This window comes from Pyrgilauda ruficollis, unplaced genomic scaffold, assembly GCF_017590135.1.
Source record: "Pyrgilauda ruficollis isolate IOZ18807 unplaced genomic scaffold, ASM1759013v1 scaffold168, whole genome shotgun sequence".
NCBI classification, from domain to species: Eukaryota; Metazoa; Chordata; class Aves; order Passeriformes; family Passeridae; genus Pyrgilauda; species Pyrgilauda ruficollis.
In genome coordinates, this window is record NW_024515653.1 from 560,815 (window position 1) to 701,031 (window position 140,217).

The following is a 140,217-nucleotide window of genomic DNA, read 5'->3' on the forward strand; positions in this document are numbered from 1 at the left end:
TGTGGGGTCAGTATTGGATACACTGCTGGATTTTAAACTACATCATTTTTTCCCCCCACTCAATTTCCAGTTTCAAAATACACCGTGATGTATTTGATCTTTTGCCACATTATTTTTCTGCAGAAGATGGCTCAGCCCCTGCAGAGGTGATGGCACTGGGAGGGTGTGCTCAGTGCCCACTGCTCTGGCTCCTCCTGTTCCTTAGGTCGAGGAAGGCCAGTCTGTGGGGCAGGACCTGGGGGGCTGAAAAGAGTTGCTTTATTTACCAGAACCTCAAAGTCTCTCTCAAAGCCTCACTTTTGCACTGGTAATGCTCAGCACCAGCAGAGCTGCTGCTGGGCAGTAATAGCTTGTCTTTAATTAAACCAGCATAGAATTGAGGGGGGATATCCATGGATGAGGAGTGTCCCCTGTGCTTGTGCCTTCCCTGCTCTGTAGCAGTTCCTCTGCTCCACGAGGCTTCCTCACTGCCAAAACCAGTGTTAGACGGGCACAAGAAAGATCCCTCCAGATCCTTGGGTTTTTCCCTGCATTTTTCCAATGCTCGATGCCTCTTTGTGGAGTCCAGCGAAGGCTCGGGACAGCCGTGGTGCCGGGGCTCTCCAAGCTGAGTGGCTGCTGCTCTTAGACACTTTTTCCTGCACTAAAATCGCGTTTCTTCCCCTCCCGTTGCCTCAAGCGCACCCCGAGCCCTCGCCAGGCAGCCGAGCTGGGAGCTTCGCCAGCGGGGAACGGCGAGAGCCGAGCGGGGCCGGGAGCGCCTGCTCCGAGCGGGGACAGCCCCGGCCGGACCGGGACCGGGAATGCCTGTTGTGTACAGGGACAGCCCCACCCGGACCGGGACTGGGAATGCCTGTTGTGTACAGGGACAGCCACAGCCGGACCGGGACTGGGACTGGGAATGTCTGTTCTGTACAGGGACAGCCCCGGCCGGACCGGGACCGGGACCGGGACCGGGAATGCTTGCTCCGAGCGGGGACAGCCCCGGCCGGACCGGGACAGGGAATGCCTGCTCTGTACAGGGACAGCCACACACGGACCGGGACTGGGAATGTCTGCTCTGTACAGGGACAGCCACAGCCACACACGGTGTTGTCCGGCCCCGCAGCGGCTGCCGGCGCTGCCCGCGGGGAGCGAGCTCTGCGGGGCTCAGCCGGGCTCAGCCGGGCTCTGAGGGGCTCAGCCGGGCTCAGCCGGGCTCAGCCGGGCTCTGCCGGGCTCAGCCGGGCTCTGCGGGGCTCCGCGGGGCTCTGCCGGGCTCAGCCGGGCTCTGCGGGGCTCAGCCGGGCTCAGCCGGGCTCTGCGGGGCTCTGCGGGGCTCCGCGGGCCGGGGCAGCTGCATTTGCTCCAGCTTCCCCGGCTGAAAGCAGCTCTGAGGCTGCTCCGAGCTCCAAGCCCCGTGTGTGACACTGCGGGGACGGCTCTGCCTTTTGCAACACGGGTTCCATTCCTGGGCTCCTGCGAGAAAGGAGTTTGCATTCCCCGAGGGAATTCTGGATTTCCCCCAGAAAGCAGCGCCCTATCCCTCACCTCACCCCAGGACCAGCTCTCTGTGGCAGCCCTGGCCTCCCTGGTTTGTGTCCGGTTTGTTCCCTCCTCAGAATGTGGCTCACGGCACACAAGTGACCCATCAGCCCTTTGTAACCCTGACGGGCACAGCAGCGATGCCACCATGGGCAGTGCCAGTGGTCCATCGTCTGCCCAAGGCAATCTCTGGCTTTTTCCTTTTAAGACTTTTCCTCCTTGCTGTGGAGTGGCTGTACATGAGATTGCACATCTGTCAGTGCAACTGATCATTGGCTTTAATTACAAAAAAGCGTCAGATAAATTAAACCAGAAAAAAATTAAATTGCAGCTCAGCCCCAGCCGGTGAGCAGTTGTTCCACTTGGGCATTCAGGCCCCCCTGTCTGTGGCAGAACTCAGCCTGAGTGAATCTCCCTGGGCAAAGGCTGCTGGTGTTGCTGTCCCATCCCAAACAGCCCCTGGCTCCCAAGCCTGGCTCTGCAGTTCCACCCTCTGAGCTTCTCTTTGGTGGCACAGCCAAACTCCTGCCTCAGACGTGTCTCTTGTAGATCTCCCACGAGGCTTGTGCTGCACCAGAGCCTCACTTTCTGCAGGGGCTGCAGAAGAAACAAGGCAAGACAGGAGCCTGGGGCTGTTTAAGGGTGCTGAGCCCCCAGACACTGTGTGATGGGTGTTGGGCTGACCTGCTGTTGTTCATGGTTTTGCTTTAGGTGCTACCAGCAGGGCTCTTGCAACAGCTGCAGAACCCAGCAGCAGCTTTTCTCCTCTCCCACTGCGGGTGCCTGACATGGGAGCACGGGAGGCTCGAGGGTGGTGTCCAGCTAAAGCACTGGGCAGGGCACCTGCACCTCCCACCCAAGCCTTGGACACCTCTAGAGGCCAGAGAGCAGCAGCCCCAGGCTGCAGCTGCAGAGGGTAACAGGAAAAGCAGCATCTGACAAGCAGAGCTGGGTGATGCCCAGAATAACCCATAATTAAGGGATAATAAACCATCCCTTTGGGGTGCCTGCTGCAGCTGGGACCCTGCAGTGCTGCTGGGAGCAGTGGAGCAGCCCTGTGCACAACCACACATTTCCACGAGCTGCTGAGAAACCCCAGCCTGGGTCCTGGGGGATGCTGCAGGAGGCAGATGTGTGCTCAGTGCCTGCACTCCTGCTCTGATTTTTCAACAATTGCCTTTCACGGCCGTGATCCAGCCCCGGCGCCTTCCCGGGAAACCCTGCCAGCTCATAAACCCCTTTTAATCTCTCAAGAAGGTCCTTTGTGCAGCCTTTTGTCAACAGGGCCTGTCCCATTGCTATAGCTACGGCCCCTTTGCTGCCGGACACACCTGTTTGTTTTTCCAGCTCCTTTCTGTTGCGGTCAGATTTCTCTGCCACCTAAATAAAAATCCTGAGAAAAGCCCTGCCCTGGTCCTGTGCTCTACTCACCCTTGCCAGTTAAGGAAACTCCTTGCTCCCCTGGGATCAGTTTTCTGCAGGCACTGGGCTCAAAGCAGCCTGCTCAGCCAGGGCTCCTTGGTATGGCTTTGTTTTCTGGTTATCACCCTTAAAATTGCTGCGTGGAGCAGGACTGGGGATGGTGTTTGCAGCCAGGTCCCCACGTGAAGCAGATTCCTTGGAAAGGGTCAGGAATGGTGATGACCCCATGGCCTCTCAGCAGAGATTTTGCAGATCATAGGGTTTTCTCACTGAATGCTTCTCTCATGCACAAAACTCCCCCAAATTAGTGCTTTTGGGATATCAGCTTCATGTGTGCACTTGGGCAGCTGGAAGTGCCCCAGCCCCTGGGCTCAGCACAGCGAGGAGAAAGGCTTTTCCCCCGAAGGACTCTGCTTTCCCTGGCACCAGGAACCTTCCCAAGGGTTTGCACTGCCTTTTAGGGACACTAGAAAAAGGAAAATATTCCACATTCATGAGCTGTGGTTGTTGTGCTCCCAGAACAACACCCAGAGATGGAAACTACCCAGGGGAAGTTGGCCTTCATCTGCAAGGTGTTTTTCCTGCACCAGGTTTGGATGGCGATGGGTTCCAAGAGCAATTCTCTGGGCAAAGAGGCTCACCGTGACCTTTGCGGGGTGAGTCGACCACAGGGATGCTGCTTTTGTCTCCCCATCTTTCATTTCTCCCCCTTCCAGATGCAGCTGGGCTTTGATCCCATCTCTAACACCGCAGGATCCACTCTTTGCCTCCCTCTCTGCTCCTCGGCACGGCTGAGTCACACTCTCACTGCAGCTGGCTCACCGGGAACACCGGGATCACTGGGATCACTGGGATCACCAGGGCACCCCAGGAATCACCGGGATCACTGAGACACCTCCAGGATCACCGGGACACCCCAGGAATCACTGGGATCACTGAGATCACCAGGACACCTCAGGGATCACTGGAACACCTCCAGGATCACTGGGATCACCAGGATCCCCAGGACACCTCCAGGATCACCAGGATCACCAGGACACCTCCTGGGATCACCAGGATCACTGGGATCACCGGGACACCTCAGGGATCAGCAGGATCCCTGGGACACCTCTGGGATGCTCCAGAGCCAGGCAGCCCCAGGCTGCAAGGCTCAACCTTGGGCCAGAGCCCCAACTCTTCCTCCTGGCACCCAGAGTGAGTGGTGCTGACAAGAGCAGGGAGATGCACAAATCCAGCTGGGCACGGACAGTGATGCTGCTGGAAAGGATGGGCTGGGACAAGGAGCAGCTCCTAGGATTTGAGGATGGGCTGGGGCAAGGAGCAGCTCCCAGGATTTGAGGATGGGCTGGGGCAAGGAGCAGCTCCCAGGATTTGAGGATGGGCTGGGGCAAGGAGCAGCTCCCAGGATTTGAGGATGGGCTGGGGCAAGGAGCAGCTCCCAGGATCTGAGGATGGGCTGGGACAAGGAGCAGCTCCCAGGATCTGGCCCCACTTTTGTGCAGCAGAATAATTAAACGAGACCTCTTTACTTCACCCGAATGTTATTGCTCTTTATTGTCCCGCTGCTTTGGCACGACTTCTAAATATTTAATGTGTTGGAAATTGTATTGCTGATTAATGGGAGGTATTTGGTGCGTGGGTTATGGTTTTAAAAGGGAAAAAATGGCCTTTAATGCTCTTAATAAAACAAGACTGTGTTTGGCAAGACCACTGAGGCTTTGCACCTCATCTGCCCCTGTGCTGGGCAGTCCCCTGCACGCTCTGACCCTGGCACCGTGTCCCAGCTGTCAGGTCTTGCCTGGAATTCAAGATACCACATGAGTCACACGCCCAGTTCCAGCTCTGCGGGGACGCACTGCTGCAGGTTTGCAGTGATGCTGCACATCTGGAGCACAGGCACATCTGGGCAGCTGCTCCAGAGGGAGGGAGCAGGAAGGGCAGGGGAACAGCTGGAGGATTTCAGAGATGTCCTGGCTCTCCCCTGCTCATTGTCCCACGGGCAGACAAAACCAAGCTGCAGTTGGGTGGAAAATGAGCGTTTTCAGGAGAAATGGGTCACACACAGCTGGAAGTTCCTGTAACCCCGAGGGCTGCAGCGTGTGGTGTCAGCTGCCCTGTGCACGGTCCCATTTGTCTTGGAGGAAGGAAAACATCCAGTTTTGATATTTAAGATTTCCAGCAGTGGAAAATTCACAGCAGCCACGGGTTGGGGAGCCAGGCGCTAATTGGCGGAACTTGTAGGAAGAGTGTCCCTCCAGCTCTTTTCCACTGGAAAATCCAAAAGCTTTCTCCAACTGTTGATTCCTTGTAAAAACTAAAGCAAAACATGCTGGGTGGGGAAGCAGGGGTTAGGGAAGATTTTGAAAGTGTTGGAGCAGCTCTTTTCACTCGGTCAGTACAAATATTTACATTTTTTTTATTGTAAAGTTACTCTTGTTTGGAAATAATTTGTTTTATTTTGCACTCTGTTACCAGCTTTGACAAATCACAAAGAAAACAAAGTGACTTTGCAGAAATATGATGTTTTGGCTAAAGAAGAACAACTGTTTTTATTCCCTAATTTTTCCTGGGAACATTGACATTTTAGGGCCTTTTCCAGCTTGGAAATTTCAGAGCAAGTTCTCGTCCCTGTTTCTCCAGCTGTATCATAGAATAATAATTCTTGAAGGGTTAATAAATCTTATAATAATTTTTTAATCCATCCTGTACTGCCTGGTTCTGGGGACTGGAGCCATCTGCCACTTCCTATTGCCGTGCTCAAACCCACCCGGAGCATCTGCTGCTCCCACCAGAGACACTGCTGGGATTGAGTAAATCAATTAGAGATAATTAACACTCAGTGCTGCAGGCCACACCTTCAGATCATGCAAATAGCATTTGAAAAGAAAATCTCCTGTTGCAAACCCGTCTCTGGCTGGGTGAGCGCAGGTGAGTTTCCTCCCTGTGTCCCTCCAGGTGTGGGAATGGCTCCAGGAGCTTTCCCTGCCCTGGAGGACGTGGAGTGGTTCAGGTGATTAGTGCTGGGAACACAACCACAGCTCGTGGGGCTGGGGAATCACATCCCTGCCCATGGTGGGAGAAGCAGGTAAGAGGGGAGGGATGGGAGAGGTCCTGGGAAGGCTGCGGGCTCAGAAGTTGCTCTTCATCAACCAAGTGGCATCGTGTCATGGCCACATCCAGCCTTGTCCTGGGGTTTTCCTTTGGGATTAAGGACTCATTGAAGCACTGCTCTCCCCACAGCTCTTCTGGGGGTTGCAGCAAGGTGGACACAAGCACTTCACTTCCCAAAGTTGGTGCCACCACACCAAAGCTGGTGTCCCCAGGGCGGTGGCTCCAGACTCACAATGCTTGTCACCCCTTTCCTTCCCAAAATCTCCTTTGACTCCTGCACAGTCAAACCCCTCCAACCCCTCTGCTGCTGCTGGCAGAGCCTGCTGTGGTGCGTGCTGGTGTGGAGAGGCTCCATCCCTTCCTCCCTGCCGAGCCATTCCCACGGGGAGCTTTGCTGCAGGGCTCTGGGGTGGTGCCAGCCCCTCCCTGGGGATTGCAGCTGATGTTGAGGTGCTGGCCCATGGCATGGTGAGCAATGAGCACAGCTGGGAGCACTGGCCAGGGGTGTCCTCTGTCCCAGCCACGGGGAAACTGCTCCTGATGGCACCCCTGGCTCCCAGCTCACTCCTCACCCAGGGCTGGGGGGTTTGCATGGGCTGCAGGGTGTGGACTGTGGGACAAACACCTCGGTATCCACGAGCTTTCTGCTGGAAACCTTCCCTCTTTGTGCCACCCTGCCCTGTGCAGCACCAGGGGAAATTAGGCCAGGCTTGCAGGTGTAGGGAGCTGGTTCAGGTGTGTCAGCAGGACCAAGCTCTGCCTAGAAAGCCGGGGTGGAAAGGGCCAGTCCCTCCTCTGAAGCCCTTTGCAGGGCACCCACAGCCCCGGTGATGTGTGACACCCTGCCCAGGCTGGGACGTGCAGCGTTCCCTGTGTGAGATCTTCCTGCTTCCAGCAGCTCCAGAATCACCTCCCACCCTGCATCTCCTGCTTTCAGCTCTCCTGGTGAGCAGCTCTGCAGGGCCCCTGGTCCAGGCTCTCTGCTGTGCCCCCCTGGCTGCTGTGAGACACCCTGGCACCAGCTGGGTGCCAGTGCTCGGGACAGGAGGGTGGGCACCCTCTCCAGCATTGCTTTTTTTTTTTGGGATGCTCCAGGGAAGAGGCTCAGCAAAGCCTGGGGGAGGCTGCTGGGGGTCACTGCTGTGCCTGGCAGTGCTGGAGGGTCTTGGCTCAGCCAGGGCTCCGTGGTGCTGCCTGTTCCCTGCTCTCCTCTGGCACATCCTCTCGCTCAATCACTTCCTTCCTCCCATCCCGTTTTTCCAGCAGTGCTTCTGCTGCTGTCTCCTGTCCCAGCAGCTGTTTTATAGCACTGGCTATTTTGACTACTCAGTTAACTATTTATCCAGATGGAGCAGCTCTGCTGTCATGGGCCTGGCATGTTTTTTCCATATACAAATTCTGTGTCAGAGCGGAGGCGACAAATCCCAACTATCCCTGTGGGGTGTCCGGGGTGTTTGCTTTGGCCACGACCAGCATCCCCAGCTCCCAGCCCTTCTCCAGCCCCTTTTACACCAAATTTGGGGGTTTTATCCTCCCTGTCCCTGCTCTTTCCCTCACACAGGTCCCTCCACTGGACCTCGCCGTGGCCCAGCTGCAGTAAGGAACCGCCTCCTTTATTTTCCTAGCTCTTAATTTTAATCAAATGCAAATCCCAAAGGCTTTGCAAAGCTGGTGACCTGTGCAGATGTCAATTGCTCTGGCTGGGGATGCTCTTTGCTGCCCGGGGAAGGACTCCCTGACCCTGCTGGGAGGGGTGGTCCTGGGGCCGTTCCTGGCTCTGCCCACCACTGAGGGTCCCCAGCCCCCAGTGAGGGAGCTCAGGGAGGATTCTGTGACCTGTGCATCTCCCCAGGGCCCAGAGGCATCACTGGGGCTGTGAAGCTGGATCTCTGCAGCCCCAGTTAGGGCACAGACCCACTGCAGAGCTCAGCTCCCAGTTATGCTGCTTTTTCTCCCTTTTCTGAGGACTCCTGGCTTACAGCTGCCTTTTGCAGTGGTGTGATCACCTCTGCAGCCCTCACAGCTCCACCAGGGATGGGACAGCTTCATCTGAACACCTCCTTGAGCAAATCCCTCAGAGGATTTCCACCTCCCTCCAACCCTCCAGCTGGACTGAGGATTTCCCCAGGAGCCAAACCTGTGGCAGATCCCAGCAGAGCAGAGGGTGCTCCTACCCCTGAAACCCCCTGGAACACACCAGAGGCCCTGCTTGGCTGCTCAGCAGTATTTGCATTGAAAATCCCGACTTTGAAATGCAAAAAGTGATGTGATGGAAGCAATTGCAGCAGGGAGTTTACAGAAAAGCCTAAATATTTATTTAGAAACATTGTGTTTTTCCTCTGCTCTTGAATTTCATATTTATTTCCTTTGCTCCATCCTGGGCTGGGCATAAGCAAAGGCTGCCTCAAGCCATGCTAGAAGGGACCTTTCTCACCATCTTACAGCAAAACCATTCCAAAACTCTCTCCTCCAACATTTCTTTTTCTTCCAGCCCTTTTCTGTGCAGAAAGCCTGAAGTTTCCAAGCACACTTGTCACTCGGTGCGTGAAAGGAAAGTTGGCAGCTCTCCAGCCCATTGTCACAGCCCCTTATGAAACTCAAGGATTTCAGCTACATTTCCTCCCTGCTGACCTTATCGAGGTTCTGCATGTTTTTGGCACTTCTTCATGCACTTGCAGGGTGCAAAACACTGGAGGCACCAGGCACCTCACCCTGAGGTGCCTCCAGCCCCTTGGAGGGATGCATCGCCTGGGTGAGGGTATTTTAATGAAGATAAATTACTCTCAGCACAATTTATTTAGTAAATTCCCTGTTGTTCTGTTCATGAGTTGTCAGCCAAGGTTTGCTGAGGGGCTGGAGCTGATTTTAGCTGATGGTTGGTTCCTGAAGGCACCTTGGGGTGCATCACTGTATCCTGGGACTTGGAGTCTCCCATCCCCTCCACAGTGCTGGGATTTATGGCAAGAAGGTGTCCATGAGGGGTTGGGTGATGGAAGAGCCAAACCAGGTCAGAAATGTTTCTTTTCAGGCTGTGCTGGTTGCAGGACATGCTGCCACCCTCGGCTGCTGGCAGCTCCGTGGGCTGTACCCAGGGCAGCAGGGAGCAGCCCTGCTGGGATTCTGTGGAACACAAGAGCACCCTTGGCCAGCAGCCACCGAGCAGCAGCACCAGGGTGTTGGGCTTCCTCAGGCTGCCTGGCCACGGAGATAAGCGAGGGCAGGAAGTGTCTCACTCCCTGCTGGGGTGAGGAGCTCTGCTGGGGCTGGGAGCTGAAGGAGCACCTGAGTCCCTCAGCAGCGGTGGGGATAGCCCTGGTGTTTGCTTCATGCTTTCCTGTGAGGTCCCCTGTCACTCTAGGACACAAAGTTGAAAGACGTGGACGCTGGATTCTCCAGGGGGAAAAAGAGGGAAGTTTAATTTTGACTCCAACGTTTATAGATTTCCAAAAGTGACAGTGGATTGGAGGGTGAAAGTGCCACCTCTCCAATGACACTGGGCTAACCAACAGTCCATCAAATTTCTCTTCCTCCAGAAAAGAATGCAAAACAATTAATTATTTACATAAAGTCTGTGAGAAAGCTCGTTACAAGAATGTAAACATCAGAAGGCGTAGAAGGACTCAAAAGAGCAGGGTGAGAGTCCCCTCCTGGGAACGGTCCCCGTGTGGCTGTGGGGGATTGGAGGCAGGGCAGCAGCTGCCAACATCCCCATCCTGTACCCCCAGCCATCCTGGCTGGGACCCTGCAGGTGCCACAGGGGCTGGGCACAAGCACCCCAGGGTCAGCTCCACTCTCACCCAGAAGGGCAAGCTGGGGGTGATAAGGGTGAATGAGTTCAAACTGGAGGAGGAGAAGTTTAGATTGGATATTAGGAATAAACTCCCCCCTGTGAGGCTGGTGAGGCCCCAGCACAGGGTGCCCATGGAAGCTGTGGCTGCCCCTGGAAGTGCCCAAGGACACACTGGATGGGACTTGGAGCAGCCTGGGATAGGGGAAGGTGTCCTTGCACTTGGAAGGGAGAGCTGGAATGAGCTGGAATGTGAAGCCTCCCCATTTCCCAGGGGAATGCAGCACCCCCCCGACCAGGCACAGAAACAAGGACGCTCCATATGCTCAGCATCCACAGCACCACTGTGAGAGCCAACCTGCCTGAGCAAAGGGAGCTCTTTGCATGCTGCGCACAAGAATTCAGGGATCTGCTAAATGTGGGGCACAGAAAACCCCTCAAACCCCTCTGCCCAGTGATTATGTCAGAGCAGGATGCTGCACCCTCCCCTGAGCTGGGAGCTGCATCCAGCACTGAGGTTTGCGGTGGGCTCTGCTTTGCCAACAGCAATTAGTAAACAGCCCTGCCCATGGTGCACAAGGAGGATTCCAATCTGACTCCAAAAAAGCAAATCCACCCAAAGCTATCTCCACAAACCAAGCCGGGAAACGCAGGAAGAATTCCCCTCTGCCAACTGCGCCTGCCCTCCCCCGTGCTGGGATAATTCTCCATCCAGCAGCAGCTGCTCCTGGCAGGGCTCGGCGGGACTCGGTGTTCCCGGCACCGGCTGCTCCCCGGGCTGTGGGTGCTCCTGCCTGCAGGATCCCCCCTTGCAGCAGGGCAGGGGATCAGCCTCTGGGGCTGCAAAACAGCTCTTGCTGAGAGACCCTGGTATTTTACAGAATCCTAGAATCCCAGGCTGGAAGGAACCTTAGGGATCATCTGGTCCAACCTTTCTTGGCAAAAGCGCAGTCTAGACGAGATGGCCCAGCACCACATCCAGCCAAATCTAAAGAGCCCAGTGCTGGGGAAACCACCACATCCCTGGGGAAATTATTCCAATGGTTGATTGTTCTCATTGTGAAAAATTTTCCTCTTGTGTCCAACTGGAATCTCCCCAGGAATAACTTGTACCCAGTGCACTAGAGGCTGCTTTCTCTTGTCCTGTGCCTTTTCCCTGGGAGCAGAGCCTGACCCCCCTGGCTGGGAGCTCTGGGGAGTGAGAAGGGCCCCCCCTGAGCCTCCTTTTCTCCTTCAACTGCTCCTCATCAGACTTGTGCTCCAGACTCTTCCCCAGCCCACTGCCCTTGTCGGGCACACAAATGCATTGGGCACAGAGCTTTCAAAAGAAAAATCTTGGTTTTGAGTGGAGTGAATGTATTGCTCACAACTCCCCATGAAAAACAGGGAGGAGGAGGCACCACTGGGCCAGCCCCACGGGCAGAAGATGGCAAAGCCACTGTCCCATGTCCTTGCTGCTGCCAGAGAAAAGCTGAGATGGAGCCAGTGCCCCTGGAACATCTGCCTTGTGCCATGACTCTGCCACCCGGTGGGATGCAGTGGGGAGGTGCAGAAGGGTTTAACAGGGCTTCACCCCTCATTGCTGCCCTGGCTTTGTGCTCAGTGTGACACTGGGGAGAGTTTCAGAGGTAAATAAGAATGTCTGGTGTTTTATAAATGCCACTTTCTGGTCAGTTTGTGCATTGAGGTCGAGATGTTTCCATGAGTTCAGAGCCCAGGGCTGAGCAAACCCAGGGCACTTGGGATGACTCTTGCCACCATCCCAAGCCCCTCAGGGGACACACTTTGATGTCCTGGAGACCTACAGGAGCCAGAAGTGTTATTAATCATCTGAGCCATCATTAAAAAAATTCATTTGTGCACTGAAACGACTCAACCTTTGCAAAAGTTACTCACGTTCCTGTCCAGCTGAAATAACACCATTGCTGGTGGCCGTCCTTCCCCAGCCCTGCTGTGGGCTCTCAGCCTGGCCAGGCAGGCTGAGCCCGAAGATCCTAGCAACAATGACATTGTTGGGAGTGTTTGCATCACTCAGCCTGGGCAGAGCTGGTGGCACACGGTGGAGCTGCTGCTGGTGCCATCTGCAGAGAGCCGCCTCCGCACGGCTTCAAGGCCATTCTCTGAGCTCTGCTTCGTGCTTGCCCAGGGGCTCAGGGTGCTCGTGGTGGGCTCCACAGGGCCTGGCCAGGAGCCCAGGGTGCTCCCAGACAGGAGGATGCTCTTTGCACCTCTCTGAGCACAGATGCAGAGCTGTCACATCCCGTCCCTTTCCTTGGCACACGTTGCGTGCACAGGCTCCTTCCAGACATCCCGCCCTCCCCATCAGCACTTCCAGCAGCAAATGTTCTTGTGATTTTTCTTATTTGATTTGATTTTTTAAGAAATCTTTTTATCCCAGGCTGTTTCTGATGTAGGAGACAAGGGCTCAGCTCTGCTCCATCTTCAGAGAGATGCAGCTGGGTGCCTTGTAAACCCTCTCAGTCTCTTATGCACCTGGGGATTCTTGTGTTTTAAAAGTCAATTTGGCTCTTTGTATTCTACCTAAAGGGCACTTGGGGACTCATGAGCTTGTGGGATCAGGTTGACTGAGGGGAGAGAGCTTCTGGTTTCACAGGGAAGCTGGAAAACAGGCACGTGTCATTTCACAGGGGGAGAGGAAGGAAGCCAAGTCCTACATTGCATCCCACCAGCACCAGGAGATGCCCTGCGTGGTCCTTCCCCCAGAGCTGTGAATTCAGACCTTAAACAAAAATTCAACCAAACCTTGTTTTTAAAGAAATGCTGGATTCTAAATATATGCATCCTGGGGTTTACATTTGGAAAGCACTTGCTGCATGTCTACAGCTTGAAACTTGGAGTGTAAAAATAGCATGAAAGCCAAGATTGGTGTGAGAGACTCCAGGAGAAGAGGCAGGCACAGCACATGCCAGCTCACATGGAACCACTTGTCCCCATACAGGGGGCACGGTGCAGCCCTGAAATGCTGTGGGGCTGCTGGTCCATGAGGATCCTCTACTGGGGGCTGTGGACAAGGGGACAGAAACTGCAAAAGCCATCTGGGAGAGGGGAATGAAGCAGAGAGAGAGGAGGCTGGGGTGAGGAGAGCTGTGTTTGATGGCTGGGGTGAGGAGAGCTGTGTTTGATGGCTGGGGTGAGGAGAGCTGTGTTTAATAGAGAGCTGTGTTTGATGGCTGGGGTCGCGCTCGGTCGCTGCAGCTCCACTGGCACAAGGTGAGCCTGAAAATTGCTGACTGCTCCCTGCTGCCAGGAAGGGAAGCTGGGCCAGCCAAGGGAGGATTCCCTGCCTCTAGCAGGGCTGCTTGTACTTAGTGCACGGTGAAGACTTGCAGATGCTATAAATAATCATGTAGACCAAAGCCAGGCCAGGCCCGATGGCCCTCGAGCAGGCAGCCCTGTAAAAAGCCAGCCCTAAAGAGCCTGTTTGCCTCTGACAGTGCCTTCCCTCATTCCCCAGTGCAGGAGCAATGCTGGTCAGACCCACTGCACTGCTTTTCCTGCCATTCCTCTTCACGGCTTTGTCCAGGAATATCTCATCTTTGGGAGATGAGCTATCCCAAGGGGCTCATCCTTTTCCCTTGAGGTTTCTGTTCCTCCACGTGCCTGGACCTGCTGAGCCCAGCACAGCCATGGGTTTACGGGCAGCATTTCCCACAGCCACCGCTGGAATTAGAGGCCATCCCCTGTCATTAGTGACACGTTTTAGTTGTGTTTGGCTTTCCCAGCCCAGCACGACCCGTGCCCAGCAGCGGAGCCGCTCAGCAGCCTCAGTCCCGCAGGGATTTGGGGTTGAGCAGGAGCAGGGCATGGCAGGGCGATGGAGAAGGGGTTGTTGGCAGTGGGTGTTTCTGCCACGTGGGCTGAGCGTGGGAGAAGGCCCTGGCTGGCTCTGTTTGCACTGGCAGTGCCCGCTCAGCCCCGGCCTTTCCGAGAGGGGACATTTTCCGCTCTCGCGGCGAGGGCAGGAGCCAGGAGGAGCCTCCGTGTCCATGCCAGGGCTGAGTCAGCCTAGTCGTGAGGAAAGGAGTGTGTGTGTGTGTGTGGGGGGGGGAATTAGACAGTCAATCATGCTTTCAGCAAGCCTGAAATCATCTGTGATATTTTTATTTCCAGATTCCCGGCTTCGATTTTTGTGGGAAGGTTGTTCCCGGCGTCCCGACCGCAGTGACGCCACACCGAGGGCAGCCCTGGCACGCTGGTGCTGGGGGTGGTGAGCAAAGCCTGGCACCATCCCATCCATCCCAGAGCCCCCCTCATCCCTGCCCCACAAGCTGAGGACTGGGGACAAATTTCAGCGGTGAATTTGCTTTTCAGCCCCTTGATGGCCCAGGGGAAGGTGGGCACATCCTCTCCTCGGCTGGCAGCTCTTCCCTTTCCCCCACGCACACCTCAGGGGCTGTGGCACCTCAGAGACCCCTTGGAGCCACCTGCCAGGGCAGGGAATGGTGTGCAAGTGAGAACACTGCTGTGGGAAAACCTGGGAATAGAAGGAGCCTGCTGGGATGGAGCCTCTGCACTCAGGTGAGGAGAGCAAGGTGCTTTTTTATAAAAGAACACACAAAATAAATAAAAGCAAGTAAGTGGTCCTTGGTTTCAGAAGGATGAGATGTGGCATTTCCCCCTAGAGAAGCGGTGGCTGCCCCATCCCTGGAGGTGACCATGGCCAGGTCTGATGGGGTTTGGATCAACCTGGTCCAGTGGAAAATGTCCTTGCCTATGGTAGTGGGATTGGAATTAAATGGTCTTTAAGGTCCCTTCTAACCCAAACCTTTCCATGATTCTCTGATCTCTGGAATGTGTTTTCCCCCCAAAACCTCACTCTCTGGAGAAATGTCAAAAGGAGAATTTCAAAAGGTTGTTTTTTCTGGGTTGGTTTCTTTAATTTTTGCTTGCTTGGTCCCTGGTTTCTGGCCAGAGGCACAGCCCTGAACCTGCTTGGCCCAAGCCCAGCAAGAACAACTAAAGCAACTTGATTTGGAGGGATGCTCATGAATGATGCTTGCAGCTGGGAAACCACCACCAATTCCTCAATCTGGAAGGAAAAATGGTGGGAAAAAAGCTTTACATCTCCCACAAAAGCCTTGGTGTGAACAGCAGTCCACAGCGATTCCAGGCTCACAATCCAAACTGAAACTGAGCAATCACACACATTTTTTTCCCTTGTGGAGCCAAAAGCAGTTCCTGTCAGGCAATATATTTGCTCTCTGATTAATATAGGAGATTTTTTTTTTCAGGGAAGAGAGATGGAGAAGCTGACAGCAGCATGTGAAGTATTTGGCAGAGTGTCTTTTATGTTGGGTGTAGGTAGCGCTCGATAAATTTGCAAGCTATAAATAGCCCCATACTTACATACCTCCCTCCACATATTGTTTCCACTTCTTTTGCAGACTACCTGCAAAACACAGCCACCCTCTGAAGCTGTAAACACAGCCATTAGACTGACTGACAGCCCATTCTCCAAAGTTTTGGTGCAAAACACCTTTGTGTTTTCTGGGGAATGGTGCAGGGATATGGCCCATGTGTTTTGGGGTATCAATGCACCCAGAAGAATGAGGCATCCTGGAGCTGTAGCAGTGTGTTGGATAATTCATCTGGCAAATTTTCAGATGGTTGAGAAATTTTCTTGGTGTGGGTGTGAAATTGGGGTGCTGGTGACTTGGCTTCTCCTTTCAAGATGAAAATAGAGTAAAACAATAAAAACCCCCTTTTGTTTTGGTCCCTCCAACTCAAACAGTCCTATGATTTTTATCATTTAGGATTCCTCCCCTTCGAAATCTTTAAAGGGAAGAATTCCCATTTAAAGGGAAGAATTCCCCCTTTTTTTCCTTAAAAAGTGCTGGAACAAGATCCTGGGACTTTTGGGGGAAAAAAAATGCTGCTGTCTTTTATTTCTCCCTGCATTTTCCAGCTTGATTTCTCAGTCAAACCAGTCCCTTTTCCGCCCAGTTGCATTTTTTTGGCTACAAACGCATCCGTACAGTCACCGCCGTGTTTTCCCAACTCTCTGCCCGAGCCATCCATCCTAACTGTGCACAGAAATGTGCTGGGTTGCCTTTTTTGTCTCTCGAGGGCTTCCCTGCCTCGAAGCTGAGGGCTGCTGCAGGTTTATCTGGTTTCCCTTTGTTCAGCGCTAAGGAAAAGAGGAAGGAAAGGCGCTGCTGCCCGCCTGCTGCTCCGGTAAAAACAGCAGGGCTGGGGCTCCCAGCCTCGCTGCAGGGCACTTCCCTGAGCCCCACTGCTGCAGAAGGCACAATGACCCCTCTGGGCGCATTTCTGGTGAGCCAGAGGCAGCAAGGAGCCTGGAGGAAGGCAGGATGCTCATTGCCCAGCTCGGCTCCAGGCTGTGCACGGAGTTTATTTTCCATGCTAGTGACACACGCAGGGTTCCCTCCTCAGTGTCAGGGTGGGATCTCTGCAGCTGGAGAGGTGAAGCTGGAACATCCTGACTCCCTCTCTCCCATGCTGGCTGATGCACTGGGAATTTAATTTTTATTTTTAATATTTTTATTAAATTTCAATTTACTTTTAAAACTTTTCTTTTTAAAATCTTGTTATTTTAATTTTTCTTTTAAAATGTTTTAAAGTTTGATTTTAAATTGAGGATTTTTAAATTTTACTTTATTATTATTATTATTATTATTATTATTATTATTAGACATTTTGCATCAGGGAAAAACCCACTTGAGTGTCAGAATGTTGTGGTGTTCCCCCTTTAATGGATATTAATGTATTTTCCTGCCTTTGAAAGGAATTGGAATACAGTTTAAAAAATTATATATAATAAGGGCCAATACTGGTCTGGGTTCATACACAGAGGCTCCTAAGTGTGCTGCTGGGGGAAAACACCAGGGAATTTGGAAACTCCACAGGATCCAAGCTCAAATCTAGTTTGGGCAGCCATTCCCAAATGGGGCATTGCACTTGGGAAAGCCCCACTTCCAGCTAAATTGTGGACAGGGCCATGGAAGAAAAGCTAAACACATGTGCTTAAGAGCTGCTGCTGTAAAAGTCTGACACTTTAGTGAATGCTCATTTTCAGAGCCACCTGCAGTGGGATCAGAACTGGAAAAGAGGGTGACTGCCCCGTGCAGCCATGGCCTCCCACAGAAAATCCTTGTCCAGACAGACTGTCCCTCCTCCTTGTCCCTAGATGTGGCCCCCTGAGCTGGCCAGCTGTTGCCAGGATGCCCCTCTCTGTCACCCATGGCCCGAGGTGGGCTCTGCAGAGCTGGCACTGCTGCAGCTGTGCTGCACATCCCCTGCACCCTGGTGGGATGCACGGCAGGCCTGGTGCTTCCCTGCCACCTTCAGTGCCTGCATTGGTGCTCCAAGAAGCCAAATCCTGCTGGTAACCACACTCCCACACCACCCTGAGGTGCACAGGGCAGCACAGCATGCACAGCCAAGGGAATATATTTCCAGGAAGGGTGGGAACAGCAGAGCTCCAGCCCCGAGCATCCTAGTGCTGAGGATTGATGTTTGAGCCCTCAGGGAGCAGGATTGACCCACAGCTGCTGCAAGTCCTGGCCAGGGGATTAGAAATAAACCCCTAAGCCTGGCTCTGAAAGGTCAGCTGGCATGTAACATTTAGAAAAGCCTCAAACTGTGATTTCAAGGAGTATTATTTTTTTTTTTTTCTGCATAGGAAAAGCAAATATCTAAGCTGCTGCAGGGAAAAAAAGGGGGGAAAAAAAGCTGTTCCTGACTGTCCCTTGTGGATGGGGATTTGCTGTCTGTGAACTGGGGTGTGCAGTGAGAGTAAGCCTGGAGCAGAATGACAAATGGCAGTGGCACTGTCACCTCTAATTAATTAATTAATTAATTAATTAATTAATTAATTAATTAATTAATTAATTAGAGGTGACAGTGCCACTGCCATTTGCCATTCTGCTCCAGGCTTACTCTCACTGTTCACCCCAGTTCACAGCCAGCAAATCCCCATCCACAAGGGACAGTCAGGAACAGCTTTTTTTCCCCCTTTTTTTTCCCTGCAGCAGCTTAGATATTTGCTTTTCCTATGCAGAAAAAAAAAAAATAATACTCCTTGAAATCACAGTTTGAGGCTTTTCTAAATGTTACATGCCAGCTGACCTTTCAGAGCCAGGCTTAGGGGTTTATTTCTAATCCCCTGGCCAGGACTTGCAGCAGCTGTGGGTCAATCCTGCTCCCTGAGGGCTCAAACATCAATCCTCAGCACTAGGATGCTCGGGGCTGGAGCTCTGCTGTTCCCACCCTTCCTGGAAATATATTCCCTTGGCTGTGCATGCTGTGCTGCCCTGTGCACCTCAGGGTGGTGTGGGAGTGTGGTTACCAGCAGGATTTGGCTTCTTGGAGCACCAATGCAGGCACTGAAGGTGGCAGGGAAGCACCAGGCCTGCCGTGCATCCCACCAGGGTGCAGGGGATGTGCAGCACAGCTGCAGCAGTGCCAGCTCTGCAGAGCCCACCTCGGGCCATGGGTGACAGAGAGGGGCATCCTGGCAACAGCTGGCCAGCTCAGGGGGCCACATCTAGGGACAAGGAGGAGGGACAGTCTGTCTGGACAAGGATTTTCTGTGGGAGGCCATGGCTGCACGGCTGGTGTGGAAGGAGAAGATGCAGTAGGTGTGACCCACGCTGGTGTGGAAGGAGAGGATGCAGTAGATGTGACCCACGCTGGTGTGGAGGCAGAGAGGATGCAGTAGGTGTGACCCACGCTGGTGTGGAGGCAGAGAGGATGGAATAACCGGCTAAGAGCCCCGTGCTGCTGCCGCCGGCCGTGGAGCGCCCGGCACCCCCCGCCCAGCCCCGCCGAGCCCCGGGCTGCTCACCGGCACACAGCCTGCCCCCTCAGCCCTTCCAGCACACAGAATGTTTCCCCCATCTCAGAGGAACAAAGCGGAGACAAAAGATTAATCTTCCGTGGATTGTAGAATCCTTGGAGTGAGGGTGGTGGCGTGGGTTCAGCGCCGCTGGCAGCCTCGGCCATGCCCCTGCCCTCAGCCCCAGCCAGACAGCAAACCCACGGCTTTGGGGAGAATTGCTCCTGATTTCCTTCTGGAGAAGCAAGATTAAAATCAAAACTGCCTGTAGACTTTCATGTCTTGTACAGTGCCCAGTCAGCCCTGGCTGGGTCCTGCTCTTCCTCCCACACGGCAGCCACGGAAAAAAAAAGAAAAAAAGAAAAACAACAAAAAAACAAACAAACAAAAAAAACCCAAACAACCCAAAAAAACCCCAACAACAACAACAACAACAACAACAAACAACAACAACAACAACAACAACAAAACCCAACAACAACCAAAAAAAAAAAAAAAAAAAAAACTCAGTAGCCTGGGAGGTGTTAAATCCATTCTTTTATTCTTTTTATGGCTCTCTTAAGCGTGTTTACCTCCAAAAGGTTTTACCGTGGGGGAAGCCAAGATAAATAAGGAGGTTTGCCCTTTGTGTCAGGGCTGACCCAGCACAGAAGGGAATCCCCCACACTTGAGGGGCTGCCAGGGATGGAGCCCAGCCCCCTCCACAGCCCGGGGTGTCTGTGGACCCTTCCCCTGCAGTACTGAGTGTTTTCAGTCCATTTTCCCTCACTGACTAATTTACAACTTCAATTACTAATGGTTTTCATGGATTGCTTAATTATAGGTGGGGTGGATGGTGGTGCCTTGTTAGCAGGGCTGCCAGATGTTCCCTTTGTACCTCTCATCTCAGCCGCTCCCAACCTTGTCAAACTTTCACCTTTGCAGCTGGGACATCATCTTTGTGCTCTTTTCCAGTACTAGGACTGGCATCATCCCATGAAACTGGGAGAAGCAGGAACAGCCTGCACCTGGCCTGGACTCACGTGTGAGGTGGGATGCTGCTGGGCTGGGAGAATGTGACAAGAGGGTCAGGAGACACTGGGGAGAGCAGTGAGGGTCTGCAGGTGGTACATGCACAGCCACACAGCTTGAGCTGTCTGTGTCTTTGTTCTCAGTCTGCACAATGAGCATTAAAGCAGACCTTCACCCTCTGGCATGCAGGTGGGGCAGTTTGTGGTGTAGGGCCTCATCTAAATCACGCCCAGGAGGACACCAAGAACCCTTTTCCAAAGGCCTTGCTCCAAGGGCAGCATGTTTCCCTGAAATAGGCTAACAAGGCTGGGGCAGCTGCCTGTCAGGAGCTCCCACACAGGCTGCAGGCTGGGGGGACAAGGGGTCCCATCCTACCCCCTCCAGAGTCACTGCTTTGGGAGCAGCCCCCAAGTTTTGGGGGTGATCTATTGCATCAGGTCCTCTGTGCCCCTGGTCAAGAGCATGTTATGTGCTAATATCTTCACATCATATCAGTTCTTCCCAGGAACCCGGTGGAAATCTCTCTAATGAGGACAGGCTGAGGGAACTGGGCCCTTCAGACTCCAGAAGAGACAACTGAGAGGGGAGCTCATCCATGTCTGTCAGTGTCTGAAGGTGGGATGCCAAGAAGATGGACCAGACTCTTCCCAGCGGTGCCCAGAAATAGGACAAGAGGTAATGGGTAGAAATTGATGTCCAGGAAGTTCTACCTCAACATGAGGAAGGACTTCTTTCATTCACATTGACCAAGCACTGAACTGTCTGCCCAGAGAGGGTGTGGAGTGTCCCTCCCTGCAGATATTCCAGAACCCTCTGGACACACTCTGTGCCATTTGCTCTGGGATGACCCTGCTGGAGCAGGAAGGTTGGACCAGATGAGTTGCTGTGGTCTTTTCCAGCCTGATCCATCCTGGGATTCTGTGAACCACTCAGCCCCACAAGCCAGGCAGCTCTGGGGCAGACTCTGGCCCAGGGCAGCACTATTGCCTGGGAGGCTCAGCAGCAGAAACAGCACTTTTCCTCCCAAAACACTCACGAGAGAAAGAGGAATACAATGACAGAGCTTGAAGCAAGGCCAGCCCGCAGGGCTGGGAGCTGTGCTCCTTGCAGGAGGACCTGTGACATGCTGGGCTGTGCTCTGGAGCACCCTCTGCCTCCCACACCTCAGCTGTAGTGAACTGAAAAACAATGAGTTTATCAAACTTGAAAACGGAGCCCGCATTTCTTCGGGACCTCCACTCCAGTGGAAGCTGCAATATACATTTTCTATAAATGAATTTACATAGAAATAAATAAGACAGAGCTCCTCCCTGAGATGTCCACTGTCCCTTCCTCATGCTGGCTGCTGTCTCTGGCTCTGCCTGGGGTAGGTTTCTGTAGAAGCTGGGTTTGTCACCCTCTCAGCTGGAGAGCACGGCCAGTCACCATCAACTACAGTCTTCTTCCAGCAACAGTGGGAAAACTGGAAGTACCTGAAAAGTCAGAAGTTGGTGTTCACATGGAGAGTCACTGGGAGCAGGTTTGAGCCGGGACATGGAAGAGCTGCTGGAGTGAGGGAGCTGGGTCAGGTGCACTACATCGAAAAGTCCTGCAGGTGTGGTAGTGGTGGTGGTGGTGACCCCTAGCTGGGTTGTACAGTGGATTTTGGAGGTAACCCTCCTTTTCTAGATCAGGGTAGCTCATCATGGTGCTGCTGGTGGTCTCTGCTGCATGGGGAAGCTGCTAAAACCAGTCATTTTGCTGCTGGAAGAAGTCATTTAAGTATCCCATGACAAAGAGGATGTAAAGCCCTTGTGGGATCTAAGTGGAGCTCTGGCCCATCTGGAGCCAGGCAGGAAGGGGACAGGGAACCTGGCTGAACAGGGGAGTGAGACAGGTTGAAAAATCCTTGCAAAACCATAAATGCCTCCAGGATAAACCCATTCCTCAAACATGGACGCTTTGCCTTGTGTGTGGGGATGAGGAGCACTGAGGAGTGTGAAGTGTGGGATGTCCTAGGGACACAATGAGGCTGGTGCTCAGGTTTTACCAGACAGGAGGTCCCTTGGATCCTTTCTCTGTCTCCCTGCAGTGACAATTTACATCCCACATTTCCAAACACAAAGGCAGCCCAGCACAGCTGCCTCTCTCTGGACACAGTGCATTGATGGGAACAGTGTCAGTGGTTTCCACAAGTGTCAGGCAGGTATTTGTAATTCCAGGGCTCCTGCTGCTATCAAACAGTGATAATCCTGATTCCACCAAAGTCAGTGGGCTTGGAACTGCTGTGCTTCCAGCAGAGTAGGAGGGGGGTTGGGGCATGCTCAGCTTCCAGCTGCAAGTAGGGTGCTGGAGGGCACCCAGGGAGCATCACTCTTAGGCAGCCCCCTTAGACCCCACTGAGCTGCACCCATGCAGCATTCCCACCTCCTTCTATTGCTCCTGATATTTTTAATATTATTTTTGTTATGGAAACTTTACCTCTCCTCTTAACTTCTTAAGACACAGCTATTTCCTCTGGACTGTTTCCACTGCCCACAAGCCTGCCCACTTCTCAGCCTGGAAATCTGACAAAACACCAACAGGCTGAGAGAGCTGGGCTGTTCAGCCTGGAGAAGAGAAGGCTCCAGAGGGACCCTAGAGCCCTGTGCAGTGCCTAAAGGGGCTCCAAGAGAGCTGGAGAGGGACTTGGGACAAGGGCCTGGAGCAACAGGACAAGGGGGAATGGCTTTAAGCTGAAGAAGGCGAGATTTAGATTAGATATAAGGAGGAAATTCTTCCCTGTGAGGGTGGGGATGGCCTGGCACAGGGGCTGCCCCTGGATCCCTGAAGTTCCCAAGGCCAGGCTGGACAGGGCTTGGAGCAGCCCGGGACAGTGGAAGCTGTCCCTGCCATGCGGGGGGTGGCACGAGATGACCTTTACGGCCCCTTCCAGCCCTGCTCCGGGCGGCAGCGGGGACGGTGCCGCAGCGCGGGGGTCCCGCGGGGCCGGGGCTGCCGAGGGGGCGGCGCTGGCCCCGGGGGAGGCGGGGAGCGGCGCGGGGAGCGGAGCGGGGCGGTGCCGGGGCGGTGCCGGGGCGGGCCCGGTGCCGGGGCGGGCGGAGAGGTGCCGAGGCATCGCCGTGCGAGCGGCGCCCCGTGTGCCTCCTGCGCCCCCGGCCAGCACCCCCGGGCCGGGGCATGGAGGCGGCGCACAGCATCCCCGTGCTCGACGTGCTCCGCCGCTTCGGGGTCAGCGAGAGCTGCGGGCTCAGCCCGGAGCAGGTCCGCCGCAACCGGGAGAAGTACGGCCCCAATGGTCAGTGCGGCGCGACGGGATCGCCGTGGGATGCGGGGCGGGGGTGGGATGGGGCAGCGCTAACGGGACACCGGCATCCCGCCCGGGACCCTCCATCGGCACCCTCCCGACCGGCACCGGGACCGGGATGGGGGTGTGGACCGGGATCCCCCCCCAGAGGGATGGGGATGTGACCGGGATCCCCCCCCAGCGGGATGGGGATGTGACCGGGATCGTCCCCGCCGGGATGGGGATGTGACCGGGATCCCCCCCGCCGGGATGGGAATGTGGACCGGGATCCCCCCAGCGGGATGGGGATGTGGACCGGGATCCCCCCAGCGGGATGGGGATGTGGACCGGGATCCCCCCAGCGGGATGGGGATGTGGACCGGGATCCTCCCCGCCGGTACCGGAAGGGTCCGGGGTGCTGCCATGGGTCCCCCCGGAGCATCCTCCCGGCCCCGGCTGTGCGGAGGATCGGTGGGGATGTGCCGCGGGACACCTGTTGATCAGGGCAATATTTATCGGCTTTAATTAAAGGCTAATTCCTGCGGGTTCGAGCGGCCAGGAACGTCGGCAATTAGCGGGGTGTTAATTCCGCTGGCGGAGCGACAGAAAGCGGGGAGGGACAGCGATATCTCGTTACCAGGAAGGAAAGAGGGGAAGCTCTCATTGCCCGCGGGTGACAGAGGGAACCCCAAAACAGCCGTGAGAGGCGTCCTGTGGGGGATTCGCTCGCCCCTACCGCAGCCCTGGCTGCGGGTGCTGCTGGGGCAGGGGGCGGTGGTGGGGACACCGTCCGTGTCCCGGCCCTGCCGGTGTCACACTGACCCGGGGGACCCTCTGCGAGCCGCTGGGCATCTTCACAGGACTGAGAAGGGGAATTTGTAAACGTGTGTTTTGAAAGTGTTCCGTGTGCCCAGGAGGGGCTGGCTGGGGTGTCTGGACCTCCCCGGGTGATTTTAGGGGGGCTTTGTTCATGCCGTGACTGAGGTGGGTCGTGAACTCTGCATAGGAAGCAGGAGGGGTTAGGGTGGTTTGCTCCAGTGCTTTGGAGCAGTGAGTCCCTTCTCAAACTTCTGCAAGGAGATCAGTGTGTAAACTCTCTCCTGGACTGGAGCTTGTTGCATCTGCTTTTTGCTTGATCCTCACGGATGAGGCTGAGGGAAGCCTGAGTAGATGCTGGCAGGATTGCTGTTCATATTTCAGTTTTTTGGGAGGGCTGCATTTCTGTTTGTTAGGTGAGATCAGAGGGCTGTGACTCCTCCAGCCCTGTGAGCAGCTGTCCTGTGCTGAGCTGTGCTCAGGGCCCCCCATCCCACCCGTGCTCCCTGTCCCAGGCAGCTTCAGCTTCATTCCTGGGCCAGCATGGTCAGGGCTGCGCTTGGGAGCTCTTGCCATGGAGCATCACAACTGCTCCTGTTAGGCTTATTTTGGAGAGGGGCAGCTGGGGACCTGTCTGCTTAACTGGGAGGAGCCCTTCTGCTTTGGGGGCTGAAGGCAAAATTCATCCTTAACACAAAATACATCCTTATCAAACAGGCGGCTGGTCTGATTTCAGGGTATAACTGCAGCCAGTTTCTGTGCCATGCCCTGGCCCCACAGGAGCATGAGGGGTGGTGTGTGCTGTGCAGCAGGGTGCCACCGATGGGCATCACCACTGTGGGGCTCCTGGTGGCTTTGTCCCTCTGCTGTTTGCCCAAGTGAATCATCATCACTGAGTCAGGCACGTTGGCTGCTCAGTGGCACCGGGCTCTGCCTTGACAAAGGGAGCTCAAAGCTGTGACGTAGGTGCAGAGCAAAGGGTTAGTGGTGGCAATTAGTTTGCCTTTAATTTTTTTTCTTTCTGCTTCCTCCTCTTGCAAGCAGTGGCTCTGTGCTCTCCTCTCTTGGCAGTTTTGTTTCCCATGCTCTCCAGCACTGGGTTTCTCATGGGCTCTTGTTCACAGGAGCTGCTGACTTTGGGGTGTCCTGTGTCTTTCACCTTCCAAGCACAGCTCTGCAGCTCCTGTACTGCACAGCTCGCTGTGATGTGCCTGAATGTTGAGAGCAGTGATGTGGGCAGTTCAACCCTCAGTGAAATGTGGTCCAAGGTCTTTAAGAATTCAGAACTTCTGCAATTTCTGAGCAGTATTTATATTTTTCTCATGGTGCAAATGAGACATAGTTTACAACAACTTAAAACCATGCAGATAGGGACCTGTGTGGTTTTCTTGGTTTAAAACCTTAGTTTTAAGCAAAAAGTGGGGTTTTTTTCCAGCATGGTGAGAACTTGCAGGTTGTGTTGTGGCAGCAGGCAGCTTGGCTGTGCTGGGTGACCCTTGAGTGTCCTGTTTGGGAGAGCTGCTTGGGGTGAGGATGCCACAAGGGAGCAGCTTGGGACAACGAGCTGGGCTTGGAGATGGGCTGTGTTAAACTGCATTTCAGTTTAGGTTTAAATTAAACTCTAGCAGCAGAAGTGTGGGGCAGTTTGGTGACTTGTTTGAGCTCGCACAGAAGGGGAAGAAAAATCTTGTGAGGCTCGAAGTGCAGAGCAGGCCTTAAGCTCCAGCTACTTTCATTTTCGCACCCTCCTGTCTCACATTCATTCATTTCCTTCTAATCTTGAACTCCAAACTGCCAGTGTGGTCGTGAATCACAATCTAAAATACATCATCTTTCTGAAAAACTGCCTCCTGACATGCTTCAGAGAGCTGCTGGCTGCTGCTTTTTTATTGCATTTAAAAAAATACGAGCTGCAACGAGCTCTGACGTTAAGTGAGAAGCAGCCATCATTGGTGTGACTGATATAAAATTATTTTATTTTTTGGGGGCGGTGTTCTTTTGGAGCTTAAAATTGTTTTTTTCAGATCCAGGGCTCACAAACACATTTGCAGGAGGAAGCAGAGAGCAATACTGATTATGTGTTATCTCCAGCTCGTGGCTGGGGATCCAAGCAGTGTGGTACAGATTACTGGAGTGGAAGAAGATATTTCTCCATCAGGAAGAGCTTGTGTTCTCGTTTCAGCTCTGTCATCAGTGCTGTCAGCATGGCCTTTCATGTGCCAAGGAAACTGGAGAAGCCACAGAACACTTAGGTCTCACCATGGCAATTCTGCGTAGTGTGTGGTTTTCTTGGTTTAAAACCTTAGTTTTAAGCAAAAAGTGGGGTTTTTTTCCAGCATGGTGAGAACTTGCAGGTTGTGTTGTGGCAGCAGGCAGCTTGGCTGTGCTGGGTGACCCTTGAGTGTCCTGTTTGGGAGAGCTGCTTGGGGTGAGGATGCCACAAGGGAGCAGCTTGGGACAACGAGCTGGGCTTGGAGATGGGCTGTGTTAAACTGCATTTCAGTTTAGGTTTAAATTAAACTCTAGCAGCAGAAGTGTGGGGCAGTTTGGTGACTTGTTTGAGCTCGCACAGAAGGGGAAGAAAAATCTTGTGAGGCTCGAAGTGCAGAGCAGGCCTTAAGCTCCAGCTACTTTCATTTTCGCACCCTCCTGTCTCACATTCATTCATTTCCTTCTAATCTTGAACTCCAAACTGCCAGTGTGGTCGTGAATCACAATCTAAAATACATCATCTTTCTGAAAAACTGCCTCCTGACATGCTTCAGAGAGCTGCTGGCTGCTGCTTTTTTATTGCATTTAAAAAAATACGAGCTGCAACGAGCTCTGACGTTAAGTGAGAAGCAGCCATCATTGGTGTGACTGATATAAAATTATTTTATTTTTTGGGGGCGGTGTTCTTTTGGAGCTTAAAATTGTTTTTTTCAGATCCAGGGCTCACAAACACATTTGCAGGAGGAAGCAGAGAGCAATACTGATTATGTGTTATCTCCAGCTCGTGGCTGGGGATCCAAGCAGTGTGGTACAGATTACTGGAGTGGAAGAAGATATTTCTCCATCAGGAAGAGCTTGTGTTCTCGTTTCAGCTCTGTCATCAATGCTGTCAGCATGGCCTTTCATGTGCCAAGGAAACTGGAGAAGCCACAGAACACTTAGGTCTCACCATGGCAATTCTGAATCTCCCAAGTCAATTTAAATTAATAAATGCTTTGGATGTGTCACATGTGCCTGGCAGGTGCTTCCCTATACCTCATCCCATCCACCAGCTCCAAGCTCAACAGGTTGTTTTTAGATCACAAAACTTTAAAAAAACCCCAAACAAACAAAAACCAAATGCACAACTGTTATTTTATAACAGACTGAGCAGGAGGGTACGGGCATTCACCCTTCCTAAATGTAAAATCAGGAGCACAATTTCCCTTGAAATTATTTGATTTTTGCCAGGGAACAACAGATGTAAACAGGAGTTGGTTTGTGGACAGACAAGTGATTTTTCTGTTTTAAATATAGCTCTGATTTATCTCTTCTAAATGGATTTCTGAGTGTAAATGAGCATACATTTCAGGCAGGATATTGCTGGCATTAATGTGTATGCATAATTTTATTTGCTCCATCGGTAACCTAAATGGGCTGTGAATGTCAGCAGAGTCAAACTCCAGGCTTCAGCATAGGGGTGCTTATCTCATCTTGTGTTTCATCTCCTCTGACTCTGAAGCAGAAGCCCTGCTGTGGTTGGAAACTCAGCTGGGCAGGACCATCCTGCCTATCCACCCTCCTTGGGGCTCACCCATCCTCTTCTTTCCTGCCCTGCTCCGGGGGTGACCCCGCCGTGGTACCCCACGCTCTGCAGATCCCATGCCTTGCTGCAGGTGCAATGTAGCTGTGTCTAAGTGTTATTCAAGCCAGCTTCAGCTCAAAGCCCACCAGCAAATTTGCTTGTTTTTCCCACCACACCTCCCTGTGTCTCTGCAAGCCTCACTCAGGATCCCCAAATCTTTGTGTGTGTTTTCCTACGCGTGTGCTGAGCCTGCCTGGGCGGGAGGAGGAGACATCCCCGAGCCCAAATCCAGCCTGGGCTGTGCTGCTCCTCTCCTCAAACCCACCAAGGCTCGTTCTCAAGGCACAAGCACACATCTGAGCCCCTGTTTTGCTAGAAACACCGCAGGTACATGCTTTATTTGCACCCTTTTCCCGGGATGTGTGTGTGCATCCGTCGGCACACGCATGTCTGCGTGTACTCCGCCTGCGGCGCGGGGCTTGACGTTGAATTAGCTGCTGGCGGTTGCTAACGAGCCAAGGTTATGCTCCAGCTCTCTCTTGACAATAATAAAAAGCAAAAAAAAAAAGAAATAAAATTTCTATTTCATGCTGAAGTATTTGAGGTGGCAGCAAGAAGAGGAAAAGCAGCATTTTCTGACTCATCAAACTCTGCGCTCTGTTCCTCTGTGCATCGCCCACCTTTCCCACCCCCGAAACACACGCTGAACAGTCTGATTCATAAACATGCTACGGGTTGGGGCTTTTTTTTTTTTCTCCTCCTCCAAATCCTTTCCCTGAGGAGACATGCTGAGGCATTCAAACCTTGTGAGTGCCTTCAAATTTGGGGAGAGACTACACAAAGTTTTCGTAATTGACGGGGAAACTTGGGATTTTCATCTCTGTGCCATCCTCTGAGGTTACCTGCATTCACACCTACCTTTAAAAAACACTGTGAATCAAGAGCAAGGTTCAGAAAAACTGACGTCTGCTGTCTAAATGCTGCAGGAACCAGGGAAGAAAGGTTTGCAGGGCCATAAGACACAGAAACTCTGCTGTGGGAGAAGGGATTGTGCCTGCAGGTCTTGTGTTTACCCCTGGGGTTGGTCTGCCTTGTGGCACAAGTGTTATTTCATGAATATTTTTATTTCATTGCTGGTTTTAAAGCTGAGGGTGGTAGAGCTGGTGCTACAAAACACTGATTTAAGAGGAGCTGGATGCACTGTGGATGCCCAGATGCTGGCCTGGGATGTGGTGCTTCCAGTAAGGGGCTGGAACGTGTCCTCCAAAAACACCATTTGCAGCAAAATACCCCCCTTCTCCCAGGGTAATTCTTTTCCCCAGTAATTCAGGTGTCTCTTTTGAAGTCCCTACTCCAGCCAGGAGTTTATGGCCATCCTAGAGCCATACTTGCCATCATCACAAAGTCACATCTCTGCTCTTTGCCATTTCAGCACCATTGGTCTTCCTGCATGTTTTAAGCCTTTTCTTACCTCCAGATCTGATTTGAAGTGTTCTATTTCTGTGGTCATCTCCCCCCAGGGTAAATCCGTGAAAAATCCTATTGATATTTATTTTGCAAGTAGGTTTCCCTTTCTAAAGCTTCCCTCAAACCCATTTTTCTTGAGTAAAAAGCCTCACTCCGTGCCTGCTGTTGCTATTGCTTTCTTCCTCCCAAGGAGAATTTTAATTTTTGAGAAGCATCCAAGCTGCTGCCTTTTCACTCTGCTTTTGATCTGCTCCTGCAGAAGGGATGGTGAGAGAACAGGAGGCTCCTGGCTGTGGGTTGGCTCTGTCCTGGCACAGCCACAGCCCAGGTGATGCTTCTGGCATGGACCCCATGGCACATCCCTGAAGAGGGGCTGGGGTGCAAATGCTGGCACAAAGCAGGACTGAGCAAGGCTCTGGGCTGAGCAAGGGAGACTTCAAGTGACTTAAAGCAGGTGGTTGCTGTTTCTGGTGGTGGCAGCTGCCCTGTGCAGCTCTCAAGACCACGGCTGATCCTCTCTGCACAAAACCTCCCCGGAGAGCAGCGTTCCTGTGATCTGCATCAGGGATCTGAACTGGCCACCAAAGGGCATCAGGAACCTTACAGGGCTGCTGGCAGCCCCGAGGTGCTTCTGTTTTCATAGCCCTGCAAAATGAGGTGGTTTGATGCTTTTTTGTATGCTCAAACCTCTGGAGGAGCCAGCTTTGATTTTTCTCCCACACACAGCGCTTGCAGAGTCAGTTGGGATGCTGATACCCCTCCAAAATATTGCTGGGGGGTTTTTAGAGTTATTTTTTTGTAAGCTATGAGCCAGATGCTGAGTGTTTGCATCCTGTGCCTTTTTCCCAGCTGGTGCTGCCACACTCCTGGGGAAGGGGCTCCTCCCTGTGAGGCATTGCTGAGGCTGGACCAGCCTCAAAACCCTTCTCTTGGTCCATCGAGCTCACCTGGGGGCCAGTGGATGCTCCATCCCCGTTAATGTTTTCAGGACTGTTGAAAGAAGGACTGAGAAGTTAAGAGCAACACCTGGGCTGTATTCCATGGGGGATTAGGGCATTAAAAGCAGAATAACAAACCTCTTTGGGCAGGTAATGCTGGACTTGTGGGCGCTGGCATTGCACAAGGGTGCTCTAGAATTCCTGCTCACTATTTTCGATGGCAGAAGTCCATCAGGGCACTGAGGCAGTGCTCCCTGCCCAGCCCCTTGCTTCTCTCTGCTGATCAGGAGCAGTGGGGCTGCAGGCTGTTTTCTCCTGGGCTGGCTGCTGGGATGTGGGTTAGGGCAGTAATGGGCTGGAAAAGGGGAGGAGAGGCACTGGGAGTGGGATGTGGACCGGGAGCTGAGCAGGGTGATGTTTCCTGGCACTGCTGGCCCTCATGGTCTCAGTTACAAGGTAAAAATACATGATTATCAGAAGAATGTTGGGTTTTTCTGCTTGCTTTTTAAATATTTTTTCCTTTTTTTTGCTTTTCACCCTCCTTTTTTCCCTTCCTCTGGTTCTCATGTACCACACATGGATGACCTCCCATGGCATCTCAGCTGCAGTGAAGGATGCAGGCAGCCCCTCCTGCTCAGCTGGAGCACCTTGGGCAGGAGAAACAGCTGATGCTGAGTGATCTGCATCAGGGATCTGAACTGGCCACCAAAGGGCATCAGGAACCTTACAGGGCTGCTGGCAGCCCCGAGGTGCTTCTGTTTTCATAGCCCTGCAAAATGAGGTGGTTTGATGCTTTTTTGTATGCTCAAACCTCTGGAGGAGCCAGCTTTGATTTTTCTCCCACACACAGCGCTTGCAGAGTCAGTTGGGATGCTGATACCCCTCCAAAATATTGTTGGGAGGTTTTTAGGGTTGTTTTTTGTAAGCTATGAGCCAGATGCTGAGTGTTTGCATCCTGTGCCTTTTTCCCAGCTGCTGCTGCCACACTCCTGGGGAAGGGGCTCCTCCCTGTGAGGCATTGCTGAGGCTGGACCAGCCTCAAAACCCTTCTCTTGGTCCATCGAGCTCACCTGGGGGCCAGTGGATGCTCCATCCCCGTTAATGTTTTCAGGACTGTTGAAAGAAGGACTGAGAAGTTAAGAGCAACACCTGGGCTGTATTCCATGGGGGATTAGGGCATTAAAAGCAGAATAACAAACCTCTTTGGGCAGGTAATGCTGGACTTGTGGGCGCTGGCATTGCACAAGGGTGCTCTAGAATTCCTGCTCACTATTTTCGATGGCAGAAGTCCATCAGGGCACTGAGGCAGTGCTCCCTGCCCAGCCCCTTGCTTCTCTCTACTGATCAGGAGCAGTGGGGCTGCAGGCTGTTTTCTCCTGGGCTGGCTGCTGGGATGTGGGTTAGGGCAGTAATGGGCTGGAAAAGGGGAGGAGAGGCACTGGGAGTGGGATGTGGACCGGGAGCTGAGCAGGGTGATGTTTCCTGGCACTGCTGGCCCTCATGGTCTCAGTTACAAGGTAAAAATACATGATTATCAGAAGAATGTTGGGTTTTTCTGCTTGCTTTTTAAATATTTTTTCCTTTTTTTTGCTTTTCACCCTCCTTTTTTCCCTTCCTCTGGTTCTCATGTACCACACATGGATGACCTCCCATGGCATCTCAGCTGCAGTGAAGGATGCAGGCAGCCCCTCCTGCTCAGCTGGAGCACCTTGGGCAGGAGAAACAGCTGATGCTGAGGGCACTGGGATGGGTGGGAGGGATGGATGGAGGAGAAGGGGCCTGTGGCCACTCTGGGTGGCAGCAGGACAGAGTTGTCTGGGGCTTCAGTCCTACCCAGTGCAATATTAACACGATGAAAACTCAGAAAGCACCAATCCTGCAGCCTGTTTATTATTCTGCATATGATAATTTTTGGGGTAGTATTGTTACTCATAATCTTTTTTTCTTTTGTATTTCAGTGTTGGTAGCACTGGAAGTAGAAAGTATATCAATAACCTATATTAAAAAAGAAAAATGCCCAGTGCTCAGTGGAGCTGCTGTTAGTACCAGTTACCTCGCTGGAAAACAGGTAGCAGAGATCTGGGCTGGAAGTGTAGAAATGTTGAAAAAACTGGAGCCAAACAGCAGCAGAGAAAATTGTGGTTACTCCAGTATTTCCATGACGTGAGCGTGCACCGGAGGCTGCTCCGTGGGCGGTTAACCCCTGGCAGGCAGGGCTGCAGGGCTGCAGTGCTGCCTGCCAGGACACAGCTGCACAGCAGGCTCCTAATTCCACCAGGATTCATGCTGATGGTCCTCTCCATGACTGGCCTCAGTCGAGACAGTCATCTCCCGAAAGAAGGGTCACATCTGAGTCCATTGAGATGCTGAATTAATCCTTGCCAGCGATTAACCTCGTGTCTCTAACAAGCATTTGCTGGTTTGCCGTGGGAACCTCCCGGTTTTTGAGGTTTGGCTGCTCGTTTTCACTCTATAAAACCCTTTTCTCTTTCTCACCCGCAGAGGTGGCGAGCCTGAGGTCAGGCTGTGGTTTGGTGGTGATCCCATCTGCCCGTGTGCTGCCTGGTCCAACACATCCCTGGACACTCGGGACATGTGGTGGCATCAGTTTGTGACCTGGGATGGCTGAAAGCTGAAGTGTTGTAGCTCTTGTTAAAGTCCAAATCTATAGTCCTAAACCTGTGTCACTGCTCTGATTATCAAAATCCTCCTAAAATGTAAATGCTCAGCAGTCTGCTGGATGTGCTGATGCAGGTCCTGGCTTTGTACCCTCTGGTCCTACCTGAACCCACTTGAGATTATATATACACTTATATATCCCATTTGAGATTTTACATACATGTTCTTCATTTGAGATTGTATATGTGTGTCCCATTTGAGACTACTCATGTGCTCCATTTGAGAGTAACATATGTCCAATCTGAGATTTTTATATCTATACATATATATATATCTCCTGTTTGAGATTTTATATATGTATGTCGTTTCCCATTTGGGATTGCATATATATGTGTTTTATTTGATAACCAACTAATGTCACTTATTAACCCACTGATACTATATATATATTATATAAATAGTATATATATTTTTACAGATGTATATATATACACATATATATAATGTATATGCAGTATATATATAATATATTTTTATATATGCATATATACATGCATACACACATATATAATATATACAGTACATATAGTATGTATTTTATACATATGTACATATACATACATATATAAAATATATATACAGTATATCTATACACACACAGTATACAGTATATATGTATATCTATACACAGTATATATATGCTATATATATGAATATATACATATATGTAATATATATACAATATATATTATATATTTTATATATGTATATATACATATGTATATTATATATATACAGTATATATACACATACATGTTTACTATATATATACACCTGTATATATCTGTGTATATGTATGTGTATATATATACACATATGTATAATATATATAGTGTATATATAGTATATATTTTTATATGTATATATATATATGCATACATTTTATATATATACACATGTGTATATATACATATATATATGTGTCTATATCTCTCTGTGTGTGTGTGTGTGTATATATATATATATATATATATATATGCATGTATGTATATACACACACATATAAAAAAATTCCTCCCCCCATACAAACATGTGCAAGTAACCATGGGACACCTTTGAACCAAGACCCCTTTATGGGGGGAGACCCAAGCAGCGGCGATAAAAGCCGTCTGTCCGTGTGGGAGCCGCAGCTCCCTGCAGCCGGGGGAAGGCACCCGAGGCGGGGCCAGCCCGGGCAGGGCAGGTCCCGCTCCCGTCCGAGGTGCGATGTTTCGGGGAGGAAATCCGCTCCTTGCTCTTGCGTGTCCCCTGTGCCCCTGGGTTCCTGCCCGCGGTATTTTTGCTTCGGGTGTTTCCTGCTATTTAAGCAGCCGTGTGTTTGAAAGCGGGGGGAGGCGGGGAAGGGATGCGAGTGACTCCGGGCTGGGCTGGGCAGCGCTGGCTGCTCTCTGTCCCTAAAAGCGCTCCGGTCACCCGCGGGTCCCCAAAGCCACCAGCTGTGCCGGGGCTGCCTGGGAAAGCTGTTCCCTGTGTGGCACAGCTGCTCCGTGTGCTCCTGGGGTGATGAATGGCCAAAACGCATTTTTTCTTTTTTCTTTTTTTTTTTTTTTTTTTTTTTTTTTTTTCCCTTTTGTTTTTGGGGAAACCCCCTGGAACGCTTGCTTTATCTTTCTTTTTCTGGTTTGGAACAGTTTTCCTTGCATGGGTTGGTGATAAAAATCAGTTGTTTTTTGGGAAGGCTGTGTGGGTGGGGGAGATTCTCTCCTGTTTCCTTCGCCAAGGGGAGTGAAAGCTCAGAGATGCTCGAAGAGGAGCTGAGCTGGGCTGAACTGAACTGAACTGGGCTCAGCTGAGCTAAACTAAGCTGACCTGAACTGGGCTGAGCTGAGCTGAGCTAAGCTTTGTGTTTCTGGAGAAACCCCCTGGAACGCTTGCAGAGCTGTCCTCAGAGCAAATGCAAGGCTCCGGGTTTTTTGTGTTGGATGTGTGCTTTATTATACAGGGTGGGTTTTAAAATAGTTATAATTAATAATAATAACATGCTCGAAGAGGAGCTGAGCTGAGCTGAGCTGAGCTGAGCTGGGCTGGGCTGAGCTGAGCTAAGCTAAGCTGACCTGAACTGAACTGAACTGGGCTCAGCTGAGCTAAACTAAGCTGACCTGAACTGGGCTGAGCTGAGCTGAGCTAAGCTGATCTGAACTGAGCTGGGCTGAGCTGAGCTGAGCTGAGCTGGGCTGAGCTGAGCTGAGCTGGGTTGAGCTGGGCTGGGCTGGGTTGAGCTGAGCTGAGCTGGGCTGAGCTGAACAGAGCTGAGCTGGGCTGGGTTGAGCTGGGCTGAGCTGAACAGAGCTGGGCTGAGCTGGGCTGAGCTGGGCTGAGCCGAGATGAGTTGAGCTGGGCTGAGCTGAGCTCCCGGGCTCCGCCGTGCCCGAATCCCCGGGGATCCAGCGCAGCTGGAGCTTGCCCAGCAGGAACGAGCCGAGGTCGGGATACCCCTCCCCTCACCTCACCTGCCTGTCTGCACTTTCCTTTTTCCATTCTGCAACCTCCCAAGTCAACAGAAGGGCTAAATTAAGGAACCTGTGGGGAGTGAGTGGAAAAGTAAAAATGGAAAAGGCTGGCTCAGCAGTGCAGGCGGGAGAGGGGAAGTGATGGAGCTCTGTTCCTGGTCCGTCACAGAGGGTTCCCTTCGGGTCATCCTTGGGGTGTTCTTTGGGGTTTTGCAGTTTTTCTGGGCTTTTCCACGCTTTGAGAGCCAGAGATCTTCTGTGCTCCTCTCCGGAGGGGATTCCTGCAGTGACCCGGGAGAAGGGGCTGCTCTGCAGTGCTGGCTCAGATCCACTCAGGGATTCCTCTTCTGTTTATAAAGCCTAATTCAAATTATTTTTCCCTCTTCCACACAAATATATTTAGATTTCCCTGTCTACATATATATATGTATATGTGTATATATATATATGTATATGTAAAAGATTGTATCATTATGCACAAATATATGTTGGTATCATGTATGTGTACATATATGTGTAATATTTCATCTTTACAGTCACATACACAGATATTATGTATATTTGAAAGGCAATTATGAAAAAACCCTAGAAGGGACTCATATTTCCAAGGATCTCCAAGTATCTTATTCCAGGAAAGGAACTCCTTCAACTACACAGAAATGTGTGATCCTCAGAGATTTCATCCATGAAAAGCATTAATTGTCCAACTTGCCCCTTTTTCCCATCCAGAAAAACAGATCCTTTCTATCCTACAGAAATTTTTTTCTTGTGATATAATCCAAACTAAGGGCCGGGTAGACTTCATTTTCCATGAAAACCCATCCAAGAGGATTGCTGAAAATAGACTGTTCTCTGAGAACAGATACCAGAAAAAGCAAAGGGAGGGGTGGAGGCAGGTCATCTGGGGCAAGGAGTTCTGCAAAATAAATTAATGACTGATAATCTCAGTTTGAGTTAAAAGCAGCTCATTAGCACCCATGTGGATTAAGGGATACATCACCCTGCAGATACCCTGGATGTATTTTATCTGATTTTATTTATCATGGGAGATGGGTTGGGATGGGATGCCATGTTCAAACTTTGATATTCCCCACGGGTTTGCCATGACAGAAACATTTCCTCCAGAAAACAAACAAATGGAAAAAAGACTCCAACCCAACTCCCTCCAGACCACAGCACATCAAGGATGGAGTTGAATTCATTCAGCCTCGAGCTTGGGGCAGGGAACATTTCCACCTCAGTATTCACAGTCTGGGTGTTCATGATCCATAAATGCACACTTTGTGCTCTGGGGCTTGGCTGCAGGCAGCAGCAGAATTGATTAAAACATATGGATTAAAAGAGAGCAATTAAAACAAACATCAGCTTTTGGAGGGGTCAGGGTGAGCAGGTTCCCCGTCTTGGCAGGGAAGGGGAAATGATGCAGTTTGGATTTAAAAGCAATATCCTGTAGTTCTTCTTGTTTGGTTTTTTTCCCCCCCCTTTTTAAAATTGATGCTGCAGGTTTGAGCCTCTGTTTCAGTAACTTTAGTTACATTTGTAATGTTATCTATTCTTTCTGTTTCTTACTTATTTTTATTCTTTATTGGTTTATTTTCCAAGACATACAAATGTGATATCCTTAATGGTTGCTTACAGCCTCATGGAAGTGGCTTGTCTCAGTGTAAAGGGATATTGGAGCTGGTCCTTGGGGAGGCAGTTTTGCTTCTCCCCCATGGAGCACAGCAGCATTTGCTGTGTTCTGAGCAGCATCTCTCCTCCAGAATCAAATACATCCCTTTGGAAAAATGCATAGTCTCATTTTCTTACCTGGAGTCTTTTTAGTTCAAATATTCTTTTGAAAAATAGGATTTTTCTTAAATCCTTTGGGATTTTTAGAAAAAAAAATTCCCAAACACGGTCCCGCCTTGTTCTTTCCCAATTCCTGCAGAATTCAGCTGAAAGGCTCAGCACAATTTTGGTTCCTCCCCTGGAGTGTTTGAATCTTTCTGGTGCTGGGCACTCTGTGAGCTGACCTGGCAGCAGGAGCATCACTGGGGCTCCTAGCACTGGCACCTCTGCAGCTCCCTGTGCTGGGTTTCCTAAACTGCTGCCCAGCACTGCCTGGAAAATGTTGTTGGGCTTTCTCACTGGGTGTTGGAGCTGCTGCAAGTGGCCAAAGTTTGTTCAGTGTGCCTGGAGGGGCACAGATCCCCCCTGCACTGCCTGGCTGGGGCTCTCTGATCACTCTGCTGGGTCTGGGGGCAGCTGAGCATGCCAGGGATGTGGGGAGCAGCCAAGGGCTGCAGCAGAGCCCAGAACAATGAGACAATATTACTGGACAAAAATTCCCTATTTTCTTAACACTTAGCTGAAGAATTAGGTTCAGGGTGATAAATGAGGAAATAAAATTATATTTCTAGGGTGGAAGAAGAGAATATATTGAGGTTGGGGTTGTGGTAATTTTGGCAGAAGGTTCCCAGATGAGCCACAGTCACTCCCTTGCCTTTCCCTGCAGTTATGGAAAGGGTCTGCTTGAAGCAGAGGTAGGAAGAAGCAAAAAATACCCAACATGACCCCAAAATTAAAAAACTTCATGGAACCTTTAGCTTTATTTTCTTCAAGCTCCTGTAGTGGTTGTGGAGTTTTGGGTTTGTTTTCTCCTTTTTCCAAAACCGTTACTATTTAAATGCAGATTTTTAGCTTTTCCACCCGGGAGCCGGAGCTGGAAATTCTTTCCACTGCGTTGGTGCAGGAGGGAACAAACTGCTGCTTTTAGTTTGCTCAAATAATCCATCCCTGGCTGGAGCCACGGGTTTCCTCCTTCCCCCTCCCTCCCACTCCCAGAGCGATCCCGGGATCTGCTGCGGGTGCTGATGGGGACAGTGCTGAGGGGACATGGCTTCAAGTCCCATTTCCCTAAGGATTTTCCTTTAAATGTCTCCAAGACTTTATTCTTGCAAACACCACGTGGGCACTGGAGGGCCAAGCCCAGGTGGCAGCTTTATTTTTCAGAGCAAAATGAGCAAAATCTTTTGTCCTCATTTTCCTGGCATTAAGGAAGAGAGGTGGGATATTGGCAGGGAACCAATTTGTTTTTCACTGGCATGGGAGGAAGATGCTCAGGGCTGGGCAGGGTCTATGGCCCTGTGCCAGGACCCCCTGAACTGCAGTGAAGGGAAGTTTGTGCTGCCCAGCATTTTGGGGATGAGCCATTTCCAGGAATAAAGGAAGGGAAGTTTAAAGTGGGGTGGGTGAGGCTTTCCTTATTTATTTCACACTGCTTCTTGGACCGTTGGTCAGATGCCACACTCCCTCCTCCATTCCTGTTTCCCTGTCCCTGGACAGTGGGGCATGGGGGTGGTGGCTTCTCCTTCAGCACGGGGATGTCACTTCTGATTTTCTGGGGAGAAGGAGATAGCACTGGGCTGAGTTTGCTGGTGCTTTGCTGCTCTTGGGGGGCACATCCAGGATAACTGCAGTTCCTAGTCCCTGACCTGCTGAGATCAGCTCAGCTGGCCAAAAAAGGAACAAATGAACCTTTCAGCTTTTCCCTTTGACTGAGCAGTGTGTGCCTGGTGCCCCCAGTTCTCCACTGGGACCCTCTCACTGTCCTGGGGGGACTGATGGTGCTGGTCTGGGTTCAGCACCTGTGAGTTTGAGGGTGGGATGAGCAGCTGTTCTGGAGCTCTGTCTGCCCCAGGAAGCCTTGTGACCCAAACCAGAAATTTTTGGGGCTGAATTTTTTGCCAGCCATTGACAGAGTCCAGGTGCCAGTGAGGAAAGCGGTTGGATCATTTTAGCCTAAAGCATTGCCTGGAAAACAGCAAGGATGTTTCTGGCCCTTAAACCTCTGCTATCCTTCCTCATGTACTACTCACTCACCTTGGGCTGCTGCCTTCCCCAGCTGGCTTGAATTTGCTTATTTTTGGGGCAGTGGATCCCCCAGCCAGAAGGGTTCTGGGCTTTTGCAAAGTGCAGGGCACGGCTGGAGCAGGGATGAACGCTGGGGAATGACAGGAACAGCAAAGCAGTGGTGTTTGCCATGGGAGGGGGGTTGTATCTTGTTTATTTTATCTTTCTGATGCCTTTTGAAGCAGCCCTGAATGAGTGGCTGTTGCTGGTGTAAGCAAACCTCACCTGGCACACAGGAAAAAGCAGCTGTGAGGCGATAGGCAAATAAGTGCTGGGGCTGGAGGGCCTCCCCACCCACGGCACACCCAGAGCCACCACTGCCTCTGCTCTGCAGGGGAAAGCACAGCAGGAAACCACCTGTGGCTTTGGGACCAGCTCCTTGGGGTGGTGGAGGGCAGGGGAAGAGCTGAATCCTCTGGGATTGTACCCGGTTGTGGTACAAAGCAGGGCTTGGCTTGGCTGTGGCATCCCCCAAGGATGGGGATAGAAGGGTTCTGGGCTTTTGCAAAGTGCAGGGCATGGCTGGAGCAGGGATGAACGCTGGGGAATGACAGGAACAGCAAAGCAGTGGTGTTTGCCATGGGAGGGGGGTTGTATAGTGTTTATTTTATCTTTCTGATGCCTTTTGAAGCAGCCCTGAATGAGTGGCTGTTGCTGGTGTAAGCAAACCTCACCTGGCACACAGGAAAAAGCAGCTGTGAGGCGATAGGCAAATAAGTGCTGGGGCTGGAGGGCCTCCCCACCCACGGCACACCCAGAGCCACCACTGCCTCTGCTCTGCAGGGGAAAGCACAGCAGGAAACCACCTGTGGCTTTGGGACCAGCTCCTTGGGGTGGTGGAGGGCAGGGGAAGGGCTGAATCCTCTGGGATTGTACCCAGTTGTGGTACAAAGCAGGGCTTGGCTTGGCTGTGGCATCCCCCAAGGATGGGGATGGATGCCCCATCCCTGGAAGTGTTCTAGCCAGCTTGGACAGGGCTTGGAGCAACCTGGGATGGTTGAGGGTGTCCCTGCCCAAAGCAGGGGGTTGGAACAGGATGTTCTTTAAGGTCCCTTCCAACCCAAACCAGTCTGTGATTCTGTGCCCCAGTGCTGTGCCTGCACCCCTGAGGTGGTTTTTAGTGCTGGGTTATTTCCTGTGCTCCCTGGGCGGCAGAGGCTCAGCACAGCTGGGAATGCTGCTGGCTGCAGGCCTGGGGCTCGCACGCTCTCACTGCAGCTGTGCCCGCCGGGGCTGGGGTTTCCCTGCATGGGTGGTCGGGCTCAGTGACCCCCGTGCCAAGGGGGTGCCCCGGGACAGCCCCTGGCCCTGCTGGTCTCGGGTGGCTGCTTGCCTGGTGGGGTTTAACCTTTGGGGCTTTTCTGGTGAAAGGCTAAGCGAGCTTTGGGTTGTCCTGGTTCAGGGCAAATTTGGGAGAGAACCCCCAAAGGGGCTCCTCTAGAAAAGCAGATTCAATCGGCCCCTCCCCACAACCGGTTCGGGAGAAAATACCTCCTTGGAGAAAAGTGGAAAAAAACCTGCTTATTAAACAATAAACCCTAAACAATATTAAACAATAAAACCTCTTGCTGCTCCAAAGGAGATGACAAACTCCAAGTCCCCTCCCCGGGCTGCAGCTGGGCTCACTCAGTCTCCGATCAGGCCCTGCTGGCTGGGAATGCCGCGGCCCAGGCCCGGCCCGGCCGCAGGCGGAGCTGCCGGTGCTCTGCCGGTGTTCAGGCTAGAGCAGGTTTGAACAGCTCCAAGAAAGAGAAAAACCACAGTCCAGGGAACTTCTCTGCCTCAGCTAAGTAAAAACTAACTAAAAAGCAAAGGAGAGCTCTGTCCCGCTGTCTGTCCCTCTGCAGACAACAACAGCAGGAATGTGGAGGAGCGAGTGCAGTGTCTGAAAACAAACTGCGCGCTTCTTCCTCCCCCCGCACTCTCTGGAACAAGTGTTAAAGGTGCAAAACTTATTATTCAGCATAAACAGAACAAGACGATCGGGGATAAAAGCATCACATAGTCAACCCAGGCCAGGTGTGTGTGCCCCCACCCTGGTGCAGTAGCATGTGGGGATGTGGGGGCAGAGGCTGAAGCAGGCAGGGTCCCTTTAGCTGCACCCTGAGGGTGCCACCCTGCCCGAGCAGAGCCACCTCCTGCCCTGGCACACTGCAGGGCTCCGGGGATGCTGTGGTGCTCGGGAGCTGTGCAGAAAGGCAAGTGGTGTGGGTGAGTTAAGTCATACACTGCCAGGCACTCGATTCACTGCGTTTTGTCCTCTGGGAGCATTAGCACCATTAGGCTTTGGGTGTTTGCATCGCAGATAACGCTGAAGCACCCAGGCACACCTCTCCCAAACGCTGCTTTTCACACTTCTCACCTCGAGGATGAGGAGCAGCCCCACTCTCCATCCTCGGCTGGGATTTATGGGCTGAGTGTGAGTTAAAACACCCCAGCAAAGCCTGTGCTGCCCGTGCAGTCCAGCAGTTTTGGGGAGTGGAGGTGTGCAGTGCTGGCTGTCAGCAGGGTGAGGCAGAGCAGACATCCCTGCAGGATGGGAGCCTTCCCATGCAGCCGGCCCTGGGAAAGGCAGCCAGTTAAAATAACAGTTTATCCTGCCTGCTGTCTTGTGGGATGGTGGAAGGATCCCAGAGCAGCCCTGCCTGGGCTCCTGCTTTATGTCACAGGACAGGAGCTGCTCTCTCAGCTGGGGTTGTTTTAGGGTTTCCTTGCCCTTTTCACTACTACTTTACTGCCTGTCAGCAAAGTCCAAAGGAATTGGATGCATCCCTTATTTTGCGCATCCATTTCCCCTTCCCTGCATAGGAGAAAATATATTAAAGGCAGGGGGGAAAAAAAGTGATTACAACATAGAAATATAGCTTGAATTAAGTTATTTAGAGCAGAAAGCTGGGCCTGGACATGATGCTCATCATTATTCTCCCAGAGGGCATCATGCTCTTCCCACATCATTTGGGGGCAGAAGGGTTTCCCATGAGGGAAATCTGATTTTATCCAAGGGAAGCTCCTGAAATGGTGAGGGAAAATGGAATTTCAGGATGTTTGCTGCTGTGCAAACCTGGAATGTGCACCAGGGGTTGCTTTGCCATGTGCTGGCCTCTGAGAGTGTCACCTTGTTCCTCACTTTCCCCAAAGCAGAGTGGGATGCAGCACCTTAGTGCAGGATGGAGAAACATCCCAGCTGCTGCAGGGATGTGCTCCAGGGATTTTTTGCTCCTGTTACAGCAGGAGAAACTCGAACATTTCCCTGAAGCACCCCCAGTGCCACCCTGTCCCGGTGTGTGTTTGCTTTGGCCGGGTCCCCCCGGGGACACGGGGCTGTCACCGAGCCCTGGGGCAGCCGCCTGTGCCTGTGCTCGTGGGTGGCACCGCTGTTTATTTACCTTTTCATCACCTGATTGCCGTGCCCTGCCATGCTGCAGGCGCCAGCCCGTGGGCTGCCAGCCCTGTTTGAGTTGGCAGGAGCTGGAGATTAACCTCCTGCTAAAATAGCCCGACGCCAGCCCCACGTCTGCCCAGCGTGCCTGGGCTCCTTGTACACCCTTAGAGCATCTTCTGTGGATATTTTGCAGCCTGGTATGGGCTGAACATCACCACAGATGTGATGGCACAGCGAGGAGAGATGTCACGATGTGACAAGCTCAGAGCAAGTTGCAAATGCTCAGCAGTCCCTGGAGCTGTGGATGTGTCCCTGCCAGGCAAAGCCCTCAGAGGTGGTGGTGGTGCCTTAACCCAGAGGGGACAGTGCTCTTTTGCTGGTGGAAATGGCCCTGTGACATCTGAATTTGCTTAATTTGACTGAATTTGCTCAGTTTTGGGGCAGTGGATCCCCCAGCCAGAAGGGTTCTGGGCTTTTGCAAAGTGCAGGGCACGGCTGGAGCAGGGATGAACGCTGGGGAATGACAGGAACAGCAAAGCAGTGGTGTTTGCCATGGGAGAGGGGTTGTATCTTGTTTATTTTATCTTTCTGGTGCCTTTTGAAGTAGTTCTGAATGAGTGGCTGTTGCTGGTGTAAGCAAACCTCACTTGGCACACAGGAAAAAGCAGCTGTTGGGATATCTCCACTTTCTTGGCTCTGCTCTCCAAAGCTGCCATGCAGAAGAGCAGGAGCAGAGGAACCACAGAAGTGTCCACAAGCTGCAGGTCCTGTGATGGGACTGCTCAGCTGGGGAAGCTGGATATTTATGGTGCATGTGGGTGACCCATTTTGGGATTCTCTGAGCCACCATTACCACTTTCCACTCGTGGTGGTGTCACTGCATTTGTGTTCTGGCTGGGAGCTCGTGCCCAGGGTTGGATTTCTGTGCTGAGCCACCCTTCAAAGAAAGGGGATATTCAGGTGCCAGCCGGGAGTTTCCATTTCAGCCTGTTTGCACTCACCATGTTGTTCCCGGGGAATGACAGATTTGGGATTTTCCTGGTTCCCTGCCTGTGGTGGGTTTCCCTGCAGGATGGGACATGGCAGCACTGCTGGTGCCATGGGGCTGCCTCACACAGAACTTGGGGCTTGGGGAGTAGCAAACCCTCTTATTTCTAGAGAGACTTCGGATGTGTCAGGGAGAAGCTCCAGCCCCAAACTTTTCTGTTTTCCTGTGTGTTTTCATCAGTTCACACCCAAAGATATGGGCTTATTGTGACTTTCTGCCCTTTTTCTCTGGATGTTTGGTGCTGAGCTGCCACTTGAAGAGTGGTGCAAGGAGTCACTGACAGCAGGAGCTGCCTGGTTATCACTGTACTCAAACTTGGGGGTTTGGGAGGTGCTTGCAGCAGCATTGCTGCCTTTGAGGTTTGGTGACAGCGACGGCAGTGTCACTGTGCCACCGCAGGGTTTCAGCTGCCTGGCCCGGGGCACGTGTTTCCTGAGTTCACAGAAACCCCTTCTCGTGCTTCAGCAAGGTCTCATGCAAAGTCCCAGCTCTGTGAACGGTGCTGCTGCCACTCTTCATGCAAACACAGTGTGGGACAAGCACTGAGAGCACCGTGGTGTTCCAGGTGGCTGCTCAGGGTGGAAAGTCACCCTGGGGCACCCCGGCTGAGCCAAGACCTGTGGGACCCCCAGCTGCCTCCCCCAGGGCACCTGCCTGCCCTCAGCTCTCTTACCCTGAACGCTTGCACCCTTTAAAGTGGAGTCTGGATGGAAATAGCAGCAACAGATCTCTTCTACTTTTAATTTTGGAGGCTCTCTGGGCTGGGGAGAGGAAGCTGGGGGTGGAGAGGAGCTAGCTGTGAGAGGACAAGAGCCACTTTGCTCTGACACGCTCTGTAGAGTGAGTTGAAACACTAAAGGTGCTCCAAGATTAATTTTGTTTTATGCTATAAAAATAATTATAGGCATTGTGTACTGATCTGTGTCTCACAGTGGCAGGGGATCAGAGCAGCCTGACCCAGGGGGAATGTAGGTTTAAAACAGCTCATGCTGGGTGTGTCTGTGAGGACTGAGGACCTGGTACAGTTTGAAACATGAGCACATTCAGGCTTCTTGTTTTCACTGGTTGGTTTAGTGAAGGTAGGTTTGGTTGGGGGTTTTTTCATTCCTCTGAATGAAAATATGTGATGGAAAACAGATGAGCAGGTTTCACTTCCTGCTTTCACTTAGAGCTCCACGCTGGGGGTGTTTGGAGACAGCCATAGTGGTGGGGCATCAGCGTCTGCCTCAGGCTGGTTCCTCTTGGACTTACCTGGTCCCTTATCCCCTCCCAGAAACACAAGGAGTGGAGAAACATCTTGTTTTATCATAGAACTGTTTAGGGTGGAAAACACCTCTAAGTTCATTGAGTCTAAGAATAAACCCAGAGCTGTCCCCTGTTTCTCATCTCCATGGGGTGCAGAAGTACCCTGAGAGATCTGGGGAGAGGAGAAGGCTCTGGGGAGATCTCAGAGTCTCTACCAGTGCCTAAAAGGGCAACAAGAGAGCTGGAGAGGGCCTTTGGAAAACAGATGGAGCGACAAGACAAGAGGAATGGCTTCCTACTGACAGAGAGTATGGTTAGGTGGGACATTGGGAAGGAATTCTTCCCTGTGAGGATGAGGAGGGCCTGGCACAGGTTACCCTGGAAAGCTGTGGCTGGCCCATCTCTGGAAGTGTCCAACACCAGGCTGGATGGGGCTTGGAGCACCCTGGTCTGGTGGAAAGTGTCCCTGCCCATGGCAGGGGTGGAACCAGATGGGCTTTAAGGTCCCTTTCAAACCAACCCACTCTGGGATTCTAATGGGGGCAAGTGGAGACAAGCACCCATGAGCCACCAAAATCAGGGGGTTCACTCCTGAGCCCTCCCTGGGTGAGGACCTTACAGTCTTGGGCCCAACCTTGCCCCAGCAGGGCCAGCACACCCCTTGCTGCCCAGGAGCAGGAGCATTCCCTTGGAGGGTATCAGGGTTTGAGCATTGATGCCTTGTTGGGACTACCTGAAAACAGAGGCCAGACATAATTAAGAGAATAAAAAGCAGTTTATTTTTATTTATTGAAGGCCCTTCAGGTACATTTAGGGCAGATGAAGCCCTCCAGGGGCTACACCCAAAATGGACAGTGATTCAGAGGTTTTCATATTTTTATAGGTTTGGTCCATTTGCTTATTGGGGATTAATCTTCCAATTACAGCTTCAGGTAATGAAGTAATTTACCCCAAGTTTGTTCCCCCCAAATCACTTTTGTTTACGTTTCTCAGAGCCTGAGGCAGTGAGGTGTCCTTGATTCCCAGGCCTGGAGAGGAATTGTTTTGTGTGACCAAAATGGAAAAGCTGTAGCTAACACTCTATATGGAATTTGGAGTTTTACACTAAAGAATTGCAGGATTACAAATATATGGAAAATATAAAAGCTCACATCTTAGGGCATCACATTGTCCAGTGGTCGTGGGACCCGTTGCTGCATGTGAAGGCCATGGTCACCCCCTGGGCATGTGGGAATCTTGGGCAAACTGTGGTGGGTGCTGGGGAGCCCCTGGGTTTCTCTCAGGTTCTGCAGGTGACTGGGCTTGGGTTTGGCTGGGAGCAGTGTGGATGGAGGCTCTGCACCCCCTGGGGTGGGTTCAGGAGGACAGCTTGGGGCAGCTGAGCATTGCCCTTGGATTTGTTTCCTAGAGCATTGCAGGCTGTAAAGTACACCAGATTAATAGGAAATATGGTCTGAAAATTACAGTCCCCAGTGGGGCTGTATAGGGTTTCTGGCAGGGCAATTTATGGCATGGTTGGACTTCTGTGTCTTGGATTTGGAGAGGGCAGCTCCTGAGGAGTATTTTTTTAGGCAGGCTGAGTGTAGGAATAAATGCTGCCGGAGCCACTTGCAGATGGGAAATTATGTTTCCAGGGCTGCTCACTTGGTGTTGGACTGAGAAATTTGAGGACAAGCTGCCTTGATGTGGGAATTCGTGTAGAAAAATTTGCATTTTGGGGTGATGAGTGAGGCATAAGGGAAGGGATTGCTAGTCTGGGTCCAAATCACTAATGATCTTTTTATTTTTATCATTTGTTGCTGTATTGTGCTCCTTGGGCTGTTGATGAAAACCCACAGAGCTCCCTGCAGAAGAAGGTAAGTCATGGGCTGGAGGTGGCAGTACATGCCTTGAGTCTGGGTGGAGTGTGCTGGGGACAAGCAGAGGGAATCTTTGGGGTCTTTTAATCTTGGTTTTAACCCCAGAGAAAGCTGGGCCAACAGTAGAGCTTCCCTGTGGTGGTGAGGCTACTTCTTACTTCTGTGAATACAAACACAGAGGATTTTTAAAACCAGACCCAGTGAAAGCAGGGCAGTGCCAGAAATGGAAGCATTTCATTTTAGAGAGAAGCCCCCACTGGAATGCTGCATGTCCTCACCAATGCCCACGGCCAAGGGGCACCAGAGCAGCCCTGAAGCAAGCAGGGATGTGGTTCTATGGGTCTCAGTGGTCTGCCTGTCTTCTGGGGATTTTTTTGAGCACTGATTTTGCTTGGCTTCATGTTTTCCCACCAGGAAAGTCCCTCTGGGAGTTGGTACTGGAGCAGTTTGAAGACCTACTCGTCCGCATCCTTTTGATGGCAGCTTTTCTGTCCTTTGTGAGTACCCAGAGCTTGGGGTGGCCCCTTCTGGGGCACACATGGCCTCAGGTGACATCCAAAGAGGAAAGGAGGGCAGGAGCCTGTGGGATGAAGGAGATGCAGCAGCAGAGCAGTGGTTTCTAGGGCATGGTGGCAATATCACTGCATTTGCTTAAAGATGGGACTGGAGGATTTTTCCGTCATGCTGATCAAAAAGCACCAAAAGTGATATCAAAGAGCTCCCTGGGCTGCCTTCTGTTTACACAGGGCTATTCCAGGCTGATGGTCTGTGCCCCAGAACTGACCTGTCAGTTCAGCTTTGCCCATAATCTACCCTGGGAGCATCTCTGCTTGAGGAGATGTTTCCCACCAAGGTGCTGGAGAACAATTGGGGTTTTTTGAGTGTAAGTCAGTGTGTTTGGCAGCAGGATGGCAAAGCTGAGGCTCCTGTCTCTTCCTGTAGGATGTGACCTGTGGGTAGATAAGGGGGAAGGCTGGTCCCTATTGGGTTTAATACAATCCCAAAACAACATGCAATGAAGTGAATGCAGGTGTGAAGCCCTGTGCCAGAGGTCAGGTCCTTGTGGCAGTGCCTCTGTGACAGAGCAGAGAGGTGTTGCTGTGTTGCCACAGTGCAGGTCGATGAGCAGTTAAATGGAGTGGAAATATTTGTGTATGTGCTTCATTTGTACTATGGAATGAGGCCTTTATGGGATGGAGAGGGGAGCTCAGGGTGGTGGAAGCCATAAGGTCAGTCCCTGCTCTGCAGAGCTGCTCTTACTGCACTGATATTTGTGTTGCTTCACTGACCTTCTGCCCAGGAGGGGCTGCAGTGCTGCCTGGTCTCTCCATTCACCAGCTCATGGCCATAGTCCCTCCACAGGAGCACTGAACGCAAAGGGAGAGACTTTCCTGGTGCAGACACTCACTCAGGCATTGCATGGCTGTTTGCTCCAGCCTCACTTGTTCAGTGCTTCAGCTTATCCCAGCAGAGCAGTGCAGGCTCCAGCAGTGGGATGTGGCAATTCCACTCTTTGATCAAGCCTTGTGGGTCTGGCCACTTCCAGGCTGTTCCGTCTCCAGCAAATAACCACGTGTGGTTTGGCTCTTGTTTCCATCATCCTTCTTAAGATGTTGCTGCTCTGGTTTGAACCACATTGTGCTCCTTCTTTTCCCTTGCCACCAGATCCTGGCCTGGTTTGAAGAAGGGGAGGAGACCACGACGGCGTTTGTGGAGCCCATTGTCATTATCATGATCCTGATTGCCAACGCTGTGGTGGGAGTGTGGCAGGTAAGGCACAGCCTGCCCTTGGGGTCTCTGCTCCACAAGGCTCAGATCCTTCATCTAAAGGTCTGGTTGCTTCATGCCGCTGGAAATTAATTTTCCAGAGGTTCAATTTTCATGTTGGCCATGCTTCTCCATGCCCCTGCACATATGCTCAGTCGCTGGCTGCCTCTTGGCTCGTTCTTTCAGTCTTTCTTTGGCAATTCTTGCAGGTTGGAGCTTATCTTGCACTTATCCAGGCAAAAACTGCTTTCTCCTGGCCAGGGCCAAATACATTTTCCAAGGGAAGGTCTTTGCTCTGTCTACCAGAAAACCACAGTGGCTGCTGCCCTTCACCTCACTGTGTCCCTCCTGGGGGATGAGCCAGTGATGGCTTCAGCCAGTGATGCTCCTCTTTTCTACCTATTCATTATAAGGCTATTTATTTATCTGCAGCTTGATCTCAGGTGAAGTTGCTGGATGGGGAAAAATACAGTTGTTTGGGATACACTGTTTCTCAAACCAAGAATGAGATGATCAACCCCAAAGGTCCAGGGTTGGTTTAAACCAGCAGAAATCATTTTGAGAGGCTGAAGGTGCTTGTCCCATCCATGGTGTAAATGGATTCCAAAGCCAGGGCCGGGGTTTGGGTTTTCCTGTCTCTGCAGTGGGTGGGAAGGAGCCTGCTGGCACCAGCAGCTCTGCTCCTCTCTGCTTGCAGGAGAGAAATGCTGAAAGTGCCATCGAGGCCTTGAAGGAGTACGAGCCCGAGATGGGGAAGGTGATCCGCGCCGACCGCAGCGGGGTGCAGCGGATCCGCGCCCGCGACATCGTCCCTGGGGACATCGTGGAGGTGGCAGGTAGGGTGCCACCATCCCAGGGATGGGGCTGTATGGGGATGTGGTACTGGCCAGGGGAGTCCCTCAAAGCTGAGGCTCTTCAGCCTGCCAAGGCTTCCCCTGAGCATCAGGCAGTAAAGAACAGCAGAAAAGAGAAAAAATATCCATTTCTGACGCAGGTTTTGTGTCTCAGGAGGGTTTCTCCCTTTTCTGGAAGAACTAGGAGAACTTTTAATTTTCTGCCAAGATTCCCTGTTTCTGGAAGCTGCTCTCCCACACACATCCCTGGACAGGGCGTGGGTGAAGGGCCAGTGCTGGGTGCTGCTGCAGGCACCTCTGTGCGGAGGCTTCCTTGGGAGCTGGGGCTGCTCATCCAGGCAGGATGAGAGGAAAGGGATTGAGCTGCAGGGTGCTTTTACCTCTGGATGGGTTGCACCCCCCCAGCCCTTCTGCTGGAGCTGTGCATTCAGCAGAGCTTGCCTGGGGGTCTGCTGCCTGCCCCAGCAGAGCTGAGGAGGATTCATTCCAATTATTCTGTTTTGTTTGTTCCTAAAATGATGCCGTAAACCCCCAGAGCCACAAAATTAATCCTCTCCTTTCCTCCTCATGGCCCTGCTGGTGGAAACATGCTGCAATCCCTCCCCTGTCCAGCCAGCTTGCTGTTATTTATGTCTTCAAGTTGGGCTTCAGCTGGAAGATGAATAAAAAAATAATGGAGGGAGGATCAAGCCAGCCAGATCCTCAGCTGGGTGAGCTGGCTGCACTCCCAAACCAGCTCTGACAATGCAGTCTGGCTGCTGACCTGGCCTTTAATTAGATTAATGAATTATTAATAAAATTCTGCCATCTGATTTGGGGAAATCAAGTGCATACTGCCTGCCCATCAGCAGCCCAGTATTACTTTTTAATGGCACAATCAGCATTGTGACTGGAATGGAAAGAGCTGAGATCTCTGGAGGAGTTTTGCAAATTATTAGCAAATTGTGGGTTTAAGAGGTTATGGAAAGTGGTGAGGGTGCTGCCAGGTGCCTGATAGGAAAGCACACAAGGAGGAAAAGCTTTGAACCTGCCGTGGACATCCAGGTGATGCCCTGGATGTGTGGCAACACAGGCAGGAGGGGCTGGCTGCTGTTTGCATGTGCAAATGCAATGAATTTGGCAGCAGGGAGCAGGAAACCTGTTACGCTGAGACAAGGAGGGGGTGGTTGGAAGTTGGCAGGCTGCTCAAACCCAGCTGAGTTTTGCCCTTTTGTGACAAGGCCATGGAGGTGAGTCCTGGTGCAGGCAGCTTTTGCCTTTCCCAAAAAGCACAGGCAGAGCATCTCTTTGGGAGCTCCCTCGGTTGCTGTGACCCCCGTGGGGCTCGGGCAGGGCCAGGCAGTGTCTCCCTGTTTTCCTCTCTTTCTCTGGGGAGGCTCGTGATGCTGGAGGCATCAGAACATGTTCAGTACCTGGCTAATGGCCAGGCCAGGTCTGTTCTGTGCCGTGGGATTAGAAGGCACTCTGCACCCTGGAGCAAGTGCCACCAAGGCTCTCTGTCCCCAGATGTTGCAGGAGTCTTCCTCTGCATGTTTAGTGCTTGTTTGCAAGTCCCCCTGCATTTCCCAGGGCAAGAGGAGCTCTTTGCTCCCTCTCAGATGCTCCAGCCCCCTTGAACAGATGCAAAGTCTGAGTCTGTGCCTGATGTTTTGGGGAGGTCTGTTCTGGCACCCCCAGCTTGGTGTCCCCCAGACAGGTGTGACAGGGAGCAGGGGGGTCTGGCAGATGTTGCTGCTGCATCCTGGAGCATTGGGATCTGCAGCTGGAATAACTGGCTGGGTGGTGGAGCAGTGCCAGCCCCCTCCTGCTGCTCTGGGGGGGTTTATGAGCCCTGGGAGGAAGCACTCGTTAAAGTCTGGGATTTGAGAGCATCGTTAGCAGCCAAGGCAGCAGTGTTGTGTAAGGGATGGGAGGGGCTGGGAGCCAGGGCTCCCTCGGCCTCAGTATTTCCAAAGCCTTGGAGCGTGGCTGTGTCCAGCCGATAAGGGAGCAGGGGGAAGAGCCAGGGGGAAGAAACCCAGCAGGAAAAGCAGCTTTAAATGTTTTTATTAAGGTAGCACTAGTGCCTTGGAGGGTGGTGTTGGGTGGCAGTGGACGGGGCAGCTTTCACCTGTGCCCACTGTGCCATGCCATGAGAGCCAGGGATGGTTGTTTGCATTGGACACAGAAGATTTTCCACTGTTAACAGCTTCCAGTCAGCCCAGAGAAACCTGAAGCAGGGTTAAGACTGGTATTGGGAAGCTCAGATTGCTTCAACGTAGGGATGTTCTGTTTTTTTTTGCAGGAAAGAGGCAAGATGGGGGTGCAGGGGGAGTTTGCAAGGAAGAGGAGAGACAGGGACATGGTGGGGAAGGGGCTGCAGCACAGCAGGCAGGGCACCACCAGGGTTTGGCTGGGGGCAGACTTGTAAATTACAGACAGACAAAATGAAGCTTTACCAAAGCTGTAAATGCAGAAATGAGGTATCCCAGTGCAGGACCCTTTGCCAGGGGCTGCACCCCTCATTGCTCCAGGCTGGGTGGTACTGTGCACCTGCACATGGCTGGTCTCAGTTGGGGGTTTGCTATCCCCATTCCCGGGCTGTTGGGTGCTGCCAGTGCCACCTGACAGAGCTGCTGTCCTTGTCCTTGCAGTTGGTGACAAGGTGCCAGCAGACATCCGCATCATCGAGATCCGCTCCACCACCCTGCGGGTCGACCAGTCCATCCTCACAGGTGCGTGAGGCCTTGTGGAGCACAGGCAGCTTCCTTCTGCTTCTTCCTGGAGGCCAGTTTTGGAACTGATGCTGCAATAAGTGCTTTGCTGGGGTGGGAAAGGGTGGGAGAGCAAGGTTTGGATGATGGTTGGACCTTCCCAGGTCCTCAAAGTCACAGCATAGGTGAGATGTGTTGGTGCTTGGGTGTCCTTCCTGCAGAGCACGAAGTCTGAGCTTTCCTGTGTGACTTGTGGGGTTGGACATGCCCATGGTGGATGTTTGGATGGTTTGGTGGCAACGTGCTGCTCTAGTAGTTGTGGGGTGTGTGATGCAGGCTTGGAACAGGAATGAGCTGAGGCTGGAGAGGGAACAAGGGTGGTCCATTTCTCCCCTCTTGTCTTGGCAGGGGAGTCTGTGTCGGTGATCAAACATGCTGACCCCATCCCTGATCCCCGGGCTGTCAACCAGGACAAGAAGAACATGCTTTTCTCTGTAAGTCCCTTACACCTGATTCCACCTCTCCTGTGGTTTTCCAAAGTGCAGAGGCTGGTGGATGTGGGAGATCTCTGAGCAGAGAAAGGGAGTGCATGCATAAGACCTGAATCCATAAAAAGAGCCCCAAATCCATAAAAATAAGAACGTGCTTCATTTGGATTCCATTTGGGCTGTGGCACATAACGCCTTTAAATACCTTGGGCAATCTCAGAGCACTTTTTTCCATCAAGTAGGATGCATTATGGATGGGGAAGAGGCTTGTGGTCGAGCCTGGAGCTATTGCAAATTTGGTTTTCCTCCTTTCTCATGTTCTTCTCAGGCAGAAGTCAAGTCCTCAAGGGGTTACAACTCTCAGGAAGGGTTCTCCTACTCCTTAGGGTGGGTTTATATAAAAACTCAAGATGTCCCATTTTCCCCTTAACCAAGGTCTTACATTCTCCTCTCACAAAGAACAACCCTTTTCCCTGCTCAGACCAAGAGGTTTTATGCCCACATATCCACTCTTCTCCTTTCCTCCCCTCCCAGGGCACCAACATTGCAGCTGGGAAGGCCGTCGGGATCGTTATTGCAACGGGGGTGTACACCGAGATCGGGAAGATCCGAAACCAGATGGTGGAGACCGAGCCTGAGAAGACACCCTTGCAGCAGAAGCTGGATGAGTTCAGCCAGCAGCTCTCCAAAGTGATCTTCCTGGTGTGCATCGCCGTCTGGGTCATCAACATCAGCCACTTCAGCGACCCCGTGCACGGCGGCTCCTGGTTTCGGGGGGCCATTTACTACTTCAAGATTTCGGTGGCGCTGGCGGTGGCCGCCATCCCCGAGGGCCTCCCGGCCGTCATCACCACCTGCCTGGCACTGGGCACGCGCCGCATGGCCAAGAAAAACGCCATTGTCAGGAGCCTGCCCTCGGTGGAGACCCTGGGCTGCACCTCGGCGATCTGCTCCGACAAGACCGGCACCCTCACCACCAACCAGATGTCTGTGTGCAGGGTGAGAGCCGGGCTCGGGGCCAGGAGGTGCAGGGGTGGTGCTGAAGTGTTGGTTAAGCCCTTTTCTGACACAGAGATGGGGCAACTGAGAGGTGTTTTAAAAACTTTTATTCTACTTTCAGTCTCATGTGAAGGGGAGACTACAGATGTTACAATTCATGCCATCGTAATCAGAAGCCAACTATCTGAAATATGAGTCTCCTTGAGCCAGGTCTCATAAGCTCTTGGAGATCTATTTCACACCCAAGATAGCTCAGGTAACTTAGAAGGGATTAAATCAGCAGGATGGCTTCTGTGGTAGTGTTGGAAACAAAAAGGTTTTAATAAAAGGCAAAATAACAAAACTCTTTACAGAGAAAAACCAGTCTAGGTGCAAGAGGCTCTCCTGTCCTTGGTAAAACACCTCACAAAAGTGATTTGTTTCTTTGTTCTCTTCTTTTTCTAGTAAATTGCTCTGGCAGGACTTTTTGGCTCCCGTCCAGTTAGCTATCCTTAAGTTTGAGGTGAAGTCCCCCAGGTCTTATGAGATGCCTTTTCACCTAATCGAGGAGAAAAACTTCTGGGCTTATTTCCTTGTTAAGGGGACAAAGGACAGTTTTGTCACTCCATCAACAGAGGACACATTCCTATATCTATCTCCTAATTACAATACACTATAAGTGTTTCTTGGCTACACCCTGCTGTAGATGCCTTAAAGCCAATCATCTAAAATTACCCCTTGTGGGTCCCACTACAATGCATCTTTCATAGTTCTATTCCTCCAAATTATCCAGTCTTATTTGCAATGCCATCCTTTGAAACTGGCTCCATTTCTCTCTCAGCAATGTCTGTCCTATTCCATGGCATTTCTAAGTCAGCATTTCTTATCTCAAGGTTTGCATACAGATGCACACTGTGTGGGCCTTCTGTCAGGCCCTGAGAACTCTCTAAAAGTCCCTTTCCCACACCTGGGAGCACCCCATCCTGTGGTGATGGGCTCTGTGTCCTCACCAGAGCTGTGTCGTGGGGGTGAGCAGGGAGAGGGTTTATAGGAAGCCCTGAGGTTCCCCAGGGGTCAGTAAGGATCAGGGCTTTTCTTGGCTTGGGTGCAGTTAGAAAACTCATTTTTACCAGCACACCATTGTGGAGGTGCTGTGCTGCCGTCTCATTTCAGGGGTCACTTTCCAGAGAATGTTTTTCCTACTGGGATGTGACACTGAGACAGAGCTCCTGGAGATGCTGATGCAATCAGCCTCCTCTGCTCTCTTGCTCTTTACCCCCTGTTTTTAACCCAATCAGTGAGAAATCCTGGACTATGCAAAGTTACAAAGCCTGGACCCGTGAAAAGCATTCCTGATGGAGGGAGCCCTGGGGTGGTTTGGTGAAGAGTTTGAAGGCCCCTCATCTACAGGAGAGTTTTGCTCCCACATAACTGGCCATGTGGAGAGGTGACTAGCTAGGAATGCCTGGACCATCTGAGTACTTCTCAGTTTTCCCATTAATCCATGAGTGTCAGGAAAGCTTTTTACATGCCTTTGGCATGTCATTTTTATAGGAGAACCTTGGAAAATGTGTTGCTGTGGGAAAAGAAGGAGCTGGCCAACATCCCTCCTCTCTGACATGCAGATAGTGTGGTGGGAACTAGCCACAGGCTTTGGCAACTGGTTAGCTCAGCACAAACTGCAGATGGATGGAAATGTCTGGTATTTCTGCCCTGTGAATGACATAGAACAAGTCAGGGCTGGAACAAAGTAGGGACCAAACTGCCCATGTCCTGCATGAGGAGGGGGTTCCCACCAGCCCCATTTTCAGAGCCAGTGATGCAGCAAAGCAAGGACAGGGTGACCCTAGTGCTGAGGGTCTCCTGAGCTCTGCCCACTGCAGGAGGAGAAGGAGGAGTGACCCAAACCGCTTCCTACTGGAGGGTCTGCTCTTTGAACTTGGGAGGAAGTGCCACCATCCCCTGCAGTGTGGCACAGTCAGGAGAGTCTGGGTGGTGGTACTGAGGCAGGGAGAGGGACAGTGGGACAGTGGCATACAAGGGTTTTGGCATCAATTGTCATCTGCAGCATGAACTCAGTAACTTTGCAAAAAAAAAAAAAAAATAGAGCAATTAAAAAGTCAAATTTAAAAGTCAAAGAGACTGCAGCCCAGTCTCTCCATAATCCTGTTCTAATATCTGTTTATTCACTTGGCTGGGACCTGGCTCCCAGGGCACAATAATGGGAGAAGGGCTGGCCCCAGGACGCAGGGCCAGGCAGTTAATGTTTAATGGGCAGGGATTCCCGTGCTGACGTGGGCAGGATGGGGCTGCCTGCCGGGCCCTGTGAGTGGCAGCTGGGTAAATATTCAATATTTGTGCTGGGCAGCCGGTGGTGTGTCCGGGACACGCTCCTGTGCCAAACAGCCAGCTCAGCCATGGGGTGACAGCCAGAAAACCCTATCAATAACCTGGGAAAACGTATTAATTGAGTGTGATTTCATTAAGTTGTCCATTAACAGGGTGAGTGTAGCTGCTGGGCTGCAGGGCGTGCTGCTGAGTGGGGCCTGCTCACTGTCTCACTGCTGGCATCAGCTCTGGGAGCTCTGAAGGGACTCTTGAAAGGCTTCAGGTCTGGTTTCAAACCCTCAGCTGGGTTTCAAGAGCTGTGTCGTGTCTCTGGGTCCCTCCCAGTGCTGGGGTCTCGTGGCCAGGGTGGTGTCTGAGCCAGGACACACCCAGTGGTCAGCAGGGGTGAATCTGTGTCCCCAAAGCCTCCCAAAATGAGGGGCTTTGTGCTGGGGACTTCCTGAGGACATTGTGGATGGCCAAGACTTCGGTGTTTTTGCTCTGACCTCAAGTCCACCCAAGGTTACAATACCAAAGCCACAAACCCACTTAGTAAACCAGAGTAAAGCTGTGGTTTGTGTCACTGTATGGTCGCCTGGGGGTCTCTGAGATCACCATCTCCCCCCGCCCAGGGCAGGCAGGAAGCAGGAGCAGCCTTCTCCCAACCTTTAAACAATCATGGAGCTGGGAGCAGTGGGAGCCTGACAGGAGGAGAAGGGACTTAGAAGCATCACAGCTCTCTCTGCTCTCACATGTTTAAATCACTCTCCTAAAACTTGCAGCAGCCTTTTATGCAGCCTACCTTAATTTTCCAGGAAGGTGGCATTTGAAAATCAGGACCCAAAGTGGAGAGGTGGCCTTGGGGGAGGGGGAAAGATGCTGTCACCCCGTGTCTGGGAGGAGGTGATTGGTGATATTTGGCTGTCTGAGAGGGCTGCTGGTGTTTTGGGGAACAGGAGCAGAAAGGGGTTTATTTTCCACAAAGCTTGTAGCAGAGTCTGGACGTGCAAACTGCCATCCCTGGTGCAGTCTCCAGGGCACTGTGCCTTGGCTCAGCACTGTGGTCTGTCTAAACCTGCCACTAATTACTGGGGGACCTGGCTGGGGGTCCCCAGGGGCTGTGGGTGCCTTTTGGCTGGGTTTGCTTCCCGTGCAGGAGGAAAATGATGCTGATCCATGGGTTGGTTGGAATAGTGACTGATGGTTACAGCTCTTACAATTCCAGACAGCAATCCTGCCTTGTCTCCATGAGTAGTTCTTTTAAAGACACTACAGAAAATTCAGAGTGGTGCAGATAAATCCTTCACACCTGTCTGCCCCACAGTCCCACAGCTGCTGCCATGGGCTGCTCCAGGGATGCTGCATCCACAATTGCCCTTTTCTCCCTAGAAATACCCACCAGCAGCATCCAGCTGTGTGATTCAGCACCAGGCTGGGCAGGATCCACGGGGCAGGAGAGGAAGAGTGATGCTGGAGCCCTTTGGGAGAAGGGTGCTCTCTCTGTGAGCATGTGGTTACATTTTACTTCCAGCCTCTCTGTTGCATTAAAACCCCAAATCACTGGCATGGCTTTAAAAGGTTCAGGGCAAGGGGAAGCCCAGGGGTGCTGCTGGCTGTGTTCCCCTGGCTGCAGCTGCTGTTCTCTGTGCAGTGCAGGAGGTTGGGCAGCCCCTCTGTGAGCCTGACTTGTCAGCAGCCCCAGCTGAGCTGCAGCATTCCCACCTCCTTCTATTCCTCCTAATATTATTTCTATTATTTTTGTGATGGAAACTTTAGTTCTGCTTTTAAGTGCTTAAGACACAGCTATTTCCTCTGGACTGTTTCCACTGCCCACAAGCCTGCCCACTTCTCAGCCTGGAAATCTGACAAAACACCAACAGGCTGAGAGAGCTGGGCTGTTCAGCCTGGAGAAGAGAAGGCTCCAGAGAGACCCTAGAGCCCTGTCCAGTGCCTAAAGGGGCTCCAAGAGAGCTGGAGAGGGACTTGGGACAAGGGCCTGGAGCAACAGGACAAGGGGGAATGGCTTTAAGCTGAAGAAGGCGAGATTTAGATTAGATTTGAGGCAGGAATTCTTCCCTGTGAGGGTGGGGATGGCCTGGCACAGGGTGCCCAGAGCAGCTGTGGCTGCTCCTGGATCCCTGAAGTGCCCAAGGCCAGGTTGGATGGGCTTGGAGGAACCTGGGATGGTGGAAGGTGTTCCTGCCATGGCAGTGGGTGGGATGAGATGAGCTTTAATGTCCCTTTCACAAATCATTCTGTGATCCTCTGATCACACCAAAACCCTGCAAACACCTCTGCAGTGCCCTGGCTGCCCCCATGCTTGGCCAGTCACGCAAGCTGGGAGCAGCAGGAAATTTGATATAATCTCTGGTTGCTGTGGGTTATTTAGCAGCTTTTTTTAAAAAAGGCATGGAAAAATAAAGAGCTTGGTTTTTTTTTTTTATTTTTATATTTCCCTTTTCCCTTTTTTAATAAGAAAGACACTATTGTGAAAGTAATAATTGTTTTGTAGCCATGGGCATTTGAAAACAAACAGGCCCATATCAGGCAAACCCATCAGTGGCTGGGGTGGGTGCTTTCAGCTTTTTAATAAATGAGTCTGTTTGGTGTTTCAGGAGTTCATTTTCTGAAGAGGCCAGGAGATTTTGGCTCTCTGGAAGGCTGATGACATTGGACGTCTCAAAAAAAGATGATGGGTGCTTAGCCTTGCAAGGTTCCTTGTGATGGTGTCTCAGACTGGGTGCCTGCTTCTGGGTCTGTCATCTCTGGGGGGTTGTGACCAAAGGAAATAGGATTTGCTTTCTTTATTGAGTTTACACCCACTGCCAGAGGAGCCCAATGCCTTCAGGGGACCTGGGACACCTCTTCTGCAGCACTTTGGCTCATTATTTTCTTCAGAACCTTTCAGGGATGCTGTTGGGCCTCCCTGATGGGCCCTGGGAAAGGAGCTGAGGGCACTGATGCTTTGTGAAGGCTGACCTAGAACAGAGGCTGGACAGAGTTACAGAATAAAGCAGGGATTTATGAAAAGGATCTCCTCAATGGATCCACCTTGGGCAGCACAAGAGCCCAGCCAGGGCTGCATCCCATATGAACCAAAATGGTCCCAAAATGCACGACCAGTCACGGGGTCTGTTACTTTTATAAGTCCGGTCTATTAGTATATTAGAGTTAATTGTCCAACTACAGCTCCAGCCCATGCAGTCCCATCCTTCTTGTTTTTCTCTCTTCAGCCCATGTTGTTTGTGCTCTTGGGCTGAGATTTGGATCATTTGTCCTTGGTCCCCAGCTAGAGAAGGAATTGTTTTGTCTCCCTACTCTGTGAAGAGAGCTCACCATCCCCTCATATGAAGTTCAGAACTGCACACTAAAGCAGCACAGAATCTGAAAAATATAAAAGCTAAAACCTGAGGCATCAGCATTAGCTCAGAATAGGGCTAATGGATATCTGCAAATAGCTGGGAAGCCATGGTGAGGTTGTTTTGGTCTCAGAATTACACAGGAGATGTATGCTTTGAACCTGCTCCTTTGATTTGCCTGATCCTGTAAAATAGAGAGGTGAGAAAACCCACTGGGGTGTCCTGGTGCTGAACATGCTGGGAGTGTGCTCCCCTGAACGTACCCTTTATGGCTTGGCTTGGCCCCAAGCTCATACCTGGGGACACCTCCTGTGTGGGGGAGGCTGACACCTGCCAGCGTGGCTGCACTGATGAGGTGTCCTCGTAATATTAACAATAATTAATAATAATAGCAAGTTAACCTCTGTTTGTTGCCAGAGGAAACGTGGAAGACAGGGAAGTGGGTGGTAACTGGAGCTGTTGCATCCCTGGTGCTGAGTGATGCCTGCTGATTCCTCCAGCATCTGTTGCTTCCCTCTCCTGGGGAACAAATAACCAGAGGAAAATAAATAGAGAAAAAACAATTATTTTGAGACAGGTTGGAGTGGAACAGTTTTCCCTGCACCTGCTTTCTGGAGGCACTCAGCACATTCATGGAGCTGAGGAGAGCAACACTTCTCTGCATCCAGATTAAATCCTGCCTTCTCCCTGCAGCCAGGGAAATGCATTTGCCAAACTAGTTTTATTTATTTATTTATTTATTTATTTATTTATTTATTATGTTGATTTTTGGGCTTCAGTGTGGGTCATAAATAACAAGAAGCAGAAATGAGCATCTCTGAGCTCTCTCCTTGGCTGGGGTCAGCCCTGCTCTTGTTCCCAGGGATGCTGCCCTCAAAGGTGGGCTGTGCTGGGAGGTAAAAGGGGGGACTGGGAGAGCTTGGGGAGAGGGGAATTTTAATTTTGTTTCAGAGTTTGAGGGATTTGTCTCATTATAGCAGCGAAAGAAAAACTGGAATGATTTTGAAAGGCAAAAATCACTAAAAATAGAGTGTGGGGGACTTTTATGGCTCACTGGGGTTTTGTTACTGAGCTGAGCTGTGATTCCAGTAAGGCACAAGGCTGGTGGCTGAGAGCTGGTTGGGAAGGGGTGGCAGGGGCAGCCACCCTGCTCAGATCCTGCCCTGCAGAGGCTTTCCAGGGCAGGAGGGAAACCTTGACCCTTCTCTGCTCCAAGAAAAACACAGGCACCTTCTTAGGAGCAGGCTCAGCGTCTCTCATCTCCTAGGGAAAGAAAGAGCTGGAGGAGGTGAACATGACAAAGGCAGAGGAGAGCTGGAAGGATCTGGGGACAGCCAGGAGCAGTGGCTGGCAGGGATGGGCCTGAGCCTGGTGCCAGCGGGGCTATAACTGGGACAATACCAGCTGCTGGTTTCCAGGCTGGGCACGAGGGTTGTACCAAGAATGTGCTGCCTAATGCTGTGTTTGCACTCTCCTCCTGGCAGATGTTCATCATGGAGAAGGTGGAGGGCACCCAGTGCAGCCTGCACGAGTTCAGCATCACCGGCTCCACCTACGCGCCCGAGGGACAGATGTGAGTGAGGGTCCCCTCCCTTCCCAGGGCACAGGGTGGCCCTGGGCTGGCAGCAGAGCTGGGGGAAGAGGGGAGGGTGGGGTTCATGGCCAGGGCTGGGGGTCCCCAGGAGCTGGGGAGAAAGGAGGGGTTTCCATGGTGGTTTGCAGGTCTGTCCATGGGGATGCCCACTGGGCTTGCAGGTGCTGGGTGATGGACTGTACTCTGCTGTTCATGGGACCAGGGCAGCTGTGTCCCTGTCCCTCACATCCAGCTCCTGCCCCACTTGATTTGGGTGCTGCTCACCCTGGCTCTGCCTTCCCACTATTCAGCAGAGGGGCTTCCACACGCTTGGCTCTCCCTTGGTTAGCAATCCCAAGAAAACAAGGCCACCTGTGAACCAGAGAAGATAACAAATGTGGGAATGGTGATGAACCAGGCTTTTTGGAGCAGAAGATGCCTCTCCATGTTTCTGGAGCCTGCACAATTTGGGTATTAACTGGTGACTGTTGCCCCTGCCCCAAGCAGATGCAGGGCAGGTAGCTTGTCTAGGAGCCACCAGCAATGCTCAAAGGCACTTGCAAATGGCTCAAACCCCACAAGGAAAGTGTTCCCTGAGCCCTGTGCCCACAGCAGAGATGGCTCCCATGGCTGGTGTGCCCAGGGCACGATCCTGCTGGTGGCAGGGTGTGTCTCAGGGCAGACATGGCCAGGGAGTGGAAACTACGGGCTTATCTCTGAAGTGTTATTGCACACATGGGGTTTTCTGCTGTTGTATTTGTTTATTCCTGTTCCTTTGGAAGGAGGTGGTGGCCCCCAGTGTGGCAGAGTCTGGGAAGAAGGCAGATGAGAAGCTCAGCTGATGGTGGGAGCACTCTCTGCTCCCCTTTGCTTTGCTCAGTGATCCCAGACACATTTGTCAGCATCGTCCCTTCTGCTCATCCGTGGAGCAATTGTAACTCATCTCAGCCACAGACTTAATTTCATGAATATTTACAGAGCCAATTTGATCCTTGGCTAGGAATCTCCATTAAAAACTGAGCCAAGTCATAAGCTGATGTCAATCAGTGCATTTCAATTAAAATTGAGGAGGACCTGGGGGCTGCACTTGTGCCCGCCAGCCTCTGAAGCTCAGTGTCCCCTGGCCTCTGGGGGCTGCATTCAGGGCCACTCAGTTGGTCTGCAACAGTTTGTGTTGCTCCTGAGTTTTGCTTTAGCCCTGTTCCTGTATTGTGTATTAAGAGGGATGTGTGGCTTGCCGAGGTGTCACGGAGAGAACCCCCTTCCCCCAGGGCTGGTGGCACTGAAAGGCTTGTTTGCTTTAACCTGGCCTTGGCAGGGGGGTATTTCATGCAGGACCCTGGGTTTGCTCACACAGCACCCAGCCACCTTTGCTGATGTTTTTCCCAGCACATGGGTCTGATCCTGCAGGGACTGCTGACGATGGGGCTGTAACCTCCCATCCCTTCCCAGCCATATCCAGGGTATCCCATGCTGCAAAAGCCATGCTTGCTGTGTCTGCAGCTCCCTCCTCCACCCACTGCCCCTTCCTGTGAGCCCAGGGCCGGGCAGCATCTCTGGGCAGGAGCAGTGGATCTCCCTTCCCACTCACAGCCCAGTGCGGCCTCATCTCCCCCAGCAAACAGATTTTTCAGATTTTCTTGGCTGCTCCGTGTTTTCCGCTCCCGAGCTGTAACAAGGGCTCCAAAATGTTCTTTCCATTGGGAACCAACAGTGGAATAAGCTGATCCTAGTAAATGCCTGACAAATTATTTTTCCAGCCAGCAGATGACCGGCTGGGTTTACACAGCTCTAACCTGCAGTTACCTCTGCTGGAACCAGGAGAATTTTTGATTTCCTTCAAAACCACTGCTACCATTCCTACCACCAGGCGAGGAGAAGCATCTGGCTTGCCTGGAGTATTCAGGGCTGCTCCTTTCCGTAGCAAAGAGCTGCTATTTAGGAAGCAAAGATCACAGTTCAGCACTTGCTTGGAAGCAGCCACAGCAGTGCAGCTGTTAAAGCTCTCTGCTGCTCCTAAATGCTCCCCTGGGCTCCCTCTGGAGTGTGAAGCAGCATCACGGGGAGGAGAACACTTGCTGTTGGTTCCACAGGTCCTCTGGATTCAAAGCAAATGGAAACCCCAGAGGGGGTGGATGTTAACATGAATTTCTTTGCCCCTTTTCTCATCCATCACCTTCACCATCAGCCTGTGAGCAGCCCTTGCTTGCTCCTTTGAACTCCTCTGCAGCCCCCCTTGTTCTGGGCCACTTCCAGAATTTATTTGCCTCCTGTGATATTTTATTTGCAATTTAGTGCTGCCCCATTTAAGAAAGTACAAAATGTGCACCCAAGGATTTATTGCCAGCGCTGGTGTTTTAACTGGTCTTTTGCTTCCACTTTTACAAGAGTGATATGTAGGCTAAAATTTTATTTTAAAGTCAAAACCAAAGTTTTTAAATTAATACATATAAATTTTTTTACCAAAAATTAACTCATAAAAAATTAGAACAAAATTGAATAATATACTGATGTTAGTTAGTTTTAGTTACTTCTTATAGTAAAAATTTTCCTATAGAACAACCAAAACCGAATGTTTGAGTAACCTTAACCAAAGCAGCAAACTCAAATACTATATGTTTGTCTAATTCAGAACCAAAAAAAACCCTTTCTCAACCTATCTGATCAGGTATATCCCCCTGGATAGGATGTTTAGGGTGAGCTAGCAGTATGTGAAGGTGTGAGCTGGTGTGAGGCTGTGGGGTTGTTTTCTGCCCGCAGCCTGAAGGACGAGCAGCCGGTGCAGTGCGGGCAGTACGACGGGCTGGTGGAGCTGGCCACCATCTGTGCCCTCTGCAATGACTCCTCGCTGGACTACAATGAGGTGTGGGGGCACCAGGGCCAGGGTGGGGAGGGGGGATGCCCTTGCTGTGCTTCGGGGCAAAGCCAGCAGAGTTTGTCCCTTGGGATCCCCTCCCCTGGCTTCGGCTCATCCCCAGGGGATGCTCTGGTGTGGTGGGTGACAGCATCCCTGGGGACAGCAGCAGCATGTAGAGGATGTGCTCTAAAGCTTCAGCTCTTTTTTTCTGCCCTCTAGTCCAAAAAAGTCTATGAGAAGGTGGGGGAAGCCACTGAAACAGCCCTGACGTGCCTGGTGGAGAAGATGAACGTCTTCAACACAGACCTCAGCAAACTCTCCAAGGTGGAGAGAGCCAACGCCTGCAACTCAGTGAGTGGGGAGAAGCCCCTGTGACTGCAGCACTGGGGGATGGGAGGGAGAGGAGGGATTGAGGATGTCTGATATTTGGGCAAATAAACACTTGCAATGATCTAAGGGACTGATCTGGCACAAGGATGTGATTTCTGGGCTCTCATGGTGAGCTGTTTTTGGAACAGTGGCCCTGGGGGGGTGATGCCAGGGCCTTGAGGACCAGCCTTCATGGAGCCTTGGAGCAGGTGATTCCTGAGGCTCCAACTCAGTCCAGTCCCTGCTCAGGCAGGAGGGAGCCTCTAAATGATAGCCTGAGCTCTGGCTGCAGATGGGGAAGTTTGGAGTTATCTTTAGGTGCCCAGTTTGCACTGAGCAGTCACCCTCCAGCATGAACCAAACCCTGTTCCCCAGGGCCTTGCCTGCCCCAGTGACATTTGCTTCTTGGAAACATCTATTTTTGACATGAAAATGTCTTGTGCTGGCTATTCCCCTGCTCCAGTGTCTCCCTGTCCTCCTGGGTGAAAACACACTTTATTTTGGGTCTGTATTTCCTCTGCTTTAGATCTTCGCTTCCCTTGAGAGCTCTCTGTTCTGGCATTTTTCCCTGGTTAGATCTGTGCAGGGTGTAATTAATGTCCTGACTCCTTTCTGATACAGAAAGCTTGTATCTTTATCCCTGTCCCATCCTTCCTGGCTCCTGTGGCTGCCTTTCTCCTGCCATCCCAGGGCTCAGCAGGGTTGTCAGCCAAGGCAGAGAGCAGCAGTGTCCCTGGCATGTCTTGCTCAGCCCAGTGCTGTTCCTGCAGGTGATCAAGCAGCTGATGAGGAAGGAGTGCACCCTGGAGTTCTCCCGGGACCGCAAGTCCATGTCCGTGTACTGCACTCCCACGGGGCCTGGCAACAACTCTGCTGGCAGCAAGATGTTTGTCAAGGTAGGGCTGAAGCACCTGCAGGTCCACCTCCCCTCACACCCAGCAGCATCTGGCCCTGGCTGAACAGGGCAGTGGTGATGCTCTGCAGCTCCTCTCACACTCTGGGGAATGTGAAAGGAGCTGCTGAGCATTTCCTGCAGTTCTGGAGGAAACTCTGAGCTGCCTGGGGATCCAGGATCCTGCAGGTAGGCTGGTGGGGTCAGGGAGGAAGTGAGTCTTTGCCATACTGATTAGGGAACAAAGGGGGTGAGATGGTTTAGAGGGAGGAAAAGGTGCTGAGTGTGCCAGTGCTGGGGCAAGGGAGAGCTGCCCTTGTGCAGAATTTGGGCACTTGCCTTTATTAAAGGCTTGGACCCTCCAGATGCCAGTAATGCCCAAAGGATGATGTCCAGTTTTCCACTGTAACCAGAAATAAAGTAGTGTTTCATAGGGCATTTTCTTCCCAAGAGAAGAGATGCGGTGGAATTTCTCCCTGCTGACTCTGAGAAGATTTGGATATTGTTGTTCCCACTGGGAGATTATCTGGGTGGGTGAACTCTGCCCTCCAGGTCAGGCTGGGACCCTCTGAAGCCTCTGGATGTGTGGCCTTGGGCGAGCTGTTTAAGAGGTGGAATAGAAGGATTGCAAGTTTTACATTAAAGAGTAATGTCAGGGTGCTTTGTAAGGTCAGAAGGGCTGGGGTGCTGAAGGACATGTTTTCCTGAATTGCACAGGCATCATAAGCATCAGCTGAGTATCCCATTTTTTCCCTCACAGATTTATAGCCCTCATCCCCTGCAGGCTGGAGCTGGGGTCTGTGGGGAGTATTTCGGGAGGATATGTAGGTTTTGCAGGAGCCAGATCCTACTCTTGGTGACCTGGGTGTGATCCCGGTGTGCTCGGTCGGAGGCTGCCATCTAGTGCCCTGAGCCACCGAGCTGGGATGTGTGCTGGAATTTTGGGGAGATTTCCTCTACCTTTGCCCAAACTTGGCGCCTTCCCTCGCTCTGGCACTTCCTGCCATCCTCAGCTTCACTCCAGCCCCTGAGCCCTCCTCTCCCCCGCAGGGTGCCCCGGAAAGCGTCATCGAGCGCTGCACCCACGTCCGCGTGGGCACTGCCAAGGTCCCGCTGACCGCCCCGGTGCGGGACAAGATCCTGGGCAGGATCCGGGACTGGGGCATGGGCATGGACACCCTGCGCTGCCTGGCCCTGGCCACGCACGACGCGCCCGTCCGCAGGGACGCCATGCAGCTGCACGACTCGGCCGCCTTCGTCCACTACGAGGTACGGCAGTCTGGCCAGGGGCTGTCTGCCTTGTTCCCAGAGTTTACCCGCATAGTCCCAGCTGTCTCAGCAGTATTTTCCCTCTGGTTTCTCTGTGGGTAGTGTAATGGCTCATCTCCTCTGCAAACCTCAGGGGGTGATGTGATGGATAACAAGCCCCGTCTCACTAAGCGTGTTTTCCTGTGGAGTGACTGCTGAGAGGGCCTTGGAGACCACTGGGAGGGAAGGGGAGGAGGGAGCAAAGAAGAAATGTGTGAGGAGGAGCAGAGGGATAGGAGCATCCCATTAGATTGAGACTGTAGAGTGCATCCATGGGGCAGCTGGTAGGAAACCTCTTGGAAGTTTCTTCCCAGGGGAAATCCCTGTGAAGCCCAGGGTGGTTTCACAGCAGTTGGGGAAGTGGACGCATTCCAAGGGGTTAATGTTGGTCTGGGGTTTTCCTCCCACCCAGAACAACCTGACCTTTGTGGGCTGTGTGGGGATGCTGGACCCTCCCCGCAAAGAGGTCACCTCCTCCATCGAGATGTGCCGCAAGGCCGGCATCCGCGTCATCATGATCACTGGTGACAACAAGGGCACGGCAGTGGCCATCTGCCGCCGGATCGGCATCTTCTCCGAGACCGAGGACGTGTCTGGCAAGGCCTACACGGGCCGGGAGTTCGATGAGCTGCCCCCCGAGGCGCAGCGCCAGGCGTGCCGGGAGGCCCGCTGCTTCGCCCGCGTGGAGCCGGCACACAAGTCCCGCATCGTCGAGTACCTGCAGTCCTTCAACGAGATCACGGCCATGGTGAGCGCTCAGGGACACCCTGCCACCCTCTGTCCCCTCCTCCCCACCCTGCTCAATCCCTTGCACGTGTGACCACGCTTTGTGCAGACAGGTGATGGCGTCAATGATGCTCCGGCCCTGAAGAAGGCAGAGATTGGCATCGCCATGGGGTCGGGCACGGCCGTCGCCAAGTCAGCTGCTGAGATGGTGCTCTCTGATGACAACTTCTCCACCATCGTGTCGGCTGTGGAGGAGGGCAGAGCCATCTACAGCAACATGAAGCAGTTCATCCGCTATCTCATCTCCTCCAACGTCGGGGAGGTCGTTTGGTGAGAGCCTCCCACACCGGGCACCATGCTGCACTGGGGGACACATCCCCTGGGACAGGTGACCTGCAGTCAGCAGCATGTAGTGCCCAAACTGGTAATCCCAGGCACCATGTCTCATTCCCCAAGGGCAGGGAGATTTTTTTTTTGTAGTTTTACAATCCTGCCACCCTGCAGGACCTGTTTTGTCAAAGTATTGCGTATTTAAGCTTATGCAAGTGCCTTATCTGGGTGCAGATATTTGTGCACAGGCTGCTGTCACCCAGTCACATCCCTGCCCCTGCCCATTCCTCCCAGTCCTCAGCAACATCAGCACAACCTTGGGATCACTTGGGCATCCTTTGCCCTTGCATTTCAGCATGGGTGTTTGTGCTGGGAATGGGAACCTTTGTGGCCTGGGGACATCACTAGTTGGGTTACAACTGCAAAGCAAATTTTAATAGCAATAGAAACAAATTTTAGCTGCAAAATTCAGTGCTAGGCTTCAGGCTCCTTATCAGGGGCTGTGGGTTTGTCTGCGGGACTTGGAGTGAATATTCAGTTTGGGGCTTTGAATCAAGATGCTCTCTCCCCCTTGCATGACAGAACCGTGGCTGCCCAGAGCTTGTCTAATATCATATCTCTTTTTTTTCCCCTGCAGTATCTTCCTGACAGCCATCCTGGGCTTGCCCGAGGCGCTCATCCCTGTGCAGCTGCTGTGGGTGAACCTGGTGACGGACGGGCTGCCGGCCACCGCGCTGGGCTTCAACCCCCCCGACCTGGACATCATGGACAAGCAGCCCCGCAACCCCAAGGAGCCCCTCATCAGTGGCTGGCTCTTCTTCCGCTACCTGGCTGTTGGAGGTGAGTGCTGCCGGGGTGGGTGGGCACTGTGAGGTGTGCCTGGGGTGTCCTGGGGTGTGTTTCTCTGGGTGCTGGGGTAAGGATGTCTCTCTTGGCCACAGTGTACGTGGGCCTGGCCACAGTGGGCGCAGCGACCTGGTGGTTCCTGTACGACGCCGAGGGACCGCAGGTCTCCTTCCATCAGCTGGTGAGTCAGGAGGGGAACAGGCTAACAGCTGGAGCAGATGGGTGAGGGCATCTTTCATGTGTTGGGGTCTTTCATCTATCTTTCCTCTGTGTTGGTTGTAGCATTCCCAAATTCCTAGTGGAGAAGACAGTAATTTAAAACAGAAGGAAATTTTCTCCCTCGGGCTATTTCCAGCCTTGCTTCTGCCAGCCACCAGCATAGTAGGGAAAATTCAGATTCAGAAAGATTCAGAGAAGCTGAAAGTAGCCTCTGTGCCTCATCCCATATTGGAAGGGATCTGTTCTCACATTACATTACTGTAGCTAATGTGAAAACTGCAGTGCAGGGGGAAAGCAGGTGCTATCACATCCCAGTGGCATGTGCAATGCAAGATGGGTTTCTGATGGAGACACGTGTGTGCTCAAACTACTTCCTAACTGCACCTGAGAGCCTCAAAGGCACTGTCCAGCCATACTCCTAAGGCCCAGCCCCAAGAGAAGCTGGGTCACTGCAGGCAGTTTTTTGGTTGCTCTGACCCATGAGATATGTAACAGCAACCCAGTTCATCGCATGTCCCCCGACCTGTCGACTCTTCCTCCTCTCTCCTGCCTTTCCTGCTGCTCTGCCATGTATTTACCAGCAGTTTCCTGTGCTGACAGAGGAACTTCATGAGGTGCACTGAGGACAACCCCATCTTTGAAGGAATTGACTGTGAGATCTTCGAGTCGCGATACCCAACGACGATGGCTCTGTCTGTGCTGGTGACAATCGAAATGTGCAATGCTCTGAACAGGTGTGCTGGCCACAGGGCTGCTCTCTTTGCTCTGTGCATGACTGATTTTGTGTCTTTGAGTGTCTGTGGGCGGGCTGAGGGCTTTGCTTTGGCTCAGCAGAGCCGTTCAGAGCATCCTCACAGGGGAGCACTGGGTTTTCCATAGAGGAACTCCTCCAAGGCAGTGTGCTGTGGCTGAGAGCAGTGAAGGAAGGACTGGATCTGCATTCGTTAGTGATTTGGTCGTTAATGATCGGCCCTAATCCATGCATTGCTGGTTGTATCCACATCCACATCCAGTTTGCAGCAAAGCCTGAAGATGAACAGCCCGGAAAAGAAAGGATATAGCATATGGCCTTGCATGTTAGAGGGAAATGAAATTCCCAGCATGGGCAGATGCGGGGAGGTTTCTGGGGCTAACGTTGTCCCCTCACTTTCACAGTGTCTCTGAGAACCAGTCACTGCTGCGGATGCCACCGTGGCTCAACATCTGGCTGCTGGGGGCCATCATCATGTCCATGGCTCTGCACTTCCTCATCCTCTATGTCAAGCCCATGCCTGTGAGTGCCCTCTGTCACCTCCTTGTGCCCTCTGTGAACAAGGACATCCCTGGAGCAATCTTTGGGTCGGGAAACTTCTGGGATGGTTGTTCCCAGAAGCTGCCCTCAGGGCCAGGTCCTATAGCTCAACCCAGCATGGATTGACTCCAACAGGAGTCATTCTGCCCCATGGGCCAGGAGTATGAAGCTCTCCCTATGGGCAATGCAAAGGCTCTAGATATCTCCAGAAGGTGGTTCAACCCTTTAGGAGTTGTCTCCTTTGCAAGGCTGGGGATGCCTTGGTTGATGCCCCAAAGGCGCTTAAGATGAAGTGTGTTTCTGTACCCCAGGAGGTTGCATTGTCCCTTGTCACCTGCTAAGCACCTGTGACCACATAAACACACAGTTCTACCTCTTGCCTCACTTTCCCTATCTGCAGGAGAGGTCAAGACTATAATTTTTTATTCATCTTGGCCAAGACCCACCTTGGATCATGACAGACCTTGAAGAAATCCTCCTGTTTGGGCTGTCTGGATCCTCCCTATTTATACCTGTGATGACCTTCTCTCAACCTTTGCCATACAAGAAAATATCCCAGCTGCTTCCCTAGTGACATGTCCAATCCTTTCCACCCTGCAGCTCATCTTCCAGGTGACCCCCCTGAGCTGGCCGCAGTGGGTGGTTGTGATGAAGATCTCCCTGCCTGTGATCCTGCTGGATGAAGGACTCAAGTACCTTTCCCGCAACCACCTGGATGGTGAGCATGGTCTGCACCCCCTGGGTTAGGGTGGCACTTTGCTTGGGGTTCCTGGTGGCTTTGTGGACCCCTCACTCACCTCCTCTGCTTGTGATATGTCTGCACCTGCATGTTCACCCACCTTTGCTGTCCAAAGGGGCTTCTGCTCCCTTCCTTCCTGGTGCCACGCCTGGCAGAGCAGTTGGCAATTGCATCTGCTTGAAATGCTCCCTTTGGAGCTGGAGCATTAGATAAATCTGCCACAGGTTATTAAGTCAGTTCCTCTCGAACCTCCAGGAACTGGATCCTTTTGCTTACGATGCAAAACAAATCAAACACTGATTTGTAGCAGGAACCCTTTCTTTTTTCCTCTCAGATTTTCACCCCTTTCTGTTCATCCTTATTTTGTGTTGGCAACCTCTATGCTAAGATCCACTGATCATTGATCCATCCTTATAAACTGGTTTTAAGGGGGCTGCCCTTGGCCAGCCCCTCTCAGGATGCAGCGCTTGGCACAACCAGAGGAGAAGCAGCTCCTGTGGCACTGGAGCAGCAGTTCCCGTGTGCTCCTGGGCTCTGTGCTGTAATCACAGCATGTCTTTGGGCAGCTCTCCAAAGAGATGATATCATCTTTTCTTTCATTTCTTGCAAAAGATGTTGCTGTGGGGGATATCTCAGCTCTGAGTTAAGCCCACGGGTTTCCCAGCGGTGGCTGCAGGCCCAGTGCTGAGCCTGCCACAGGGGTGGCCCCTCTCCAGAAAACAGGATTTATTTATTCATTTTTTGGGGTGAGCTGCCCTGACAGTGATAGCAGGGAGAAAGGCAGGAAAGGCACTATCCTTACTCAGGAAAGCTCTGGGGGCAGATGAACAGTCTGAGTGTGAAGACTGGATTTCCTTCCACACCATCACCTTGCTCAAACCATCTTTTCACCCCTTAGGCAACCTGTGTCATAGCAAACCCCACTTTTTCCCTTCATCCTGTAATAATGACCCAGAAAAATCTGTGCAAAGCCACTCTTGCCTTTCCAGGCTGAAGGCAGGTCTGGCCAGCCCTGTCAAGGAGGGCTCTGGGGCATTGTAACAGCTGTGTTTAGTTTCTCATGGAGCAGGGCATTGCAAGTACCTGGAAATATGGGATGGGAAAGTATTGCAGGCAAGAAATGGTCTCAAACAGATCTCCCTCCCCATCAGTGTGTCCTGGTGAGCAGGTGGTGCTCATGTCAGCCTTTCTTCCTGTGTTGAGCTGATGCAGAAAGTCAGCAATTGCTCAGAGAAACAGAGGTGCAGGGCTCCTGTGTTTACAAACCAATAGAAATTGTTTCTAGCCTGTTTTTATTGAATTATTTCATCTCTCATCAGACACCCAGGTCTGTTTTATCCCACGATTACGAGCCTGTAGCAACAATTCTACAGTGTGGCACTGGGCTGGGGTGTAGGAGAGCTGGTTAATGTTGCATCCCATGCATGCCCTTGGTCTTCACTTCACAATCTGTAGTCTGAGGCTGAGTCTGTCTTTCTCCCACACTTTGTATTTCTCTATAAAATCTCAGCATGGTTGAAGGAAGGGCTTTTCTTTGGCTCTGCCTGCACAGCTCCAAGCACAGCGAGGTTTCTGGTAGGCACACGATCCTCTCAAGTGCCATCACAGCAGCACAGCAGCTCAGTTTTCTCCTGCAGTGGCACACTCCCAATGTTTAAGGTCCTCTGAGCTTCCCTCATCCCCACAGTCATGATGCTGCTGATGCTCACAGGTTGCTCTGTCTCATGGATCCAGGGTTTCCCATGCAGCTCTTCTATCACGGCTGTGTGGCAAAATCACCACGCTTAAATCATCAGACTTGAAAGAAGTAATTGAAAGTCTTGATCTTCCTGATTCCTCTGGCCTTTGAAAAGCAAAGGAAAAAACCTCCAAAAGCCACTTTTATGTGTGGTCTTGTGATTCTTTTTTACCAGGCATTCTCGGGACAGTAAGACCCAAGTGGAGCGGGGAGCACCAGTTGAATACCTGCAAGACTCCAGAGCAAGGGTTGGCTTCCTTACCTGTCTCATCCCTGATTGCTGCATCCCTGTGCTTCCTGCAGAGTCTTGCTTGTGTGTGGTGGGGTCCTGCTTGGAATGTGTCTGGGTGAACATGGCTTAGACACAGAACAGAGATACAATAATAGAGCCAAGAGACTCTAGCCAGACAGGATCTCCTTTCCCACAGTGGTCTCTGTGTTTTGCTTCAAAATAAGGCCTAGCAAGCCTGTGAAGTAGCTGTTTGATGGCAATTTTGGCCAGGAGCCAGGCTAGCACTTGGTCTCTGCAAGACAGTGCTTGGGAATGGTCTCCAGCATGGGACCTTCCAAGGGATGGCCAAGGGTGTCCAGCTGAGGAATGCAAATGTATAGCTGTGAGTTCTGCTGATTCAGGAATTGCATGGAAAAGTTTCTCCTTTGATGAGATTTAGATAAGTTGTGTTTCCATTATGCTGGATCTTCCTTGTCCTTGAAGTGGCAGAAAGCTGAGACTCTTCAGTTCTCACTGTGGTCCCAGTGCTTTACATTCCTCTCCCCAGCACTCTGCTCACATCCAGCCTTTCATCTCACATCCTTTGCATATCTGGCTGCCTTCATTCCTCTCTGGCCCCTCTGAGGCTTCTGCTGTCTCAGTTTTGGGAGGTGATGTGAATGTGAGAGCGAGAGAATGTGCATGGCTGAGGTTGGCTTTGTGTGAGCTGCAGATGTTCTGGTCAGGAGCATGGAGATGTTCTCAGGGGTCTGTCACAGCTCAGGCTCACAAGGGCTCACCACCCTCAGGGATCCCTTGCTGTAATATCTTTAATATTTTCCATGCTCTATGCATTCAAGTGTTTGTTCTCTCACAATCCTGTGGCATGCAGGAGGAAGGTTTCCAGGCATCTGTGCCAAGGCCTTGCAGAAGTCTCTTTGTGTCTTTTCGAAGTGATTCTCAAGAAGTACCAAATATAGGGAGGACACTGAGGTAACCCCAGTGCTCTGTGCACCATCAGCCCACTGCTGAGGCCACCCTGCTCCCCTCCTGCACTGTCCCTTCACCTCCTCATGTCCATCATCTCAGAGCAAACCCCTCACAGGTGTTGGAGTTGCTGCTGTGGTTGTTCTCAGCATGTTCAGCAGCAGACCCTGTCTGGGTGCTGGGCATCACCATTTCTCACCTGTGCTGTGGTAAAAGCAGGGGCAAAATCACAAAGCAGGTGTTTTCTGCAACACAGCTACATGTCTTCCCTGACAGCAGCAGGGCCACTGAAAATGAGGAGTTTGGATGCACAGGAATTGACTTGATGTCTTTTGTGGCAGATTAGCATTTAGGCAGCTGCTTGTCCTTGTGCCCAGTGAGGACAGCAGCCCCCAGGGTCATTTTGCAGGAGATACAAGATAGTGGCCACCCCACCCTGTTCCTGTTCCCTCTCCCATGGGCAGCACAGTGCCCTGCACTCTCCTTCCACTGCAGCTGATGTGCAGGTGAAGTTGCTCCCTTGGATGAACATCACCACCGAGGGAGCTTTGGGCACTTCTCTGCAAAGCTGGCATCAGCTTTAGGCTTCAGCACCCTCCCAGAGGAGAGTGGCTGGCAGAGGTGGCAGTGCAGTGGCAAGTGCATCACTGCCAGGGGCAGATGCAGCTCTGCATCTGAGACAGCCCAAAATTTGCAGGGACCAAAATCTCCATGTCCCAACACAAAAAACCCGCCAGCATACAGCAAAAAGGAGCTGTTCACCCTCATTTTCCCCCATGCACGTGCACCTGGGTACTAGGGAACCTCCTGAAAATCCCCCAGGAGCACAGGAGCTGCTGCAGCTGCCCGTGTTCCCTGCAGAGGAGGCAGGCATCCCTCTCCCTGGCACAGCAGAGCGGGGAGCGAGCGCCTGCGGCCGTGGCCTGCCCTTGTAGGGTAATCTGTGCCTGGAGCTACCTTGGCTGGGTGCTGGCAGAGGAATGTGTCCCCGTGGGCCAAGTATTCCCTTGAGCTGTGGGATGCTCTGCAGGAGAGCAGTGCTGCACCTTCCAGGGCTGGAATCTCCACGAGGGATTTTACAGCTCTGCTGCTTTGCTTTTTGTTTTTATTTCCCCCTCTCTCCTGTTTTTCATACGTGTGTGTGATTTAGAAATGGAAGAGCAGAGGGAAGCTGCCGGTGTTGCTGCCCTGGTATTGCAAAGGGATGGGGGAACAATTTCCCTTTTGGCTTTCTCCTGGGGTCCAGGGTTCAGCTGAAGCTCAGGGTGCCCTGCTGTGATGGGGGAGATGTGCAGTTTTCAGAGCCACAAGGGCTGCAGCATTTCCCTTAGTGAAGGAGGTGAGCTGGGCTGGCAGTGGGACCCTGCATCCCTCCAGCAGCACCTTTTACAGGAGCCTGTTGAAGAAAGTCAAAAGCAGTAAGGAAAAACCTCCCCAAAATCCTCAGCTGTCTGGGGGGAGCAGACCTTGGAGGAGCTGAGCTCACATTGTTCAGTTGCTGCTTTGCAAATGCTGAAGGGCTGTGACACCTCTGGTGTGAGGCAGCATCCAGAGGGACTGTGACCATCCCATCATCCCTGCAAACAGGTCCTGCCACCTGTGTGAGGGAAGGACAGATGGACACTGACAGGCAGGGACCTGCACATGTGGGAGCTGGACCCTTGGCTGGTAGAAACACCTGACTCACTCCATGCCAGGACTGGGTTACTTTAGAGACCTGAGAGCAACTTTTTGAAGAGCATTCACTGTGGTTAAACACTGCAGCCATGTCCCCTTCCTGTCCCTGCCTGCCACATGCCATGGCATCTTCCTCCCTGTTTGCACAGCCATGGGGTGATGTGTTTAGGGGAAGTGCCATGGTTGGCAAATTACCACTGGTGTGCCACCCAGTGGGGACTGTTCAGCTGCTGGAGGAGAGGGAAGGGAGGCTGCTGCAGTGGAGAGGAGATTAATTTTTATTATTGCAATGATATTTAGTACAGTGCAGTTGCCAACATCCCTGCCTTACACCAAAGCCTGCAGTGTCATCCAGAGGGATGCTGCCATCACAGCAAACCATTTTATCCCAGGACATAAGTCCGGGCTCTGCAGCCAGCACTGGAAAAAAATTTTGGCAGAAGTTGCAAAAAAGCCTTTTCCCTCTGTCTTGCCTGTTATTTATTAATTCCCCTGAAAGCTGTCGGCACCAGGGCTGGCAGCAGGCGCGGAGCCCCACGCGCAACCCTGGGCAGGACCCTTATTTATCAAGAGCACAGGAACAGCAGTCCCCAGTGAGATGTATTTTGTGATGTGTGCAGTGATGAAAGATAGAGAAATACAGTCAAAGGATTCGTGATAAGGGATTTTTCTAACTCTCCTTAGCAAATGCTGCTTCTGGCTGGGTTTTTTTTTAAGGAAAAAGATGTGTTCTGGGTAAACCAAGCTACCCCAGGCTGGAGGGCAGCTGCTGCCTCAGGGATCAGGGACACTCCTGTCAACTGCTTGAAAATTGGGGATCTAGTTGCTGTAAGCCAAGTTCTGGCAGGGATTTTGAGGCTGCTCACATGGAGTTCAAGCTGGATACCATCACTTTCCTACAGGCCATGTGTTGCCTGTTACCTTCCCTGTCCAGCCCCATCCATCTGGAGGGAGGGAGAAGGTAGGAGGGCAGCCCTGGGACAGTGGCTGTGATGAGTAGGTTGGTCCTTGCTCCTTATTTTGAAGGTATTTATGGGTGTAGGTACATGGGTAGTGTGTGTAGGTGGTGTCAGCCCATGGAACAGTGTCTGTGTCTCTGGCTGCAGCAGGGCTGGGGCTCTGGGGTGGTGGGAGGATGCAGTGAGCTTCCTCCCCTCTGAGCCACTGCTTTTCCCTGCATAATGCCTCATTAGGAGCAGTAAGGAGGGATCCTGCCTACTCACCTTCCCTCATGGCTCCACCTCAGGTTGGATATCAGGAAAAAGTTGTTCACAGAAAGAGTGATAAAGTGCTGGAATGGCCTGCAGGGAGGTGGTGCAGTCCCCATCCCTGGATGTGTTTAAACAAAACCTGGATGTGGCACTGGGTACCAGGGTTTAGTTGAGGTGGTGTTGGGGCCCGGGTTGGACTTGATAATCTTGAAGGTCCCTTCCAACCCAATCATTCTGTGAATTCTGTGCACTCATCCCTTTGCCTAACTCTTGCAGAGACCTTCCTCACCCAGGCACCAGCATCCTCCTCCTCCTCCTCAGGCAGCCTGAGCTGCCACAGCTGCAGTCAGGCCAGCTGTGTGCAGACAGCATCCCAGGTTCCTTCTGTGGAGCAACCACTCTTGGTAACAAAAAACATGGAGCTGGTTTGCTTTTGAACCCTCACCAATACTTTTATTTCTCTTTTTTGCCCTTCATTTCAGGAGAAGAGGACAAGAAATGAACGACACGAGGGCGACTCTGAACTAGAGGATCCCTAACTTGTAACTGGGACTGAAGTCTTGCATGCGTGACCATCGCTAAAGCCAGCAGGACATGCATGTGTCCGACTATCAGACAAATGCGGGTGAATCGTCGAAAAGAAAAAATCCTGATTTTCGTTTTGTTCTGTAGCTTTCTTTTTCCTGTACATATGAGTGCAATTACTGGACAGCTGGCGTAGAGTTTGGGGATGGAGCTGTGTGGATCTGAATCATTGTAATGTGGTTCTTTGGGATTTGTTCTTGCCAAATTTGAGACCCTCTTTGCAATTTTCACCCTGAGTGAGCACGGGCACGGTGGCCTTCATGAGAGATTAAGGCAGGAAGTCTGGATTTGAGGCCACATCCCCCAGTGGGATGGGATGCACAAGGAAGCTTCGGGGGCTGGGAAGGGCTTGGCAGTGAGTGAGGGCAGGGAGAGAGGAGAGGGAGCTGTGTGTTGGGGTAGTTGAGCCTTGATGATGTCCATAGTGTTGCTGCTGCTGTGCTCTGCTCCAGTGGCTGCAGCAGCTGGGCATAGCTTCAGAGTGTGTCCAACACTGGTGTGAATCTCATGGAGGTGTGTTTACATCTCGAGGTCAGGTGCATGTGGTGGAAGGCAAAGTTCTCCCTATTTATCATGCTGTCCTGTTTGATCCCTGCATTATGGAAAGCCCAGCACCTTCTCAGGCTCATCCAGCACCAAAGCACGATGAAGTCCTGTCTGTTCTCCATCTGGCATCTTGCTAGATCCCATCTGCACTATATAAGGCAGTCCTTCTCCTTGTAGGGGCAACCATGTAAAGAAAAGCAAGGGGATGCCCACCTTGCATTCCTCATGTCCACCACTCCTTCCTGGTCACACTTTCTTTCCTCAGTGAATTTTTAACTATTTCCCTAGCAGTAGTAGAGCTTAAGTGTTCAGGAGCACATCCATGACTTCATGTGCTCTGCTGTGGAGAGCATCACTGACTTGCACAGGGCATCCCTGCCAAGGGATCACGATGGGAATGAATGTATGCTTGTACATAACGTGGTCTTTCTCCGTGAGTGGTGTTTGTTGTGGCATCCCTTTTTGTAAGGCACCCACTTTATCTTGCCCTCTGGGGATTTTTTCACAGCAGGAGTGAGACAGTCTTCAGTGAGGATTTGTAGATCAGGAGTGGATTTTGGGATCCATTGAATTGATCTTTCTCCACTGAGCTGCATCAGCTGAGAAGCTGATAGTGGGTGGTCTCTTCTCCAGGTCTCCAAATCCTCCCTCCTGTTTTCCTCACGGTCCCCTAGGATCCATCCTGATGATATTTAGTTAGCCAGAGCCTGTATCTTTCCTTTCTCTTACATTCCAGCAACAGCACTAGAGCCAGGGTCTGGGATAGCATTTGCTCCTCTGCTGTTGGGTTTCCTCTTCTACTTTTTGTCTCTTAAAAGCTTCCAGTGTTTTTCTGTATCATCTGGGCAAGAGCATCTCTCCTTCCATACAGTAGGTGCCAAATATCATCCCTCCTTTCTTTTCTCCATCACCAGCATTGAAGATGAGCAGAGCCCCCAGACCAATGGGAATGTACAGAATTGTTATACTACTGAGCTGATTTATTGTACAGAAAACCTTGCATGAAATGTTGTTACTGTATTTAATATATAATGTATTCAAGGAATTTTAATATGGAGCTCTTTAAAAAGATCTTTATAGATACTCTGTGGTTAGAAGATTGTTGCTGATTTTTTTAAATCTTATTATACTTTGTCTTGAAGAAGTTTTATTTTTCACATGTGTTCTGTCAAAATGATTTAATCAGTTGATCCCACGGGATAACCAATTCCTCTTCAAAAATTTTCACCATGGATGAGACCCACCCTGGTGTAGAGGACCAGGACATGACCCAGGTACTGTATAAGCCTTCAAAATAAGGTTTCAGTAAGACTAATGCTGTAGACATGTGATTTGCCCTTCCTCAAAAGGGTGGATTTCACCTTACTTTAGCACAGGTCACAGAACTAAAGAATTGTTTTAGTTGGGAAAGACATCCAAGATGATTGAATCTATCTCCATTGCTCTGTGCAGAAAAACAGCCAGTGGGAATTTAGTCCAGTTCCAGCTCAGTGTCATCAGAGGAGACAGCTTCTCTGTTTCTCTGGGGGTAACAACCAGTTAAGGAGAAGCTGGGCTGGATTCAGGGGCTGGGCTGGATTCAGAGCATCCCAGCCCTGTTTGGAGGGTCCAGCAGGGCCTGCAGCTGCCCAGTGGCATCCCTGGTCCCTTGTGCCTACAGGAACCTGCTTGTCCATCCAGCACCTGAGTTACACTGCTCTCCCTGGACTCAGTGTCTGGTGGAGGACTATGGATTTAACCCAAATGTGTGTGGTACGGAGAAGTCTCTTGCGTAAAAGCCCAGGCAGTGTCAGTCTGTTCATGCAATCATTGGGTCACAATTGTGAGTTACCAAAGCCTGAGCCATCGTGGGCAAGAAACCAGAGCTGTGTCCCAGCTTGTTCTTTCCAGCAGCAGCAAAGTGGATTTTATTTCTACTGTGAGCTTTCAGATCTATCTAGAAAATACCCAGATAATCTGCACTAGAGCTGCCTGGGGCAGGTGGCCTCCTTGCTAGGAGGGACCATTTTGACACGTCCCTATTTCCCCTTCTGAAAGGTTGACCACGTCTCTTGTGTCTTCCCCCATCCTTTAATTACTTGGAGTTCAGATTTCACTCCATAATTCTGATTGCAGAGGTTTATACTTCAAACATCTTAATGAAGTAGAAAAATATCCGTAGGTGTAAGTATTTTTTCCTTTATTCTTCAGTGAAAGGTCAGGATAAATCACAGAGTACTTATTTATTGCATGTGTGCCAGCAGCAGCATGCTGGGAGCTTTTACAGGCTGGAACATGTTCTTATGTAAACTTGGAGATCCCAGAGCCAAGACCATCACTTTGGGACAGGCTCTTGTGTCTTACCAAGGCATCTGACTGTGCAATACAAGGGAGATGGACACTGGGTGGCTGTTTTGCCCTAAAGCTTTTTTTTTTTTTAAAGCAGCTTAGGGGAAAACCTCTGGGATTCTTGCTTTTCTTGGCAACAGAGGTTAGAAATTATTTCCTTTTTAGTTTTATTTTGATGGTGCTGCCTGGCATATTCTAAGTCTATAAATAAAACTCAGGTCTTTCCAGCAAGACCTTTAGCACTGGTGGGCTGCTGTGACAGATCCTCCACGAGATGCAGGGTGTAGGACGTGCTGGATGGCAGCATGGGATTATGATTATCCATGAGCACTTTATATTCCTTCCTCAGGGGCCAAGCACCGTGCTGGGGTACAGCCAAGGTGGGAGGGAAAGGTCCTGTGTTCCTGGGGCAAGCACCAGGGGGATCAGCTGTGGTGGAAAGTCTTTTGTACTGTTTTGGGGTATTGTGTCATTGCTGGATGAGCTCTTCCCCCTGTGCTGTGTGATCCCATGGGGATCCCACACTGGAAAAGGAAAAAGAGCAAAGTGCTGTATCCTGTATTTTATTTGTGTTGTATGGCCCAGGTCTGGATGAGGTCTGTGTTTGTGTGTTTGGGGTTTTGGCACTGTGAGCATTCTGTGTGTGTGTTTCTGGTGATGCTCTGCTCAGCCAAGGCTGGATGGCAGCACCAGCACTGGGGAGGAGGGACAGGCTCTGTGGAGGGGCTGAGGGACTTCATTCCTGTAGGAGCATCAGATCTGGGGTTGAGTTGGAGTTTCGGCTCATGGTGTGGATGGCAGAAGGAGGAGCAAGAGGAAAACTCAGCATTAAGTTTTGGTCCTTCTTTTGTACATCAGGTTGGTAATACTGCTTCCCAGTCAGGGTCCTACTCCACCAAAACTCATCAAATAATGGTTTGAGCTGTGCAGGGGCCCTGGCTGGGAGATGTTCATGAGATTCAGTGACCTTGGCATTAGATCACTTCTGAAACTCAAACACACCCAAATCCCCACTACCAACTCCTGAGAGTTACTGTGATTTTTGGACCATACCTGGCATGGCCATCACCTTGTATAAATGATGCCAGAGATTCAGTCCTGTCTGGGCTCTTTTTCCCCCACTTCTGCAGTGGCATTTTCTGTCAGGGGAGACAGCCTGGGAGTCCTGACCAAGGAGGGGGCTTTACCCCATGCAGATCTTCTGTGGCACAGTTGGAGTTAGGATTTGCAGGGCTGCAGTGAGGAGACACAGGGTAAATTGTGCTCCCTGGACCTGTTCTTGTGGTGCCATTCAGCTTTTGGTGTGAGTGGGGCATTAAATGAGCCAAAATCTGTGTGTGCCTGGAGTGATGGGCACTTGGGACCAAGAGGAGGGCAACCCCTGAACTGCCAGCAGGTGCCCTCAGTGGCTTCAGTCTGGGAATATGCTGATTTTTTTATATGAGATGCCTGAACAGCCAAATGTAGAAATCTCTGAGATTGTGCTTCATAGTAAAAGGTAAATTGTTGTATCTTGGGGGGTGGGAGGGTGTTATCTGAGGGATAGAACTGAAAGAAATGAGGTTTCCTATTTTATTATATGAGAGATATTTTTCCACTAAATTGCTGCTTCCTAAACCGTGTCCTTTGTCTGACTGTAAATAGCCAGGTGTGCCGGGAAGACGTGGGAAGGCTCCTTGTGGTCACATCCATACAATCCACTCTGTTCACACAATATTGGGCTGATTTGTTTTATACTTAGAAAATTACAGAAATAAAAGCAATTTTACTGGATGACTGGGAGTTTTTGTGTCTATTTCGTTGTTGTTGTTTTACCTTCTTCTTTTTTTTTTTTTTTGCTTTTTTGCTTTTCTTGTCCCATTTGTGGCTGATTTGGGGGACATTTGGGAGCCCATGGAGCCATACGGGAGTGCCTGAGGGCATTCTTCAGCCGTAAAAGGAGTTGTGCTCACCAGATCAGGATTTCTTGTGGGTTTTCAGAGGAGCCAAACTAGAAATGGAGCTGAGCTTGTGCCTGGCATGGGATGACAAAGGCAAAATGAGCGGAGTGGCATAATACGACTGTTGGGAATTTTTAAAATTCACTCTTGGGGCACGAGAATACAAATAACAGTGCTAATTTTGACTGTATCCAGAATAGTCATCACCTTATCTCCCCCAGCTGGGAGGGGAGGTTTAAATAAGCCCTGCAATAACCTCTACAAGAACTAATTGTGAAATAAATAATAATTAAATAACTTGGCCTCCTTTGGGGGGATGGCACAGGGCTTGGGGCCATGCGTTTCCAGCTCTGCATCACCCGGAGCTCTGCCCATGGTGATGTTTGAAGCAGAAAATCCTGATCCAGCTGCAGGTCCTGTTTTGGAGCAAATCTGTGTTCATGGCAACATCTACCCTTGGTGCTTTTTCACTGGGATGTGGCCCCATGTGTTCCTTCCCAATGTGTGAGCAGGACAAATGTGGTGCACCAGGTAAGCCAAAAGCTTTGTAACCCACAGGGGGTTACAAAGAGTGTCATGGGATGCCCTGGAACATTCTGGTTTTGGGAAAGGGCCATTGCTTGGCCTCCTCTTTGCTGGTGCAGACTGATGTCAGAGCAAGAGGAGCACCACTGCCATGGCTGGAGGTGACCCTCAAGCCAGTCCCCAATACCAAAAATGCTGTCTCAGGACACAGTGGTGAAGGCAAAAACACCCCAAATTCTCCACCTGATGTTGTGTCAGTCCCTGGACCCCTGGGTACCATCTCCTGGGGCTGTGCTTGTCTTTTGAAGGCATGATTCAGAAAACAGGTGTCACCCTACCAACAAAAATCCCAAGGGCTTATGTATCCCATGGCTCAGGTCCAGCCTCCACACTGGATGTGCATCCTCATTTCTGGAGGCCACCATGGCCACAGGGCCACTGACACCTTTTGGTACCCCCAGCACCTCGGGTTCATATTTGCTTTGGCATCAGCTAAACTGAAGTATTTCCAGGGAGATGTGTTGTCACAGCAACTGGGGATGGAAATGCCACTTCTGAGGGGTGAGCACCACAGAAACATCTTGTGCTGGGGCGTTGCAGCACGGGACAAGTACAGAGCCCAGCCAGCCCTGCTGGGAAGGAGCGAAGAGAGGTCAAGGACAAGTTAAAATTGGAAAGAAAACTGAACATGCTGTTTTGTAGGACCTTGCTTGCTCTCATCTGCCAATTTTTTTTCCACCCTCCCCTTCCCATTGCCAGTGGTGCAGTGTAAGCACCTCCTGCAACTGGTGAGGGCAAGGGGGTTGTGGCAGCCAAAATTACTGGGAAAAGCCATCAGCTCTCAGGGGTTCTTCTTGGCAACCTCGACCACAGCAGGTCCTCTCTGCACCCACCATCATATTTTAAACCTTGCCTCCGTGTCACTCCTCCCCATCCACGATCTGCAGCGTGCCGCACATTTTTGTGCTGAAATTCAGAGCTCCATGCTGCCAAGCATGAGTCTGGGTTGTGTAATGAGCTTCATCTATTATTTTTCTATTTTCTTTTCTTCCTATCAATGTCTGAGAGCCTGGAAATACCTGGTAGCTTTTATGCCTTCCACAGTGGCGCTTCCCTGGCTGTGGGTGGGCTGGAGCCCCATGGAGAGGTTTTCAGAACCCTCTTTGTGCTCCAGCAGTTCCTGTCCCAGCTCAAACCAAGGATGCACTTGCATTTCCAAATGTCTCCCTTAAAAATAGCAGATTTTTCATTTTTCTCTCAGCCCCAAGCACAGGCTGAGTGTGTTTCATGGGCAGGGGGAATGAGCTCCTTTCACACTCCTGCACAGCACTGCCAGGGATACCCTTGGAGGGTCACCAGCCCTCAGTGCCCTTGGCATCTGGCCCAGCTGGAGCAGGAGATGCTGGATGAGGCCAAAGCCTGGCACTGGAGATCAGTCAATGCCAGCTGACCCAGGAGAGTGTTTGGGAAATCTGGCCCTGGGTCTTTGCAATCTCAGACACAAACACAGGGGCTTTAGAGCCTCATTTGCTGCTTCTGCTTTCATTTTCCCCTCCCGTGGGCAGTGGAGCTGGATGGACTCATTTTCTTTATCTCAACCTGGCTTTAGAGCCATAGAATCACAGAATGGTTTGGGTTGGAAGGGGCCTTAAAGATCATCTTGTTCAAATCCCCTCACATGGCCAGGGACACTTTCCACTAGACCAGATTGCTCAAGGTCTCATCCAACCTGGCCTCAAACACTTCCAGCTCTACTCCCTGTGTCCCTGTGCTGTCCCACTTGGTCCTTTGTTTTCATTCTGCTCAGATCAAGTCCAGTTCAGTGTTTTCTGTGCCCTGGGCAAACCCATCCTCAGTGTCCAGGACCTTCTGTAGATGAACTCAAGCTGCCACTGCTCCTCCAGCAGCTCCTGCTCCTCGTTACTCCAGGCAGAGCATCCCCAGTGCCTCCTCCCTGCTCTGCTTGGAAGCAGCCAAGAGATACAAAAGTTATTCAGAGGAGATGGCTGTGAGTGTATTGACAGCACCACACCAGTTGGTGTCTGTGAGAATCTAAGATAAAACCATCCCCAAGGTCCCAGCTATGTGTGGGAACTGGTGCAGAGGGTCATGGGACACCCGCCAGGCTGCACCTTACACAGCAGGCTGATAAAAACCTCTTCCTCTTAATTCTACCTTTATTTTTCATTTGGGTGTTAGAGCAATGCACTTATTATCACTGCAAAGAGGCAGCCTCAGGACAGCCCAGTGCCTGCATCACAGCTGGAAGCACCACAGCCCCATGATCTCAGCATCTCTGGCCAGTGACTGCCCTGTCTGGGCAGATAAATCAACAACTGAACAGCCCAAGCAGGGCACTGTCCCTCGACAACCACCTGGCAGAGGCAGGAAGGTGTGCTGGCACCATCTTGGCACCATTGCAGGGCCACACAGGTGAGCAATCCCTGTGCAAACTTACTGAATTCCCTGTGATAAAGTAATTTAAGGAGTGGCAATCCCAGGGATGGTGTGGGTGTGGGAGAGGTGTGAGCCCACAAGTGTTTAGGCTGTGGTTTTTTCAAGCATTTGGATGCTGTGGCCAAGTGGGTGTCCATGCTGGGTGCTGGTATCAGCCCAGGAAAAGATTCAGGCTCTGTTTTTGCTCCAGGCTGGGCTCTTCTGCTCTCCACATCACTCCAGGCGGGGTCTGGCCCCACTCTCCAGCTGCAACATGGCTCCAAGAGATTAAAAAATGGCAGATGCCTATTATCTCCCAATGGAAAGTATTTTAGCTAAATCCATGCTATAACCATTTTATTGACTTCAAGTACTAGAGAGGAGGTTAGAAGTGACTCTTTTACAAGTCATTTTGCTGTTAAATTTAGCTGTCCTATTTTCATTATCCCCATGGCCTTGGCAAGGGTGAGCAGCCTTCCCTAAAAGGCCTCGTTTCATACAGTAAGTTATTTGCTTCTCTCCTGACAGATATCTAAGCTTATAAGGTTTGTCTGCTCCACTCAATAGCAGTATCAGCCTTCAATCTGTATGATTAACATCAGCATTTTGTATTTGCTTTTGGCTCCTTGTCTGACAGCTTTCCATGTTGCTGAGGACTGGGGCATTGGGATCACATCACGTCACTTGCAACGTGGGATCATCTGATTTTGATTCCCAGGCTTTATGGTACGCCAAAAAATTCAGATAAATTATTCAGTTGCTTTTCCCCCACTTTTCCTTGTTGCCCAGCAAAGATAATTGATTTTTTCCACTTATTTCACAGTTGTCAGGTCTGTAATATATTGATAGAAAGGTAAATGTGACAGTGAGCAAGCCACAAGTGAACTTGAGAGGCAGTGAGGCTAAAAGAAATATTCCTGAAAGGAAAGATTCATCTTAGCAGGTTAAGATTTTCCCTACTTTCAAAACTTATTCCTCCTGCAGAGATGGCCTTTATGCCAGGCTTGGTGGCTGCAGAGAGCCAGTGTCTCCTTTGAGGCCAAGGGAGGCAGCAGATGAACTGAGGTTCATGGAGCCTGTCCCTGCCTGGAGTGCTGAAGCAGCTCAGTGCTGGGATTTCTGGGGAAAACATCCTCTCTTTCACCCAGAAACACAGCCCCAGTGCTCCCTTCTCAGCCCCAGTGCTCCCCAGCACAGAGTGTGCCCTGAAGCTGCCCAGTGGGATGCACTGAGGCCACGGGGTCCCCCATCCACAGCCTCTGTGCCTTCCCCAGCAATGAGCCAACCCCCTTCATTGCAGCTGTTGGCCCCCAAATTTCAGTCTGGCACTGTCAAATCCAGTCCCTTTCTCAGTGATATTTGTTTTAAGTGGTGTCTGCACCACCCTGCCGAGCATCGCTCGCAGTGACCCCAGCTCGCCTGGCCCTGCTCACATCCAGGCCATTCAGGAAATGCTGGAAATGCTTCCAAATGCACCCAGCCCAGCCCAGTGCAAGTGCTGGGAAGGAGCCAAGCCCCAGCTGTCTGGCCTCACCATGGGAGGGGGCCAAGCTGGGTGCCCTTCTGCTCCGTGGGTCAGCTCCGAATTGCTGAGCTGGGCTTTCTGGTGCTCCCCCTTCTCTTTCCCGACCCTTTTTCTGGGACAGCTTTTGGGAGACAGAGTAGGACACGGACTCAGGACACACAGCCTGAGGTGGCTGTTGTTATAGGAAAGATGATATCCCAATCCTAATTCCTAAAATTTCTCCCGGGACCCCCACAATCTCTTCCATCCCACTGTTGCCCCCAGGAATGCCTCTGCTCATCCCAAGCCCTGCCTGCAGCCTCTCTGTCCCCAGGGAAGGCTCCTGCCGGGCGAGGGAGCATCGCTCACAGACAGATGGCTTTGTCCTGGTGGCATGAGGGCTTGGCAACAGGGTGGCCCTGCACCCTCCCACACCCTGTCCCACCCCCAGACCATGTAGGGCACCCGCTGTTCCCAGCCCAGAGCTTATAGGAAGAGGAAGCCTCATCCCTGCGCAGAGGAGGAAACCCGACAGCCCAGATGTGCTCAGAGCCACGCCGATAGCATTCTTATTTTTTTTTTTAATCTGCAAACAGAGGAGCTGCCGGAGCGGCGGCGGGCACGGCCCAGCCCAGGGCGCAGTGAAGAGCCGGGAGGCTGCGGCACAGCCCTGGCACAGCCATGGGGCAGAAGTGCATGGACAAGTTGTCCTCCTTCCTCTTCGAGTATGACACCCCTCGGATGGTGCTGGTGAGGAACAAGAAGGTGGGACTGACCTTCCGGCTGATCCAGCTCATCGTCCTGGCGTACATCATCGGGTAAGGCTCCCCAGCACCTGCTTTCCCTGAAATTAAAGCTTTGCCACTGGGTTGAAAAGCAATGGAGAGAGAGGGGCTTCTATATCCCCTATATCTCAGTGCAGGGGGGTTATTGCTAACGGCTTCACATCCCTCTGGTTGTGGCTGCTCCCGTGCAGCCTCCAGTGTCCCACCATGGCTCTTTCAGATGGCTGCTTAGTCCCCATATCCTCCCCAGAAGCTACTGTATGTCCAGGCTGGAGGCTCATCCCTGCCCAGCCCTGCTCTGCACACCGGGGCCCCGTCTTCTCACTGAAGAGAATCCAGATCCTGCTCCAGCTGCTGGACGGTGGCCTGAGAATCTGTTGTTATTTTTATTTTCATTTATATTAAATAAGAGGCATTTGGGGCCAGTGCAGTGATTTGTGAGACCCAAGCGGCTCAAGACAGGGCCATAAATCTCCCTGTTCACCGCTCTGACGCTGCGGCCGAGACACAGCTTGGCTCCAAAATTCCTGGTCTTATTTGCTTCTGGGAGGCAGCTCCAAAAGCAAGGGCAACTGCTTAAAAAAGGCAGTGAGTGGAGCAGGCGGGATCAGAATGGGTGAGGATGTGTGTCCTCAGGTGCCCCAGGGCTGCTGCTCCTGCTACAGTTACTCTGTGCCTGTCCCCTCAGTGTGGGATGATGCTATGGGATGTGATGGTTGGTGAGCCTTTGCTGTGGGATCAGCCCTAGCAGGAGACCAGCACACTTTCATGGGTGCCCCCACCCAGGGCAGGATTTTTGAAAGGAAAGGGAGTGTCTGGCCATGAATTGGGAAATCTGGGAATTTTTGGGGCGCAGAGTGTCTTACGCAAAGGAAAGGCAGTGGCTCCCAGGCCTCAGTGCAAGCAAGTGACTGTGGGAAGCAGAGGTGCCCATCCCTCCTTTTAGCACAGACTCCCTGGAAAGGGTAAAACCCTTCCCAGGGGATCAGTGTGGAACCCCCACGTTGGTCCCCCCGTTGGTCCCACCCTGCTCACCAGCACTTTGGCTCCCAAGGGTAATCCTCATGCAAAACTGCAACCGAGGTCTCAAGGATGCTCTGTTGCAGAGAGTTTTGCACTGGTGTTACTGGGAGCAGCTTTGTTTTTCCTAAGGACTGGGCCTGTGAAGTCCCAGGGCTCCAGTCCCAAATGTGGCTGGGGCAGCTGCTCCTGTGGATGGGGAACTGGCACAGATGGTTGAGCAGAGCAACTAAGGAAACGTGTCTCAAGCAACTTGGCTAAACTGAGACAGGCAACCAGGAGGGAGCAGGAAGAGAACCAGCCGGGGGTGACAGCCAGTGGCAGAGGAGAGGAATCTGGCATGAAGTTGCCGTAATTCCCAAGTTTTTCCTCGTTTGTTGGGATGGGGCTTCTCTAGCAAGGGGCTATGATTGCAGCTGCCCACAGCCCCATCAGCCCCTGGCTTCCCCTCGCTGCTGACAGCACTGCCCCCGGTTCCCTTCCCACAGCACTACTCACAGTTCTCTGCCCACAACACTGCCCCAAGTTCGCTGCCCTCACCAAGTCACAGTGCCTGGGATTTTCTGCCCTTTGAAAGCAAATTTGGCAGCCAAATGTGTATTTATTTACCATTCTCCCAGCTTTTGTCCCCCCTTCATAGCAGGCATGGGATGCCCATGGAAATGGGCAATGCCATCAGTGCACAGGAGTGGGGCCAAGCCCCCTGTGAGTCCCCGTGTCACCCCTGGGGAGCAGTTTTTTCCTGTGATGACTGTGATAAGGGGGTATCACTGCTGCCCAGGAGATGCTGGGCGCTTTCTGGGTTTCACTTCCTGAATTCTTGCATGCAAGGAGCTGTGGGCTGAGCCACAGGATGAGGCCAGCAAGGGAAGAGGGCTTGGTGGCTCTGCCACATCAGGGAGTGACACTAGGGGACTTTTACAACCTGGGCAGGACTTGCTGCAGCATTTACAGCCTTGTGGGAAATGGTTTTGTTTGTCATGACCTTGGCTTTGCTGCAGGGAAGGTGGGGCTGCCCAGCCCTGTGTGCCCATAGTCAGCTCTGCCAGAGGGGAATAAGGTCAGCAGCAGAGTCTGTGCTGGAGGCTGATCTAGAGAAACCTTCTGCCCCTGCTGCTGCCCAGTTCACATCCTCCTGCAGCCCTGAGGGCATCAGGGATGATGCCCACTGTAACCAGTGTAACCCAGTATGATCTTCTGCCTTGGAGAGGATGTTGGAGCTGGGTGTCCCAGCTGGGGTGGCAGCAGTGTTGAATTTCTGCTCCCATCCCCAGGCACTGGAGCAGATGCTATCCCTGAGGTCTTCTTGCCCTCAGTCCCAGGATGCAGATGTGGCTGCTCCCTCTCTGAGAAGTCCCCACAAGGTCCAGCACCAAACAGCAAACCTCCAGAGAGCACCTGGGATTCCCCATTTTCCCCTCTGCCCATCAGCCAGCTGTCAGAGGCGAGGTTGACACAGCAGGCTGGTGTCATGGGCTGTCCCACGGGTAGCTGCTGCCTCTGTCACAGCCAGCGGGACCGATGCCTGCGGCAGTGGGGACAAAATCCACATCGCTCCTTTTTTAGTGCCGAGAATGCTCCGCGGCGCCGGGAGCACTACCCGAAATGGTTGCTTGCCCGTGTTTATAGTCTCCCTGAGTCAGAGTTAATCCAGCGGCAGCTTGTTTATGCTCTAGGTTAAATAGTGTCAGGAGTCTGCACTAATGACTGTGTGATGGGCTGAGAAAGGCAGGCAGAGCCCTGTTCTGGCCACAGCAGTGTCCCTAACCCTGCTCCTGCAGCCCTTCTGCACACAGGGCCATTGCTCCTCATTCCCTCTGCTGGATGGGGAACAGTGGCTCTGGATGTGAACCGTGTCCAGACTCAGCTCTCTGTTGGCCTTGGCATTGGATTTTGGAGAGTTTCTCTGCAGTGGATCAGGAGATCAGGAGTGCTGGGGTAGGTCATTGAGACCAGCAAGCTGCAAACCTGTCATAGGCTTTAACACTAAATGACTGATGGCTACTGTGTTCCACCTGCCATCACACGCCCTCAGCCACAAAATGTGTCCCAGTCCCCAGAACACACCATCCTGGCATGGAGGTTGGGTCCTGCAGCTACCACATGCCTCAGGCAAAGGGTAGGAAATTTCAGCAACATCTCCCTCATTCAGTGGGAAGAAACTTGGCAAATGATTCCCCAGGTGAGACTTGGTAGAAAAAGCCCCAGCCCACAGGTCTGTGCTGAGGATTGGGCCAGTGGAGCAGTGCTGGTGGCCATGCTCACCCTGCCACCTTTCCCTGTCCAGGTGGGTGTTCCTCTACGAGAAGGGCTACCAGTCTCAGGACAGCATCGTCAGCTCGGTCTCAGTGAAGTTGAAAGGGCTGACACTGACCAACGAGAGTGTCCTGGGTCCTCACATCTGGGATGTGGTGGACTATGTTTTCCCACCCCAGGTAAGGAGTCAGGGTGGGTGGGTTAGGGATTTGCTTTTGTCCCAGTGGCTGCTTTTCCTCATGTGCTGGGGTGCAGATGGGTCCTTGGCATAGGCTTTCCATGGAGCTTTCCACGACAGGGTGTCCCTGTGATGGAAAGGAGGTTGCTCCTGTCACAAACTTCTGCCCAGGTTCTCCCTGGGGAGTATTTGGTACTTGGGACTCGCTGTGACTGAGGAGGCACATTTGAGGCTGCCTCCAAGAGGATCAAGATTCCTCCAGTGCCTCTGGAGCACTATCTCAGGCAGCAAGTGGGATCTTCCAGTGTCCCTGGGGCTGGTGGCACTGCAGGTCCCCACCCAGGGAGAGGCTCCTCACAGAGGAGACCCTGTGCTGGCTGTGAGCTTGTTGGCTGTGTCTCCACAGGGGGACAACTCGTTTGTGGTGATGACCAACTTCATTGTTACTCCTGGACAGAAACAAGGAACCTGCCCAGAGGTAAATGCATCGGGTTCCTTCAGTGGGATAAGCTTCTGTAATTCAGGGAGATTGTGGTGGTGTCACTGGGTGACTTTTTCTGACACTGAGAGGTTTAGTAAAAGCCAGGGCCTGGCCCCATGTTTAATGTTCTGGACTCCTGTGTGCTGCGTGAAGACTTCTATTCTGCTGAAAAACAGTGGCATCCATTTAAGTTTTCTTTCCTTTGAGATGATCAAGCAGAGCAAATTTGAGGATTAAATGAAAGCATCCACCTGGAGTGAATAAATTGCCCCTTTTTTCCTGATTTATCTGGACAGCCTTGGTTAGGAAGCAGTGTATGAACAAGGCTCTGGCTGCAGTTGAGCAGTGTATCCCTCAAGAAAAATGCTGTCCGGTGAGGCAGGAGGGACAGGAGGATTGAAGCTGCAGGGTGGGATGCTAAGAGGTGGCTGCTTTCTCCAAACAGCTGCCAGATGCCGGGCTGTGCACACAGGACAGCGACTGCAGCAAAGGGAAATACAGCCGCCAGGGACAAGGTATGGCACATGCTCCTGGTGTTTCTGGTGAGACAACACCGAGAAAAGCTGCCTGGCTGGGGTGTCACCTGGCTGGGGGACCTGCTTTGAACAGGAAAACCTCTGACATGCTGGTTGAAGGTCCCACGTGGGCTAGTCCAGCTGTGCTCTTTTGAAAGATACCTGAGCTGCAAACAAAAGGTTAATCAGGACAAAAGGTTAATCAGGACTAAGCCATTTCCCCCAAACTGTTGTCCTCTTATCAGCTCAGCATTTTCTTAGGTGTGTTTTAACAAGAAAAATTCCCAGCTGCTCCCTTGTATAGCACTGTAAGAAAAACCACTGTCCTGAGCTGAGAGGCCACAACTACTTTCCTGGTTTAGAAAGGTGCCAAAGCCCTGAGCATTTTGTGTCTTGAATGCCCTTGGCAGAGCTGAAGCCCCAGCCAGATCCCATCCATCCCAGCATGAGCTGAGATTTCACAGGATCCAGGGGTGTGAGCAGCTGTCTCCCCCACAGGGCTCATGACTGGCAAGTGTGTACGCTTCAACAGCACTGTGAAGACCTGTGAGATCTTTGGCTGGTGCCCTGTTGAAGTTGATTACCATGTTCCCAGGTAAGGAATGGTGTTGTTGCCCTCTTTCCCATCCCAGCTGCACCTGGTGTGGAGCAGATCAAGTTGGGGCTCTATGGCACGTGGCCAGGACAGCCTGTATTGTGAAAGACCAGAAAGGGAAGGGATGAGACCACCAGTTTTCTGGGTCTGCTTGTCTCAGTTTGGGTGAATTTCCACCAAATGGAGCTTTCTCTAGAGTCTGGAGAGCCAAGTGATGGACACATGTATACACTTGTGTTTTTCAGCCCTGCCCTGCTGTCAGAAGCAGAGAAGTTCACCTTGTTCATCAAGAACAGTATCACCTTCCCCAAGTTCAAGGTGTCCAGGTAAGGAGAGGTTTGGGGGGATGAATCCTGGTCAGTTCCCCCAGCTGTGTCCCTCAGAGGAAACCGTGGGTTCAGCTGGATGGGTGTGACTGGATGCTTGGTATAGAGGATTGCCTACCTCCAGCGATCCCAGGACTACTCTAACTGCTGCACTGAACCCCATTGAGCTCATAGGAACTGAGAAATTCCTTATGGCTGTTGCCCTCTTTCCCATCCCAGCTGCACCTGGTGTGGAGCAGATCAAGTTGGGGCTCTATGGCACGTGGCCAGGACAGCCTGTATTGTGAAAGACCAGAAAGGGAAGGGATGAGACCACCAGTTTTCTGGGTCTGCTTGTCTCAGTTTGGGTGAATTTCCACCAAATGGAGCTTTCTCTAGAGCCTGGAGAGCCAAGTGATGGACACATGTCTACACTTGTGTTTTTCAGCCCTGCCCTGCTGTCAGAAGCAGAGAAGTTCACCTTGTTCATCAAGAACAGTATCACCTTCCCCAAGTTCAAGGTGTCCAGGTAAGGAGAGGTTTGGGGGGATGAATCCTGGTCAGTTCCTCCAGCTGTGTCCCTCAGAGGAAACCGTGGGTTCAGCTGGATGGGTGTGACTGGATGCTTGGTATAGAGGATTGCCTACCTCCAGCGATCCCAGGACTACTCTAACTGCTGCACTGAACCCCATTGAGCTCATAGGAACTGAGACATTTCCCTCCCTAATCTGTTCCACCTCAGCTGGTAGCCTTAGTTACTGGAAAGATTTCTGGAATTAACCTCTCCTGAGCTACCCTCACAAATTGCAAATCAGTTACTCTGATTTTTCATTTTTCTTCTCTGAAGACAAAATTAAAATACCACATGGCCAGGATAAGCTTGGTGCCCCAGAGTCCCCCTTAATGTGGTATTCACAGCTTAACATCACAGATCCCACCTGTTTCAGCAAAGGGTGGGATTGGCCCCTTCCTGGCAGCACTGGGGGAAATGCTGCTGGCTGAAGGCACACTTGTAAGAGGATTTGTGATGGCACTGACCATATATCTGATTTGGAACAAATTAACAGAAGCTATTTGCGCTGTAGACAGCGGATTCTTCTGTCTAAGCTGATCTTGTCCCTGCGCTGCAGCCAAGGTTAAATGTCCTGGCAGCCAGCATGCTTGGCAAAGTGCTGGGCTGACCTCACACCTCCCAAGAGGAGGCTGGGAGTGGGGATCTCTCCCAGCTGCAAGGAGAGGTGGCCTAAGCAAGCACAGGCTGAAGAGGACACAGAGAGGGAGCAGATCCTGGCAGTGAGGGTGGCCAGGCTGGCTGCTGTGGGGAAACTTCCTGCCTTTAATCACTGCTGACAATTTACTGCTGAGCATCAGCGATGGGATCAGTCTGAGCAAGGCACAAATCTTATAAAACCACAGGCTTCACAGACAGGATGGGTTTGGGCAAAAGAGCAGAGTGGGATGGAAGGCAAGAAGTTGCCCTTTCCTTTTAACCCTTGCTGTAGGAGATAGCAAACTCCAGCTAAACATGTGGAATACACTCACTATCCCTGAGGTGTCCCAGATAAGAATTGCTGGAGCTCAGAACACTGCCTAGCAGAGCCTATGGACAAGTGGCATGTGAATAGGAGTGACATGGACTGGGCAAGGGACTTACAGAGGTTTTTCCCCCCCAAATTATTGTTACTGAGAATTTTTCTCACTCTCTTTTCATTCACAGGCGCAACTTGGTTGAGAGCGTTACCAAGCAGTACCTGAAGAAATGCACCTATCACAAAGTCACTGACTCCCTGTGTCCTGTGTTTGAACTGGGATACATAGTGAAGGAATCGGGTCAGAATTTTACCTTTCTGGCTGTTAAGGTACTTCAATTTCAAATTATGTTCCTTGCTGTTGATGGGAGAGGGACACTCAACAGTGCAATCATCCCCAGCTGTTGAGATGATTTTCAGTTTTCTCAAGAATTCTTGAGAAAACAAAAGTGTCAGAATTATTTCATAAAGATTATGAATCTCCTTGGACATGGCCTAATATTTACATTTTTCATGGAAACTCTTGAGAAGATTTGACCCACTGGCAGTAAATCCCAGGGTTCAGCTTGTTTTAATTTGAGCAGTGAATAACTAGACCTGTGTGGCCAAATCCCATCTGACTGAGCTTGGAAATCCCAGCTGATGGTCAAATATTGGTCATTGCACAGTGTTAACTGCAGCCTTTCCCCTGGCTCCAAAATGCAGCTTTGCCTAACACTCCTCAGGCTGCTGTGTGGGAGTATCTGCTATCTCTGCACTGCAAAACCTTGTGATAACTTTGCTAGGCATTGAATAAAATCAGAGGCTTGCATATATGAACATTTATTGCATGGATTGGATCAGATGGCCCAGAGAAGCTATGGCTGCCCCACTCCTGGACAGGTTGAACAGGACCTGGAGAAAACTGGTCTAGTAGAAAGTGTCCCTGCCCATGGCAGGGTTTGGAACAAGATAGTCTTTATGGTCCCTTCCAACCCAAAAAATTCTAAGATTCTATATATTAAAGGTGCAAAAATACAAGACTCTGGGTCACAGCTATTTACAGCCTGGAGTGAGCTCAGGAGGGAGGAGGGACTCCTGCATATTCCTTGGGCGTTATCAAGGCAAGGGAAGGCTACCCCATGAGGACCAGGAGGAAACTGTGGTGAGCACTGTTTCTCAGGACCATGCCTTGGGCACAGGATTCTGATCAGGAACAAGAAGGCATGAATTTATTTGTGTATCCAGCACTCAGGACAGAAACAAGAGCCTCTGCAAGGGGTTATGTACTGGCCACAAAGGCAGGGCTGCTCAGGAAGGCTGAGGCAGCAGTGGGGACCATGCATCTGGAGAGCCAGGACACCTCATGCCATCGAGACAGGACATCTATGAGGAGGGAAAGCATTTCTTTGTGTGGGCCAGGATCAAGGAGGGGCAACCTCGTGACTCTACTCTTGGCTGCAGGGTGGAGTGGTGGGCATCACCATAGACTGGAACTGTGACCTCGACTGGCCCCTGCGGTACTGCAAACCCATTTACCAGTTCCATGGCCTTTACAACGATGACAGCAATGTTTCACCAGGGTTCAACTTCAGGTAAGGAAATACCTGCTAATTCTCCAAGTGTAATTCAGAGGTCACATCTTTCAGGTTCCCACTCAAGAGATGGTGGAAGGCCAGAGACTGTCCTTCAAAATACTCACTAGCTTTGCAGGGCCAGGCAGCAGTACCAGTGCTCTTTTAAACGGCATGAGAAAAGTGATAATCACCCCTTGGCTTGAAAATTACCCCATTTCCTTTCCATCTCCTCCCCCTTGCAGGCTCTCCTTCTTGGCTAAGCTTTTGGGAAGTCCCTTGAAAGACTGGAGATGGTGTAGGATCATCTCACGTGTTCTCATAGTCTGTATCCTCTGCTCTGTGTGACTCTGTCACTAGTGCTTCACTATCTGCTGCATGCAGAACCTGGGGACAACAGATCAAGCAGGAGCAGGAGCTGGAACTCCAATCTGCAGGCAGGAAAACTGAGGCACAGAGAGGAGAGGTACCAACAGCCCAGCTCCTTCAGGGGGTTTAAGGAGAAGGTCAGGAGCAGGTCTATGATAGCACATTCCCAGATCTTTGTCCAAGATCCCGATGCTGCAGGGTTGCAGGGGCTGTTAGACACCCTGGGAGACTATTAACACTCACCATCCAATTGCACAGATATGCCAAATACTACAAAGAAGATGGGATGGAAAAAAGGACACTCTACAAGGTGTTTGGGATCCGGCTCGACATTCTGGTGAATGGCAAGGTAAGGGTGGATCCTCTGGATCCCTGGGACAGCAGTGCCATGTCCTTGGGAAGAGACCAGCTCCATAACACAGCACCAGGGTCCTGTGGTGTAGGAAAACTAGAGTGAATGCTTTCCTTGGGTGCTGGCCTGCTCACAGGGACCCTTGGGAAATACTGGGGAAGGGAAGACAGGAGGAAAACATGTTTTATAGGTCACGTCTTTCAGCTGTGGCTTGATCAGTGGTTTTGTCTAAAAAACTTTGTGATGGGAGTGGGGGGGACCTGTGGAAACTCAAAATCTTTTCTTGATATTTCCAAAAGCTGAACATTTGCATTTTTCTGTTTTGTCATTTTCTTCCCACTGGGAGAGAAGGCTTTCCCTATTGTGTTCCCATGGAGAATATTCAAAGTGTATACTTTTGTTTGGTTGCTTGGTTTTGGTTGGGTTTTTAATGTTAAAAATACAGGAAAAAAAAAAGTAAGTTCAATTTATTTCAGCCTAAAACCAACCTACAATATTTTTCTGTTTGACCAGCTCTTTCCCAGCTCCTGTTTCTCTGTGTGCTGTGGTTGTGGTTTGGGTTGCTGTGAGGCCCTTTTGCTGAGCCCCACCTACAGCTACAGCACCCTTTTTTTTGTCCCCCCCCCGGGCTGACTGTAACTTATCACCTATTTTCTCTGACTTTAACCAGGCAGGCAAATTTGACATCATCCCGACCATGACCACAATTGGCTCTGGAATTGGTATTTTTGGAGTGGTAAGTTCAGATATTTCCAGCCTCTATATGGAGACTCTCAAATTATTCTTCTTGCCTGTGACATCCGTGGGAAGTGTCCTTGAGCTGCAGTGAAATACTGGCTACTGCTCAGGGAATCAGAGGATGAGCAAAAGGGGGAAAGGAGGTGCTCTCCTGCCTTGCCAGCTCAGGAAAATAGATTCCTGCTGGTCTCTGGCTGATGTGAATTCTACCCTGCTGATGAAGGGAAGGCTGGATCTCTTGGCAGGTATTGGTATCCTGATAGTTTCAAGTTAGAGCTGGCACTGAGGGAGGGTCTGCAGGTGACTGCCAGTATTTCATTCAGGACAGAAACCCAGCATCTGATTTGGTTATGGTTGTTAAAGACTTGGGAACAGCTCAAAGGGTGTTGTGCTCTGCACTTACCTAAAGGGGAAATATTTAATTTCTGTTGGCTTAAATCACCAACTATTGAACACAGCACACTTCACTTCTGTCCTAAATGGACACTCGGAGACTTCAGCAACTGCCATGTTGTGGGATCAAGCAGAAGTGACCCTAAATTGTGGGGCAAACTGGGAAAAACTGGAAGTACACAGTGGTCCAGGTAATCTTGGAGGGCAACTCCAAACCTAACTGCACTTTGATTTAAGGCCTCTGTCCTCTGTGACCTGCTCCTGCTGCATTTTCTCCACGGACGAGACTATTACAAACAGAAGAAATTCAAATATGCAGAACAGGAGCCTGTAAGTAACAGCGAGTGCCTGCCCTGCAGACGCTCTTGCGCGGGTGTGTGTGGATGTGTGCATGAGTAATGATGCTGTAACACAAACATCCACGCTGAGGGGCAACCAGGCGCCTTCCTGAGCCCTTGGGATTGTTGGAGACTGGGATCCATGAATCTTCTCTCCAAAATTACTGAGATGTTGTGTGTGACTCATTGTTAATAACTTTATTCTCTGCCTTTAACCCCAGATATTCCAATATCTAGTGACGCTTGCACTGCTTTAAGGGAAGCAGGGGCAGATCTGTGCTTTAGCAAAATAGAAAATGTCTCTTTTTCTGCTCTTTGAGAATATCTCCATGACCATGGAATGTTTCATGGCCTTTAAAAGGACAAAAAGCAGTTCCCCCCAGAAGTTAATCTGAAAATAAGCATATACACTGAGAGTTAGGAGTTGCTGCCCAGTCACATTTTCCCTGGCATTAGAAAGGAGTAGGTCTGTAAAAGAATCCTTGTTTTCTCTTATTTAACCCCCAGTCGAAGTCGCATAAGAAGGAAAAGAAGCCAGACAACACACAGTGAGAGGTGAGTGGTGTTTCCCCAGCCCTGCTGGCATACATCTGCCAGGCATGAGGGCTATAGGTCTTGGGGCAATCCCAAGGCCTGTGGAAAGGCAGGAGGGCTTCAAGAAGGCAGCAGGGATCCAGGGAGGCTTGGAGGAGACCTGAGCTGTGGGCTGCATTGCCTAACGTGGGGTCAGCACTTCCCAGCTTAAGCAATTGCAATGGGGCAGCAGCAGATGCAGGATGTGGGACTGACATCACATCTCTGATGGCAGCATCTCTTGAAGAAGGGCACTGGGGGGCAAAAGACCAGAAATCACTGTGCACCTCTCTCTCAGCAGAATCCACACTGACTGACAAACCTGCACCCCTCTTCCTCCTCCTCCTCTTCTCTTAAAACTCGGTCACCATCCCGTCACCTCCCTGGGCCAGCCCCAGACCAGCAGAAGCAGTGTCCAGCACCAGCTCATGGGAGGTGGTGCCCTGCAGCCAGGCAGGGGCTGGCTGGCCCAGCACACAGCCTGTGGTGGGATGTGCCATGATGCTGTGGATGGGTCAGACTAAGGGATCTTGTGGCCCTCTGCCAGCCCTGCTGCAGGGCACTGGGACTGCTGCCTTTGCAGGCCCTTCAGAAGGGCTCACACTGCACCTGCCTGGTGTGCCAGGGCCATGCCAGGTCACTGGCACCTGAAGACCCTGGGGACAGCACAGCTGCCTCTTCTGCCCCAGAAGCACCGTTGGACAGTTCCAAATTGAGAAGGGGAAGGAAGGAGAGCTGGCAGGAACCATGCCCAGCCCTCTGCCTGGGAGAAAAATGGTTATTTTGTAAGGATGTATTTTATTAAAAAAATAAACCTTTAGTTTTTCTACTACATCCCTTTATGGTGTCTATGCTAGCCCCAGAGCACAGAGTTTGCAGTGGTTTGCATACAGAGTTTGCATACAAAGTAATCCCTTTAGTGATGATTCCTTCAGAAACTGCCCTCCCATGCGGGGCCCCTGGGCTTCTGGCCACGAGCAGGGGCTGTTATCAGAGTTATCACTTGGGTTTCCTCCTCACACGGGCTGGCTGGCAGGGAGCACTGGCACGCTGCCAGCCATGGCCATCCACTGTCCTGTGCCAGCTCTGCCTCCACTGCCCACGCTGGTCAGTGTTAGCCGGTCAAAAAGACTTTCTTAGCAGCAGCCTCACAAATCAGCTCTTTGCACCCAGGAATTAAATTTCCCCTCTGTGCTAGAAGATTTGCACTACTCATCATGTGCAGCTGCACATCACGGGCTGTGCTCAAACCCCACATCCCTGTGAGCTCACCCTGCCCATTGCTGCTGGCTCTGTTCCATTCTCCAGGACTCATCAACGCTGACTTTCTGCATAGCCCCTCTCTGAGTGTCTGTTTTTACCTCTCCGGGGAAAATGTTGCTTTGGTTGCTTTGAAAGTGGATCCCAGCAGCCATGGCAGAGTTGGTGGAGAAGCTGTAGGGCTGTAATGCTGCCAGAGCCTGCAGCAGCCCTGCTCCAGGCTCTCAGGAACACAAGAATGTGTGCCTTAGAGAGACACAGGTGATATTTGGTCATAAGCTCAACAAACATTTCAAGCCATACCATCAAGCCATACGTTCCCTAGGGCAAGATCTTTTGCTCTCAGCATCTGAGATGCCTCAGCTTTCACACACAGGGCAGGTTTTTGTAAGGTTATCCATGGTTAATGTCTTCACCTTCTCCTGTGCTGCTGTCCTGTGTCAGAGGTGCCAGGTGCTCATACTAAGGATGCAGAGAGGGTGAGGGAAAGCCTCCTGGTCTCTGGAGGAGTCGGTGCTGGGGGATCTCCAAGCCCCGGGGCTCTCCTGCAGCGTCCATCGAGGTCCCATGTGGTGGCACGGTGCAGCTCCCCAGCAAGCTGCCACCAGCAGAGGGGACTGCAAGACCATTTCACAGGGACTGGGGATAATCCAGTTTCCACAGACAGTGAAGTCAGAGTGTTCAGGTAACCTTTCGCACCCACTTACACCGGGTCAATCTCCGGTCGAAACTTAAAATAACAAACGCAAGGCTGCAGGTAGAGCTGCGGGATGTTTCTGCCTGCTTAATCTTTCAAGCTGCTTGTAATACAAAGTCCCCGTTCTTTCATAGGAAGATTTAAAAGGCAGAACATGAAATCAGGAAAAAGGTAACCTGTAAATGATCCCCTCTAGTTGCAATTCTAAACTTCTGAGCATGGAATCCCTAAAAGTCCCAAGGTTGCTTTAAAAAAAAAAATGGAAGAATTTATTTTCATGTCTTTAACTTGTTTTCTTTAAATGCACAATCTTTGGGGACCCTTTGCTTTGCTTTTCATTCACCATTTCTGCAACCAGCAGAATGAGATATTGCAATTTTAATTCTTTCCCCTAAACAAGCTCCTCCTCAAAGCCAGGGGGCCCAGGCCCTGTGGCTCCCAGGTGGGTGTCAAACAGAGCAATGGCAGTCTGGAGGAAACTGAGCAATGTCACATTTTAACATACACTGGTTCCCTCTGCTGTATGAAAAGGCAGAGAAAGCCCACGGCACTTGTTTCAGGCCTTCTTCTACCATAGAGGCTGGAGGTGATGGTCAGAGATTGGAGACTAAGGAGGAAGGGCTGCTCTGATCAGCCCCCTGAGGAGCCTTCCTTGGCACAGATGCTCTGCTTCAGCACTGCAGCTCCCAGCCCCCTCCCAGCACCTTCCAGTTTGTCAAATCTCACACAAAGTTACTGAATGCAGGATAGCACACAACAGTTAAAAGCCAGAGCCTCACAAATGGAAACGCTGACTGGTTAAGATACCTGGTGTTGCAGTTCCCAGTGGGGAAACGTGGATGACCAGCAGGATCATACTCCTGTCCTCTTGGCTTGACCTGATCTTCCTCTGAGGATCAGGGGAGAATTTACTGTTCTTAGACAGAAGAATTTCTTTGTGTTGTGGCCAGAAAACAACTGCATTTGAAGCAGTTAGGATGTGGCCAGTGTGTCCTGCTCCTCTCTGACCTCTGAGCAACAGGATGAAGTGTTACAGAATCCCAAAGGGATTTGGTCATCCCCTTCAATGACAGTGTGCTGTGTTGCTTCCCATTCATGCTGTGGCCAGTTGAGGGTTGGGTTGTTTGCGGGGTTTTTTTAACTCCTTGTTTGATTGCATTTTGGTTTTTACACAGTTATTAACTAATAGAAAAGGAACTTTCAGCAATTCAAGAACTGTCCCAGAAAACAGACAAGAAAGAATGTATGTTATCCAGCTAACCCCTAGTCTTTACAATCAGCAGTAACAAGCCCTTGTATGTGATGATGACAGTGCTCCAAACATTTGACAGAGGACTCTTGCCTTGATCATGGGTGTTAGACAACAAAAGCAAGCAATGAGTGCAGTGTGACTATTTCCATTTTATAGAAAGAGAAACCAAGATACAGCAAATAATTTTTGAACATGGATTTAAATGTAGTGAGAATTTTCTGCTTCTGATCAGCTTTTGTTATCTGTCAAGGCTACTAGGTTGGACCTTGTACAGATATATCTTTTCACTCCCTCAGGCAGGGTTATTTTGAAAAAAATCAAGTAGCACAGATATTCCAGAAGAGCAATTACAGAAAAACTTATTTGGCAATAATTATGCTGGTTAGTGATTCTGCAGAGATGAGGAATTATATTTCAATCTCTGCAGAGCTGGCAACATTTAATCATTATGTTTGTGCTCAGTTCCCAGCACAATGAAGCCCTGATTTCCACCTGGTGCTTCCAGACATGTAACAAGGCAAATTAAAATGAGTAACACTCAAGAAGTAGATAACTCCTTTCCTGTGCAGCCTCTCCTATCTTTAAGCCCACTCATTCTTTCTCTGGCAGAGCAGACTCCCTGTTATTTTTAACCCAGTTCTCCTCCTAGGACATCCTTGGATTTTTCCCTAAAAAAAGCACCTGCCTTTCTGGTTACACTATTTCCCTTTCTCTTTTGTTGTGGGAGCATGTTTTCAGTTGGATAAATCCTCTGGCTGACACACAGTGAAGGACTGGCAGGAACATGCATATCATCCCAGCTCTGAAGGATGCTTTTATTTCCTTCTATACCACAGCTGGGCATTCTCAGACCAGACTGTGCTGGGTGGCAAGAGGAGCTTCTTGGCCATTTGAGCACTTGACATCTGCAGCTCAGCCTGCAGCCTCTCTCCTGGGGGCAGTGTGGTTGTTACAGCCCATTTTCCCTGCTGCCAGCCCTGTGTTAATTATGCCACACTATAATCTTTGGCTGTCTTTGGTGAAGTGCTCTCTCCTTCTGTTATTTGTTTCTAATTGCTTTATTTACTTATTTTTGAAAGCATAAAATTCAAAACTGTCCAAATGGGTTCTGAATATAGCAACAGCCTGGTCACCTGATGGGCTCCTCAGCAAGGGTGAATCAGGATCGCTCCAGTTAACAGGGCTCTGCCTACCAGTACCAAGCACAGATCCTGCTCCGCTTTATGGAGCCACTAAGAGATTTCCTAAAAAAATTATGGCTTTAAATATTTTTTTACCTAAATGTACTAGTGACATGCCTGGGGAAATATAAACTCTTCACCTCATGACTGTAACTCAAGGACAGGTTAAATAAACATATTCCCAGTCCTTGCACCCAAAACCCATGCAAAATCAGTTAACAACCAACCACAATCATTACTGAACAGAAATACTAAAGTCTTATTTCAACATTGTTCTAACCATCGTGGTATAAGCATCACAGAGACATTGTCTGTGACCCTCTTTCCACTGGCCACAACTGCTCTGCAGTGTAATCACTTGTGTATGGTGAAAAGGGAAGCTGAGGCACATTATTTGTTTGGTTTTTTTTTTTGTTTTCTGGAAGAAACAGCATGTTCTGAGCTGAGCCAACCAGGTTATTTCATTAAATCAAGTGCTCACAGTCTTTGCCAGAACTGATAGTTTCAAACATTGATACTGGTGCTAAACTGTGCTTCAGACATCTGGTGATTTAAATCAATCACTGGTGATTTAAACGGCCTGGTGCTAAAGGAGGCAGATCCTTAGGGGACAAATATCAGCACTTTCTAAACAGCCAGCATCTCATAAACATCTCAAAGCCAAATGAATCAGTCCAAATGACTTCTGAAACCCTTGCAAAACCTCCTCAGCAGTAATTAAGGCAAGAGGAGCAGGAGGCTGAAAGGCTCACTCATTGCTCAGGAGAAGCTGAGTTGGCCCTGCATGAGCAAGGCCATGCTTGATAGACTTGAAAGCCTCTGTGAATCAGGTCAGTGTTTTCAACTACATGTTATGGTCTTTCAGAGCATCTCTCATCCCTGGAGCCACAGGAGCACAGTCCCTCCACAGGCACAGGTGCATTCATGGGTGGTGGGCACTTACTCCCAAGACAGCCAAGGAGTTTGCTGGGGCTTTCACTCAGGCCTGGGAGGAGATTTTGCTTTTGCTCATGGGTTTGTCTTACTTTTCCCACGAGTTCACCAAGACAAACAGCCCAGGAGCTCAGGCTGCTGGCTGCCTTGAGATGATGTCTAATTGCTGTCATTAGCTAACATCCGGAGCTGCTGGAAGACAACAGCAGCTTTGGAAGCACACATTCAAGGAGATGGGGCTCTGCTGTGCTGTGACAATAACAGAATCATTTTGGTTGGAAAACACCTCTGAGATCAAGTCCAACCACAAACCCAACACTGACACTAAACCATGTCCCTAAGGGCCACATCTACATATTTTGGTCATCCTAAAATGCAGCAGGCTCTGCCATCCTCTCACTGGTTATCATGCTGCAGTTCGCCTGCCCCAAGAGCCCTTCACTGCCCCAGTGCTTCCTGCTCATGGGAGATCTCTGCTGGGTTTTCTCTGTGATGAGCTGAAAATACAACCCTTTGTAGCTTTCTAACAGGGATCATTTCACTGAATGTAGCAGCTCTTTAGTAGTCAAGATTTGAAGCACATAACATTTCAATTCCAAGTAGTTTTGACTGAAAATTGGCAAAGAGAATGCACAAATATTTTAGATGGAAGTGAAAGGGTATTAGCACTGAATAAACCTGTTCATCTGTAGAGAGTTGCTCAGCTGCCTGTGACCAGCCAGGGTGACAAAGCACATTTCTGCAGGAAAAGTAAGACTTGGATGAACATAGCAAATAGCAGCAGGCTATAGCTGGCTACCAGAACTATACCCACAGAATGAGTAAATGAAAAAAATGATGCTCTTTGCCAGGCTTACAAGATGACTTTGCTGTTTTAATGAATAGTGCCTCTTAATTACATTTTGATACTTCTCTCAACACAGTGACAACAGGGAAAGCTTATTTAACATTAAAAAGTTGGTAGTAAACCACAAGATGCATTATTATATGTTATTTTGAGTTATGAAACCCATGGTAAGGAATTAATTTGTTTCCAAAGCAGAGGATTATTTGAGACTCACTGGAAGCAGGCACAGGCATTTCTATCTGCTTGTTGTCACAGCAGGAAGGAGCAGCAGTCTGCAGTGGGTTGAGTCAGGATGTGGATTTAATCCATTTAGCTCTCCGGCTAAATCCAAGATTCCTGGCGGGGACCCTAACTGCGACTGGAGTCACAGCAGAACCCAGTGAGCCCTGCCACGAGTCACTTGTCACAAAATCAACATCTTCAAGAATCCCACTGCAAACGCTTCACTGCTGGGTGCAGTGGGAACCGCTCGACCCAGGGGTACCAATGAAGAAGGTAAAAGAGAGTGGGAGGGAAAAATAAAGCCAAAATATGAGCCAAACCAAAGAAGGCATCTGCTTGTAGGAATTCCTTGAAGAACAGCAGTGGGATTAGTTGGTGTGCAAGACTTGCAAGTTGCTGCAAGATTTGAGCAAGTGTATGTGGTCAGGGCTGGCTGTTACTCCTCTGGGGACAGAGCCTGGATGAGGGACAGCCGTGTGCGGGACCCTGGGCTCCTCACGCTGCCTCCCTGCGCTCGGGGCCGGCGGGCCCTCCGCTCCCACCACGGCAGTGCCACCGTCCCTGATCGTACATATTATGGAGTATTTAGAGAGAATTTCTTCGCAGAAAGGCTGATTAGGCATTGGAAGGAGCTGCCCAGGGAGATGGGGGAGTCACTTTCCCTGGACGCGGCTCTCAGTGTTCTGTTCTGTCACAGGCTGGACGCGACGACCTGAGGTCTTTCCCAACATCACTGATTCTGTGATTAGCAAAAAGCCCTGTGTTTTCTCCCAAAAGCCCGCACCCCAGATGTGCTTCTGGCTGGACACCACACGCCACCGAAAAAAAAAAAAAAAGGAAATAAAAAAGGCATTTTGGTTTGTTCGGTTTTTTTTTTTGTTTGTTTGTTTTTTGTTTTTGATTTTTTTTCTTTTTGCCCCAAATCCCAGCGCCTCTTCGCTGCCTGCCCCCCCCCCACCCCATCTCCCTCACGGCCACACGCGCGCGCGCCCCGGGAGGCGCGGCCGCCCCCAGCCAATGGGCGGCGCGGGAGCGGGCGAGGCGGGGCGGGGGCGGGAGCGCCGAGCGCAGGTGAGCGGCCCCGGCCACGGGGCGACCCCCGCGAACCGGGCCCCCCGCGCTGCGAGCCCCTCGGCAGCCGGCCACGAGTGCCGCGCTGGGGGGACAGCCCGCGGGCAGCGTCGCGGCGGCGGTGGAGGGCACGCGGGTGGGATCCGGTGGTCGGCGCGGGTGGACACGGGCGGCCGCCGCATCCCCCGAGCTGCGGGAGCCGCCGCCGCGGCGCGGCCGGGGATGCGCCCGGCAGCTGCAGCCCCGGAGGTGATGGTTTTACCGAGCTCAAAAATAAATGGGAAAAAATAAAATCCTTCCGAAAGCTGGGGTTTGAGCAGTTCGAGCAGTGCCAGCCTTCTCTCGCCCTTTTCTCGAGGGGGCAGAGAAGGAGGTAAGAAGTGCGGTGAGCTCCGTGCAGGTTTGTCACGGCTTCCTAACGCTCCTTGCTGCCCTTGGGATCAGCCTGGGCTCCTCAGAGTTTGGGTTTTCTCGTGGGTGGGTGCCGTGGGCTGAGCTGTCCTGCCCCGGCCGTGTCTCGGAGCACACACCTGGCAGCCAGGCCGGCGTGAGGGGGGCTTGTCTTCCTCTCTGCTTGCCTTGGCTCTGAGGGACAGTAACTGCAGCTCCCGATGGCCTGTGTGCTGTGAACAAGGAGAACTGCTGATCCTGCAGTGATACCACTGTCTTCAGCTGCTCTGATGAAGGTAAAATTACCGTTCTGTTGTAGTTGTGACTTAATGGAGAGGGTTTTGTTTACTAGGAAGCTGTTCTTTTCTGCTTACAGTAGTCTGCAATTCCACATTAATCTTCCCATCATGTGTTAACTTCCTCCCTGTGAGGCATCTCTGGCAGCTTCAGTTTGTTCCGGAGTTTGACACGGGATGGCTTTGAAGTGTTGCTTTCAAAAGTGGATAAGGCGAGCAGAGAGCCGCTATCTCGAAGTTGCTTGAAGAGAAGATCCAAAGCCAGCGTGCTGGGGCTGTGCTGCAGCATGTCCTGTGCATGGTTTGCTGTGTGAGCCCTGTGCTTGGCCTGGGGTGTCTGCTGTGAATGGGATTAAACTCCAGGCAGAGCAATAAATTTGCTTTCCTGGGCTTGCTCCCTTGACTTTTGCCTGGAGAAAGTCAGATCTTAGCAACCAGGAGCATAAGCACCAGGCTCTTCTCATTCCAGCAAGGAGTTCAGGCATGCCATGGGTTGATATGGTCTGGAGGCTGGGCTTTAAGTCACAGTGCCAGTCCACTGGGTCCCAACAGATTTCTTTCCTTCAGGGAAGCTGTGTTCGCTGGTGTGAAGTTCCTTCTGTCTGGAGCTGTCTCCAGCTATTTCTCCAAGAGTTGTGGGTTGGAGTGGGGTATGTGTGAGTGCTGCCGGGACAGCTCCTGGCTCATAGAAGGTGGGCAGAGCTGCCCATCCAGGTGCTTCTGGAGTGAAGCTGCCAGGGGACCTCCCCTGTCCTGGCACTGCCTCAGAGCAGTGAGTTTCCCCTTCACTCTACACAGCCAGAAGGTGCTGTACTTCTGCCACAGCTTTCAAACCTGTGCTGTGCTGCTCTGTGCTCTCTAATTAATGTGTTCATTAAACCCTAAAATCTTTGCGTGGTACAATTAATTGTCCTTGCACTAGCTAGACTTTCAAGGCTCAGCTTTTCTTTTGCTGAGAAAGGGTTGTGGGATTTCCCTTCCCCTGTTGGGCTCTTGTGGGGTGGCTGCAGGAGGGATGTGCTCAGCCTGCAGCAGAGGGGATGTCTGGAAGGATGGTGTCACAGTGCTCTCTTTGCTGGAGCAAGAAGCGCTATTTAGGCAGTGGTCACGACAAAAATTTCTGTGTTTTAGACCTTGGCTGGGTGTGAAGAGGTGGCACTGTGCTGTGTCACTGTGCTTCAGCCAAGGCTCTGCTTGCAGAGTGGAGCATCTCTTTTTGCTGATAGTTCTTTCCTGAAGTTACTGAAGGATGTTTTAACCCTGTATTTGTACCACTGATGAACTATGGAAAGAACAGTTCTGTCTGAAAGCCAAATCTTCTCTTCAATGTCAATGCTGACCTTAGAAGAGCCTTTATAGGGTCGTTGCTACCTAGGGACAGGGGAAGGAGAAATTTCTTGTGTAAGAGGCTTCAGGAAAAGGCTGAGGTTCCTGGATGGCTTATAGCAGGTTGATTTTGGTTTCTGGAGGAGGTATCTGCCTGGCTGAGGGGCAGAGAGGATAAATCCAGGCACACCAAGCTAGTGGAGAAGGGCTGTGTGTTGGTGAAGAGCTCAGTGTGAGGATTTTGTCAGTGCTGGAGCTGTGGAAGGCAGTTTGGTAGGATGTGAAATCAATATATGCAATTAGTCTGCCTTGGGGAGATGCCTGGAGAGAGGATACCCTTTGGTGCCCTAAAGCACCGGTGGATGGGTCTGTTCAGCTGCTCAAAGCCCTGACAAATGCTGGGTGTAGGGGGAGGCAGGTTCTGCCTGTGTGAGAGATGTCCCTCGGTTCCAGGGCCCTGTGGGATGCTGAGTGAAGTAACACAAGCAGGTGAATTGGTTTGTGTGGAGTCAGCAGCAGAGCCCAGCTCTGGGCAGCATCAGCCCATAGCAGGAGCTCTCCTGAGTGGGAAGGAGGATGGTGAGGCAGGATTTTTGGGTGGGGTTTTACCTCTAACTTGGGGTGAGGGAAGACTTCTCCTGCACAGCAGAGAAGCATCTGGCAGATGCTTTCTGCTATTCAGCCCTGCCACTGCTGCAGCTGAGCCATCCCTTTGCTGAGAAAGAGCAAGGAAGCAAGTTACCCCTTCATCTTTGGGATGAAAGCAAGGCCTGAGCTGTCAGCCTAAAAGCCAAGTACAGAGTTGGTATGAGATAAAATGTTCTTGGCTAGTGTCTTGAACTGTAGCAAAGCAGACCCCTCTGAGGACAACCACATATTCAGTAACCCTTGTGAAAATTCTTCCTCTTATGTCTTTGTCTTCATGGTTGCTCCTCTGATTTTCAGTATTTTTTTCCTTTTTTTTTTTTTTTTTTTTGGTGAGGGGCATGGGATGTCACTTGCTTTAAGAAGCAAACATCCAGCAGGGAGGAAGGTGACCCAGTCACCAAAATTACGTGGTTGAAAAAGAAATGTGTGTGGTTGGCTGTGGGAATGACTGAAGTGTGCAAAGCAGTTGTTGACACAATGCAGTCATCAAGGCAGGTCTGAAGGTTGGTTAGGGATATTTGTGATGGATAAAGTGTCAGGTACAGCTGGTAAGTGGATAATACAAAAAAATGCCACGTGGTCAAGCATGTTGTTTTAATTAAGACAGTGGTTAAGCTTAGCATGGCTGGAGAAAAGTGTCTGAAGCCTTCTAAAGAGAACAGATCCTAGGAACTGATAAACTGGAGAAGGATACTCATCTGAAAGATGGTGTGGTGGGAAGGAGCCACAGTGATTTTCATCCATGAGTGGGAGGATGGCTGTTGATTTGTGGTGGTGGCGGCAGAGGTGTGAGTACATGTGTTCCAGCCCTTCAGAAACAGAGGCGGTTCTCAGGCTTATGTATTTGGCCACAGGTGGTGACTTTATGGATTGAATCCTTAATCACAAAAACAGATTTTATAGACTGTGTCATTGATGCTGAGGTGCAGTCAAGGACTGCAGAACTTGCAGTTCTAACTTGCTTAGAAATTTGCAGTCTGGATTTGTTGGTCGCTTCTACTGGTTTACGTTTTTAGAAAGATTTTCATGTTTCATTGCACTCTTCAGTTTTATTATGTATTTTATATATTCATTCCTATTTTATATATTAGATATTCACTTTATTTTATAGTTTTGGCACAAGTGATATGGATATAAACAGAGGGAGAAGTACAAATGTCTTATGTCAAGTGCCTGGCGCTGGAGAAATTGTCAAGTCCCTGACACTGCAGAAGTTTTGTTGTTTTCAGGTGCTGGTGTCCCTGGATGGGGAAGTTCTCCTGAAAGCCCAAACCCTTTTGAGGACACAGCTTCTCTGTGGGCTGAGGCTGGCAGCTGAAAGGCAGGGCTGTCCCGTGGCAGCTGGGAGCTTCAAATCCCACAAAGCTGCTGGTTTAGGGAGTGAACCTGGCCAAGTATAAACCCTTGTGTTTTATTTCTTGATGGCACTCAGTGCATGAGCTGAGTCATGCTTTGTGCATAAGGTGTGGTTTGTTGAGGACTTGTTTCTTTTGGGTTGCTGCCCTGGTTACTTTTGGGTGAGTACAGCTGAAATAGTTGCAGTTCTTTTTGCTAGAATCTCTGTGGGATTAATTTAGGCTGCTTGTGTCTGGGGTGATTTCGGTGTTTCTGCAGAGTGGTGGCTGTGAAATGTTGTGATGAATTCTTCAGTACTGTTCAGAGAATTGGTGGTGAAGTTGTTAGCTATTTAACAGTGGCTGCTCTAATTATTCTGGTGTGAGTGTAAACAGCAAGGCTGTGATGTGCTGGAGCAGCACTTGAATATGTGTCTTTCTGAGATGCAGACATGCTTCTCCTTTCTCCTGTTCCTGGGCTGTAGTCTCTGTGTCTGCCTTCGACAAGCAGAAAAGCCATGCAAGTCCAGCTTTCTTTTCTGCTGGTCCTGGGTGCCCAGTGGCAACTGCTTCCCTGAGGGTAGTGGAGCCAAATTCTTGGCCTCACTTTTTTTACTGCCTTCTGCAATTCCCTGTCTCCAGTGGTTTGCACTCACTCACAGCAGTGTAAGTGAGGACTGTCCTTTTTAGAGCTGGGGTGATGGTGGGAGTCCTTGCTGCAGAGCAGAGGCGCCTGTATTGAGCACAGAGCTCTGTGCCGAGGTGGAAGAGAGCAGATCCCTGAAGCCTGCAGTTCCTGTGCAACATCCCATGAATATTTTTGGGGTGTGCTGATTTTTTGTCTCAGCCAAGTGACACTGTGATTTCGTGACCTTGTGAGGACAGAGCATTGAGTGCTGGGGAAACCCAGGCTAAATAACTCTTTCTGAGGATGTGTTAGTGGTGTGTTTGTGACTATTTGGGATGGAGGTGAGTGTGAATCAGTGGTCCCAAGGGATGTGAGATCATCCTACCCTGCTGACCTGGACTGTGGTGGCTGTGTGGCAGTTCAGTGCTGTGCTGGAGCCCTGCTCCCAGTCAGGTGCTGCTGCTGTCCTCCTGCTGCTCCTCAGCTGTGCCTCTGCTGCAGAGATTGGTCACAATTCTGTCTTGCAGTCTTGTGAGTGCAGCAGAGCCCAGACCACCCACTCCATAGTTTGTCTTTGTTTTGCTTTGCTTCTGCAGGGTGTATTTATTAACTCCAAGACTATTTTGCTGTCATGAGACTCTGTCGTGGGTGCCTGTCTCTTCTTCCATCTCCCACTCCCAGCATTAGTTCAGATTTCCATTCTACAGAACAGAAGTGAATCCTAAACCCCCAAAAGAGGTGCTGAGGATGGATTTGCGGTATACAAATAACATGGGCACAGCCCTCTGAAGCCCAGAGTTGGAGGCTGTCACATCTACAGTAGATAAAGCTGAAAGAATTGGGCAGCAGTAGTAAAAAAAGAGCCAGCACAGCTTTGCAGAGTAGCGTGTGCATGTGTGTACCTACCTGAGGCTGGCTCTAATTATCACAGCTTCCCTGCTGTCCTGATGTTGAATCCAGCCCTGTCAAAGTTACTCTCAACTACCTCCTGCCTTTGTGCTTACTTACCATGGTACTGGCAGCATGCAGGCATTGCCAGAGCTTTTCTCCTGCCCCTGCACCTCCTCATGTGCTGGATGCTGCTGGTGGCCTTTGTCTGCTCTGCTGCTCTAATGTGGTCTCTCAGAGGGAATTTGGGATGCTCAAAGGGACCCCTGCCTAGCAGAGGGGGTGTAGCTGTTGCTTCATGCTGGGTATCTGCTACCAGACCCTCCCTCTCCCTCATTCCAGCCCTGCCCATGGAGTCTTGACCGTTTGTGGCAAGGAGCTTGAAAGATGTGTGAGCTGCCTCCTCATTAGGAGCCTGGCAAGGATGTGATGTGAGCATGAACCACAGCTCCACTGGGGAAGGAGGCATCCTTCCTGCAGTGTGTGAGCAGTGACTGATGGTAGCGTGAAATAAAAAGGATGAATTTGCCTCTCAATGAGTTGAGTGCTGCCTTGGAGAAGTGTATTCTGTTGCTTCAGAGCTTCCTCCCTGTCTTTTGTCAGTGCTTACAGGTCAGTGTGGAAAACTGAGAGGGAAGGAGAGAGAATTGGGTTTGGATACTGGTGATGTATAAAAGTGGTAGCCCTATGCCAAAGAAATCAAAGTACTTGAAAGGCAGGAGGACCTGGGGCAGTGTTCCTATGACAAATTATTACAGTACACATGTGGAAGCCAACTACTTAAATAAGTCAAGTCTTAATTTTGACACTTCCTAACACCTGATTTTGGAAATGCTGTCTCGGTAGTGCTGTTGTGGGATAGTATTTGTGCTGGAACCAAGGGTTTGGGTCTGCTTGCTAATGGTGTGCCTGCTTCAAGTGGTGGCAGTATGAGGACAGGAAAGTCATCTGCTGACCTCTCAGTGATGAGGTGCTTTGATGCTGAAATCTGGGTTGACCTTTCTGTGGCTGTCAGGCAGCTTGACTGACAAAGGTTAATGCTATCTGAGGCTAGCAGGCAGAGTGAAAAACAGACCTGAGATGAGTCTTTGAGCCCTTCTGTGTCAGCACCTCATCCCCAGGCTGAAAGATGGGGCTGGAAAAGTGAAAGATGTCCAAGTGCAGGTTGTCAGCCAGTCCTTGCTGAGTGCAGGGGGAACAGGAATGTGTCCCCTCAGGGCTGGGGTATGGGGTGTGAGCAGGGTGGGATTTGTTAGAGCAAGGTCCTCGGGCTCAGCTTGTCCTGTGGTAGTCGTGGGCATGAATTTCAGTGTTCTCAGCTGTGTTATTGATGTGCACTCCCAGGTTAGAGAGATCAGGCATCTCTTCCAGGGTGCTGTGTCCTTTCTCATGCAGTTTGATGTGAGCACTGCTTGTAATTTGCCTTGAAGAATGGTGAAAAGGCATGCTTTATTCATAGCAATTGCTGGGAGTCCATTCCTTAATGCCAGAGAGATTGATTTAAGACTGAATGCAGAATGGAACTGGTATTTTTGGTTAATTTTCAGAATTTGCTGTTTCCAAGGAGCTGAAAAGTGTCTGTACTCCACCTGAATGCCACTGGATCTGTCTTCCATGCAGAATGATTATCAGAGATTTAAGAGGACAATATGAGCTTGTCCCACCTGTGGGAACTGATTCTTCTGTGGCACATCCTCTCATCCACCAAAGGAATGACAGAGCAAAACCAGTACAGCTTTCCTTGTGCTCATCCAAACATCTGCCTGCTTGCCTCATTGCTTATTGTGTTAAGAGCATAAACTTCACAGCAGGGACAGCATTTTCTCTGTGCAGCATCAGGCCCAGGTGATAACGCTGTCTGAAGTGCCACAGATCTGAGTCAAAAAATGGCACTGCCGTTTGCTCTGGGGGTGCACAGAGCATTCTGTGTTACCTAAAGAGATGTCTTCTGTTTGACTCCAAAAGCAGCATGTTGCTGGGCTGCCTTTGGTTCAGTGCCTGCCCAGAATTCCAGGGGAAGCCCCCTCCCCTCATCCCCAGGGAGGTCCCTGGCTCTCCCTGCTCTCCCTTGCTTGCTCCATGCCCGGGTGCACCAGCCTGCTGCTGATACCACGGCTGCAGGGCCAAGGTATTTTTGAGGTTTTGATGTGAGCTGGATAAAACCACCTGGATTCATTGAGGATGCTTTGTGGTTACTGCAAAGTGCTGAGAGTCTCATTCCACTAAGGCCTTGTGGAGGAAATGAAACCCAGAGTCTTTAATATTCCATGCTCTTTAGGTATGAATAAATTTTTCCTTGCCCTGAAACCTTCTCCTGCTGTGAAATCTATTCCAATCTCTTTGTCTAAGACAATCAATCTCCTTCCTTTCCTCTCTCCTTCCATGCCCCAGCTTTTATTAACCTAGAAATGTGCTGACATTTCACCATCAAACTGGTTAGGGAGCTCTGCAGAGTATTTTTGCAATTTGTCAGTGTAGCTGCCTGCAAAAGAAGGGGAAGATGGCTCAGGGTTGCTCATCTCCGGGGGAATTTGGTTTTCCTAGATTATGGCTTTCTGCAAAAGTGGCTGACAGCCCTGTCCATGTCCTGGTCTATCTGTTCCCCTCAAAAGGAAGGGCATCATTGTGTTTCAATACATTTATTTTGGCAGTGCTCCCTCCTGTAGCAATCCCTGTCCCACCATGCACGTGTACTGACTGGAGCCTCTCTGGAGCTGTCCCTTCCACTGTCATCCCCTGTGGATCACTCAGTGCCTCTGCAGTTGTTGTTCTGCTCTCTTGGCAAGAAGCCTGTGCCTCGCACTGAGCCCCCTCCTGCTGCATGCCCAGGAGGCCGAGCTGTCCCAAAAGGAGTTGTTTAGTTCTGCAGGAAGCTGGGTTGGTGGCAGGTGTGGCTTCTGAGGGGCCTGAGAGAAGCCACTGTGCTTTCCTGGAGCAGGTACAGGTGGCTGCACTCTTTGGGATGGACTGAGCTGAAGCTTGTTTGGACCTGACAGCTGATACCTTGAAGCAAAGTCATCCCAGCCACTCCTTATTTGCTGACATTGAGAAACACCATTTCCAGCAGCAGCTTGGCTATTCCAAAGTCCTTGACCTCCTCTGAACCTCTCTGTGGCACTGGCATCTCCCAAGCTGAGCAGTACTGGTAGTTGGGAAGTTTGAGCCAAACACAATCAGCTCTCCTGATGTTTTCCAGCCTAGCAGTGCCTGGCTCTTGCTGCCCTGCACAGCCCCACCCCCTGGCTGGAGAGATTCACCAGAGCCACAGGATTTGGGGGGATCTGCTGAGCAGATCCTGGAGGCAGGCAGGAAGCCAAGAGCTGGAGCACAGGCTGCTGAGCTGGAGAGGGTGGGAAAGCCTGTCCAGAAGGGACTCCGAAGGTCCCCTGAGGTCACTGTGGGGAACAGCACAGCATCACAGTTGGGAACTAACCTGCAAAACCTGGAGCCTTAAAGGATGCGACAGGGAAAGGAATAAAACATCCCTCTGATGTGCCCCTGGGCTCTGTGGCCTTGGGAACCCAAATCCTCCTTGCCTTGCTCCAGTGTACAGCTGGGAACACTGCTGGATGGCACTGGCACCAGCTGAAGCTGGTCAAGGACCAAGAGAACCAGCAAGCTCTCAGAAGCAAAGCAGTTCCTTCACTTTGGAAGCTGCAATGGGAACACCTCCTAGGCACTGGGGAGGGTGGTGCTGATGCTGATGAAAGCAGATTCCTGCATTAATACCAGATGGAATGCAGGTGCTCCTTCGTGTGAGAGGCTGGAAGCCTTTGGGTTCCCCACACCTCTCACAGGTGCTGGGAAGCAGCTGCTCCTTCCATGGTGCCAGGCAGGTCCCACATCCAGCTCTGCAGTGTGTCAAACCAAACATGCTCTGCTGATTGGGCTGGGCAGAGTCTCCTGTCAAATTATTTGTTCTGGCTACAATTTTGTCTGCTTTGGAAACTTGTCATTTTCTAGCCTTTGGAGACCACCTCCCAGAAAGCATGGGAATTGTAAGTATTTAGACACATAATAATGATGAAATTAAGATCTTTAATTTTATTTTTCTTGTTTGAGTGTAATTCCTTTGATTTAAAGGGTGGTAGTAGCTAATTGGATTCTGGGCCAGACTTGCACAGGCAGCCAGGGGGGAGGGACTGCAAATGAGTCTAGCCAGGAAATTGCACATTTAAATATAGTTCTTGGTAGGGTCAGCAAAACACCCAAGGGACAAATTAAGAGCAAAATTTGTACTGTAATGTGTTCATTTAGCTGCAGGCATAATCTTAAGGAAAACAAGGAAGTTTGGGAGTGAGAGGAGCAAATTTCAGGGTAGATGTCCCTTCTGTAGAGTATTTGTGTTCTGCTGCAGGTCTCATAGGCAAGTGCATCCTTCTCCGGCTCTAGGCTGTCTGGTACATTGGCTGATCCCAAGAAGAAACCACTGAAGGGATTTTTGGGTTTGTGGGTGTTAGTGGCTTCACTGGAGGATGGAAATCTGTAATTCACATAATGCTGTGGGGCTGCTGCTGCTGTTACCAGCTTTGGCACAGATCACCTGGATCACACTGTGGGAGGGAGATGGGACCAGCCACCACCTCACTGCATTCCTTGGGTTAATGGGGGACAGCTTTCCCTGGGAGGCTGCTGCCTTCTGGGATGGGGCATCCCCTCCCATGGCTACTGACCTGTGTCTCTGAACTGGCATTCAGGAATGTGAATGGAGTCTGGCATGAGATGGATTAAGCCTGAAAAAAAAATAAAAATAAAAATAATTCAGGGAATAGAAGCACTGGGATTGTCCCTTTGGAAATCTGCAGCCTTGTGTTTTTCCTGTTGGGACCTGTGACCCTTTCACAGATGGACAAGGTCATTGTCCCTGCTGGGGACATGTGTGAGGAGTAAACAGCCAAAGCCCAGGATGCAGGACATGGAGCACATCTGGAGTAAGCCCTGGCTGAGAGCCAGCACTGCTCTCAAGTTTGACTAACAACATTAATTTTCCAGCCCTGCTTATTTCTTGATTCAGGCATAGCTCAGACCACGTGCACCTACTCCCTGGTGGCACTTGGGAACAGTCTGAGTTAGTCCTTGGCAGTTGTAATTTCCCTTGAAGGCTACATTAAAGAAATGTTGCTGATGATGGGAGATGCAGAAGAGCAGCTTGTTTTATGTTTCCCAGGACCTCAGACCCAGCTCTTGGTGCTTCCCCTTTCATTTTGACTGTGTCCCTAGGGGAAGGCCACGTGTTCAGGAAGGGAGGCAGAGCTTGTTGGGAATGAAGATTGGTCCCTCATCCTTCCCCTCTCTGGAGAGCTGCAGAGCTGTTCACTCTAGCTGAATAAGATTTCATAAAAGCTGGGGATCATCCCACCTCTCCTGCAGTGTATCCACTGGAGGGAGAGCTGCCTGACAGGTCTGTAGGTGTGACCAATTGTATTGTGCATCACTTTTTTGTATAGTCTAATTAAATTGTTATTAATTATTTTCTCTTCTTTTTACATCCTATTAAACTGTTTTTATCTCAACTCACAAATTTTACATGTTTTTCCCCCTCAGTTCTTTCTCCCATTCCTGGAGAGGGATCTGTGAGCAAGCAGCTGTGTGGTGTTTACCTGCCTGCTAAGTTAAACTACAACATTTAAGCTCTATTTTTAAAGCCTTCTTTGATTCTAAGCTCTTTGAGGCAAAGATTGCCTTTCTTAAAGCGTTAAGCACAGTGGGGCAGTGAGCTCTTTATTAATTGATGCTGTTGCCGGGCTATTGAAAAGTTGTAATAATGTGGCCAAATTTTCAAGTGTGGTCTAGGCTTTCTGCCTGGATGTCAGAAAGGGAAAGCTAATTACGGTATGAACCAAGGAGAACAGGCTGGCTGGAAGGAAATGTCATTAAGGTTCTCCTCAGGTGCCAGGTCAGCCCATGTCAAATCACAGTTGCCTCAACCTCTGAATTTCTTCCTTCATCCCTTAAATTACTACCAAGCAATTTCTTGCAAGTGTAACCACCTTTTATAACAAGAGAATGAAAACTGGCTGTTTTCTTTAAATACATACAATAGAGGTTTGTATTTGTGGGCTGGGGTTGCAGAAGCAAACTGAAGAGGTCATTTTCTAACCTGGCCCTGTAGCATTGTACAGAGTGCCTGTGCTGACTTCCTGCTGGCCCTGGGCTGTGCTCATGGGGGTGTGTGGTTTATCCTCTCTGATACCCTGTGCAATTGGTCTTGGGGATGCCTGAACTGCCCTGTTTGTCTGGCAGGTGTGGCACAAATTGTGCTTCCCGAGCAGTGCTTGTCATGCTGCAGAGCTCAATTGCCTACAGTGCTGTGGAGACTGAGAGAACAGCTTCAGATGGGTTGTAGACAAATTCAGAGATGTTCTGTCAGGGCTCCCTGAGTGACTGCTTGAAGCCAGGAGGTGTTGTCAGGAGGCCAAACTCTAAACTTTTCCTCATTATCATGACTATTTTTAAGCTCTTAGTTTCTGCAGCAGTACTCTTCCCAACATCCACTGCTGGCCACTGTTAGAGACAGAAATCAGGGCAGGGTGGATTCATGGCTTGACTCAGTGTGGCTTTTCCTATAAATGATCTGCTGGCTTGTATTCTAGAAGCTCTTGAGCTATATCTCAAACTTGGTGCTGGTTCAGGAAGGAACAGCAGTCACAGTTCCATGATGCATGTGTGGGAAAAGTTTCATCTCTTGCAGCTCCCTCTCAGCATGGAAGGTCTTGGTGTCAGCTAGAGTTGGGTAGGACTAGAACCATGTAAATCAGAGCTTTCTGTAAAAAAAATAATTTATTTAATCTGTTTTCCTTCTGAAATGAGATCTTGTGTGAAGCTCAAGCTGTGCATCCTTGTCTGTCAGTCTGCAATCCATCAGCTTCTGGAACCTAAGAGAGCTTAGAACCCTTCACTGCACTGCCAGCAAGGCTCACTTGGCTCACTCACATGATGCCACATGGCCAAGCCGTTGCTACACTGATGGAGCTGGTGTCACTTTTCATCTTCTAGGATGGTCCACTTTGGACTGCCATCCTGAGCCTTTCTGAGACTGTTTTCCCCTTTAAAATTTCACCTGGGAGCTTCCATAGGACACAGAATTTGTAGTTCTCTCTTTAATACTTCATTGTTCTCCTGCAGTGTTGAGCCCTCTTGCCCAGAGGGAGGAAGATTCTATGGTTTGAGGTCAGGGTGAGCTGAAGAGTGTCAGGTTAAACACAAATTTATCTCCATGTCTCAGATCACAGACCATTGAAGGAGTTGGTGGGATGTTTGCATGTGGGTAAGGAGTGGGCAAATGCAGTCCAGCTTGAGTGCTGGCTAATAAAGGGTCTAGTACAGAAAGTAAAATTCTCAGAGGAGATTTAATAACTGGGGAGAATAATTGTAAACTACTTCAGAATATTAACCAAAGGCTGAATGCATCCAATTAGCTTAATGAAGCTGGGTGGTTGGGTTCTTTTGTAATCAAACAGATGGGCAAAACATTATGCACAAAAAAATGAGATCTGAATACAATGAACACATTTAATTAACAAATAAAAGACAGAGAAAGGGTTTGTTTTTCAACTTGAGAAGTGAAAGCTTGTACTGCACCAAATACTCAAAAAAGAGCCTTAGATGTCATGGTGTCTTGAAAATCTCAGATACTTACAATTTTTATTTGCAACAACTTGAGTGTTTGAGATGGGGGGTCAGCCTGGGGCTGGCTGCACCTGCAGGCAGGTGAGTGGGTGTGGAGGCAGCAATGCATCACCAGCCCCACCATGCTGCAGAGCCACCAGCAACCCCTGGCTGTCCCCAAGGGCAGGCTTATAGTGGAAGCAGGGGATCCCCCAGCCAGGGAATAATGTGCTCTGACTCTGTGATTCAGAAGGCTGAACAATTGCTTTATTAAAACTATACTATATTATACTAATACTATATTATAACTACACTAAGGAGATACTATACTATACTATACTATACTATACTATACTATACTATACTATACTATACTATACTATACTATACTATACTATACTATACTATACTATACTATACTAAAGAAAATCCCCTGACTCTGACACAGCCAGGACACAGCTTTGACCCAACTGGCCAAGGAAACAAAACAATCCTCAGAAGAATCAAACTGACAAATCACTTTGGGTAAACAATCTCCATAACACATTTCACATGTGCAAAACAACAGGAGCAGTGAATAGGGATAAGAATTGTTTTCTCTTCTTCTCTCTGTGCTTCTCACTGCCTTCCCAGGAAAAATCCTGGGAGAGAGAATTATGTCTCTCTCTGTTCCGGGCATGTGAATGTCACACAGGCTCAGCAGCACTAACTTAAGCTCTGCTCAACCCTCTGCTCCAAAACCTTTTCCCTGCATGTCAGTGATCACTTCTGTTCTGCAGAAGGAGGAGCCCAGGGTTAATCAGGTGTGAGGTCAGTGTCCTTAGTGTCCTGTGGAGTGTTTCCCTGATGGTCTGTGCTGTGCCCTCGTGTGTGGAGCTGCTGCAGCCACCCACCCGTGCTGCTGCTGGCCCCAGTCACAGAGATCAGTTCCCAGCACTGGTTTCACTGGCCTTGCTGCACCATTCCTGCTGGTGCCCAGTACAGACAAACTCCTCTTCTGTCTGTCTGACCAGTTTTACTGGGCCATGGAAACCTGGTGCAAATCAATGCCTTCCCTCTCCAGACAGGAGACTCCTCTCCATGCAAACCTGCAGTGCTTATGTAAGTGTGAAGTACAGAGCTGTAATATCAGTCTTGCCAAGGTTGGGAGTGTTTGCTCTCACCTAATAAGCTGAACAAGCCATTTTGATATTAAGCCTATAATAATAACACCTTGTAGCTGAAGAGTGTGTTTTTCCCCATTGGTGGATTACTCAGCCCTTTTCTTTTGAGGCAGTGTTTAACAAAAGAAGAGACTTTCCCAGACTATGTTTAATTACACACAGCTTGGAGATCTCTTCATTTCAGTTCTCTGCAGTCTCATCTCCAGGGCAGCTGGAAATGGAACTTGGGCTCACTGTCTCCTGCCCAGATGTACCTGTCCAGATGTGCCCAGTGGTGTGGAAATCCCAGAGGGGCTCACATTTGTGGAGATCCACAGGCTCCAGCTGCTTTTGAAGCTGAGCAGGGGCTTGCTCTGAGCAGTGTAGCCCATGCAAGTGGCAGCTCAGCCAACATGCAACTAAGATTTGGGGTCCTAATTTTTGCCTGCTTCCTTTTTTGGTTGCTAATGTAGCTATGGGAGCATTTTGAGTGCAATGGCCTGGTTATCAACAATCACATACAAAGTGAAGTCTTTAATTTGAAGGTTCCTCATTTCTGCCTTAGGAGTTACCCATGAGCAGATGGTGATATGCTCTGGTTTTGCTTATCCTTGCAGATTATTTGCCAGATAATTTTTCTGACTAATCCTTTGGCCCATAGACTGTTTATAAACCTGGAGTCAGGTTTCGGGTAAAAACACTTGTGTTTGCAAATTTTAAAATCTGTTCCTGTGCTGGCTTGCTGGTGTCACTGTGAGCAGGAGGCTGTTCTCTGAGTGACAAATGCCCTCTGCACCATGGGAGAGAGGCAACTCCTAAAGAAGAACCTCTTTCCCAGTGACAGGATGGGAAGAGCAATGTTCATGCCTTGTTTGGGGCTTATTTTATTTTAAAGCATGATATGCTGAAGTCCTAACCCCAGCATCAGTGCTGTCATACATACTGACCTCCCCTGAGGTCACATTGCTGTTTCAGCATGGTAAGAAAGCACTTCTGCTGCCACAGAGTTTGTGTCCTGTGCAGGTGATGCTGCATAAGCTGTGCACAGCAGAAGTTGGGGTATTTGCCTGTATATGGCTGGGCAGGACACTGGTATCAGCAGTGGTGGGGAAACTGCAGCCACTGGCACGGCTCTCCCTGGAAAGTGCTGAAAGGCTGTGGTGATACTATTATTATTATTATTATTTATTAATTAATGTCTGTGGTGATACTTTATTATTGATGTTGTTGCTATTGCTGTTATTGTTGTTGTTATTGTTTCCCTCTCATCTCTTACCACCTCTACCTTTTTAAAAAAATCAGTCCCTTGGATGTCTCTGGAGAGTTGGCAGTGGTAACTGCCTGACTGATTTATTCTGGTGTTTTAACATTTACTGGATTTACATAACAGCCAAACAATCTGTTTCAGGAGTTTAATATAAACCCAGCTCTAGTGAGTCACATCCATGTTAGCAGTAATGCAAAGAGAGGCAGCTGGGGGAGTGAGGAGGTGACTTTTTCTGGGTTTCTGCATGAGAATATATTTCAGGAATGGCTGCCTGAAATATCTCTGACACCTCATAGCTGGGTGATGCTGCCAGTTCTCCTCTGCCATCAGGGATTTGTTCTTAAACTTTGAAAGAGCAGTGGGTGCATCACATCAGTGCTTCCATAGCTGCTCCCCCCTGGGTCTGGGGGCTTTTCCAGAGCTCCCCAGGCCCTGCTGTGTGTCCCTGGAACTCCCCAGCCCCCCTGTGTGTAAAACACCTTTACATGCATGTGCGTGCTTGGAGGAGGGAGTGTGGCTCCGGGAGCAGCAAGATGAGGCCTGTAGAGATTTGCTGTTTGCTTTTTTGAATTCAAAACCATGTAGCATTTTTTTGTGCCAGACTTTGTGGGCCTGCTCCCCAAGAGGGGCAGATCAGCACAGCAGCAAGTGGGGTACAGATGTGTGCCAGCATTTCCACCTGGGCTCTGCTGACCATGTGCCAGTTCTGGGGACAGAGTTTGAGCTGGCCCTGTGCCCCTGGGCGGTCACAGCAAAATGCTGGAGCTTTTGGGGAGTCCCTGCAGGAAGTCCCCCCCAGCCCCTCCAGGGCTCTGGAATTTACCTGGCAGAGCCAGGTGAGCAGGGCTTGTTCCTTGGGGACAGCAGGAGTGACAGCTATCAGGACAATTAACAGCAGGGGTTTCCCAAAGCGTGGTGTGTAGCCTCAGGTTCTTTCCAGGCAGTGTAACTTTGGGATTCTCCTGCAGTTGTATGAACACAGCAAACCTGCCATGGGCAGCCTGGCCCCTCCTGCTCCAGAGGCTCTGTCACCTCTGTACTGGTGGGATTGTGATGTGGTTGAGGAATGTGGGTCTCCAGCCTGAGTTTTCACTTCTGAAAATCCCAAGAAGCATGACCCAGCTGGGTTTGAGCAGCCTGGTTTGTGCTGCTGCCTGGGTTTGAGGTCGGCTGTTCAGCTAAGCAAGTGCTTCTCTTGCTGCTTATTTGAATTCTTGTCTTCAGAATGAAAAATAAATGCTGGCTGATGAGATCTATTACAGCACTAATTTTAGAGCATGCCAAACAGTAGGAAATTGTTTTCAATCTTCATTCTCATTTCTCCTTTATTTCAGCCTTCCATTTGTGAAAATTGCCTTTGTCATTCTTCTAAGTGCCCGGTGATGTCCCGCTCACTGATATCTTCAGGCATTCTCCTTCCAGCCCTGTTTTCTGACATTTCTTTGTTCACCCACTTGACATTGCAGTTAGAAGAGCTCTTTCCAGGGTTCAGGCAGCAGTGCTGGCACGATGCAGGCACTGAGTGCTCAGCCAGCTGGGGTGTGAGATGCCAGCAGAGCCCCCTGCGAGCTGGGGGAGCAGGGGAGGCAGCACCACAGTGGAATTTATTATCCTTGTGTGCCCAGGGCTTTGTAAGTCTTTCCAGCCCCACCCCAGCCTGCTTTCTCGATGAGCAAGAGGGAAAATATGAATTCCCCTCTCTTCTGGTGAAGAGTTTAAGAAGCAGTCGCAAAGCTTCAGTGTTTGTCCTTGGCATTAATGAATACCTGAGCTATTGCTCAAGAGGTTGGAGCAGGCAGCAAGTAAGGAATCAAAATGCTTCATCAGTGCCAGAGGGAACAGTAGTTCACAAAGTCTGGATTTTTAGGACATGATTCCTCTTCATAGATGGAAGGTCTCACTGGTTTGAGAAGAGCTTGGATGCCTGGCTGGTGGTCTGCTCTGAAGCCTCCAAGGTGACAGCAGACACCAGTCCCTCCCTTAGCCCTGCTCCTGGCTCGCAGTGCTTAGCAGAGCCTCACTGAGCTCCAGATTAGAGCTGGTGGCACAAGTCCAGTTGTTTCACCCTGTGGACTTTTCAGAGGCTCTCTGGAATACATTTCATGGTTTTGGCAACCACGTGTCCCTGACAGCAGCTGCTGTGACCATCAGCACAGAGACTTGGTGCCTGTCCTGGAGGGCTTTGAAAATCTCTCTCCTGCCCCCGGCTCCCTCACCCCTCCTGCTCCTTCACCCTCCTGTCATCCCTTGGCTGGCAGCTGACAGTGGCTTTATCCCTCAAAAAGAACTGTCTCTTGCCCTTTCTTGTGCTGGAGAGGGGTAAAAAGCTCCCTGCTCCCACCAGTTACCATTCCATGCCTGTCCCGGGTGTTGTCCAAGCCCTGCAGCTGCTCAAGGTGTCAGTCCCCAGGAATTCAGTGGAGAATGTCTTTACAGTCTTTGTGAACATAGCTGAGATTAAACCCTTTACTGAACTAAATGTGGTAACAGCTAATCCCCTGGAGACAGTCACCTGGGCCCTGCACGGTGAAAAGAGGCTTTGCTGCTCTGGTTAACTACCCTGGCAAGAACATGAACTCCTGGTTCTTTTTGGAAATGAAAAGCACCTCTCCAGGAAAGTCAGGGATTAGGTATTACCACTGGAATATAAAGGTAGGGTTTTTGCACCTTCCTGATAAATTTGTAGCTTACAAATCTGGTCAGCCCTGGTGGGATGGGTGATTTTGGCTGAGTGTCCCTGGGCTGTGGTTGGACTGAGGACAGTGTGGGGTGTCCCTGGGAGGATGGTGGGGGTGAGCAGCTCTTGGTCCTGACTGCCTGTCCTGGGGTGTCTTCAGGGCTCTGGGGCTCACTATCATAAATTAAGCCCTGTCAAACTGGGCAGCCCTCCACAAAGGGCTGGAGCTCATTTAAACCTTGCTAAGAGCCGAATGACACTAACCTTTTCCAGCCACTTACGGTAAATGCCAAAGGCTGTGGAGAGCATTCCAGCTTTTTTCACAACCCCAGTTTCTTTACTGCGGGGAGATCTGCACTAATTTCTTGATTATTACTATTTAACACAACTGTTTGTTTCAAAAGCCCAATGTAGAAACTCTGTCTACATTAAAAGCAAAGCTCCTGTACTTCAGTGAAGGTTTCTTGGGCTGTGTTTTCAAGGTGAGGATTTTATCTTGGTGCTGGTTTCTGTGAGGCTGCATGGACCAGCTGTGCCCTGGCAGGAGTGCAGCCTGAGCAGTGAGCATCACATCTGAACTTGCTGAAGAGAGCTGTAGACCAGCAGCCTGACTGACTGAATGGATTAGAACAACTGTGTAAACTTTGTCCATAAAATAAGGTAGGACTGAGAAAAGTTTAAATACTTGTATTTAGTTCAGCGTAAATTTGAATGCTCAAGCTGCTTTGAAAATTTTGTTACCTTTCAACCTATCTTTCTCCTACAGAATTTTCTATTTTAAGTAAATAGCACAGAGTTAGCTCAGAAGGGAAAAGATACAAGTGTCACTGTTCAAAGTGTGCTTTATTGGTTGGATATTTATGGGAGACATTCAGGAAATGAGTAAACACTTGAAAGTATATGTATTATTTATTATTGTAGCTGATTAATTACCACTTGAAACCTTTTGGTCGGTGCTGTGGCTCTCTGCAGTGCTTCTGCAGAGTCTAACGTGGCATTTGTCCCAGTTAAATGTTTCAGGAGATGCAAGTGCTGCAGTGGATTTCTGGACAGTGGGAGTTTGAGCAGTGGAAGGTGACAGTGTGGCGCTTGGTGCAGGGGAAGTGAGTGAGATGTGGGCCTGGGAGGTGCTTGGTGGTGGCTCAGTCTCCAGCCCCAGCAGGAGAACTTGCTGGCCCCAGTTTGTGGAGAAGCAGCAAGGTGGGGTTAACGTATCTGACTCTGTCTGATAAGTGATGACAGTCAGGAGTTTAAACTTGGCTCCCAAGCACTGGGCTGCCAGCAGGGACTTCTAAAATGCTTCTTCACTGCTTCTACAGCAGTGGTTCCTCCTCCAGGCTGGAATAGAGAAGTGCATAAAAAAACCAAAGTGGCTCTTACCTGCCCCAGCCATGGAACAGGTTCTGAATCCCTGGGCTCTCAGGGCACACTCCAGCAGCCTGCTGGCTCCATGTGCTCCTGAAGCCATTGTTAGATGTTACTGTATGTGAGACCATGCACCAACATCTCTGTTCCTGCCCAGGTTCCTGAGCTGTGCCTGGAAATCCTCTTGGATTCATGCAAAGCCTGGTTGTGAGCAAAGCACAGCTCCCATCCAGGAGTGCTTCCTGAAGCAATACATGTCCTTAAGCATTTGCTTAGCTTTAACTTAACCATATGAAGTATGTGTTGAGATACTTAGTTCTAATCTGCACATCTTGGAAAACAGTATGATAAAATCACAATGGAAGGGATGGCAGGACTCTCTGCCTTTAGCAAAGTAGATGTCATGCTCAGTTGCAATTGGAGGAATCCCCTCTCCCTTGCTGTCACTGTTTCCTCTGGCACTGGCCATCCCTGCAGGAATATGCTCATTTAACCCTTCCACAAAATAAGTTTGCAGAATGCTGCAATCAGAAAAATCCCTTTATCAAATGACTTCTCTTTGGGAGAGGAGTGAGTGGGCCTGGAGAGAAATGGAAGAGTCATAAGAGAGATGCATGAAGATGCTTTTTATGGAATGAATAATTTCTGTTCCGGAGGCGGCAGCGTCGTATTTAATTCTAATTTGGGGATTTTTGGGGAGCGCGTGATCGACGCCCAGTGAGGGGTGCAGGAGGCTGTTTCTCAGCAGGCTGTCATTCCCCTGCTCCATTTACCTGTCAGCTCTCCTGTGGAGATTTCTCACTCTGGGTGTCATTAACCCTTTGCCACAGCACGTCCCTGCAGCCTCTCCCGGGAGCCAGTGGCACACCAGGGCCCATCCCATCCCATCCCATCCCATCCCATCCCATCCCATCCCATCCCATCCCAAACTGTGGGAGCCCCTCTGGAGATGTGCTGAGGCTCCTTTCTCCTGGCTGTACCTTTGCTGCCCTGGTGAGCAGGAGCCTTCCTGCCCTAGGTCCATCTGTGGCTGTGCCTGGCCTCCCCAGCCCTGAGCTGGGTGGTGCTCCAGGCTCACTCCAGCCAGGACAATGTGCTTTTTCTTACTTTGCACATGCTCATCCCTGGCTCCCCTCTGTCCCTGACATGCTTCATCCCCCTGGGAAAGGACTGGCTCTTGCTGTGCCTGGGTTGGAGCCCTGCACAGCATCGTGTCCAGACTCTGCTGGATCAGGAAAGGTGTTGTTGGCACTGGGGCTCTGCTTTCTTCCATACTGCTAGACCTTATAGAAAGGGCCATTAAGAGTTTTGTTTTGCTGCAGTATAAACTTCAGCCAACTCCTTCCTCTTGTCCTGTCCCCTTAATGAAGAGTGTGTGTGTTAAATGCTGTGAGCCCGAGCAGAGTTTCATTGCAAAGTAAACAGCAGAGTGGGACTTAGGCAGGTCTTTTGTTACTGCTTTACAGGGTTTATGTTAATAACAGCTGCAGAGATTGAACCCAATCCCTCACAAGCTTTCCAAGAGTCTGATTAATCTGTTTAACAATGGATCTGGGTTTTTGTTTTGATCTTTTTCATAGGAGTTAAATTTTTGTCCCTTTCAGAGTAGCTTTGGATCATGTAAGCTCAGCAGTATTGTTTTCCTAACTGGCTTCAGGTTTATCTCTATATATTATGTTTAAGGGCTAACAAGATGCACCCATCACCACGGCACCAAGATGCTTCCTATGCCAAAAACACTTGATAAAACATATATACATGTGCACACACTTACTTTGGTCTGTTGGAAAGTGCAAAGACATTCTGATGGAGGATCAGGTTTTTGCATGATTATATTCTCCAAATAGGCACCTTTGCAAATCATGCTTTTCTGCTCATGCTGGCTCTGGTCCATGTGCCATTGGAGAAAGATGTCTTTCCAAGGAGCTTTGGGCCAGCCCCTGTACAAGCAGAATTTTGCATTTATATTGTTAATGGTTCATACTGGTGATGGCACTGGTGCTGTACACAGACAGGGCTGGTGACAGACCCTGACTCACTTATTGTCTAAAAATCAAGATACAGCAAACAGAGGAGAGAAGGGTGAGGAAGCAAGGGAAAGAACACAAATTTTTAGCCAGATAAGTCTCCCCTGGGCAGACCACAAATGCTCTGGCCTGCTTTGACTTCCTGAAAATTACAGCAGCAGTATGGGGAAGCAGAGCGTTTAAAATGAAGATGCAGATGTTGAAGGTAACAGGATTTAAAGACTGTCTGGCACAAAATACAAGAAATTTTCCACTATTTATAGCAGAAGCTTTTTCCTCTTTTGATTCTACCTCTTCTTGAATGCACTCAGTGTTTGCTTTTCATGTGTGGATGCTTGTAAGAATGGAGCTCCCTAAACAGACGTGAAATGTTTATATGAGTTAATGACTTCAGAGAGCTCTGCTTGTTTAGAACAGAGTGGCAGTGAAGCTGCCTTGGCTGCACTCAGTGCCCCTCCATGGAGCAGATCCAGTGCCAGCAGTGGCACAGGATGGTGGGACAGGCTCTCTCATTATTGACTTCACTGGGTGCTTATGGTGGGGTGGCAGGTGTGTAACCTCTCTGGGACTTGTGCAGAGTGAAACCCTTAGCTTGAAATGGGGGGCTTGTAATTGATGGTCTTTATAAAGTGTTTTACCCTGGGTGTTTTCCTGCTGCTTCTTTGCTTCCCTCTGAATTGAGTGACCAGGAAAGAGCTGTGGCTTTGTGCTGCTGGTTACCTTGGGGACAGTCCTGCCTTGTCCATGGGCTGGATGCAAACAGCTGAGGGGAATGGTTTGCAGAGGTGAGATTGTCCTAAGGCCTCTGTAGAGAGCTCCTGGAGAAAGGGACTAAGGAAAACAGGAAGCTCCTTTCTACCTGCCTCTCTCTTCCCCCAAGGTACAGCTGTTTGTCTGCTCAGGGAATCTGTCTGTCCTTGAATTGCCTTTGCACCAGTTCCAGAGGCATAAATTCAAAGGGTCATGGCACCATGCTGGCCTGCAATCCTCCAGCAGCCAGTGAGTGATGGCCAGGGGAGCTGGAGGAGGCCAGTGAAGCCTTGCTGCCCTGTAGGTGTTTGGGAGAGTGGCTGGGCAGAGGCAGACACACGGAGCAGTTATCCCAGCAGGGAGCAGACACATCTCATGATGCTACAAGCATAGCAGAAGAGGTGGTAGTTTTATTTTGAAGGATGCCTTTAGCATGAGAGACAGGATGTGTTACCCTGAGTGTGAAGTGGATTTGTGTTGGAGCTGCTGTGCACTCTTGAAGGCTGTTGGGTTTTCCTCCCTCCTGGAGGATGTTGGTGCCTCCCATTCCATCGCCATGGAGAGCAATGGAGGATGATGTGCTGGTGGGATTGCAGCTCTTCCCTTTATCCTGTGTGCACAGGTGTCTGGGAAGGTGTGTGTGAGGGCATGTGCCATGCTGGGAGCACCTGGGCTGTGCTCACAGCTGAGCTGTCAGTCCAGGGCCCTCCATCCCAACCCTCTGGGGGTGAGTGTCAGCCCACTACAGCTTCAGAGGTGTTTGCTGTAACGGTGCTGAAAACCAGCTTATCCTGTGTTCATCTTGTACCTGCACCTGCAGGCAGCTGTAAGGAGCCTTTGTGGAGATTCTCAGCTTTTTCATCATTTTTCATCAGTGCTGGCAGCTGCTGCTTTGTGGTAACATCAAACTTCTTCTGGGCTGTTGCTTTGTGTGTAAGTCTCTTCATCCTCAGGCCAGCCTGTGGTGTGGGCTTTCTTCCATTTGGCTTCCAGAGGTGGGATCTTTCCTTTTAGTAGATTATTTTGTGATTAACTTGAAGTTCTTGGAGGGAAGTGGGATGTAGAAAGGTGGTCAGGAGCCATGGGCAAACATGGTCTAATGTTTCAGACAAGGAAGATCACTGCCACACCAGCACAGCAGCTGTGAAGCCAAGGCTGACTGTGTTTATGGGGTTAAATCCTGTTATTTGACCACAGTTTGTGAATTGTGGTCACGAGATTTAGAGCAGAGGGGTGAAAAACTTTCCTCAGTGCCAAAGGGAATAATGAAAGCAGAGCACCCTTAGCTCAGAGGAGGAAGCAGGTGGGTGGTGGCAACTGTTAACATATACTCCAGCAGAGGCAAATTGCAAATTCACCTGGTGAGAAATCTCTGTTCTTTTATCCTTGTTAATATAAAGGCAGATGCTCACAGGGCTGGCCATCCAGGTGAAAACCCTGGCTGTGTTCTCCTGTGATTCAGAAAAAAAAAAGATTCAGAAAACATAAAGCTGTGGAAATGCTTTTTTTTTTTTTTTTTTTTTAAATCAAGACACTGGTCATAGTGTGATGTCATTGGAATGGTGTGGAACAACTTAAATTAGTCCTTTGAAGTTATTCCACTTACAAGTGTACTTTTTGTGCTGTGCTGATGGAACACAGAGAAATCAGCAGCCCTGAAGAAAGGTTGTGCAGGGGGCTGTGAACCAGGCTGAACAGACTCATCATTTTGGGGGTGCCCAGGCTGTTTGCTGGGTGCATCACTGGTGCTGTGCTTGTGCTGGGGTGTGTGCCAAGGACAGGCCAGACCTCACACATGTGCTCACCAGCATTTTAGGAAGAGGGCAGGGAACATCAGCCACAGATCTCCTGTTGGATATTAAGCTAGCATTTCAAAGGCATCAAGGTATCTGTTGGGGTCTGTTGAGAAGGATTCTTGGGGATTACAGCTTCTCCCCTGCACAGTTCCCTGCCTGTGAATGTATCCCACAGGATGTTTGTGAAGATGAGCAAATGTGCTTTGTGATGTGCTCATGTTCCTCCAGAATGGAGAGATATTTAAGCCTCATTAGTGGTTTGACTTAATGCTTTTGCAGCTTAATATGAGAGCTTTTGGGAGAGCAACAGGAGGAGGTTGAAAGCTTTTGGCTGCAGTCCTGGCACAGGCTGCAGTGAGCCCTGCTGGCATCCTGCTGCCAGGAGCAGGACTTGTGTTTGCCTTTGCAGGGTGCTGAGCTGCACGAGGGCTGGTGCCAGCACAGCTTAACTCAAGTGTTGGCTGAGGCTGGAGGCATCTCCAGAGCTGACTTTGAGGGCACTGTGTGATGCACACTTCCCAGGAGGTTTTGCTCTACAGGCTTTCCTGGCTGTGCTCTGTCTATCACAGCAGGACAAGATAAGCTGCAATTACCCTGGTGTTGGAAACAAGAACTTCTTCCTGGCCTTGGAGTGCTACTGCATTAATGTATAAAATGGATAAATGGTTTAGGTAATGAAATGACTTGGATATGGACATGGATTGAATGAGATTTCCAGAGCCAATGTGCTTACTCATCAGATGACTCATGTCTTAGTCACTTTTAGCATAAGTGGTTCTCTTTTGGGTGCTTCCAGAATGGGATGGGTGGGGATGAGCTGAAGATTCCACCCCGAATCTGATGGAATGTTTCATCAGACAGAAGAGGAAATAGCTCTACCTTGTGAGTATGGTGTATCCCAGGAGATTTTCCTTAATTCCACAGCAATGCAAGACTTAAATTTTGCTGTTTGCTTCCTGGTCAGGCAGAGTGATCTCAGGCTTTAGATAAGACTTCTCAGGCTTTGTTCTCAGCTTACTCTAGTCAGTCCCTTTTGTGGGTAGGTGCAAGTCAGAGCCTATTCTCAAACTCCTGTGCCACCAGCAGTGAGTAAAAACACCCTCAGATGGAAGCTGCCCCCTGAAACAGTCAGCATTGCTGTGCAAATAAAACCTTGTTCTCAACTTTTATCTATATGTAATTATATTTTTTCTATTACCAAAATATTGATGAAACTGAGTTATGATTGTTCAGAAGCATGCACATGTGTAAGCAAGTGAATAGCATATCTGAGAGCCTCGGGAAATTCCTTTGTAATCCACTGTGTGCTTTATATATCGGCAAGTAAACCTATTGGATTTTTCTTCTTTCTGATCTTTCATCTCTCTGATCTCACAGTCATCCTGCAACAAACATAATGTAGGCAATTCCTGATCTAATTCCTGATTAGTGTGGGTTCCTGGTGGATCAGTTGAGCTCAGTGGCACAGTGTGATCTCTGCCTCTCACTTGGCCCCTGTGCCTGGGCTGCAGCTGCAGGGGCAGAGTCACACAGGGCGCGACCTGGGGCTTTGCTGCTGGCTTAGGCTTAGGCTTTGCTAAGCTGGATGTGGCTAAACTCTGATCTCTGCTTCAAATGTTGAAAATGTTGAAAATTGGGATGCACTGACTGTCAGAAGCAGGTCTGAAAGCAGGAGCCCAGTTTTGGTTTGTGTCAGGAATGATGATGGAGTGTTGTTATAGATCTACTCTTACAGAGTTGTGTTCATTATAGGAAGAGTACAAAGGTGCATGAAATAGGCAGAGTTCAGGAATCAGAAGTTTGGGAGTCTCTCACTGACCATTGAGGTGGTGTCTGGGTGAAACTGAGGAAGAGTGTCTCTTTCTAAATGCTCTGTGTAAATGTGGTTTTGGCCCTTGGTGAGTAGGCACTGTCTGTAAAACACAGGTAGGTCATGGCGGGTGACAGGCATTATGGAAATATATTAGGCAAGATTCTCAAAAACAGCTGAAGAATTGGATTTTATTGTTAAACATAACTGGTGAAAGGAAAGCTAAAAATAGTTTTCCTATGGGTGTCTTTTGTCAGGTAATAGAGAATAATTCACAGTCTTGTAGGTTTTCAGTTTTCTATAGTTGCCTGTGCTAGATCTCCTGGGTCACAGGTTTGGAGGATTTCATCAACAGTTCCTCTCAGATAATTCAAGTCAAGAGGAATCTATCACTTCCTCAGGAAGTTTTCTAGTTTGCTTTGTCTCTTAATTGCAGAAGAAGGGTTTTTTTGAGTTCTGTTTTAAAATGTTTTTTTAATTCACCTAACTAATTTACCTATAGTTGCTAGCCACAAAGGCAAAAGAATGGTACTAATACATTATAATATGATGATGATAATAATAGTAATGGTGTAGTAATAATAGTAGTAGTAATAGTAATAATGCCAGTGTTTAGCTGTTGTTACTGAACAAAAAACCTTCCAGATGAGGATAGTTCAAAAGCTGCCTCCAAGGGAATCACCTCTCCTCACAGGCCAGGCAGAGCTTTCTGAATTGCAGTGTGCGCTGGTGAAAGGAAGAAAGATGGATGGAGGTAAACCCCTCCTAAGAGGATGAATGCAATGAGAGTTATTTCTGATAATGCCTTGACAAGAGCCCTGCAGGCCTAAGAAAATGGAAATGTGGAAGCAAATGTTGTTGGCCTCCCGTCCTCCTGGGAAAGGAGCCCTGGGATGGCTCCCACAGTAACTGGGCAGCTCTCTTTCAAACACATGTGAAACACATTCACCCTGACACTCCTATGAGCATTTCCACATGTTTTAGGCTGAGATTTTCTGTGTTGTTCACGCTTTGGCGCATGGGTGATCATCCCTTCTGATGTCCTGAGAGCACAGTTAAATTTCAGGAATGTGTTTAAGTGTTTTGCTGGAGTGGAGCCAACATCTCCATCCCAGAGGTGAGCAGTGTGTTGGGAAACCCAGTGGCTGCATACAGACTAATTGTTCTGGGATGCAGCCTGGAAGGTGCTGAGCACCCTGGCTGGCAGCCACCAAGGCTTTTAAACACATGCTTTACTAATTTTTTTTCACATTGTTACCAGTCTTGTTCTTTGATTTTTCTTCTCATAGCAACTGGAGAAGGATATCTGAGTAGCCAGCGCAATGCAATTCCTTTGCCAGCAACACCCCAACCTGTACCACAGGGATTTCTTCCAGGACATGGGATACAGCTGTTGGGATCAGGTATTGCTACCAGTGCCCAATTGGCTCCAGAGTTTTCCTTCTTTGCTCTCTTCCTAGGCAGGAGGCAGGCCAGGCTGTGTGAGCAATGCTCAAATGTCAACCACATCCCATCCTTCTACATGTCTTTGCTTGCTATTAAACTGCACAGATCATATTTCCTTAGCACCCTTTCCTCTTAGCCTGTGTTTGCTCTTCCCCTGCCTTGAAAATTTTAGCAGCAAACAGTCAAATTCAGGTTTTATTTGGAAGTGGTGTCAGCTGCAGTGGAGCCCAGGGCAGGGAAGAGAGGAGCCCAAAAGTCCTGGAGGATTGCCAGAAGAAAGAAGCCACCATTGGTAGAAGCCATCTGGAGATTGGTGGCTTTTAACTCTAGTTTTCAAGGTTTTGGCTTTGCCTGCTGTGAGCAGGAGGAAGGTGCTGCAGCCCAGGTGAGAGGCTGGAAGGAGATTTGACTGAGCAGAGGGGCATGCAAGGCAGGACTACACCCTGCCTTGTCAAAAACTCTCTGGACATCTCCTTGCCAGCAGATTTACTCCCTGTTCTGCTCCTGCACCTGCTGACGTGGTGACCAGAAACTTGCCTTGCTCCTGTGGCTTTGCAGAAATGATGTGACTTTGCATCATTTGTAACACTTGAGAAAGAGCCCAGCTGGTATGTGAGAAGCAGGACAGGACTCCCGGTACTAAAGTGATTTCAGTGTTTGTTATAATAAAAGAAAGGCCTGAAGCAAGGGGGCCCGGGCTGGGCAGGAGCGATCCCGCCGAGGATGCTGCAGCGCCGGCGCTGGGGCTGCTTCAGCAGCGATGTCCCGATGGTGTCCCTGGTGGTGTCCCCAAGGTTCCAGGTGGAGTGGCACGGATTCACTGGGTCAGATGCCCCTTTTAATCCTGTTTTTTGTCCCTTTGGATTGGTTTCCTTTTGGATCCTTCACTTGCATGAAGGTTAAGGCGCTCGGTTGGCCATCACAGTTCTGTGCAGGCCGGCTCGTTTGGCTGGGGGTGCTGCACTTCACTGAGGTGTGATACCCTACAGTGAGTGCTGTATTTCTTATAACGACCCTTTTACCGTAACCAAACTAACAGGACATGCTTAACAATCTATCAGCTATTTTACAACAGTTTCTAACCTATTTCTAACAGAGTACAATGCACAGCACATGTCCTGAGCCACAAGAACAGTGTGTCCTGGGACACTGCTTTGGTGTCCCAGGACAGCCTGGGACCCCAGCCTGGGTTCAGCCCTTTCACTGGGTGAAATTAGGATGCCCTGGGGTGGCATTTTCATATTAGTTTTTTAACTAAAGTTGCACCAGGGAACTGTTGTTGGTCCTTTGGTGCTGTAAAGCCTTTTTCACTCTGACGAATGCTGAGTTGTCATCAGCCTAAATTTCAGGGATAGCGTTGCAGTGACTCAAAAGAACAGCTTTCTCCCCAGCAGTCTTTGCCTGGATAATCTCCAGTCATTGACCTAGGGGCTTTGAAAGTGCATTTAGGCTTAAAGGGCTAAAGTTTAAGGCTTCAAAGGAAGTGGGAAGCCTGCTACCCTTTGCGTTTCCAAGTGTGAGTTGTGTGTTCCCGACAAGGGTAATTGTTGTGGTGTACCTGGTTCTGACTCCTGTGGGATCTGTTGTTCATCCCCCAGAGCCTGTTCCCTCTGTCCAGAGCCTCTCTGCTGCCTTTGATACTGTGCAGGTTATCTGAGGACATGTTTTCAAGTCCTGGGGTTTCTAAAGACGTGAGGATTATCAGAAGATGGAAGTTATCCATGTGGAAATAGAACAGATACTTGGAGCTCTGAATTTGAAGTCCATTTGTCTTGTCAAACAAAACAGAGTTCACTGGTTTTGCCTTGCCATGTGCAGTTCTGTGCTTTGCCCCTTGCCTGGGGCTATGCAGATTGGCAGAATTGATGAAGCCCTTCAGCCTAGGGACATTTAGAGATGGGTGCTGGGATAATTTCCCTGGTTTAAAACTCTTTGCAGAGATCACCTTGAATAGAAATCTCTACCCATGTTTGTACTGCTGGGAAGAAGAAAACCTGCAGTGTTCTGTGCTTACACTTTTTATTGTAGATTTGCAATCCTGGAACAGGTGGAAATTATTGTTTTTAAAATGCTGAAAAGACTTTTTACTGCAGCTGGCTTACAGAACTAAGCAACTTGATATATCCCCTGAAATACCTCCAGATCTCTCAAAGGCAGCTGAAAGCTTTCTCTTATCTGGGAGAGAGATAAACCTCTAAGACCTGACATATATAAATGCTAACTTGTTCTGCCTGGTGGCTTATTCAGCTCATTGTGGATGCTTTTTAAACAATTGTTTAAACAGTGCTGGTCTGTGCAGTGAGATCTAAGCCTGGCAAAGGTGTATGATGCTGAATTCTTTTGCTGTGTTGATGATCTGTATGTGTCCTTTCCCGGATCCCACTATGCTGCCCTTAAGCTGAATAACCAGCATTGTTCTGCAGTGATTTGCTTTCTGTCATTGAATTCTCATGTAATGAACAGCAAGAGGAATTCTGTGAGCACCTGGAGAGCAGAGTTAGCCATGGCAGTCAGTAGAGAAGGTGCTAGTGGGTGCAGGGGAGGCAGACAGAGCTGAGAAATAGGCTGGTGCAATTAATAAACTGGGGAGGAGGGCAGAGATGTCCTGGAAGCATCTGGGTGCCAATGTGCAGCTTGGGCTGAGACTGCTGTAGAGCAGCAGCCTGTCTGTACAGCTCCAGGTGTGCACCTTCCCTCCTCTCTAATTGATTCAATTACCAGGGTATCTCATGGGCTCTGCTGTGGAGGCAGGATGCAGTCCCACAAGATCAGCTGTTGTGTGCACTTGGTTTCTGTTCCTCAGGGTGACAGATTGGTGTGTGTGAGAGCTGGCTTGCCTGGCTGGCAGGCTCCCTGCTGCTCCAGAGCCTTTGCTGCAGGCTGGGCTTACCAGGCTTAAAAACCAGGCCTTACACTAAAACCAGAGGGCAGTGCCTTGTGCTGTGGCTGTTCACACAAATCTGTGCATGAGCTCATTGCTGTGAATTCTGCTCTCAGTTATGCTTCTCTTCTGTTCCCTTTTCTTTCTCTCTGTATCACAGAGGTGCTTTCCACAGGCTGCTTGCTGCTGCCCTGCTCCTGCTGTCCAGCAAAGTCACCCAAAGGCTCTGGTAGCTGCACTGCCTTAAAGACAGGTTTGGTTTGAGTGCCTGGCTCTGCTCCCAAGATATCAGGGTAGATTTGGCCATTGTGGAATATTAGACTTAGCCCTTGCAGTCTGAGAGGCTGTTCAGGTCCTTTTTATGTCTTCATTTTCAATTTGTTTATCACAACAGTGATACACGAGTCTGTATCATCTTCTGGGGCAGTTGTGAGGTTCATTATGGATTGCAGCAGAAGATGGCTCACCTGAGACCAATTCCTTTCCCTTAGAACAACTGAAAACCTTTTTCTTTAACCTGCCATTTACCTGGCTATGGTGCAGATGTTTGGAAAGCCATTATTGCAATGAAGGCTCTAAATATTAAAGCCTCCCTGCTTCTGAGGCAGTTATTTTACTCATTGATCAATAAGAGCCTGGCTACCGCCTTACTTGTTAGTATTTTACAAATAATCTAAGTCTTTCAACTTTCATATAATCTGACATTCTCAGTTATTTTTTGAAGCACCCCCTCACTGGCTGTTTAAATCCACCTCCAGCAAGCTGTGCTCCCTGCCAGGGCTGCCTCCTCTCCTGGGAATCACACTGCCTCTCAGCCCAGCAAGTCATGGCACTTCTTCCTCCTCTTCCTCCTCCTCCTCTCCCCTGCTCATGTTCAGCCCCAGGAGCTGCTCCCTGCATGGCACTGACCCTCCTGGGATCCTCCTGTGGGAGCTGCTGTTGTCCGTGCCCACCTCAAGCTGTAGCACCAAGTACTCTCACAGGTGCTGCTTTTCCATTGGATTTATGGGGATCAGCTTTCCCTGTGCAGCATGCAGCTTGCATTTGGGGTATTTCCTGCACTCTTGATGGTGACTGCAAGAGAGAGCTGGGGTAGGCAAGCTCTGAGGTTTGAGTTGGTGTAGGCTGAGAGCAGCTTTAGAAATGGGTATTTGTTCTTCTCTGACACCTGAGTAGGGGTGCCCATGTTGTCCAGGCTGTGTGTGCATATTAACATGCCAAAATCCTTCCCATTGCTCTCCCTAGGGTCACTTGGAAGTGAGGCAGAGCACCCAGTAAGGCTGGTGGTCACACAGCAGGCTGGACTTGGGCTCTGCCCACACCAACCTCCTCCATCCTCCCGTCCCTCACTGCCACCCTGTCAGGAGCTGGCATCAGGCTGGCACAGTGGCCAGGCTCCTTCCCCACAGGGCTTTTGTGTCCCTTGTCACAAGGGCAAATGGGATTTGTTGTAATCTGAGCTCAGGTTGTCACCAGAGCCAGTGTGGAGCTGTGTGCTGGGATGTGCTGGTTTGTGGTCACTTTGGGCTGTTGCAGAGATGGTGAATCACAGCACCTGGCATCACTGAAAGCAAAAACTGTGGGATATGTGGGCTGAGTGCCTCTCATTGCCTGCTCCTCATGCTTTCCCAGATGTAATTTGCAAAATAAAAGCTGCTCTGATGCTCATACACTGATAAACAGCCTTAAAAGATTAAAGCAGAAGTGAATATAGTCCAGCAGCAGGAGCTGATACCCACAAGTCTCTCTGAACCTCTACACAATAAAACACAGCAGCCAAACCTGTCCTGCCAAAGTCATTTGTAGCCAGGGCTTGAGTACAAAGGAGCACAACTCCTCTTCAGTTCTTTGGTGCTGTCCCCACCAAAGGCATGGTTAAAATGTGCCAACAGAGCTGCACTCAGATAATGCTCTGGCAGGGCTCCTGTTTCACCTGCATTATCTGGAGTGTTTAATGTTAATATCACTCTCACTTAGATAGACTTGGCATTCCTCAGTGTTTTCTTGTTTCAGAAATTTCCTTAAGTAGAAACTTTTTTCTTCAGAGTAATTTTTGGTTGATTATTGCTTATATATGCAATTAGTGTAATTGCATCTGATTATGCAAATTTATTTAACCATATAATTAGAACATGGAAGGATGAAATATAATGCAGTTGGGAAATCTTTTGTAAAACTTTCCAGGCTCAGGACTGTGCACAAGGTGATTGTTATCTCTTGAATTGTAGGTTGGTAGACTGGAGATCCTGGCTAGATCCTGGTTCAGCATCCTGGCTAGTTTCAAAACTTATTTTGAATATGGTATTAATTGCTCTGAAAAGTGGTTACAAGTGGCCTTCATGGTGTGTAGCTTCTGTTTTTTACATGATAATGTCAGGAGATCACTGCTGAGCTCAGCCTGTATCCCACATGTGCATCTATACTTCACATCCAGGGACATGAAAGCCTCAGTCCTTTATCAGATCAAAACCCCAGATTCTGCCTTCAGATGGGGCCTCTCAGGGAGAAGAGAGGAGAGCAGGACAAGCAGAGAGTTGTGCACCCTGGATTGCTTGTTGTCTGTAGCTCAGGGGCAGAAGTGGCCCCAAAATCCCTTTGGAAGGCACCCTGCCTTGGACAGGACTGAGGAGGAGGAGGTAGAACGCTGCCTTTTCCAGGCTGTGGTCTGGAGATGTTTGCTGTCATTTAAAAGTCTGTCAGGAGCAGGGGTCTGAACTTGCTTTTCAGATTTCTCACCCAGTGCTTGAATTGCAAAAGCTGCTGTTCTTTCTCATTCCCTGGTTCCCCTTAAAGCTGTGTGAGGAGCTTCACACAGCTCATCAAAGCACCTCGCTTCAGATCTGATTTTCAGCTGTGGCACAACAGCCAGGCTCAGTGCCAAGAGCTGTGGAGAGAAGAGGGGCTGGATGATTACAGCAGGATTGAATGATTCCTCAGCAAGATGTGCTTGTCTGTGCCCTGAAACAAGAGCCTTGTGAGCCCTAGGACAAAGCAAACATATTGGGTGTGTGCAAAAAGCACCAACAGTGTGTTCTTATTTATCATTTAGGTTGGGTTAATGTCTTCTGCTTCTAGTCAGAAATTAGTACCCAAAGTAATTACTGCCCCTTCCCAGGGAGGACACAGTCCAAATGAGCAGGGTACACCTGCCTTCATTATCTCTGCAAACACTGCAGGGATTTGCTTCATTTCAGCTTCACAGAGCTGCAGCTTCTTATTGTCCTTTGCCTCTTGGTTTGGGCTGCCTTTTGGCCAGTGGTGTCTGAAACTGGTTTTCACAGATGCCACGGAGCTCATTTGCTTCTCCAAGGCCTGATTTCTGGCAGCAGCAGTGTCAGTGGAGATGGGCAGAGGCAATCTCACCCTCAGGTGCCCTGCTTGGTGTGCCAGGGGTGGGCAGAGCTGCAATGTATGCCAGCATGCTCTGAATTTAATTACTGCAGGAAAAATGAACCCTCTGGCTGCTCACCCACCACAGCAGCAAGACCATAAATGGCTGGTGCGTTATACCTGAAGTTCCATGTGTTGCAAACTGCTTGTGGGGTTTGTGGCAGCTCAGATGTTGCTCCAGGTCATGGCTGTGGGACCCAAGTTCCCCTCAAACTTCTCCAGACTGAAGGTATTGGAGTGAGCTCAGGGCAAGTGCCTCCCACGTGTATAAAAATTTGATGGGTTCAAAGTGGGGGTTGTGGAATTGTCTCCTTCATACCAGCGTAGCAGCTTGGGGAAGTCCTGCAGAACTGGGAGCACAGGAGACACTCCAGGATGAAAACATTCCTCATCTGTGTTGCTTGGTGTGAGGAGACAGCTTTGGCTCTGGAAGGGACTTGCTGACCTGATATTTCTGAAATGTCGTTGGAGGAGCTGTCCAGGACCTGGCAGCCCAGCCCAGGACATGCTGCTGTTCTCCTTACAGGGAGTTGCTGCTGCTGTTGACAGCAGTCCGAGTGGATTCTTCATTGTGGCTGTGGGGCAATGTCTGAAGGAAACACACAGGACAGGGCTGGGTGTGCTGCCAGCTCTGCCCCAGGCAGGAGGGGGGTCCTGGAGGGGTCTCACCTGAGCTGATGGATGCTGGTGATGGGGATGACAGTCTTAAGCTGCACCAAGGGAAATATAGGTTGGATATTAGGAACAAGTTTTTACAGCAAGAGTGATAAAGTTCTGGAATGGCTGCCCAGGGAGCTGGCAGAGTCACCATCCCTGGGTGTATTTAAAAAAAGCCTGGGTGTGGCACTGGGTGCCAGGGTTTAGTTGAAGTGTTGGGGCTGGGTTGGACTCTGTGATCTTGAAGGTCTCTTCCAACCTGGTCATTCTGTGAATTCTGTGAATTCTCTGACATCCCCTCTGCAGGCAGCCACTCCTGGTGCACGGATCACTGCACTGATGGGAGAACCTGGCCTGATCCCTGCCCTTGCTGGTGCAGAGCAAAGCACTGAGTGAAGCTGCTGTGACCTTTGGGAGCTCTGTGTGACAGTGCCTGTGGTGCTGTGTGGTCAGGAGTAGCTGAGGGATGTCCCTGCAGGGAGGGGCTCAGGGTGACATCCCTGATGGGGCTGCCAGCCATGAGCACTTGCAGCAGAATCTGCCTGAACCCTTTCAGTGCAAATGCTCATTAGAGTAATTATTCACTGGGATTCTTCTACTGCAGTGGCCTCAGGACAGGGCAGGTGTGTTCTCAGGGACACAAAGGAGAAGC

General features: G+C 50.5%; 2 protein-coding genes across 3 annotated transcripts; both read left to right on the plus strand.

The window, feature by feature from the left end:
- The first annotated feature begins 22,717 nt into the window (after positions 1-22,717).
- ATP2A3 (ATPase sarcoplasmic/endoplasmic reticulum Ca2+ transporting 3) lies at positions 22,718-81,164 on the plus strand. 2 transcript variants are annotated; one of them, XM_041463596.1, is made up of 22 exons: positions 22,718-22,950; positions 46,471-46,488; positions 46,906-46,988; positions 48,157-48,261; positions 48,956-49,094; positions 51,746-51,826; positions 52,214-52,299; positions 52,828-53,292; positions 60,443-60,531; positions 63,292-63,394; positions 63,608-63,739; positions 64,528-64,653; positions 65,700-65,918; positions 66,370-66,705; positions 66,793-67,013; positions 67,651-67,853; positions 67,955-68,040; positions 68,679-68,812; positions 69,234-69,351; positions 69,970-70,087; positions 72,022-72,094; positions 76,415-81,164. In XM_041463596.1, the coding sequence occupies exons 1-22, from the start codon at positions 22,833-22,835 to the stop codon at positions 76,458-76,460; spliced, it is 3,099 nt and encodes a 1,032-aa protein (XP_041319530.1). In that variant the 5' UTR covers positions 22,718-22,832; the 3' UTR covers positions 76,461-81,164. The 2 variants fall into 2 exon arrangements, with proteins under 2 accessions (XP_041319530.1, XP_041319531.1); XM_041463597.1 differs by lacking the exon at positions 72,022-72,094.
- Positions 81,165-86,293: 5,129 nt separating this feature from the next.
- P2RX1 (purinergic receptor P2X 1) lies at positions 86,294-98,610 on the plus strand. Its single transcript, XM_041463599.1, has 13 exons — positions 86,294-86,614; positions 89,889-90,036; positions 90,442-90,513; positions 90,962-91,031; positions 91,530-91,626; positions 91,872-91,952; positions 93,649-93,790; positions 94,904-95,034; positions 95,641-95,731; positions 96,405-96,470; positions 97,103-97,195; positions 97,711-97,758; positions 98,078-98,610. Exons 1-12 carry the CDS (start codon positions 86,478-86,480, stop codon positions 97,753-97,755), a joined length of 1,173 nt encoding a protein of 390 aa, XP_041319533.1. The 5' UTR covers positions 86,294-86,477; the 3' UTR covers positions 97,756-97,758; positions 98,078-98,610.
- Positions 98,611-140,217: the final 41,607 nt, after the last annotated feature.

Excerpts from the sequence above, each read along its gene's own strand:
- ATP2A3 (XM_041463596.1), top strand. The coding sequence starts at position 22,833 with ATGGAGGCGGCGCACAGCATCCCCGTGCTCGACGTGCTCCGCCGCTTC. Across the intron at positions 51,827-52,213 it reads CGACCAGTCCATCCTCACAG|GGGAGTCTGTGTCGGTGATC; the intron begins GTGCGTGAGGCC and ends TTGTCTTGGCAG. Across the intron at positions 52,300-52,827 it reads AGAAGAACATGCTTTTCTCT|GGCACCAACATTGCAGCTGG; the intron begins GTAAGTCCCTTA and ends CTCCCCTCCCAG.
- P2RX1 (XM_041463599.1), top strand. The coding sequence starts at position 86,478 with ATGGGGCAGAAGTGCATGGACAAGTTGTCCTCCTTCCTCTTCGAGTAT. Across the intron at positions 91,032-91,529 it reads ATACAGCCGCCAGGGACAAG|GGCTCATGACTGGCAAGTGT; the intron begins GTATGGCACATG and ends TCTCCCCCACAG. Across the intron at positions 91,953-93,648 it reads CCCAAGTTCAAGGTGTCCAG|GCGCAACTTGGTTGAGAGCG; the intron begins GTAAGGAGAGGT and ends TTTCATTCACAG.